At 40.1% G+C, this 139,648-nt stretch overlaps 1 protein-coding gene across 1 annotated transcript; it reads left to right on the top strand.

Moving 5' to 3' along the window:
• Positions 1 to 18,309: 18,309 nt before the first annotated feature.
• LOC135611538 (uncharacterized) lies at positions 18,310 to 91,370 on the top strand. The gene is made up of 2 exons (XM_065107177.1): positions 18,310 to 18,503; positions 91,022 to 91,370. The coding sequence occupies exons 1-2, from the start codon at positions 18,310 to 18,312 to the stop codon at positions 91,368 to 91,370; spliced, it is 543 nt and encodes a 180-aa protein (XP_064963249.1).
• The last annotated feature ends 48,278 nt before the right edge of the window (positions 91,371 to 139,648 follow it).

Below are 139,648 nucleotides of genomic sequence, written 5' to 3'. Positions count from 1 at the left end.
AGTTCATCCTGCGGTGGTGATCGAGATGGGATCATTCACATTACTTGTGTCTGTTGTTTAATTCCTCGAACGACTTTGCCTGCGTCAACGTCATTACAAGAAACGTTAGAAAATGTAGCAAAACCAAATTAAACTCAAATTACATGTCCGTTGGTCCCACATGAAGGGACTGGCCAATTAGTGAATATTCTTTGTCGCAAAATACGTATGTTTATGAACTGGGAAAGAGTTTTATGAGTGTATATGTATGTACGTATAGAAAAGTTTGTCAAACGGCAGTATTTGGTCATACCCAGCTCGTGAGTGTCTTAGTTCATGCACTCGGCTGCAAAGTAGTTTTAGAGGATCCTACGCGGCTCCCAAATGTTTGTGAGGTATAGGCTTAGGATCAATTTACTCTTAAAATGTACAAGAAGAAGACTTGTTCTGAGTTTGTTTACACGTAAAAGTTAGGTAGGGTTTTTCTTCCTTTCTATTGCGTTGCACTCTTACTAGAAAAAAACCGTATCCTTTTTCTTTCCTCAAATCATCTTATGCCATTTCTTTATACACGTAGAATATAAACAATCATTATTATTCTACTACTACAATTTTGGCTCTTTGTAGAATAGTTCAAGGATATTGCGGGAAGAATAGTCCCGAGTAGTTTGTCCTGAACAAACCTGACAAGAGGAGAACCATTAGAAGTTAAAAAATGTTCACCATGCTCAACAAAAGGTAAGAATTAGTTCATATAACTTCTCAACAGAAAAAAAAAAAAGGAACAAATTTCTGTTTTGCACTTTTCACGGAATAATATATTAACTCATTGAGGAAACAATCAGATAATTAAAAATCGAAAAATAAAAGAGAAACTCTGCACTTTGTATCGGTATTAATACGGATGAATGTTATTGAATAGGCAGTGAAGTAAGGGGTAATCTTTTAGTTCTTGATGCATCCTATATTACCTTGATCATGCTGAATAGTTAGGAAAAACGTTCAACCAATTAAAAATCTTTCATTATTTTCTTTTTTTTCTATAAGTCAAAGATTTATTTTATGTATTTCTGAATGATCTAGAATAAATTTCTAAAACTCTTAGGATGTCACTGTTTGGATGCAGATAAATAATAAGCTTATGCAAACAGTTGAAGAGTCTATGAGAAATTGCATATCCTCAGTTCTAACTAAGTAGAAGACTCGGAAGGTAGGTACTACGAATAACATCACTCAGTATATACAAGATCTAAGGAAAGTCAACGCAAACAGTTTTATCTCCGAAAGCAAAAAAATTATTTGCTGTAAAATAGTGATTTTTGAACTAGTTCCTCTGGACTTCAACTTCTTCTATGTGGTAGCCACGTATAAGAGAAAGTGACAGAGCTTATTTTCGTTTTTTTTCAGCCATAGAACAGAGCATGATGTTATCCACAACAGCATCGGAAAATAGATATCCTGAGAGCTATTTTTGCGATGACAAGCTGTATTTTTTTGCGTCATTGTTTGCCCCCACCATCACAGCAACTAGTTTCATTGATTGGATAGTGAAGTTTCTTCCTGCGATCTGCGTGTCCTTTGTTTTCTTTGGATGTGTTGTCCTACCAATTTTAAATGCCATAATTTGTATGGCCCAAGTGAGTCGGAAGTTTTGTATAAGTCACTAGCCTAAACTCTATGTATATCAACTGTAGCTCAGAGCCTCTTACTAGCTATAAAACGAAATGGACTCTCCTTCATCCTGGGCATTTAACTAGAACCAATTTGCCAATCTTTGCAGATGTCTGGGATTAATAATTTATACAGCATTCATATGTCTGGGATTAATAATTGACAACATGGACACATATTGAGGTTGTTCATTCATTTGAACAGTTTATATTCAGGGAACAAACTTCGTACAGCGTTTAGATTGATTGCGAGGACTTTTGATTACGTGTCTTATCGGAAGCTCAACCAATTTTCATGTCAGTTGCTTTCTGAGATTTTCTTTTTTCCTTTATTTGAGTTACATCCGACAGTAATGGCGACAAAAGAGGAACAGACAAAAGCCTCCATGCCTTCTTATCCTTCGGCATCTAATTTACCCTCTCTTCCTGTTTGGTTAATGACTAAATGGAACTATCTTGGCCAGCAAAGTAGCTAAGCTGGAGTTACCTTGCTCATTTTGACCATAACTCAACCGTGTATGACAGCCTGCTACCATTTCTAATCTCCCAATAGTTCTTTGCCAAAGACTGTTTTAGGGCTGTATGAGGTTGTCCTTTGTAAAACCAATCATAAATCCGATTTGTCTGCTATTATACTGATCCACCATTAATTGTGATAGTGGCTTCTACTGTGTCCTCGGCCATGGCGATCATGCGGGTAAATTAGTTAGTTTATTGTACAAGGGTTGTCTGTAGGTTACTTGTTGGCCCTCATCCACCATCATCTCGTTCTCCAGAAAGCGATCGCCGCTGTGACGCAGATGTTAAGTGTGCTCCTAGTTAGGCTTTTGCATAGTGTTGGGGACTGTCTTTATGGCTTGAGAAGTTGGCAAGAGGTTGTCTACAAGCAAAATTTTGGGACAGATGGCGACCAGATTCTTGACAGAGAAGCTTTATGTATATGACAACCATACAGCTTCAGAAAACAAAGTACAGGTATACATTATCCAACTAAGTTTGGAGGAGCATCCATCCTCCGAGCCCGTGGATCGATTGACGCCAAAGGGAAGAAATCAAATAAAAGGTTTTAGGTCACGGGCTGATCCCACCATAAATGATAACAAACGTGAGTGTGTGCTCAGCCTTGTTGATTCCCTATACAACATTAGATAGATACAGCAGCTTTTATTAATGCTAAGATAAGAAGGAAGGTACAGCGATAATAAAACAATAAAATGCTAGATTTAAACAACATGCAGCAGAACGTATCGAAGGCAACAGATCCGCTAAAGATTTCATGACAAATATAGGATTTAATGCTTCGAAAGTAACACCAAGACATATTCAAATCTTTAGACTTATTGAAGAGGATAAGACACCAACCACTCCCCCAGCTAATATTTTATGGACTTGAAGCAGCACACTGAGACCAACATCGATCAGCAATCAAAACTAAGGACAAACATGGGTTGATATCTTGTTCTAAAATTGCAGGCTTCAGGCCGGTTCACGAGAACTCCTTCACATGGCTCAGGAGGCAGTGTGTTTGCCCCACATGAGGTACGCAAGAGGGATCAACAGGAAAGAGATCAATGAGGCAAGTCATTGTGGCCCTAAATGTCGAGACGAGACACAACGTCCAACATGCTGCTGCAGTGATACCAAACAGCAATCTATATTTATTCCTCGCTGCCATATACATCCAGGCTCCAACTCAGAAGCATGACAAATGGTACTCCGGTCATGACAGCGATCTATCGGGATGAAGCCTTGCTTTAAATGAGGAAAGCAAGGAACGAGAGTGGTCTGAACTTGGAAAAGAAAAGCAGAATAATTTTTATGAAGTAGCTGATGTTTTTTACTTTGTAAGCATTGATGTGTGTGTGGTCACATTGGAAGATGCTGAGTAAATCTCTGATGAACACCTTCCAGGATGAGCGAAAATCAAGCCTTTTTGGCCTCAAAGTAAAATCAACAACATGGTGTGCTTCTTAGACATTTCACAATATGAGATTCTTTATTGCCTTACTTCCCATGCAATACATAGTAAGAACATGTTGAGTCTTCGAGTGCAACGCAGATGAGCCTGGTAATCATCTTCAATATTTCATCCGCCCATTCCTTAATTCCCTCGTAGATACTTCCTCAGCTACTTGAATCATTAGACCTCAAGTGTTTCAGCATCCATGCTTCTTTTCATCGACAAGACTATATCAGCACTTGCTGAGGAATTGATGGGTGCAACGCTGATATCAACATTTGTTATTAACTTAAGAAAACAAATAGATTATCAACATCAATTTTAGTGGAAACTGCATCTCCATTTCCATAGAAGTGGAAACGTGAACGACGCAGTAATCTACTCTTCTCGATGCTTCCACTGGTGCGAGTTACTTGACCATCGCACTTTTGACTTGTCAAAAAGTGAAGTGTGATTGGTACGAATAGTTTGTATGACGTATGGCATCTACAAAAAGTTGCCAATCCACATCTTGAGATGGTGTGAGAGGGATCTGTAGCGAAGTCTCAGCTAGTTGGTGGCACCTACTTGTCTCCCTAGCTACAACTTTTTTTTTCTTATTTTGGATCCACTACATTTTTTTTTTTACTGGGAATTGTTGGTCAATTTGCACATTTACAATTATTTCTTATTTTGGATGATGTTCGGTGGCTTTTATCTCCAAGAAATTAATGTAGCGCAAACAAATTTAATAGATTGACAAAATGTAGGCATGCTTATTTATCAAGAGAATTATATGCATCTGATTCTTATCTCCTCCTTTTACTAACTAATATATGTAAATATATTATCAGATAAGCCCATTTGCGTTTGCATATGCAGGGGATTAAGCATGCCAGCTTCCATTTTCAATTCCATATATTAGTTTATTTAGTTCATCCTACACATCCAATGCCCTAACCAAAGGAAGAAACTAGGTATGATACACTGAGTACAACCCTAATAAATTAACTTATGGAGGTAATTAAGACTTAAGCTGAATAATATACCTTAATTATAATCATTATTCATTTCAGCACAAAATTTAGGTAACATATAAACTTCTACAGTATTCATCTAATAGAATGAACGAAAAGAAGATTAATTATACAAGAATCAAATTCATAGAGAGAATAATTTGAAGATTAATACAAACCAAGTAATCACCTTAGCAAACACATGAGTGTGGTTAAGATTAATTCAAATAGTTAGGATTAGATAAAATAAAAGATAAAAATTTAGATTTAAATAAATAGATAAGGGTGAAAGATTTATTAGGATATGGTAGATTTTTTTTACTATTTTAAAAAACTTTACTCTATCTTTTAGTCAATATAAATAGGCATTCTCGGATCAATTCAAAAAGTACTACGTATTGAAATACTTTTACTTCTTTCTACTATTCTCTTCCTCTTCTTTCCAAAGTTCTACAAAAAAAAATCAACAGTGAGGTATTAAATCCTAGTTCAAAGAAGATCAACAGGAGTATAGGAAAATCTTAGGGCAACATCATATGTGCAACAGAAGAACAGAAAATAAAAATCTAGATTTTCATAATAATATTTGATCATCGTGCGAAGATTGGTACGTAAAAACCCATAAAACTAAAAAACTATGTGTACAAGAGAGATTGTTTCCCTAGGAGATCATATATCCCTGAATTCCTATAAATTTTAAGAGAGAATGAAGGAGGTCAACTGTCATCCTCTCAAGTAGTGATCCACATGATATGGGCTGTAAAGACGCTCCTTAAATCACTGTATAATCCTCCTCGTTACATGCACCACATAATAAAAAATGGGCTGTCCCTTATTTTCCACACGTTATAAATAGGAGCTACAGGTTGAGAAGGAGAGGGAGAGAGAAGAATAGGAGGTGGTAGCCAAAAAGAACCTTGCCTATGACCCTTTGGTTCCCTCCTATTTATAAAGGCTCCATGTCAACTTAAACCCTAATAGATCCTACCATATTGGGTACTGGATCTCCATCCAACTACCTAAGCTTTTTAGATTAGTGGGTCTCTACCTAATAATCTCTCATTGGCTCATATTAGATCTTATTCACAGGATCCAATAATTCATGAGCTTATTGGATATCCAATAAGATAGGGGCTCCAACGGATATCTCATATTCGAATCTCTACTCGTCGCAACGCCTATCATATGCGTGTGACCCTCTAGGCCTAATATCGAGCTGGCCATGAATTATACTTGTTAGAACTCCTTTTGGCTTAGTGAATTATTATCTCTATAATAATTCACTCGACACATCGACTACGGATATACTAGGCCACTATGTCGTTATCCCTAGATAATATAGGGGAATCCAATTTCTTGGACCTATCTATCCTCACTCATCGTATATCTATAGTCTCTCATCCATCTAATATCCTAAAGATTATATATTGGATATGGTGCTGTTAGGCACATATGGTTTCTACTCGAGTCTCACTTTAATCAGATTCTCTTGGAGAACTCTTTCTCTCTTAATCTAAATGACCTTGGCCAGGGATTTTCTTTAGCAAGAACACATAAGATATTCCTCTCATGACACTAAGAGAGGATGATCCTCTATCGACACTCAATAGCCCTTGTAAGATTGGCTACCACTCTCGATGACTGATTGTGTTAAATCTAGAACTTTCAAACCTATAAATATGGTATCAAAGAGTGGAGTACTCATACATGACATCCTTGGTGTCTCGTTGTTTGACAATAAGGCATCATCAACCATCCAACATCTAATGAGCGGATCAATTAGTGAACTCATTCTCCAATGAGCACCTGCGCGACATCCCTAATGTCCCCATATGAGCAACTATGAGACAAGTGATGCAAGACTAACTATGATGCAAGACTAACTATCATATGGACATGTATACAACATGTTGAATCTCAAATTTCGATAATGAAATCAATTGATTTATGATCTAATCCATATGTTGAGAAAAGTGATGCAAGACTAACTATGATCATAAAAAGGTAAAAACAATTAGAGAATCGGATGTTGAGCCGAAATCAAAGATCAGGCATCGGACCGAAAGAATCAAATAATGCACCAAGATATGGATGTATCGGGTGTTATGTCAAAGGTTCGGATGATACACCGAAAGCTTGCTAGGAGTTCGTCGAGAGTTTGTTGGGAGTTCATCGGAAGTTTGGATGAACAATTGACATGCCGAACAATTGAGATTGCGTGTATTATAATTATTTTAGCCTTAGTTATCGTAGTTAGGTGTCAATTTGAGTTAGTTTGGGGAGCAATCCTATTAATTCAATTAGGGATCAATTGGGCCTAAATTAGGGCTGAATTGGGCCTGTTGTTTGGCCCGTTTAGTGACTTAGAGCTATATTAGGTGGTGGCACCACCAGGGCTTGTAGTGGAACCGCTTGAGGCTCAACCTCCCAAGTACTATTTGGGTGGTGGTACCACCTAGATTGGGCAGTGGTACCTGTTGGGAAATCTTGGGGCGACATCACATGCACAACGAAAGAACAAGAAAATAAAATCTCTAATTTTCCAAAAAGATGTTCGTCGTCATGCGAAGATTGGTGCGCAAAAATCCATGAAATAAACAGCGTATAGAATAGATTGTGTTACCTAGGAAGATCGTATATCCCTGTTTCCTTACAGATATCTAGGAGAGGGTGAAGGAGGTCAAGCGTCATCCTCTCTAACGGTGATCCACATAGCAGGGCTACGACAATGCTCCTCAAAACTCCAGGCCTGCTCTGAGGTGAAGAGGGGAAGGAGAATAGGAGAGGCAAGCAAAGGCTCTAGCCTATGAACCACTGAATCTCTCCTATTTATAGAGGTCCCCTATCAAACCCTAATGGATCCTTCCCTAGTGGATATTGGATTTGCATCCAATTACCCAAGCTTTTTAGATTAGTGGATCTCTATCCAATAATCTCTCATGGGCTCTTATTGGATCTCGTCCATGGGATCCAATAATTCAAGTGCTTATTGGATATCCAATAAGATAGGGGCTCTGGCAGATATCTCATATCTGAACATCTATCATCGCAATGCCTACCATATGTGTGTGACCTGCTAGGCCCAATATCGAGATAGCCATGAGTCATACCTTTCAAAACTCCTTCTAACTTAGTGAATTATTATCTCTATAATAATTCACTCGACTCATCGACTACGGACGTACTAGGCCACTACGCCGTAGTCCCTAGACGATTCAAGAGAATCCAATCCATTGGACTTGTTTGTCCTCAATTAATGTATACCTATAGTCTCTCATTCGTCTAATATCCCAGAGACCGTATATTGGGCATGGTGCTGTCAGACCCATACGGTTTCTTCTCGAGTCTCGCTCTAATCGGATTCTTCCAAAGAACTCTTTCTCTCTCAATCTGAATGACCCTAGCCAGGGATTTGTCTGAGAAAGAACATATGTGATATTTTTTTCATGATGTCGAGAGTGGATGATCCTCTATCGACACTCAATAGCCCTCGTAAGGTCGACTGCCACTCCCAAAGACCAACTATACTGGATCTGGGACATCCAAACCTATAAGTCTGGTATCAAAGAGTGGAGCACTCATACAGGACATCCTTGGTGTCTTAAGTCTAAGGATCAGATATACCACTAGGACTACGGAATCACTGTCTGACAATAAGACATCATCAACCATCCAACATTTCATAAGCGGATCAATCAATGAACTCATTCTCCAATGAGCACATGTACTGTATCCTTAGTGTCCCTACACGAGCAGCTATGAGACCAACTGCATCCATCATATGGACGGGTATATAGCACACCAGTCTGTCCAGTTTTCACGATGTCCCTCTAGAGTATCCTATGACCGGGATTATTTAGGATCTATGTTTAAAGGTGAATCGATCTCATTATCATGATCTCATCACGATCCGATTCCCATTCCACAAATTCAAGGATATTACAATATATACATGTATATATATAATAGTTAATATAAAGTAATAAAGGCCAAAATATAATAAGCAAAAATATTTCGTGTCAAGTCACATGTGCCATTACTCACGTGATTGGTTTGTTGGGCACCTATGACTGACAATCTCCCACTGGACCTAAAGCCAATCACCTATGTATCTGATCTCCATCAGACCCATAGTTGTCGCAATATAAGGAAATCGACTCTTCGCTACCCAACACGACTCTTAGATCTGTGATGAACTTCTTCACCCAGACTCCCTCCTTTGCTGCATCTGCTGTAGCAATGTACTCCGCCTCTATGGTCGAGTCAGTAGTAGTATCTTGCTTGGAACTCTTCCAGTACACTGATCCTCCATTCAAGGTGTACACATACTCCGAATTTGACTTGCTATCATCGATATCAAACTGAAAACTTGAGTTCGTGTAGCCTTCAACCCTGAGGCTATTATCTCCATATACTAGTAAAAGATCCTTAGTCCTTCTCAAGTACTTAAGGATACACTTTACTGCTTTCTAGTGCTCCAAGCCTGGATTCGCTTGATACTTGCTCGTGACACTCAGTGCATGCGCTATATCAGGCCTAGTATATAGCATGACATACTTGATAGACCCTATCGCTTAGGCATAAGGTATCATATCCATGTTCGCCTTTTCTTCTAGAGTCTTTGGGGACATACTCCTAGAAAGCGATATCACATGTCTTATCGGTATGAGACCTCTCTTGGAATTTTCCATGCCAAACCTTTTGACAATAGTTTCTATGTACCTAGATTGGGACGAGCCAAGCATCCTCTTGGATCTGTCTCTATAGATTCGAATCCTTAAGATATAGGATGCTTCCCCTAAGTCCTTCATGGAGAAGTGACTAGATAACCAAGCCTTTACTGTGGATAGCATTCCTACGTCATTCCTAATAATTAAGATGTCATCCACATATAACACCAAAACTGTGATAACGCTCCCACTTACCTTCCTATACACACAATGGAAATCTTATTGCCTCATCTTCATTCTTAATGAAGTAATAAGATCTGATTACCTCATCAAATCTTATGTTCCAACTTTGAAAAGCTTGCTTTAGTCTATAAATGGATCTAAGCAACTTGCACACCTTATCTGGGCAGTTCTTGGACACAAATCCCTTAGGTTGTATCATATACACCTTCTCCTCGAGGTTCCCTTTGAGGAATGCAGTTTTCACATCTATTTGTCAGATCTTATAATCATAGTGTGCTGCAATAGCCAATAGAATTTGGATGGATTTTAGCATTGCTACAAGTGAGAAGGTTTTGTCATAGTCAACACCTTGCCTTTGACGGTACCCCTTAGCCACTTGCCTTGCTTTATAGGTCTCTAACTTTTCATCGACTCCGATCTTTTTCTTAAAGATTCACTTACAACCGATGGGTACAATACCTTCGGGTGCATCAACTAAGTTCCAAACCTTATTGGAGTATATATAATCGATCTTAGAATTCATGGCTTCTTACTATTTCTCGGAGTCTATACTCATAATAGCCTCCTCGTAGGTTTAAGGATCAATGTCCTCAACATCCTCTTCTCTAATATGTTCCACATATCTCTCAGGAAGATAAGATACTCTACCAGACCTATGTAAAGTTGAAACTTATGTGTTAGGTACCTGAACAAACTCGGGCTGTAGAGTGGTGCTTGAGCTTGGTTCTCTAACCTCGCACAACTCTATCATGCTCCCACTATCTCCGCCAAAAATGTGTTCCTTCTCAAGGAACACTGCTCTCTTGGTTACAAAGACTTTTTGGTCCTCGAGATGATAGAAATAATACCCACAAGTTTCCTTGGGGTATCCTATAAACTTGCACTGCTCTGTCCTTGATTATAACTTATTAGGGTTATGTCTTTTAACGTGGGTAGGGCAGTCCCAAATCTTAACAACATTAAGATTGGGCTTCTTCCCTTTCCATATCTCATATGGTGTAGACACTACCGACTTAGTTGAAACTCTGTTCAGAAGGTAAGCTGTGGTCTCTAGGGCATATCCCCAGAAGGAGATGGCTAGGTCAGCAAAACTCATCATGGACCGTACCATGTCTAATAGTATACGATTTCTCCTTTCAAAGACACCATTGAGCTGAGGTATATAAGGAGGTGTCCAGTGGGATAATATCCCATAGTCCTTGAGGAGTTGAGTAAACTTTATACTTAAGTACTCACCTCCTCGATCTAATCGAAGAGTCTTGATACTCTTTCCAGTCTAGTTATCTACTTCATTCTTATACTCTTGAATTTCTCAAAGGCCTCGGACTTGTACTTCATTAAGTACACATATCCATAACTTGATAAATCATCAGTAAAGGTAATAAAGTAGGAGTAACTACCAATGGTATGAGTTGACATAGGTCCACCTACATCACTATGTATAAGTTCCAACAGCTTTGTGGCTCTCTCTCCAGTTTCACTAAATGGAAAGTTGGTCAGTTTTTCACGAAGATAAGGCTCGCAAGTTGTATATGACTCGTAGTTGAATGGATCTAGATATCCATAATTTAGCAACTTTTGAATCCTTCCCTCATGGATGTGACCTAGTGTCATGCCCCTCAAAGTATCGATGATATTAAAATTTTTCAACACAAATCCATCCAGGATCCAAACACACATTTGAGGTCACTAAGAAAACATTTAGATCAAAATTTCACCTCTATAATCTACAAATTTATAAACCCTATGCAGTTCATAAACATACAACACATCGTTCGATGATTCATAAAAATCTGAACCCAACTCACCAAAATAATAACCACAACATAAATTCACAAGTGTGGGAGTCTATACAGTCACAAATCCAACGTTTACCATAAGTTCATATCATTACATGAATTAAACTTAACATTCCAGAATCCTAAACATGAGAGGTCCTTTAAACTTATACAAAATCCACAAGTTTAGATTCATCGTCAACATTTCATTAGATGCAGAGTGTGCTTATACAACAAAACACATATACTAATAAAGATCTGCCCAAAATCTTTTAGCTTTCCACTACCTCAGCCCAATCTTAACATTTAAGCGAGCGACAAGCTATCCTGAAAAATTTATACAACAACGGGGTGAGCATATAAAGCTCAGCAAGTGACTAACATATCCATGATAAAAGAGGAAAATTTTCAAACAAATAAGGTTTCATAATGCAAGGCAGAATATAAGAATCCATAGACATAATCTCATTAGGTGTAGAATCATAAATATCATTTCAATCAAACATATATGGTTCATAATAGATGGAGCATAGAGTAATTGGAGCATATCAATAGCATATAAAATGTTCCGGAGCATATCAACAACATATGGAACATTTCGAAGCATAACAATAGCAAATGAAACATTTTGGAGCATATCAAAGGCGTACGAAATGTTTCGGAGCATATCAATGATAAATGGACCATTTCGGAGCATTTCAAAGACGAATACGAAACATAAGCTCAAACGTCGAATTTGACGTTGCATTCATATCATTCTTATCCAAAGCATGTATAGAAACACATAACCAAAGCTCTGGATACCATATCAAACATACAGAAGGTGAAGTGGGACCATAACAAAATATGGTACATCCATTTCTGAATGACCACCAAATATAAGTCTCCCACGTCTGGGAGCTCCATCCACCCACGTCTGAGTGAAGTCATAGGGGCCGACAGAGCATCTCAGGCTCTATGCATAACTCCCTTCACCATTTCTGGCGAAGGCTCACAATATCCCACAAACACCAGAGTACAAAAGGATAGTATGAACAATGAATAGCACATATCGGAAGCACACGCGGAACAACAAAACGTACATGTGCCTTTACGAGTCAATACGAAGTAAGAAATAATCTTTCACAATTATATTCAGATTTGAAAGAAAATGAAAGCAAGGGCACACATGGAATCCAAGCAATCACATACAACTCAATTCAAATAAGAAGGTTCGATGAATTCGATATCCAAAGGAATGAAACTAGAATAGGCACACATCGAAAGCAAATGCGGAACAATGGGTTATACATGTGCCTATATAAGTCAATGTGATATAGCATAAATGTTACACAATATGTTCAGGAATGGTAATAATTTATAGTCAAGAGCAAATGAGAATTCAAACATTAATATAAGCCACAATTGAGTGAAGGGAACTGAACAAAATCTATTTCCAAACGAACGAAAACAGAAGATGCGAAATCGATCAAAGCTCGATTTCTGACAGAATTCGAGAGGCTCATTGGATAAATACTTCAGATTATCAATTATGCTCCAATACTCTCAAGAAGGCTATTGTCGAAAGATATATCAATCTATTTTCTGTTGAAACAAGTTTCGTACAAATCATGGTTTACACAAGGAGTTACCTTTGATTTGGTAACACAAGGTCCAAAACAATATCACTGTTTTGCAGAATTCATAGGGTCGGATTCAACAGATAATAGGGTAGGCATTTGAATTTAAAAATTTTCAATTTATATGTCAAAAGAAAGGTCTGCAAGTCTAGTTTTGAACGAAGTCAGTTTGGTACAAATCAGAATTTCCAACAGGGACTTATAGGTATTTTAGTATCGAAAGGTCCGAAATTTTGATCCCTATTCTGCAGCATCTATAGGCTCATTTGAAACAGACATTTGGGTAAGTATTCAGTGTCCAAAATCTACAAAATCAGTGTCAAAAGAAAGATATAAGAGTCTAATTTCAAACGAGCTAGGTCTTACTTGAATCCATATTTGGTGCTAAAAATTATAGCTGAAACAGTGTATAGGGGTCAGTTTACTGAAAAAATTTCAGATCCTTGGTTTTATGTCCAAAGAGAGAAATATCAGGTTCTAAGCATAAATCTTTCAGAATCAATATAGGAACATAGACTAATACTTCTGTAGGATAGGGTTAGAACACTTGCCTTTGAGAATTATGACCCCAATTGAGAAGATTTGAGTAAGAAACCTCAAAGCCCCAATTTTTTTCTTCTTCTTCCCCCTTTTTTTTTTCCTCTTCTTCTTTCTTTCTTTCTCTGTTCATCCACGTAGCTGCCTTCTCTGGTTCTTTAAGGACGAAGTCAGAGAGGCTTAAATGGTGGGATTTATATTTTTATGTATTTTACAGTTTAGTCCTTGTATTATTATATTTACGATTAGGTCCTCAGGGTTTACATATAGGTCCTCAGATTTTTTTTTTTTTAAACAAATCCCCCAAATCTTATGAATAAGTTCTCATATTCATATTTTTGTTATTTTATCAAATTTAAAATCGATACTTACATTACAACTAGAAACTTATACGAAAATTCAGAAACGAGGGATGTTACACCTAGCTTACAATGCCACAGGTATACACTGTTCACATCATCTCGTTTCCTCTTAGACATACTTACATTTATAATATGTAGAGTAGTGTCTAGCATAAATAAACCATTATGCAATGTTCCTTTCATGATGATCTTATCATCTAATAATATCGAATAACCATTGTTCTCAAAAACTAATTTATATCCGTTAAACATGAATTGGAGATAATATTTTTGATAATAGAAGGAACAAAATAACATGCATCTAATGTAATAAAAGCTCCACTAGGCAGATGTAGGGTGACCTTGCCAACAGCTATTATAACAACTTTTGCTCCATTGCCCACCATGAGATCCATCTCACCTCTCTCTAGTCTCCTAGGCCTTGCTAGAACCTATAACGAATTGTATATATAATAAGCACTACCGGTATCCAATATCCATGTGTTATCATAAGAGTCTGACAAATGGAGACTGATCATGAATATACCTGAAGCTTCTCTAAGCTTTTGTTTCACCCTCTCTGTAAGGTACTCTTTGTAGTTCCTCTTCTAGTGCCTATCTTTACCATAGTGGAAGCACTGGCCTTTATCCTTTGCTGAGTGTTTCTTAGCAACCTTTGCTTTACCTAGTCTGCCCTTGCCCTTGCCCTTCTTAAGGGACTTTTCTGCTTTCCTTTTCTTTTTGGTCTCACCAGTATAGAGAACTGGCTTCTTTTTCTTAATAGTACTCTCTACCTCCCTCAACATATTGAGGAGCTCTCGGAGAGTCACCTTAAGCTTGTTCATATTAAAATTCATTATGAATTGTGAAAAGGAATCTGGTAGGGACTAAAGCACAATGTTCACACATAAGTTATCCTCTAGGACCATTCCTAGTCCTGTGAGTTTCTCTATCCACTCAATCATCTTTAAGACATAGTTCTGAACCAGTGTCCCCTTAGTCATTCTAGCACGGAAGAGGCTCTTGGATATCTTATATCGCTGAGTCCTTCCCTGTTCCTCAAACAATTTACGGAGATATAGGAGAATAGATCTGGCATCCATTTTTTTATGTTGTCTCTGTAACTCAGGAGTCATAGAGCCCAACATGTAGCACTGAGCAAGAGTGGAGTCATCAATGTACTTCATGTAGCGAGTGATCTCATCCTCGCTTGCCCCTTCCTCGAGCGTAGGCATCACTATATCAAGGTCGGATGTGATTTTCTCCGCCGTGAGAACAATTCTCAAGTTGCAGAGCCAATCTGTATAATTTGGACCAATGAGGCAGTTGACATCAAGTATGCCATGTAAGGGATTTGAAGCTGACATTTTCTAAATATAAAGATGCAGCAGAAATGAATGACATGCAGATTTTGCAAGAAATAAACAATCAAGATATGGGCTTCTATCTTAATATGCTCCCACTATTTTACTAGCGAGTCACACGACACCCTCAGCACGTGAAACGGAAGTCTCCGACATACTTCTAGTGGGGATCAGGATCCAATTAGCGTCTTAGTGTAACCTCGAGGGACTCGACTAATCACACTAAGCCCAAAAGGTAGGCAACTATTGCCGATCATAACTCCTTATGATTCCTATCCTGTTCGGCCTCCGAATCACTATAGTCTCGAGGGACTCGACTAACCATGATGCTCGGTTAAGTCAACACCATCGTTATAAGATGAGTCTGATTCGATGATATACCTTTGAGGGACTTGACTAAGCATACCATGTCCTCAGGTCACTGGTGACATCTCTATGTCATAAGCAAGATAACGAATCGCGATATAATTGAGCCTTGAGGGACTCGACTAACTCAACCTACATCGGGAATCAGTTCCTACCTATAATGATGGAAGGCCACGTGGGTCAATCTAATTGCCTCATGTTTACCGACTTAATATTATCGAGAGAGATATTTTTATGATTTGGTCTCCTAATATGACATGTCACACATATACAAATTTAATATATATCAACATCGCATGCAAATATATATACATATCTAGTATATGTATAAGCAATCACACCAGATGATCTTGGACCACAACTTAAAGTGATCAAGCCCGAGCCAGTAGGCCTAATCACTCACATCAAGATCTATATATGTAACGGTGCATCTCCATGCCCTATGATCGTCCATCTCGTCCTCATCGGTTCCGTCGATATCTTGATGCATCTTCATGCATCGCGATCGTCCGTCTCGTGGGTCCTGTTATCGTATCCACGCTTCCGTTGTGCCTCCTCATGTGATTATGATAAGACCCTAAAAGTCTTATCGTAGGCTCTGATACCAAATGATAAGACCCTAAAGTTTTATCGTCGAAGAAAGGGGAGAAATGGGGATGATAATGATCACTTCGAGGGGATCGGCCTCCTTGATCGCTTCGAGGGGATCGGCCCTCCTTGATCACTTCGAGGGGATCGGCCTCCTAGGGTTTGTCAAAAGACAGAATAGTATTTTTCATAGATTACTGAAAAGAAGCAGTTACATCCCTATTTATAGAGTTCCACCCTGAGTCCATCAGGACTTGAACTCTAATAATAAATAAATATTAAATAAACCTCTACCTGACTCTAATTGAACCAAACCAATTCAATAAACAACTGGACTAAACAGACTCAATAAACATTATTCAAAAGCTCATAAAAAGGTTCCTAACCGTTCCTCCCTCTTCAAATCAGCCTTGTCCTCAAGGCTGAGCAGCATCAATCTCAGGGAGGTTCTCTTTCAGCACTTTAGCCATAGACTATCTGCAACGCATCACAACCCATTGATCAAGTAAGTATGGTCTCCACTTTTTGAGAGTGTAAGCAACAGGTTGATTTTTCAGTGTAGTAATCGTTGCATGAAACTTCTGGCCCTGTATAATCAATTTTATCTTTGAACCTTTGCTATCACAAGTGAAAATCCATCCATCAATGATCTTTACTTTGAATCTGTCACAGTCTTCAATGTGATGGGCCAATCAGTCAACAGTCTCACTGTCCATAGAATTGTTAGTGCTACTAGTCTCAATCAAAATTATAACAGGCAGATGTTCCAGAGTTTTGCCAACTTCCATAGTTTGCGGGTTAGAGTAGTCGGCTAATGCATGCATTGCATGTATGGTAGGTCCAACCTCTGCATTAGAATTTATACCTTCATGATCGGAGTCCACATTCTTAGCTTTCGGTTCCTCTCCAATTGGTTCAATCATCAGAAGTTGCCCTTGTTTACATTGATGCTCCATACTCCATTTTTCATCATAATACAAACTCTTTGCTAATCTTTCATTGAGTTCTTCTTGGGTTAGTCTTCGGGTGTCAAGGCTTTGGTTGGGAATAGATGGGGCCAATGGCTTACTAATCATCTGGTTGTTGTCACTTCTGTTTCCATGATTTTCCCTGTTGATTTTTTTCTCATGTAGATGTGCGAATGAGATTGCAACTATCATAGTGCGGGGTTGACGAGCCTTAACTTCACACCGAATCTCTGGAATAAGACCTTCAATAAATGTATCCAGAAGTTGTCGTTCCGACCAATCTCTAGCTTGATTTGATAATCTTTCAAACCTACTCTGATATTCCAACACTGTAGAAGTCTGACAAATTTTTGAGAGCTGTCCATCCACCTTCATGTCTGAGTAGATTATGTCACAATCTTGGGGCCCTTTTCTAGTATTTCCAGATCTATGCAATGTAGAACTTGAGCTCCCACCTTGTTGAAATTTACTAAGGCTCCCTAGTAAATCCTTTTTGAAATCATTAAGTACTTCTTGTAACCGGTTCTCAATTCTGATTTCCAATGCTTCCAATTGTGCTTTCACCGAGTTATCAGTGGCTATTGCGTAAGACTGTAAATTTGCAATCTCAACTCCTGTTTTTGGTGTCGGTTAAGGGCATCAACACTGTCGATACGAAGTTGCCGAGGAGGTGGACGCCAAGGACAGTGCTGCGGTCGCTGCATTGGAGGAAGAGTAGCTGCCTTGTTTTTATCGCTGCGTGAGGTGAGAGCGACGGGGTTGGAAGGCGATTGCATTGATGTGGCTGTAGCTATTGCGACCCAAGGGGCGATCACCGAGCAACGGGGTTGAGGCTACGATGATAGCAACCTGTGGTTGTGGCAGAATATGCTAAGCAAGGGGGAGGCGGCGTTGATGCGGCCGAGGTTGAGAAGAGGAATCAATGTTGCGTGCGCTGCTGGGGTTGAGGCAAGGCAGCGTACTTGCTGCTGTTGCTGCGTTCACTGTTGGAGGGCGACTGCTACAGAACGAGGGGTTGGTCATTGGCTGGGAGCGACGACGGTGGTTACAATCGACGGCTACGGTAGTAGAGGGTGCCACTGTTTTTGTTGCTGCGTGGTGGTTCTGTTTTTGTCGCACCACCGAAGGAGTTGGCCGGAAGGATCACGAGCGGTTGAGGAGAAGGCTACGGTGGCTAGCAGCACCGGTGGTCACTGGCCGGAGCGCAGCGTTGGCGGTGGAGAAAAAGGCAATGAGCATCGTCGCTGGCCGGGAAGTTACGATGCTGGAGATGGGAAACAGGGTGCTCTGTTTCTATCGCACCACAGCCGGGGCCACTAGCGATGCTGGCAACGGCGGCGCGACGGTGATCGTGCAGCCGAGAAGCAGCGGCAGCGGTGGAGAAGGAGGAGTCGGCGGTGTCACGGTTGGGAACAAGGGCAACCGGTGAGTTGCCCTGTTTCTGGCACTACGGATGCAGAGCAAGGAGGATCGGCTGCTGGGAGGCATGCGGCGGTCGTCGCACAGTGGCCCGCAGCAGTGATGGGTCGGCTGGTCGACGACGGCGCTGGAGGGGAAGAGGAGTGCTGGAGGCGGCGCGACTGGTGGAGGCGCGGCTGATATCGATGAGGGGCTGCGGCAACAGAGGAACTCTGTTTCTGCAACCGTTGCAACGAGGGGCTGCGGCAACAGGCGACTGCGGCTGCAACCCAAGGGGGGGGGGGGGGGGGGCATGGCTAGGGTTGCGGTGGAGAGGCAGTGGTGGTGGCGCGGCTGGGAGCAGCGTCACCAACGATCGCCGAGGAGAAGAGTCGAGCGGCTGCGCTGCGACGCAAGGGGAGGCGGGCGGCGGCAGTAGGGCTGGGATGGACGCTGGCAGCGTCGTCTCCTGGCCAGGGAACAGCGGCGGTGGTGGTCGCCGGCCGGGAAGCGGGGCGATGGTGGGCGCTGGCCAGAGAGCTGCGACGACCGGCGGGTGGGCTGGCCGGACGTATGGGAAGCAGGGGTGCGTGGCTGCGGTTGCTGCTTCTTCTCTCTTTCTTTGTTTCTTCGTATCTTTTTTTTTTTTTGATAGCTTTGTTGCAACGAGAACGCGAAGGATCGCTGCTCTGATACCAAATGAAAAGACCCCAAAAGTCTTATCGTAGGCTCTGATACCAAATGATAAGACCCTAAAGGTCTTATCGTCGCTCTGATACCAAATGATAAGACCCTAAAAGTCTTATCGTAGGCTCTGATACCAAATGATAAGACCCTAAAGTTTTATCGTTGAAGAAAGGGGAGAAATGGGGATGATAATGATCACTTCGAGGGGATCGACCTCCTTGATCGCTTCGAGGGGATCGGCCCTCCTTGATCACTTCGAGGGGATCGGCCCTCCTTGATCGCTTCGAGGGGATCGACCTCCTAGGGTTTGTCAAAAGACATAATAGTATTTTTCATAGATTACTGAAAAGAAGCAGTTACATCCCTATTTATAGAGTTCCACCCTGAGTCCATCAGGACTTGAACTCTAATAATAAATAAATATTAAATAAACCTCTACCTGACTCTAACTGAACCAAACTGATTCAATAAACAATTGGACTAAACAGACTCAATAAACATTATTCAAAAGCTCATAAAAAGGTTCCTAACAGATTATAACTTAATCATAGGTACGCAGACCCGACAATAAATGAGAAATATAATGGAGGCTCGTAAACCCCAATAATAATAATCACAAGTACACATATCACACGGTCCATGATCATCCGTCCACACATCAAACATCACATATATAAATCATTATCATGTAGGACTACTAGATAATAATAAATAATAATAATCAACTAAACCTTTTAATTAATTAATATTTTCTGAAATCAAGGACATATAGGGAATTTTTAAATTCCTAGAGGTATTTTCATAATTTGGATAAAAGACAGAAATTGGAATTTCTCAAATTCCGAGGGGTAAAACTATCTTTTTATCCAAAACCCTAAGCCCCTCTCCCTCGTCGCTGTTGTTGCTGCCGACGTCACCCTACCGGCGGCAACATGTGCAATGGGGCCGGGGCGCCGCCCTTGCAGGTGGGCATCCTCGTGGGTAGTGCTGCTCCCGTGGGCGGTTCTGCCCGCGAGGCAGCGCCCGCAGGCGGTGCTGCCTCACCGGGCGACCACCCCTGCGAGGTTTTTGCCCACGGGAGCAGCGGCCACAATCGCCGCTGCCCTGCAGCGTGTCACCCCGCGAGAGCAGCGGCCGTAGGCACCGCTGCCCTACGATGTCTTAGCCCACAGGCGTCGCTGCCCCATGATGCCTTTACCCTTGGGTCCAACACCCGCAGGCGCCGCCCTTGCGCGCCACCGCTGTAGGCGGCCTGCTTGCACGAAGATGGTAGCCATCTTCGAGCGCAGCAAGGGCAGCAACAGTTGTTACCCTTCCTTGTCTATTGCATTAACAATTTAACGTCAAAATTCTTCCTAAACATAACATATGCAGTTCAAAACCAATCATTCGTACGAACAACCTAGCTCTGATACCACTGTTGGGAAATCTTGGGGCGACATCACATACGCAACGGAAGAACAAGAAAACAAAATCCCTAATTTTCCAAAAAGATATTCGTCGCTGTGTGAAGATTGGTGCGCAAAAATCTGTGAAACAAACTGCGTATAGAATAGATTGTGTTACCTAGGGAGATCGTATATCCCTGTTTCCTTGCAGATCTCTAGGAGAGGGTGAAAGAGGTCAAGCATCCTCCTCTCTAGCGGTGATCCACATAGTAGGGGTGCGACGACACTCCTCAAAACTCCAAGCCTGCTCTAAGGTTGAGAGGGAGAGGAGAATAGGAAAGGCAAGCAAAGGCTCTAGCCTATGAACCACTGAATCCCTCCTATTTATTGAGGTCCCCTATCAAACCCTAATGGATCCTCCCCTAGTGGGTATTGGATCTGCATCCAATTACCCAAGCCTTTTAGATTAGTGAATCTCTATCCAATAATCTCTCATGGGCTCTTATTGGATCTCGTCCATGGGATCCAATAATTCAGGGGCTTATTGGATATCAAATAAGATAGGGGCTCCGGCGAATATCTCATATTTGAACCTTTACTCATCGTAATGCCTATCATATGCATGTGACTCTCTAGGCCCAATATCAAGCTGGCCATGAGTCATACCCGTCAGAACTCCTTCTAACTTAGTGAATTATTATCTTTATAATAATTCACTCGACTCATCGACTACGGACATACCAGGCCACTACACCATAGTCCCCAGACGATATAGGGAATCCAATCCATTGGACCCGTCTATCCTCAGTTACCGTATACCTATAGTCCCTCATCCATCTAATATCCCAAAGACCGTATATCGGGCATGGTGCTGTCAGACCCATACGGTTTCTTCTCGAGTCTTGCTCTAATCGGATCCTTCCGGAGAACTCTTTTTCTCTCAATCAGAATGACCCTGACTAGGGATTTGTCTGAGTAAGAACACATGTGATATTCCTCTCTTGATGTCGAGAGTGGATGATCATCTATCGACACTCAATAGCCCTCGTAAGGTCGACTATCACTCCCAATGACCAACTATACTAGATCTTGGACATCCAAACCTATAAGTCTAGTATCAAAGAGTGGAGCACTCTTACAGGACATCCTTGGTATCTCAAGTATAAGGATCAGATACACCACTAGGACTACGGAATCGTTGTCTGATAAAAAGGCATCATCAACCATCCAGCATTCCGTAAGCAGATCAATTAGTGAACTCATTCTCCAATAAGCACCTATACTCTATCCCTAGTGTCCCTACATGAGCAGCTATGAGACCAACTACATCCATCATATGGACGGGTATACATCACACCAGTCTGTTCAGTTATCACGATGTCCCTCTCGAGTAACCTATGACCGGGATTATTTAGGATTTGTGTTTAAAGGTGAATCGATCTCATTATCGTGATTTCATCACGATTCGATTCCTATTGCATAGATCCAAGGACATCACAATATATACATGCATATATGCAATAGTTAATATAAAGTGAAAAATGTCAAAATATAATAAGCAAAACGATTCCGTGTCAAGTCACACGTGCTATCACTCACGTGATTGGCTTGTTGGGCACCTAGGACTAGCAGTACCACTGACAGTTAATGCTATCAGGCCGTGGTATCGCAAGAACCTAGTCTCTGAGGCTCTATCAAGTGATCGTACCACTCAGATTGGCGATAGTACCACTAGAGCAGGGTTATCAGGTGGTGGTACAACCCAATAATGGTATTGGTACCACTAGTACCTCGGAAACCCGGGATAAGACACTTTTTGGCTCTATTTTTAAAGTCATTTGAGGTTGATAAATAACCTAATTTTGTTAGAAACGACTCGATACTAAGAGGGGGGGGGGGGGGTGGTGTGGGGTAAATTAGTGCAATGGTAAAATTACATCGGTTTGAAAATCTTTCATACGATAAATCTGTTTCGTAAAGATGCTTAAATTGAATGCATATGAAAGAGTATAGCTAGTAATAAAGTTTGTAGTTAAAGTAAATTGCTCAAAAGAAAAGCAAACCGAGTTTATAGTGGTTCGGTCGTCGTGACCTACATCCAGTCCACCGATTCTTTTTCCGTCGAGGCCACCGACATCCACTATCGATCTTCCTTCAATGGGCGAAGACCAACTACCATTTTACACCCCTCTTCTCCTTTTCACAGGTTTAGGAGATAACCTTTACAAGCACACACTCCTCCCTAAACATAATTCTAAACTTAGAACTTAGAGGAGGGGATTTCTCAAGTGATTACCATAGCATTTTCTCACTTTTAAACTCTTTGTGCTTGTGTATGTTAACCAAGGATGAGAGAGGTATTTATAAGCCTCAAGTGGATTCAAACTTGAAACCTAAAAATGTCTCATCTGGGTCCTCCTAGTACTGGCGATACCACCGCTTGTGCTGGTGGTACCACCGCTAGTGCTTTCTGACACTAGGCGGTACCACCGCCTGACAGGGGTGGTACCACCACCTTATCACGGACTTAGCTGGTTTTGCCTAAGTCGTGCAGCACCCTTGCGTGTTTGTCCGCAAAGGTCAGCCTCCCCGAAGCCTCCCATTGTCCCTTAGGACCAACAAAAGAGAGAACGAGTTAGAGAAAATACCTCATTCGGGATCCACAAGCAAATATTTCCGAAAACACTTCATAGACAAAGCAAATTACAAACATACTTTACAAGCTCTGAACAGTTGCACAACAAAGGGTAAAATGGTCCATTATAGACTGAACTAAAATGGGACTATTAAGCCTTCGGCTATCCCTCTACATGCTAGTCAAAGTATGAACATACCAAAAGACATGGACATACATAATCATTACATCCAACATCTTGTTTAGAAGTTTGTCCGTGACATTCTCCCCCACTTATTTCTTCGACGTCCTCATTGAAGCCTTTGTCGACACTGCAACTCTTCGCCTTTGCTAAGTGTTCAATCTTTTGCTCCAGCTACAATGTGCCTCTTGGCTCCTAGCTGCTCTCCGCTATTGTTTTTGAGTAGTCGAACCTTTGATCTGCCATGCTTCTTCAACTCACCAATGACTCTTACTCTGGTGTGGGGTTGGCTGAGTTGTGTTGATCCTTGTTGATTCCTACGGATCCTCCCAAAGAAGGAAAAGACCATCCTTACTGTGCCAGTCTCTCAAATGTCTCATGTTGTTTGAATTGGGTGGATGCTTGTTGGAGCTTTTAACGAGCATCGTCTCGCAAACTTCTTAAGTTTTGGGTCCTTCCTCCACAAAATTTACCCATTGACTCTTCTTTCACTTAGTTGCCACTTCCAAGTAGGTTCACATCACTTCCACTTCCGATTGGCATTTCGTTGGGAAATGAAGCAGACAATCTACTCTCAGTAGCACTGATCACCATTGGTGAGGATTTGACAACTATTGTCTTCCATTATCTTCGAAGAGTATTTGAACTTGTGCAGAGCTCCTCTGTTGGATAAATAAGAGAATTGGGGTACTCGGTTTCGCCCATTCTCTTAAGGATTGAGAAGGCAAAGGTTACTTGACTTTGCCCGCCTCCTCAAGGTTGTACTCCATGCATCGAGCTGGTTACTGGCCTCCGCCTGCTCTTTGCTCACCCTTTTGAAGCACTTGAAGTGTTTGCACTCCTTGCGTTGAGTTAGCTACTGTGATTCACCTTCTCAATGCCATTGAACTTCTGGAATATAGGAAGTTTTCACCCCAACTTGGAGTGATTCTCTCATAGGTTTGGTCGCCTCTGGGATTGTACCGTCTTCTCCATCAACCTTGCCACCTACTCCACTGAGTAGCAAAGGTACAGTACTGCGTACTGTCTGCTTCGTTCCTTGGTCATGCACTCTTGCCTGACCCGAAGTCCTTCGTTTTCAGCTATCTTGATGAGAAGCTCGTTGACACCGGTCTTACGAAGTTCCTTGGCCTCTGCCCTTCAGCCTTATCTCGGTACTTGGAGTTTGCCTTTATATGGTCCACCTCCTCGGCCCTTTTCACGACCAAGCGCTCTCCCTCCATGAGAGTAAGGGATCAATGCCTTTCACGGAAGTCCCGCCTCTATGGTACCATGGCGCTGCTATGCCCATGGCCCTACTATCCGTCGCCTCGCATTTGCATCCCTTTTCTTCACGATCAGTAGATATGTCTCCGTGGCACTCCTCTGAGTTCACCTCCATTCTGACTGATACTTGATTTTGGGTAGCTAAGTCCCTCTAGACTCGTCGTCGCTTCCTCGCCCCTTTCGACCCCCTGCTTCAACACCTTTGTGTTATCCAAGCAGCTCCCTTTTGTCGATGGAAAGATAGACTGCAACTCCCATGCATGTTCTCTACCATCACGTTGTAGGGTTTGCACGGATTCTGTTCTCCTTAGCTTCCTTGGTAGCAACGTTCGCTTACTCGACCTTGTGCTCTGACTTGTCAGGCACCCTTAAGCGAATACGAGCTCTGGAGCAGTCCAACTCTCCAGCTGCTTTGATCATACCTCTGTATGATCAAGTCCCTCCCATGGGACTCATTGGTACTTGCATTTGAACTTTTCCCTTGGTGGAACACAGCTCCCATATGCTGATGACCAAGGCTTTCATCCGATGCAAAATTCGATACACGCACGGAAGACCCGCCTCTGCGGTACCATGGCCTTCACTCCTTGAATCCATAGCCCTTCTTGCCGTGGTGTTGTTCACCGAAGTGGAGCTTCCAATAGCTCCCGATCATACCTCTGTATAATCTAGTCCCTCACGGGAATCATTCATGTGTATCACATTGCCACGAACTGTTCCACCACGATCCGCTGCACCATGTCGCCTCCTGGTGACATCTCCATTGCATTCTGATCCTTGTGGAATGAACTCGAATTGTGGTCCCTCTATGTGTGGCCCCTGCCAATACATCGCAGGGTCTCTTCCACCTTCGATTTTATTCGCTCCTTTGGCAATCGACCTTTATCCACCCACTCTTGGGTCACACTTAGATGAAGCACCGCTCTAAGACAGTCCGTCACTTAGTAGCTCCCGAAGTCCCCCGACTTCGTTGCAATTAGTGCACCATTGTCTGGATCCTGGTCCTCTGCCCCTACCAGCACAATCTTCACTATGCACCGCTTCCTTCATGGCAACTTGAATGGCAACACTGTGGCATATTCTTCAAGAGTACCCGCCTCTACATCCTCTTGCCCCATGCTAAGGCCTTCCGAACCCAACTTTGCCTCCGCAAATTGAGTCGCCTTAGTTCCTCCATCACATGCTTTTCCGAGATAAGGTGCATGTACCCAGAAGCTCCCTTCGTTGTTGGCACCATACAAGATGAGTCCGCTCCGTTAGAATGAAGGACCCATGGAACAACATGATCCTGCTCTTGCCTCTACAAGAGTTCATATCCTTGACCTCTGTCCAAGGAAAGCAATGTGCCTCCGCTCCATGTTCCATCTTCTATGCTGGCTCCCTTCATGTGGCTTGGGTACTTTGCCAAGTTACACCTAAGTTGCTCTGCTCCTCGTTTTTGCATTAAGTTGATGGTGGCCCTCACGCCCACGATTCCACAGGTCAGCCCTCCCTTGAGTCCGATCTCATATCGACTCCAAGTGTGCCTTCATTTGTGTTGCTTTGGGTCGCTCCCCCACTTGATTTCGTAATGCATCTACTAATGCATTGCTCAGTCCATTGAGCTTCGTGGAGTTGTTGTTTGTTGAGGTACTCCTCCTCAACTTGTGAGGTTCGTCCCACATGATTCTCCCTCTGGAGAGCCGAGACTTATCCCTTCTGGATAACTGTCCCATTGGAGCAACATCTCTCTTCGTTTCGGAGACCACCATCCCCTTGGACTACTCCGATCTGCTGAACAAACTGTGCATTGTTCTGCCTCCTGCAAACACACTTGCTAGATTACGACTCCACGTCAATACAGCCTCCCGCTGCACCACTCAAGGCCTAGCAACATGCTGAACTCGTTGCACACTTCAGCCTACTACAGATGTATCCTTCACATGCCGAACAAAAAGTTTCAATGCTCCATGACGCCGAGTTTCGGTCACCTTAGGATGGCCATGAACATTCCATTGTCCGCATACAAGCCCATGCATGAGTATCAAATTCTTCGAGTTAGCAATTCCCCTCACCTCTGTAAGCTTTGCATAACTCTTTCAGTCGTTGAGTAACTCATTCCACCTTGCATGGTCTCATCCTTTACCAAGTGCCTTGCTTGCCTTGAGCACCATCAAGTATAGTTGTCAACGTTGAGCCATAGCTCAAACTCAGCCATCCCACCCTTTGTGCGCTCCACATTCTTCCAAGCTTGCCTGTTCTCGTGGTGCCTCTTGCGCGAAGGGTTGGCCATTCCTCTGAATGCCAATCTCAGATGTCCGCTCCTCCGAGCGACTCTTTTCTCTACATCTCCATGCCGATTTTCCCCCAAACGGTCACGCGTGTGTTAACTGCCCTCAACGTAGCCCCGCTAGGTCCCCCACGTTTGCATGCTAAATATTTCTATGAGTGCTTGTCCTGCTCTGATACCATATGTCACGGACTTAGTTGGTTTTGCCTAAGTCGTGCGGCACCCTTGCATGTCCGTCCGCAAAGGTCAGCCTCCTTAAAGCCTCCCATTGTCCCTTAGGACCAACAAAAGAGAGAACGGGTTAGAGAAAATGCCTTATTCGGGATCCACAAGCAAACATTTCTGAAAACACTTCATAGACAAAGCAAATTACAAACAGACTTTAAAAGCTCTAAACAATTGCATAACAAAGGGTAAAATGGTCCATTACAGACCGAACTAAAATGAGACTATTAAATCTTCGGCTGTCCCTCTACATACTAGTCAAAGTATGAACATACCAAAAGACACAGACATACATAAGCATTACATCCAACATCTTGTTTAGAAGTTTGTCTGTGATAACCTGGTACCCTATCACTAGGCAGTACCACCACCTAACAGCCTCGGAGATTGAGTCTGGGTGGTACCACTGCCCAAATCGGTGGTACCACCGCCTTATACAGTCTTGGAGACTATGTCACGATGGTGCCACTTGTTGGGTCACTATTTGGGCCTTTCATTGGGCCCAACACAGTCCATACATGGGCCCAACTAGCCTCTAATTGGGTTGGCCTAATTTCAATCCTAATTATGTGCTAACTACGAGGCATACACTAAGCAAATTCATTCCTGTTAGTCTTGATTTCTTTTGGCCAGCTTCCAGTGATCTTCCGACAAACTTCCGACGATCTCTCGGCAATGTTCTAGCGGACTCCCAGTAAGCTCCTAGACTTCATGACGATCTTCTTGGCGAGTTCTGACGAGCTTCTTTGGCAAGCTTTTGGACTTCTCGGTCAATTCTGGTAGAACTTTCGACGAACATCCGAACTTCCAACGAACTCTCGAAACTTCCAACAAAATTTCGTTCTCGATTCTGGGACTTCATTTTGCTTTATACCTTGATCACTATCATAGTTAATCTTACACAATTAAAACCAACTTTGATCTAGACAATTTTTACAAAGCTTGAATCAAGTTGTTCGGCATGTCATTAGTTCATCGACGCTTCGTCCGATTCTTCGGCGCATCGTCCTCTCTTGTGGCCTTTTGCCCAATCGTCCAGTTGACCTCCGCAACTTTGATTTCCTTGGCATAATATCCACTTTTCTTGGCCCGATGTCCAAACCCATGGCCAGAAGCCTTTTGTCGATACGTCGACCGATCCTTCGGTGTGACGTCCAATTTTCTGACATGTTTTCTCCGGCCCAACATGATTCTTCCTGATTTAATTATCTCATCCTGATTGAAGCTTCCTACATCACTCAAAACGCAGATTAAATCATCAACACTCTCAATTGGTTTCATTATCAAAATCCAAGATTCAATAATCTCCCCCTTTTTTATGATGATAACCAATTGATGACGGAGTTAACTGATAAGACCCTAAAGTCTTATCGTGGAAGAAAGGGGAGAAATGGGGATGATAATGATCGCTTCGAGGGGATCGGCCTCCTTGATCGCTTCGAAGGGATCGGCCCTCCTTGATCAGTTCGAGGGGATCGACCCTCCTTGATCACTTCGAGGGGATCGACCTCCTAGGGTTTGTCCAAAGACAGAATAGTATTTTTCATAGATTACTGAAAAGAAGCAGTTACATCCCTATTTATAGAGTTCCACCTAGAGTCCATTAGGACTTGAACTCTAATAATAAATAAATATTAAATAAACCTCTACTTGACTCTAACTGAACCAAACCGATTCAATAAACAACTAGACTAAACAGACTCAATAAACATTATTCAAAAGCTCATAAAAAGGTTTATAACATTAACCTTAACTCCCCGTATCAATATGCCATGTTGATAGAATTCTTGAATTCAAATTGAGTTTAAGTCAATATTTCATCATTAATATTTACAACATGTGATCATAAAATCATGTATAATCAAATTTTCAATACATCATTCCCAATATAACTTCTCCCCCTTTGTCATCAACAAAAAGGAGAAGTGCATTTAGTAAGTTTCAAATCATTGCATTATAAATATATTCTCAAGTTTTATCATCATACAAGCAAGTAATTTTCTTTCTTCTCTTTTGAGAAGTGCAATGTTTTGCTTCCTTAGCAAAGCGCAAGGTAGCAAAATTTTACATCATTTTATATGCAAGCTAGTAATAATTTTTAGTATTGCACGTTTGTAAATTTTGCTAGATTAACAAGTTAGCATGTTTTGCTTCTTGAGATAGGCAAGATAGCACTTTTGTTTCTCTTGAGATTGCAAGCTAGCAATTTTTGGTGACGTTCAAGATAGCAAGTTCTACATCATACAAGCTAGCAAATTTTTACATCATTTTTCGAAAAAAAATGTAAGCTAGCAATATTTGAGATGTTCAATAAAGTAACTTTTGCTTCTTAAAATATACAAGTTAGCAATCTTTGCTTCTCTTTTGAGACGAGCAAGTATGTTTTTGTATTTTCTTGACTTTTGCAAGCTAACAAATCTTTCTCTTTTGAAATGTGCACACTAGTAATTCTTTCTTCCCCTTTGTCATTGGCAAAAAGAGAGGAATAATAATGCAATAGTGTAGTTCATTTCCCTTTACTACAATCTTCAAATCATGACAAGATAAATAACAAAGAAGAAAAATTAAGTCATGAATGTCAAAACAATTTTTCATCATGAATATTTAATCATTGCATGCATCATTATCATATGTTGAAGTATTGCATATATAATACCAAATCATCATTCATAATTACATCAATATTCCAATCATTATTTCAATTATCAAAAATGAAAGATCAAGTCTAAAATTTGAGAAATCAAGATCATGATCCGAAAAATGTATAAGAAGAATTTATGCATTTGGGAGCTCTAACATGTCTAAGTTTATCATTCAAGCTAGCAAAATTGGTTCTCTTGAGATGCTAGCTATTTTCTTTCCCCCTTTTGTCATTGTAAACAAGAAAGAAGAAGGGAAGAACATAATGGTATAAATGTTCAAGTCATCATAAAAATACAAAAGTGTCATAGGAAAATCATGGCATGAAAGATATTAATATCAAATCATGAATGTCACAAGACATGATTTATTTCAACAAATCTCTTCTTTTTATAAATGACAAAAAGAAACATAGGAGATCAAATTATATAATATCTTGATTCATGCATAAGAAATCTCAAGTTATAAATCTCGAAAAATCAAGATAAAGCTCATTCAAATTCAAATCATCAAAATTACTTTTAAGAGATTCAAAATGACATAAACAACTTTATTAATCTCTTAGTGAAAAATTGATAAGATAGGGAAAAAGAAATTTTCAAGAAAAAATGCTTTTCTCTTTTTAGTTGTTTCAATTCATGTGATTTATTTCATACAAGCATGTCTTTTTCATTTTTGCCAAATAAAAACATGCATCAACGTTTAAAACCAAAAAAGCAACTTTCATTGCAACAAAGATCAATAAGCCATGAATCACAAAAATCATTATGCATAATTTCAAAATATAAACTTATTAAGCATGATTATTATGCATCACTACTTTGGGCATGACATCAAAACATGGTTTCAAGTTTTCAAGGCATAACATGCACCATTTCAAACTATAAACTCATTAAGCATGATATCAAACATCTTAAAATTTTCATAAAACATGCAATTATCAATTTCAAAATTACTAGCATGATCCCAATTTTTTTTTTTATTTCTAAATTAAAAAATAACTCATGAAAAGAATCATGTAATTTAAAAATAAAGTAAAGGGGTTTCGTTTGAGTTGTTTACCTCGTTGACGAAAGTTATCAAAGCGCAGTTCACCACCTTGCCCTTGTTGGTTTACTCCTCATGTTTGGAGGTACTCGTTTTGTCCCAAAGTGCTTTCTTCTTCTTGTGTTCATAGCAAGTAGTTGCATTATTTTTAAGTTTACTTTTAATTTTTGATTCTTGTTTTAAAACCTTTTTAATCTTTATTGTGAGAAGTTCTAGTTCACCATCACTTGAGCTTTTGCTCGAGTGGTCTTCGTTTGTTCTAACTGCAAAATCCTTCATGTTCTTTGGAAGGTTGTTCTCAAATTTGTCATGTGCCACATTGGTCATTTCGTAGGTCATAAACAACCTAATAAGTTCTTCCATCGAAAAACAGTTCAAGTTCTTTGATTATTGTATTATCGTTACTTTTAAATTCTAATTTTTAGAAAGTGATCGTAAAACTTTAGTCACAAGTTCAAGATTCGAAAAACTTTTACCAAGTACTTTTAAACCATTGATGATATCCGTAAAACGGGTGTACATGTCAACAATGGTTTCATATGGCTTACGAAATATATCAAAATCATGCATCAAAAGATTTATCTTAGAATCCTTTACTCTACTAGTGTCTTCGTGTGTGATTTCAAGTGTATGCCAAATATCGAAAGCCGTTTCGCAAGTAGAAACCCGATTGAATTCATTTTTGTCTAAGGCGCAAAATAGAGCATTTAAAGAAAATGTTTTCTTCTCTAAATTATTCCATTCTTTCATTGGAGTAGAAGACTTTTTAAATCTGTTTTCAATGATATTTCATAAGTTTAAATCCATAGAAATTAAGAAAACTCTCATTCGAGTTTTTCAATAAGTGTAGTCCATCCCATTGAACATAGGAGGACGAACGATAGAAAAACCCTCTTGAAATCTGAAAAGAGCCATTTCTCTTGGGTGTTAAACTAAATGAGAAATAACGTAGCTCTGATACCAACTGTTAGGAATGAGTCGGCACTAAGAGGGGGGGAGGGGGGTGAATTAGTATACCGATAAAATCACATCGGTTTGAAAATCTTTCATACGATAAAACCCGTTTCGTAAAGATGCTTAAATTGAAAGTGTACAGAATAGTATAGCAAGTAATAAAGTTTGCAGTTAAAGTAAATTTCTCAAAAGAAATGCAAACCGAGTTTATAGTGGTTCGGTCATCGTGACCTACATCCACTCCACCGATTCCTCTTCCGTCGAGGCCACTGGCATCCACTATTGGTCTTCCTTCAATGGGTGAAGGCCAACTACCCTTTTACACCCCTCTTCTCCTTTTTATAGGTTTAGGAGACAACCTTTACAAGCATACACTCCTCCCTAAACAAAATTCTAAACTTAGAACTTAGAGGGGATTTCTCAAGTGATTACTATAGTATTTTCTCACTTTTAAACTCTTTGTGCTTGTGTATGTTAACCAAGGATGAGAGGGGTATTTATAGGCCTCAAGTGGATTCAAACTTGGAGCCTAAAAATATCTCATCTTGGGTCCTTCGGGTATTGGCGGTACCATCGCTTGTGCTAGTGGTACCACCACTAGTGCTTTCTGACACTAGGTGGTACCACCACCTGGTACCCTATCATTGGGTGATACCACCGCTTAGTCTGGTGGTACTATCGCTTGACAACCTAGGAGGCTGAGTCTGGGCGGTACCACCGCTTGACATAGTCTCGGAGACTGTGTCACAACGGTGCTACCTGTTGGTTCACTGTTTAGCCCTTTCATTGGGCCCAACACAGTCCATACATGGGCTCAACTAGCCCCTAATTGGGTTAGCCCAATTCCAATCCCAATTATATGTTAACTATGAATTCTAAGGCATACACTAATCAAATCTGTTCTGGTTAGTCTTGGTTTCTTCTGGCGATCTTCCGGCGAACTTTCGACGATCTCTCAGCAATGTTGCAGCAAACTCCCGGCAAGCTCCTGGACTTCACGACAATCTTCTTGGCGAGTTCTGACGAGCTTCTTCGGCAAGCTTCTGGACTTCTCGATCAATTCCGGTAGAACTTCCGATGAACGTTCGAACTTCCGACGAACTCTCGAACTCCCAACAAAATCTCATTCTCAACTCTAAGACTTTATTTTGCTTTATGCCTTGTTCACTATCATAGTTAATCCTGCACAATTAAAATAAATTTCGATTTAGACAATTATTACAAAGCTTGAATCATTTTATCTGACATATCATTGGTTCATCAACGCTTCGTCCGATTCTTCGGCGCATCGTCCTCTCTTGCGGCCTATTGCCCAATCAGCCAATTGACCTCTATAACTCTGATTTCCTTAGTGCAATATCCGCTCTTCTTGGCCCGATGCCTGAACCCATTGCTCGAAGCCTTTTGTTGATACGTCGACTAATCCTTCGGTGCGATATCCAATCTTCTAACATGTTTTCTCTGGCCCAACATGATTCTTCCTGCTTTAATTGTCTCATCCTGATCGAAGCTTCCTACATCACTCAAAACATAGATTAAATCATAAATACTCTTAATTGGTTTCATCATCAAAATCTGAGATTTAACAAATCTTTCCTACTTGCCTAAGCTTGAAAAGGGAACAAAAAAACTTTTGATCTAAGTAAGAAAATACTATTGTAATCCTTTGTGAGTTCCCCTCATCGTCTCTAAGTGTAATTTCTATTTAAGGGAGGGCTGAGAGAACTGTAAAGGTTATCTCCTAAACTTGTAAAATGGAGAATATAACTTTAAGATAGTAGTAGATCTTCGCCCATTGAAAGAAGATCAATAGTGGAAGCCGATGACTGTAGGGAAATCTAGGGGTGACATCACATGCATAGCGGTAGAATAGAAAACAAAAATCCCCAAATTTCCTTTAAATTGTGTTTCTTATTGTGCGAAGATTAACGTGTAAAATCTACAAAACTGAAAAATGCGTATATGAAATATTGTGTTTTACTTAGGAAGATCATATATTCTTGAATCCCTATAGATGTGTAGAAGAGGATGAAGGAGGTCAAGCATCCTCCTCTCTAACGATAATCCATATAGCAGGGCTGCGAAGACGCTCCTCAATCTCTAGGCCTACTATCTGAGGAGAAGAAAGGGAGAGGAGAATAGGAGATGACAACCAAGAAAAGCTCTAGCTTATGAACCTTTGGTTCCCTACTATTTATAGAGGCCCCCTATTAACTTAACCCTAATGAATCCTGCTCTATTAAGTATTGGATCTCCATCTAACTACCCAAGCCTCTTAGATTAGTAGATATCTATTCAATAATCTCTTATTGGCTCTTATTAGTAGATATCCTAGCCATGTTCATCTTTTCTTCAAGAGTCTTTGAGGATATACTCTTAGAAAGCGATATCCCATGTCTCATCAGTATGAGACATCTCTTAAAATTTTTCATGTCAAACCTTTTGACAATAGTGTCAATGTACCTGGACTGGGACAAGGCAAATATCCTCTTGGATCTATCTCTATAGAACCATATCCCCGATATATATTGTTAGGATCGAAGCAACACTAAGAGGGGGGGGGGGGGGTGAGTTAGTGCAGCAGTAAAGTACGATAAACTTTTGACGATTTAAACACTTTCGGAAACTTCATACGATAAAAGCAACATTTCGTTTGAAACCATTTCGATTGCATTTTAACTTGAAGGGATACGTAAGAAGGAGATAAAGAAGTAGAGCATCAAAGTGAAGATAGTTTGCAGTAATATAAATGACAATAAGATAAACGCAAATCGATTTATAGTGGTTCGGTCATGCGACCTACATCCACTTGCGAAGCCTTCTTCGATGAGGCTCCCAACTTCCACTAGCAAATCACTTTGAAGGGGAAGGACAAATACCCCTCTTACAACCTTTTACAAGTGGTTCACTCTCTTACAAATTTTCAAAGAGAAAGAAGGAGGTGAACACTCAAGCAATTGAAAACAAAAACTTGCTAAAGACTTTGCTAAGACTTTTATCTCAATCTCTTGCTTCTTAAATGTTGTGTTCTCAATTGAGAATTGAGGGGTATTTATAGGCCCCAAGAGGATTCAAATTTGGGCTCCAAATTTTGAATTCTCTTGGGTTCCCGAGGCTGGCGGTGCCACCGCCTGTTGGTGGCGGTGCCACCGCCTGTTAGTGTCTAACACTAATAGTGTACTGGCGGTGTGTTAGAACCCTTGCAGATTCTAAACTTGGGGTTGATCTCTTTAGGGGATCGGCCTCCTTGGAACTCTATAGGGGTTCCTCCCTTCAAGTTGCTGCTCAAAGGCTGCAGAAAAGATTCATCTATTGCTTATGAAAAGAGAAGGAATACATGGCTATTTATAGGGCTTCTAAACCCTAACTCCTAATATGACTCCTACTTAAGACTCCTACTTCTAACCAACTCCTAATAGGACTCCTAGTCAAGACTCCTATTCCCTTACAACTCTTAATTCTTCTCTAAGAAAACACCTCCTACATGAATGCCCCTCTCAATTAGGACTCTCCTAGCTAGAGTCCTAGCAGAATGTCCCTCTCAATTAGGACTCTCCTAGCTAGAGTCCTAACAGTTTTACATGGATGTCCCTCTCAATTAGGACTCTCCAAGCTAGAGTCCTAACATACCCCTCTTCAAATCAGCCTTGTCCTCGAGGCTGATGATTCATGAATTCTGGGAATTTGATCTTCAAGTCGTCATAGTTCTCCCAAGTGGCATCTTCTATTGGTAGGTTCGCCCACTGTATTAGAACTTCATTAGTGGGTCGTCGTCGTCGAGTCACGATCCGTTGATCAATAATGGCACTTCGTTGGGTCTGGAGTTCTCTTTGGGTAGTCATATTTGGTGGGTAGCTTTGGGCTGTCTCCAAGCACCTATTTACAACTATCTCGCCGTCGATTTGTGGGTGATATGCCATACTCCTTTTCAATTTAGTACCCTGCATATAGAATAACTTGGTCCAAAATCTACTCGTGAAGATGCAAGTAGAATTTATCATAAGCACAATGCGTCCCTTCTAGTGTAATTCTTTTGAGTCCCAATTGTAATGAGCCACGGAGCTTGGTGCTTCCTCCAATTTTTTTATAATCTTACTAGTCTCTGAATCTTCCTGCCATTCCATCTTAATATCCTTAAGAAAGTTGCTGGTCGGAAGTGAAATGGCCGAAACTTCAGCTTGCTCGGGTAGCTGCGAAAGCGCATCTGCAAGAACATTCTCTTTCCCCTTTTTGTAAGTTATTTCATAATCAAATCTAAGAAGTTTTGTTACCCATTTTTGCTGCTCAGGGGATGATATCTTTCGCTCCAAAAAGTACTCGAGGCTTTTATGGTCGGTTTTAATTTGAAATCGTCGACCAATCAAGTAGGGTCTCCACCTCGTTGCTGCGCGCACAATGGCAAGCATCTCCTTATCATATGTTGACTTATTTTGATGGGAGGGAGATAATGCATTGCTAGTGTATGTGAGTGGTTGACCATCTTGCATGAGAGTGGCTCCAATTTTGACTCCAGATGTGTCGGCCTCAATAATGAAGGGTCGGTTGAAATCTGGTAGTGTTAGCACCGGCGTCGTCGTCATGGCTGCCTTAAGTTTGTCGAAGGCAGCAGAGGCTCTGTCCAACCATTGGAAGACATCTTTTTCTAGTAAGGAAGTAAGTGGTGCACTGATCTTTCCATAGTTTTTCACGAACTTGCGGTAGTAGCCTATTAAACCCAGAAAGCCATGTAGCAATTTTATGTTTCTCGAGGTCGGCCAGTTTTGCATTGCTCCAATTTTGAAGGGGTCCACTGCCACACCTTCCTCTGATATGATATGCCCAAGATATTCCACCTTTTGTTGAAGAAAGCAAAAATTCGTGGTTGTTGTGTGTTCAAAAGGTGGTTTTCCATATGTCTTCTTCGCATGCTCGTATTTGATGATTCCCGGATCAAAGGTCCAGCTTTGTAAAGATTTATGCTCCCTTTCATCTAGCAATTCATCTACTATTGGAATAAAGTATTTGTCCTTGATGATTATGCCATTGAGAGCTCGGTAATCAACACATATTCGCCTTGTTCCGTCCTTCTTACGTACAAGTAGCACCGGCGAAGAGTAGAGGTTGCAACATGGCCGAATAACTCCTGTTTCGAGCATCTCTTTTATAATCCTTTCTATTTCATCCTTCTGGAGATGTGGATACTGATATGGCTGAGCATTTGCTGAAGATTTGCCTGGAAGAATCATTATACAATGATCATGCCGACGGGTAAGAGGTAGGTTGCACGGTTCGTCAAATATATTTGAAAATTCAGCAAGCAAAGGAAGTAGATTTGGATCTTCAAATTCTGTTGGCTCTCCCTTAGATTGCTGCTCAAGTTGTACCAAAAAGCCGCTGCATGCTTTATGCAAAACATTCTCCATTTGTTGTGTGCAAATCGTTGTTATGTCGCCCCCACGTTTCCCGTGCAATGTCACCTGTTTCTCCTTACTGTAAAATTTCATAATTAGTTTCATAAAATTCCAAAAAATATCACCTAATGTCATCAACCATTTAATTCTGAGTATGGCCTCATGATTGTTAAGAGGGAGAAGGAAGAAATCTGCAATTATCTCTTGGTCCTGCAGCAATAGTTTCTCCTGCAAGCGCCTATGATCACAATTCAAAATCCGTCCGTCGATGACCTTAACATCAAACCTGCAGCGATTCTCGATAGGTAATGATATCCAAACAGCAAGCTCACTATTTAGGAAGTTAGTAGTACTGCCCGTATCGATGAGAACAGTGATTGGTTGTTGTTTGAGAAGGCCTCCAATTTTCATCGTTTGCGGGTTTGAGTAGTCAGCTAGTGTATGTACCGTAACTTCGGTCGGTTGTGGCTCTTCTTCTGCATCTTCTTCTTCTTGTTCAAGGCTCTCTTTTGGATGTTCAATGACCTCTTCTTCTATTGGTTCAATCATAAGAAGTCCCCCTTTACGACAGCGATGCTCACGGCTCCACGGCTCGTCACAATGCCAGCATAACCCCTTCGGATATCGCTCCCGAAGCTCTTCTCTTGTTAACCTCTTTGGTGTAGGGACTTGGTCGATAGTAAGGGGGGCTACGGGCTTCAATATTACTAGTTGAGGAGAGACCCTAGTCCTCCGAGCTTCATGGTTCAATTGCTCCTCTTGATGTCGTGCGAAAGAGATGGCTGCCATAAGCGTATACGGTTGTCGCGCTTTAACTTCTCCTCGGATCTCCGGCTTCAAGCCCTCAATGAAGGTCCTCAATAGCTGTTTTTGAGACCAATCATGAGTTTGATCAGATAACCTTTCAAACCTGGTTTGGTACTCTTGAATGGTGGAGGTTTGTTGGATCTTTGCTAGTTGTTCGTCAATATTCTCGTAATCGGTTGGTCTGAAGCGAATCAGCAGTCCTTCTTTGAATTGTCGCCATGAAAGGACTCCATAAGTATGTTCAAACCAGTCAAACCATTGTATAGCATCCCCTTCAAGATGTATAGCTGCAATTTTCACCATAGATACATCCGCGGTTTTGTGGTACCGAAAATATCGCTCCGCGCGCGAGATCCAACCAATCGGGTCTCCTTCTTCCCATCTAGGGAAGTCCACTCTCATGCATGGATAGTTGGGGTTGGTTATAGAGCCTACCCTCCCTTGGAAGTCATCTCTTCGGGCTTGGTGTGATTGGGCAAAGCTCTCTCCTTGATATGATTTCTTCGGGCTTAGTGGTCGGCCCAATCTGAGTTCGGCAAAGAGCGTCCGAATCTTATCCTCCATTCGCGCCTCCAAGGCTTCGAATTTAGCATTGATTGCCTCCTTAGATACCATAGTATATGACCCCAAATCAATGATGTTAAGATCTCTCTTTTGCTGTTGGGTTAAAGGCATGTATAGGTTGAGAGAAGTGATGGTCGAAAGTGTTGGTGGATTGGTGGATGTAGGCTGCGGTTTAGGCTTATTTTGTGGCTGTTTTGGGTGCAGTTTGAGGGTGTGGTTTGGTAGAGTTTTAGGGCTGTAGATGAAAGTTTTGAATCTGTGATAGATGGTAGCAAAGGTTTGACAAAAATCCGTGGAAGTTGCAGCAAGTATGTGTGCTGTCTTGTAAGAGTAGAATTGTCGTCGAAGAAACAACGGTTTCTCGACGTAATTTCCACCAAAAACTTGAGAGAATTGAGGAGGGAATTGATAGCAAAATCACAGTTTATATGACAGCAAGGATATCTAATTTAATCAAGAAAATTTCGGTAGTATAACAGCAAGGAAATTGGTGCAAGTTGCAATTGCAGAATTATCGTCGAAAAATTTCAGCGGGTTACGATGAAAATTTACAGCAACATAAAATCGTTTTTAGAGATGAATTTCTTAATAGATCAATCTAAGATGGAAGCCAAGATGATCTATGAAGTGTATAAGAAATTTCATTCAAAAAAGATTGCAAATAGATGGGTTAAGGCAACGATATGCAGCTGAAATTTTCTGCAGCATAGATTTTCAAGTGCAGCAGATTGGACATAAAAGATCAGTAGTTTATATTGAGAATTTTTCGATGAAACCAAAGGGAAATCTACTGTTAGGAAGTGTCAAAGATGTCATAAAAATTTCGTAGAAATTTGGATAGAAAAAGCACAGTAGCAAGATCAAACAGATGGTGCTATGCGGCTTGAATTCTGCAATTCAAGTGCAGCAGATTGGACATAAAAGATCAGTAGTTTATATTGAGAATTTTTCGATGAAACCAAAGGGAAATCCACTGTTAAGAAGTGTCAAAGATGTCATAAAAAGTTTGTAGAAATTTGGATAGAAAAAGCACAGTAGCAAGATCAAATAGATGGTGCTATGCGGCTGGAATTCTGTAATGTATCTTTCGTCGTAGAGATGAAAACTTTGTGACGAAAAGTTTATGCAGCAATATAGGAACGATTTTTTTTTTTTTTTTTGGATTTTCGAATAAGGATAACTAAATTGCAGCAGCAGTAAGGTAGGAAACCAGAACCTGTTGCAATTCACGGGGAGATCAAAGGATGATCCGTGGTGGTGGAGATGATGACGAAATTCGGTGACGATCTTTTAAGCAATTGTGGGAATTGCTTTGGATGGTTGTAGAGGGTTGATGGATGGCTATGGAAGGGCAGCGAGACGCCAAGAACGCTGCTCTGATACCAGGTGTTAGAACCCTTGCAGATTCTAAACTTAGGGTTGATCTCTTTAGGGGATCGGCCTCCTTGGAACTCTATAGGGGTTCCTCCCTTCAAGTTGCTGCTCAAAGGCTGCAGAAAAGATTCATCTATTGCTTATGAAAAGAGAAGGAATACATGGCTATTTATAGGGCTTCTAAACCCTAACTCCTAATATGACTCCTACTTAAGACTCCTACTTCTAACCAACTCCTAATAGGACTCCTAGTCAAGACTCCTATTCCCTTACAACTCTTAATTCTTCTCTAAGAAAACACCTCCTACATGAATGCCCCTCTCAATTAGGACTCTCCTAGCTAGAGTCCTAGCAGAATGTCCCTCTCAATTAGGACTCTCCTAGCTAGAGTCCTAACAGTTTTACATGGATGTCCCTCTCAATTAGGACTCTCTAAGCTAGAGTCCTAACACGGTGCCACCGCCGGACCTCTCGGGTGCAGAGCGGTGCCACCGCTTAGTTCTCAGGTTCTAGGCGGCACCACCGCCTACACTATTTCAGCTCACTGGTTAGGCTCCAAACTTGGCCCAAACCAGTCCGAACTCGGGCCCAATTGGCTCCTGCTTAGGTTATAGAATTAACATCTAATCCTAACCCTAATTAACGTGCTAACTACGAATTTAAAGATATTTCCTAAGCTATTACAAAGTTCACAAGTCAAGACTTCTTCTGGCGAGCTTCCGGTGAACTTCCGGCGGTCTTTCGATAAACTCTCGGAAACCATTCTGCGGACTCCCGGCAAGCTCCTAGACTTCACGATTTGATCTTGACGATTTCCAACGAGCTTTTTCAGCAAGCTCCGATCTTTCTCGGTGAGCTCCGCGAACTTCCAACGAACCTTCCGGTGAGCTTCCGAAAAACCCTTCGACAAGCTCCCTACTCATTCTCGGCTAGTTCCGGCAGCATTCCCGATGAACCTTCGGACTTCCGTCAAACTCTCGAACTCGCAATAAATCCTTCGTGCTTGACTCCGACACTTTGTTTCGCTTTATGTCTTCATCGTTATCGTAGTTAATTCTGCACACACAAGTCAAAACTCTACTCCGATCTAGACAATTATTACAACGCGAATTGACATTTTGTTGCCCGGCACGTCATTGGTTGGCGCTTCATCCGATTCTTCAGCGCATCGTCCTCTCTTGCAGCTTGTTGCCCAATCGGCGGTTGACCTCCGCAACCCCGATATCCTTGGCGCAATTCCGCTCTTGGCCCGATGCCCGACGTCCGAAGCCTTCTGCCATCCAATATCCTAACGTGATCTCCTCCGGCGCAACGTCAATTCCTCCTGTGTTAATTGTCTAATCCTGATCGAGTAGATCTGCATCACTCAAAATGTAGTTAAATATCTAAACACAATAAATTAGTTTCATCATCAAAATCCGAGATTCAACAATCTCCCCCTTTTTTATGATGACAACTAATTGATGACTAACGGAGTTAACCTTAACTCCCCGGAGTTTAACCAAACTCCCCCTATCAATATGTCATTGATAGAACACTTGGATTATCCCAAATCCAAGTAACATTCATCACATGGTATGAAAAACATTTAAACCATCATGCAAATATAAAATATTCAATTCAATGCATGAAGTCATCAATATACTTCTCCCCCTATGTAATCAACAAAAAGGAGAAGTAGCTCTAGCTATTTTAAAATATATTCAAGTTTTTATAACATGAAGTTAGATTTTTATCACAACATATAAGCACAAAAGCATACCAAGATTCTTAAGTTCAATCATGGCAATTCAACACTTGAATTTTTGTGCAAGATTGCACTTTGCTTTTCTTTGCAAGTAACAATATTTATGATGTTTGATATAGCAAATTTCTTCATTACAATTATCGAGCTAGCAAATTCTTCATTCAAGTGTGCAAGCTAGCAATAACTTTTTCCCCCATTGTCAATGTTAAAAAGAAGGAGAGGAACCAATGATTTAGACTTTTACATCAACTTTGCATCAATCAATATTTCAATCATCACATGATGCATACAAGACAATAATGCAAAGAAATCATTTCATGAAGGATATCAATGTGAAAATTCACCAAGGATCACATGATACAATCGCAAATCATGATATCATTATGCGATACATCATGAGATTGATAATTTATCATATCAATGAAAAATATCAATTGTTAAACATGATATGATAATAGTCTCAAAATTTCAATTTGCGATACATGTGATACATTGCAATACACTAAAAAATTTAATGCGATGCTTTTAAGGATATCAACCTATTTTTGATACAAAGCATGGCAAGAGCAATTTTGTTGCAAGTTTTCTAAGTTTTGCACTTTTTGCTTCTTTCGATAGGCAAGATCTTTCTTCTCTTTTTGAGAAGTGCAAGTTTGCAAGTTTTACTTCCTTAGCATGCTAGGAAGTTTACTTTCATTTTCAATGCACAAGCTAGCAAAACCTTCTCCCCCTTTATCAAAGTCAAAAAGAAAGGGAGGACTCAATGGCTAAAAATTTCAACCATTCAACAAGCTAAATATGCAAAGAATTCATGAAATATATCAATAAGGATCAATTCATGAATACCAAAGATATGATTCATGGTTCATTAAAATTCTTCTTAACAAGTTCATGATCAAGATTCATATAATTCATAATAAAGCAAATTGATGTACAATCATCACATAAGGCATACAAGGCAAAGAAATCTTGTTATTTCTATATTATGAAATATATGATATCAAGGCTCATGATTCATTTGAAAAGATATAGCACAAAGAGCAACTTGAAACATTCTTATCAATATCACATTTTAAAATATTCCAAGTATCAAGTGTTTAGAGATAAAAAGTTCAATACATTGTATGAAAAAAAAAATATAATATCAAGTTTTATCATCATGCAATGTAGCAATTAAAGATTTGCAAGTTTAGCATTTTTGCTTTTCTTGTGATAGCAACTATTTGCTTCTCTACAAGCTAGCAATTTTTACGATATGCAAGTTTTACTACATACAAACTAGCAAATTTAAAGATTTGCAAGTTAGCATATTTGCTTTTCTTTGCGATGTGCATGATAGCATTTCTTTGTAATGTTCAAGATAGCAAATTGTACATTATGCTAGCTAGCAAATTAAAGATGTTCAAGAAAGCAAGCTCTTTCTTCTCTTTTGAGAAGTGTCATTTTTGTTTTCTTAGTAAAATGCCAACCTAGCAAGGGACAATGTTTTACATGAGGCAAGCAAGCAATTTGGCAAGTGTTACATTTGCATCTTCTCTTTAGATGTGCAAGAAAGTAAGCAAGTTTTTGTATTTTCTTGACTTGTGCAAGCTAGCTAATTTCTTTTTGAGATGACCCTTTACATCAATTCAAGATAGCACATTAGCAATTCTTTCTCCCCCTTTGTCATTGGCAAAAGGAAAGGAAGATTCAAGTCATGAATATCAAAATAATAATTTTATCATGAATATTTCATCATTGCATGCATCATTATCATATGTTAAAGTATTGCATACATAATACCAAATCATCATATATATTTTTAAAACATATAAACTCATCATTATATGCATGATTCCAAATCATCATTCATATTATTTCAATCATTATTTAAATCATCACTATAACTCATCATGCACAAAATGTAAAATCATCTAACATGATACAAACATTTATTTTCAAAATATTTATCACTATTTTCATGTATGATAATAAAGTATTCATGATACTGGACATTAAATCAATATTTTTAAGTATTTATCACTTCATGATTGTTGGTACCAAACATTTATCATTTAAAGCATTCATGATACACATCATATGCAATACATCACGTACATCATCATAATAAAAAACATATGCATCATTCCAAATCATAAACATTTCAAATCATCATGGTATTAATCTATCAAATTGCATCCTGCCATGCATGATCATAACTTGTTCCCATTTTATCATTGTAAATAAGAAAGAATAAGGGAAGAACAAAATAGTGCATAATATTTCAATTATTTCAAGGCATACAAGCCATAAATCCAATGGCATCATGTCATGAAAGATAAGACCTCTTGAATTAAAAAAGACATGATTCATTTTATCAAATATCTTCTTTAAATAAAATATCAAGAAAAATCATAGGAGTACAAAGAAGAGATCTTGTTTTAAAAGAAAATCAAGCAATAAATCCAAGAAATCAAGATCATAATTTGAATACAAACTCATTCAAATTCAAATCGTCAAATTCATCAAAATCTCAACATTACTTTCATGAGATTCAAAATGGTATACATAGATTTATCATAATAAACATCAAGATCAATAGGATAGAGAAAAATAAATTTTCAAGGAAAAAAATATTTTTGTCTTTTTAGTTGTTTCAATTCATATGATTTTATTTCACTTATACCAAATAAAAACATGTATCATGTTTAAAACCGAAAGTGTAAGATTTATTACAACAAAGATTAATAAGGCACTTTCATTATGGTAAAAATCAATAATCCATAAATCACAAGATTCATCATGCATAATTTCGAAATTTATTAAGCATGATCATTATGCATGACACTAAAACTTAGTTTTAAAATGTTTAATATTTTCATTACATCATTATGCAATGGTTTCATTGAACATAATTTTGAATTATTCTTATAGATAACTAAAACTTTTTTAGTTTTAATTTATGTGATTGACTTTATATTAGCATGCTCAAGTTTTGTTTTTATGTCAAAAACATACATCATGTTTGAAAACCAAAGACAAGATTCATAAAAAAATCATCAAGCCTTCCATATAAAAACCATGCATTATCATTGAAAGTCAATATGGAAATCATCAAAATACACATTCTTGCTTCTCAAGCACATATATATATATATATATATATATATATATATGATCATTTAAATCTAACATTTTATTTTATTAACATAAAGCATACAATTTTCAAGAAAATAATTATTCAAAAAAAAAGAAAAGAGAAAATGCATCATGGAAAACATCAAGTAATTTCAAAATAATTCAAGAGAGTTGAGTTACTTACCTTGTAGTCGAAGCCCGTCAAAGCCCAATTCACCGTTTCACCTTTGGAAGTTCTTGATTCATCCTTGGGTGCCTTCCTCTTCTTTGGCCTCGTCCTCTGTTCAGGTTCATTGTTTATTTTAGATTTTTGTTTAATGAACTTATTAAGATTTAGTGTTCGAAGTTCAAATTCATCATTGTCCTCATCACTTGAGTCATTGCTCAAGTGGTATTCATTTGTCTAGAGTTCCAAATCCTTCCTGTTCTTTGGAAGGTGGTTCAAGTGTTCATCGGGTTCAAAATGTTCCAAAAGTATCATTTCATAGGTCATTAATGACCCGATTAATTCTTCTAATGGAAAATCATTTAAATTTTTTGTCTCTTGTATTGCAATTATTTTAGAATCCCAACTTTTTGGAAGAGATCTTAAGATTTTAGTGACTAGTTCAAAATTAGAAAAACTTTTACCAAGAGCTTTGAGTCCATTGATGACATCCGTGAAACGGGTGTACATATCTCCGATGGACTCACTTGGTTTCATTCGGAAAAGTTCGTAAGAATGCACAAGAATATTGATTTTGGACTCTTTCACTCGGCTAGTGCCTTCATGAGTGACCTCTAGAGTTCTCCAAATATCAAAAGCCGAGTCACACATCGAAACGCGATTAAATTCATTTTTGTCAAGTGCACAATATAAGGCATTCATAGCCTTTGCATTTAGAGAAAACATCTTCTTCTCTAAATCATTCCAATGGTTCATTGGAAGAGAAGACATTTCAAATCCATTTTCGACTATGTGTCATAAATTCAAATCCAAAGAAAGTAAGAAAACTCTCATTTGAGTTTTCTAATAAGTGTAGTCCGTCCCGTTAAACAACGGTGGACAAACAACCGATAAGCCCTCTTGAAAGCCATGAAAAACCATTTCTCTTGGGTGTAAATCCGAAATGAGAAATACCGGGCTCTGATACCAATTGTTAGGATCGGAGCGGCACTAAGAGGGTGGGGGGTGAATTAGTGTAGCAGTAAAGTACGATAAACTTTTGACGATTTAAACACTTTCAGAAACTTCGTATGATAAAAGCAACGTTTCGTTTGAAACCATTTCGATTGCGTTTTAACTTGAAGGGATACGTAAGAAGGAGACAAAGAAGTAGAGCATCAAAGTGAAGATGGTTTGCAGTAATATAAATGACAATAAGATAAACGCAAACTGATTTATAGTGGTTCGGTCATACGAGCTACATCCACTTGCGAAGCCTTCTTCGATGAGGCTCACAACTTCCACTAGCAAATCACTTTGAAGGGGAAGGACAAATACCCCTCTTACAACCTTTTGTTGAATCTCGGATTTTGATGATGAAGTCAATTGTCATTTGTTATCTAATCTATATGTTGAGATAAGTGTGCAGGATTAACTACGATGAAAGTGAGACATGCAGCAGGAGTTGCGCCGGAGTCAAGACAATGATCACGTTGGGAGTTCGAGAGTTCGACGGAAGTTCGGACAGTCGTCGGAGGTTCTGCGGGAACAAATCCGAGAAGTCCATAAGCTTGCCAAAGAAGCTCGTCGGAACTCGCCAAGTGAATCGTCGCAAGTCCAGGAGTTTGCCGGAAGTCCATAGGAGCATCACCGAGGGTTCATCGGATGATCGACGGAAGTTTGCCGGAAGCTCGCCGGAAGAAGCGATTGACGCACCGGAGCAAGTTGCAGTAAATGTCTTAGGAAAAATCGTAGTTAGCACTTTGATTAAGTTGGAAATGGGAGGTGATCCCATTAACTTAATCTTGGGGCAATTGGGCCCCTGAAAAACCTGAATTGGGTTGAATGGATCAACCCATTCGGACCCTGATTTCTGCCAGGCGGTTGAACCGCCCAAGGCAGGAGGTTGTGTTGAATCTCGGATTTTGATGATAAAATCAATTGATGGGTTAATTGATCTAATCCATATTATTGAGTTAAGTGTGCAGGATTAACTACGATAACCAGAAAATACAAAGCAAGTATACCGGAGTCAAGTTCGATGGACGTTTAAGAGTCCGAAGAATCGTCGGAGATGCTGCCGGAACCAATCGAGAAGAAATCGGGAACCTGTCGGAATTTTTGGAAGTTCGCCGAAGAGATCGTTGGAGGTTCACGGAGATCACCGAGAAGGCTCGGCTACTCGTTAAAGTCATCACAAGTTCGGGAGCTTGCTGGGAGTCCGTCGGAAGAAGTTCGTCGGAAAGCTCGCCGAAACAAGACTCGACGTTGGCGGTTGAAAGCTTGCTTAGGATGTGTTTTTTTGTTATGTAGTTCACTTGTAATTAGGATTAGGATTAAGAGATAATCCTATATCCTGGTTAGGGCCAACTGGGCCCAAAGTCAGATATGGTTTGGGCTAAAATTAAGCCAAACTAGTGAAATCGAAGAGCCAGGCGGTGGCACCGCCTGGCTGGGCAGTGGCACCGCCCAGCACCCGAGAGCTGGGCGGTGACACCTCCTTGGCTGGGCGGTTGCACCGTCCAGCACCCGAGCGCTGGGCGGTGTCACCGCTTGGCTGGGCGGTGGCACCTCCAACACCGGGAACCCAAAGAGAATTCAAATTTTGGAGCCCAAAATTTGAATCCTCTTGAGGCCTATAAATACCCCTCAAATCTCAACTGAGAGAACAACTTTTGAGCAGCAAGTAATTGAGTGAAAAGTCTTAGAAGAGTCTTTGCCTTTCTTGTTTTCATTTGCTAGTGTTCACCTCCTTCTTTCTTGCTGAAAATCTGTAAGAGAGTGAACCGCTTGTAAAAGTTGTAAGAGGGGTATTCACCCTTCCCTTTCAAGAGATTTGCTAGTGGAAGGTGGGAGCCTCATCGAAGAGGGGCCTCGCAAGTGGATGTAGGTCACTTGACCGAACCATTTTAAAAACAGCGTAATCTCTGGTTTGCATTTCATTACTGCTATTTACATTACTGCAAACCCTCTTACTGCTTTATTTCCTCATTACATTTACTGCACAACTTTGCGAATACGCTTTTAAGTTAAGCACTTCCAATTCCGATTTCTTATCGTACGAAAGATTTGTCTAAAACCGAAGTTTTAATCCGCTGCACTAATTCACCCCCCCCTCTTAGTGCCGCTCCGAACCTAACAAGTGGTATCAGAGCGAGGTTATCTCTCATATTTGGTTTAATACCCAAGAGAGATGGCTTACTCCGGCATGCAAGAGGGCCATTCTATTGCACGACCACCTTTGTTTAATGGGTCGGATTACACATATTGGAAGACTCGCATGAGGATCTTCCTCATTTCTATGGACTTTGAGCTTTGGTCTATTGTCGAGAATGGATTTCAAAAATCTTCTCTTCCGATGAGCGAATGGAATGAATCGGAGAAGAAGGTTTTTGCTTTAAATGCAAAGGCTATGAATGCCTTGTTTTGTGCATTAGACAAAAACGAATTTAATCATGTTTCAATGTGTGATTCGGCTTTTGATATTTGGAGAACTCTTGAGGTCACTCATGAAGGCACTAGCCGAGTGAAAGAGTCCAAAATCAACATCCTTGTGCACTCTTATGAACTTTTCCGAATGAAACCAAGTGAGTCCATCGGAGACATGTACACCCGGTTTACGGATGTCATCAATGGACTCAAAGCTCTTGGTAAAGAATTTACTAACTTTGAATTAGTAACTAAAATCTTAAGATCCCTCCCTAAAAGTTGGGATCCAAAAGTTACGGCCATTCAAGAGGCCAAAGACCTTAAAGCATTCCCTCTTGAAGAGCTCATTGGGTCTCTAATGACCTACGAAATAACATGTCAAGCTCATGACGAGCTCGAGAACCCCCTTCCAAAGAACAGGAAGGATATGGCACTCAAATCACAAGAAGACCACTTGAAAGGAACATCAAGTGATGAGGACAGTAATAATGACATTGCACTTTTGACTCAAAAATTTAAAAAATATTTAAGAAAGAACAAATTTAAAAATAATATAAAAAATAAATTTGAACAAAAGAAGGACCAAGTGATTTGCTATGAATGCAAAAAACCGGGACACTACAAGAACGATTGTCCTCAAGCCAAAAAGAGGACATCAAAGAAGAAGGCGCTCAAGGCAACATGGGATGATTCAAGCGCGTCTGAAGAAGAGGAGTCCAACACCGAGCAAGTTGCTCATTATGCGCTAATGGCTTTAGGAGAAGAGGTATGTGATTTATTTAATGAAGATTTATCTTTTGAAGAACTCTCTATCGCTTTTCATGAATTATTTGATGAATGTAGAACTGTTAGCAAGAAGTTAAGTATCTTAAAGAAAGAGCATGCTTTGCTACAAGATAAGTTTGATAGTCTTCAAACTCTTCCATGCTCTAAGTGTGAGCATTTAGAAGCAATAAAAAAATGAAAATTTGCTTCTTAAGGAAACCTTAAACAAGTTTAAGGTTGGTAGCAAAGGATTAGATATGATCCTTGCACACAAGGGTCACATCGCAAATAGAAATGGAATTGGATTTGTAAAAGGATTACATCAAAATCCTACCACTTTCATAAAAGGACCTACATTACATGTTTCCTCCTATATGAAATGCAACTTCTGTTGCAAATCCGGACATATTGCCTACAAATGTCCATTTAGGAAAATTAGTTCACAAAAATTAATATGGGTTCCTAAAGGAACTATAAAGGATTCAAAAATAAATAACAAGGTTAGTGGGTCAATTTTTGAGGCACCCAAAATCAAATGGGTACCTAAAAATCATCCTCTTTTGTAGACAAACCCACAAGCTAGGAGCAAGAGATGGTATCTCGATAGTGGATGCTCAAGACATATGACTGGAGATCCATCTCATTTTTCTATGCTCACTAGCAAAGAAGAAGGGTACGTCATCTTCGGAGACAACAACAAAGGCAAAATCATTGGCAAGGGAACTATTGGTAACAAATTTAGTTTTTCCATTGATGATGTTTTACTAGTTGATGGATTGAAACATAATCTCTTGAGTATTAGTCAACTATGCGATAAAGGTTATATCGTTAGATTTGAATCAAATATGTGCATTATTGAAAAACCAAATCATAATATGACTATGATTGCTTTAAAGCAAAATAATGTCTATACCATCAATCTTGATGAACTAAGTAATGAAATGTGTTTCTCCGCCGTAAATGATGATGCTTGGCTTTGGCATAGGAGATTAGGCCATGCAAGCATGAAAACAATATCTAAAATCTCATCTCAAGAATTAGTACGAGGGATTCCGAATATAAAGTTTATTAAGGATAAGGTATGCGATGCATGTCAACTAGGCAAACAAATAAAAACAAGCTTCAAACCAAAAAATCAAATTAGCACCACTAGACCGTTACAATTGATCCATTTGGACTTATTTGGACCAATTGATACAACAAGTCTAGGTGGAAGCAAATATGCTTTTGTGATTGTGGATGACTACTCTAGATACACTTGGACCTATTTCTTAGCTCACAAAAGTGATTGCTTCAAGTGCTTCTCTAAATTTTGTAAACTCACTCAAAACGAAAAAGGTTTCATGATTTCATCAATTCGGAGTGATCATGGTGGCGAATTTCAAAACCGTGACTTTCAAAATTTTTGTGAAGTTAATGGATACAATCACAACTTCTCCACTCCAAGGAATCCCCAACAAAATGGAGTAGTTGAAAGAAAAAATAGAAACCTACAAGAAATGGCAAGAACTATGTTAAATGAACATAGTTTACCTAAGTATTTTTGGGCCGAAGCCGTAAATACGGCTTGCTACATCATGAATAGAGTCCTATTAAGACCATCCTTATCAAAAACTCCCTATGAATTGTAGAATAACAAAAAACCAAATATTTCCTATTTTAAAGTTTTTGGTTGTAAATGCTTTATTTTGAATGAAAGAGATGTCTTAGGAAAATTTGATGCTAAATCCAATGAAGGCATCTTTCTTGGTTACTCTTCCGTTTCTAAGGCTTTTCGGGTTTTTAACAAAAGAACGTTAGTAATAGAAGAGTCTATTCATGTAGTTTTTAATGAAATTTCTAATTTAAAGAAAAATGATTTTGATGATGATCTTGGTTTTGATAATTTGAATTTAAATGAACCTCCTCCTCAAAATAGCAACTTGGATGCAACTTCTTCCGAAATTTTCTTACCTAAGGAATGGAAGTATATAGATGCTCATCCGAAAGAGCTAATTATAGGAGATACATCAAAAGGGGTTCAAACTCGTTCCTCTTTCAAGAATTTTTGTGCTAATGCCGCCTTCCTTTCTCAAATTGAACCTAAATACATTGACGAGGCCATAAAAGATGATTTTTGGGTTATTGCAATGCAAGAGGAATTGAATCAATTTGAGAGGAATAAGGTATGGAAGCTTGTTCCTAGACCAAGTGACCACTTAGTCATAGGTACTAAGTGGGTCTTTAGAAACAAGCAAGACGAAAATGGTATCGTGGTTAGAAACAAGGCTAGATTAGTGGCCAAAGGTTTCAACCAAGAAGAAGGTATCGATTACGAAGAAACCTTCGCTCCCGTGGCTCGATTAGAAGCCATAAGGATGCTCCTTGCCTATGCTAGTAGTAATAATTTTAAACTATTTCAAATGGATGTCAAAAGTGCTTTCTTGAATGGTTTTATTTCCGAAGAAGTATATGTCGAACAACCTCCCGGATTTGAAAATTCTCTTCTTCCTAATCATGTATTCAAATTGACTAAGGCCCTCTATGGCTTGAAACAAGCTCCTAGAGCTTGGTATGAAAGGCTTAGTTCCTTTCTTATTTTAAATAATTTTACTAAAGGCAAGGTTGATACTACATTGTTTATTAAACATTTTGAAAATAATTTTCTTATTGTACAAATTTATGTTGACGATATTATTTTTGGCTCTTCGGATGAATCACTATGTGAATCATTTGCCAAATGTATGAGTCTTGAATTTGAAATGAGTTTAATGGGTGAATTAACTTTCTTTTTGGGATTACAAATCAAACAACTTAGTGATGGTATATTTCTTAACCAATCTAAATATACATTAGAATTGTTAAAACGATTTAACATGGATAATTCAAAAGCAATAAACACCCCTATGAGCACTGCGACTAAGTTAGATATGGATGAAAATAGTGAAAATTTCGATCAAAAAACATATAGGGGAATGATAGGTAGTCTACTCTACCTCACCGCGACTAGACCGGATATTATGTTTAGTGTAGGACTTTGTGCTAGGTTTCAATCTAATCCTAAATTATCTCATCTTAAGAGTGTTAAAAGAATATTTAGGTATCTTAAAGGAACTCCAAATTTAGGATTGTGGTATCCAAAATCTGAAAAATTCGATCTAATAGCTTATGCAGATGCCGATTTTGGCGGATGCAGGATAGATAGAAAAAGTACATCCGGAACATGCCAATTTTTAGGACATGCACTTGTTTCTTGGACTTCCAAGAAACAAAATTCAGTTGCACTATCTACGGCGGAAGCCGAATACATTGCTGCATGTGCATGTTGTGCACAAGTTGTTTGGATGAAAAATACATTAGAAGACTATGGAATTCACTTTAAAAACATTCCCATAAAATGTGATAATACTAGTGCCATATGTCTTACTAAAAATCCAATTCAGCACTCTAGAACTAAACACATCGACGTTAGGCATCATTTCATACGCGATCATGTCCTTAACAATGATGTTGTTCTAGAATTCATTGACACAAAGCATCAATTAGCAGATATATTTACAAAAGCTTTGAACGAAGATCAATTTGAATTCATTAGAAGGGAATTAGGTATGTTAAATTGTCCCAAAGAATAAATGTGTTTGAATGGATTTTCCGTAAAGTTTTTCATTCTCTCTGATCAAGATTTTATGATTTTATGAATCTCGAAATTGATTTTGATGGCTTGATTATGAGTTTCAAGTTGACAATTTGAATGAGTTTGTATTCGAATTATGATCTTGACTTATTGGAGTTACTACTTGAATTTTTTAATCACGATCTCTTCCTTGTACACCTACAATTTTTGATTATAGAAAGAAGAGATTTGATAAAATGGATGAATGTTGAATTTTCCTTTATGATGAACTCGACATAAACATTTTAGCATACTTAATTTTGGATGATAAAATTTTTGTATGATCAATGTTATAATCACAAATTATGTGCTTCAAGTCTCATTCCCTTTTTGTTGATGACAAAGGGGGAGAAAAGTGATGACTTGTACCATTTTGATAGCATGACTTATATAAAAATTGATTGATCCTTGAGAATGTCTTATATGCCTTGCAAAATCCTTGAGAATATCACAAGATTGATTGATCATATTGAAAGCATGCCTTACATCTATATCATGAAATTCATGTTGAAAATCTTTATCTCCTATCGTAGTAAAAATCGTCCCATATCATTTGACTTATGATTTTCATCGAAGTTTCGCATTTACTATTGCTTAATGAGAATAACGATAAGTTCTACGGTTAGAACTTATCGGTTTATGCTTGAATTCAATGGATGAAATTCAAGTGTTTTCATCTTCTCATAATATGGCATATAGATAGGGGGAGTTATGTTTAACTCCGTCATCAATTGATTGTCATCATCAAAAAGGGGGAGATTGTTGAATCTCGGATTTTGATGATAAAATCAATTGATGGGTTAATTGATCTAATCCTCACCTTTTCAGTGTTTCTTTAGGGACTTCTTGTCCAATTACACCTTACGTCTGTTGACAATCGTAGTCCGGTTATAAGCAAAGATATTTTGACAGCTATTTAGGCTTTCTCAATTGATTCTAAGTTGTGGGTAGGATCTAGCAACTAGATAGACTTAAACACACAAGATTGATAAAATAAAGCTCTCATATTATTGAGCTAAGTGTGCAGGATTAACTACGATAACCAGAAAACACAAAGCAAGTATACCGGAGTCAAGTTCGATGGACGTTTAAGAGTCCGAAGAATCGTCGGAGATGTTGCTGGAACCAATCGAGAAGAAATCGGGAACCTGTCGGAATTTTCGGAAGTTCACCGAAGAGATCGTCGGAGGTTCACGGAGATCACCGAGAAGGCTCGACTACTCGTTAAAGTCATCACAAGTTCGGGAGCTTGCTGGGAGTCCGTCGGAAGAAGTTCGTCGGAAAGCTCGCCGAAACAAGACTCGACGTTCGCGGTTGAAAGCTTGCTTAGGATGTATTTTTTGTTATGTAGTTCACTTGTAATTAGGATTAGGATTAAGAGATAATCCTATATCCTGGTTAGGGGCCAATTGGGCCCAAAGTCAGATATGGTTTGGGCTAAAATTAAGCCAAACCAGTGAAATCGAAGAGCCAGGCGGTGGCACAGCCCAGCACCCGAGAGCTGGGCGGTGACACCTCCTTGGCTGGGCGGTTGCACCGTCCAGCACCCGAGCGCTGGGCGGTGGCACCGCTTGGCTGGGCGGTGGCACCTCCAGCACCGGGAACCCAAAGAGAATTCAAATTTTGGAGCCCAAAATTTGAATCCTCTTGAGGCCTATAAATACCCCTCAAATCTCAGCTGAGAGAACAACTTTTGAGCAACAAGTAATTGAGAGAAAAGTCTTAGAAGAGTCTTTGCCTTTCTTGTTTTCATTTGCTAGTGTTCACCTCCTTCTTTCTTGCTGAAAATCTGTAAGAGAGTGAACCGCTTGTAAAAGTTGTAAGAGGGGTATTCACCCTTCCCTTTCAAGAGATTTGCTAGTGGAAGGTGGGAGCCTCATCGAAGAGGGGCCTCGCAAGTGGATGTAGGTCACTTGACCGAACCACTTTAAAAACAGCGTAATCTCTGGTTTGTATTTCATTACTGCTATTTACATTACTGCAAACCCTCTTACTGCTTTATTTCCTCATTACATTTACTGCACAACTTTGCGAATACGCTTTTAAGTTAAGCACTTCCAATTCCGATTTCTTATCGTACGAAAGATTTGTCTAAAACCGAAGTTTTAATCTGCTGCACTAATTCACCCCCCCCTCTTAGTGCCGCTCCGAACCTAACAGGTTGCACCGCCTGGGCTTAGTCTCCGAGCCAGACTGGGAGGTGCAACCGCTCCTGCCAGGCGGTGGCACCGTCTGGGGCTCAGTCTCCGAGCGAGACTGGGCGGTGCAACCTCCCCTGACAGGAGGTGGCACCGCTTGAGCTCAGTCTTCGAGCTCTGCCAGGCGATGCTTTTAAGGATATCAACCTATTTTTGATACAAAGCATGGCAAGAGCAATTATATTGCAAGTTTTCTAAGTTTTGCATTTTTTGCTTCTTTCGAGATAGCAATTCTTTGCTTCTCTATAAGCTAGCAACTTTTACATTATGAAAGTTTTACTACATACAAGCTAGCAAATTTAAAGATGTGCAAGTTGGCATATTTGCTTTTCTTTGCAATGTGCATGATAGTATTTCTTTGTAATGTTCAAGATAGCAAATTGTACATCATGCTAGCTAGCATATTAAAGATGTTCAAGACGGTAAGCTTTTTCTTCTCTTTTGAGAAGTGTCATTTTTACTTCCTTAGCAAAATACCAAACTAGCAAGGGACCATGTTTTACATGAGGCAAGCAAATAATTTGGCAAGTGTTACATTTGTATCTTTTCTTTAGATGTGCAAGAAGGTAAGCAAATTTTTGCATTTTCTTGACTTGTGCAAGGTAGCTAATTTATCTTTGAGATTACCCTTTACATCAATTCAAGATAGCACATTAACAACTTTTTCTCTCCCATTGTCATTGGCAAAAAGAAAGGAAGATTCAAGTCATGAATATAATTTTTCATATTATGACAAAGGTAAGTATCATTCTTATTTGTGCATCATTATATATTCAAATTAAAACATACACAATTTCAATAACCTTATTTTTCATGCACGATACCGAAAAATAAATCAATCATCATTAATAAGCATATCATACATGATACTCAAACATTAAAATTTTTAAGCATTTATCAACATGTTGATCATGATACCAAACATTCATCATTTAAAGCATTCATGATACACATCATATGCAATAAATACATCATGTACATCATTATCATAAGTATTGCATACATCATTTTAACTTTATGAATATTTCATCATTGCATGCATTATACCAAAACATTTCAAGCCATGCAAGCCATAAATACAAAGAAATCATGTCATGAAGGATAAAATCATTTGAATACCAAAAGACATGATTCATATAGTAAATATCTTCTTTAAATAAAATATCAAGAAAAATCATAGGAGTACAAAGAAGAGATCTTGTTTTAAAAGAAAAATCAAGTAATAACTCCAAGAACTCACAAGGAAAAATCATGATTCATTTAGAAAATCTCCTCTCAAGAGAATATAAAGTAAAATCGTAGAAGATTAATTAATGAGAAATTTTGATTTATAATAAAATCTCATGTATCGAATGTTGAGAAATCAAAATGATGATTTATATAAAAAATATCACAATTTATATTCAAGAGAAAAATCATCATTCATTTTCAACTTATTCAATTTGTCACATCAATATTTCTTAGATATGCATGATACCAAAACATGGTTTTAAATCTTTAAAATATAACATGCATAAATTGAAAGGAGAAGGGAAGAATTCAAACGTACAAAGATTTCAACTATCTCATAAACAAATGTAAGACCAAGTCATGAATCCAAAATTCCATGAATCAAAATGATCATCAAAGGTAATCTCATGTTATTCCAAGAAATCAATATCATGATTTTGATAAAACTCATTTCAAATTTAAATAATCAAAATCATCAAAATATCAACATTACTTTCAAGAGATTCAAAATGGTATACATAGATTTATCATAATAAACATCAAGATCAATAGGATAGAGAAAAATAAATTTTCAAGGAAAAAATATTTTCCTCTTTTTAGTTGTTTCAATTCATATGATTTTATTTCACTTATACCAAATAAAAACATGTATAATGTTTAAAATTGAAAGTGTAAGATTTATGACAACAAAGATTAATAAGGCACTTTCATTATGGTAAAAAACAATAATCCATAAATCACAAGATTCATATGCATAATTTTGAAATTTATTAAGCATGATTATTATGCATGACACTAAAACATGGTTTCAAAATGTTTAATATTTTCATTACATCATTATGCAATGGTTTCATTGAACATAATTTTGAATGATTCTTATTGATAACTAAAACTTCTTTAGTTTTAATTTATGTGATTGACTTTATATTAGCATGCTCAAGTTTTGTTCTTATGTCAAAAACATACATCATGTTTGAAAACCAAAGACAAGGTTTAAAAAAAATATCATCAAGCCTTCCATATAAAAACCATGCATCATCATTGAAAGTTAATATGGAAATCATCAAAATACACATTCTTGCTTCTCAAGCACATATATATGATTATTTAAATCTAACATTTTATTTTATTAACATAAAACATACAATTTTCAAGAAAAATAATTATTCAAAAGAAAAGAGAAAATACATCATGGAAAACATCAAGTAATTTCAAAATAATTCAAGAGAGTTGAGTTACTTACCTTGTAGTCGAAGCCCGTCAAAGCCCAATTCTCCATTTCACCTTTGGAAGTTCTTGATTCATCCTTGGTTGCCTTCCTCTTCTTTGGCCTCTCCCTCCGTTCAAGTTCATTGTTTATTTTAGATTTTTGTTTAATAAACTTATTAAGATTTAGTGTTCGAAGTTCAAGTTCATCATTGTCCTCATCACTTGAGTCATTACTAAGTGGTATTCATTTGTCCGGGGTTCCAAATCCTTCCTGTTCTTTGGAAGGTGATTTTGTTCATCATGTGCATTATGCACCATTTCATATGTCATCAACAAACCAATTAGTTCTTCAAGTGGAAAAATATTTAAATCTTTTGTTTCTTGTATTGCGGTTATTTTAGAATCCCACCTTTTTAGAAGGGATCTTAAGATCTTGCTTACGAGATCAAAATTCGAAAAAGATTTACCAAGAACTCTTAGATTATTGACGACATCCGTGAAACGGGTGTACATGTCGCCTATAGTCTCGCTTGGTTGCATTTGAAAAAGCTCAAAATCATTCAATAAAATGTTAACTTTCGAGTCTTTGACTCTACTAGTTCCCTCGTGCATGATTTCAAGTGTTCGCCAAATATCAAAAGCCGTTTCGCACATAGAAATCCGATTGAACTCATTTTTGTCCAAAACGCAAAATAAGGCATTCATAGCCTTTGCGTTTAAAGAAAAATACTTCTTCTCCAAATCCGACCATTTGTTCATCAGTTTAGAGGGAAGTTGAAAACCATTTTCAACAATATTTCATATATCCAAATTCATAGAAATCAATAAAACTCTCATTCGAGTTTTCCAATAAGTGTAATCCAATCCGTTAAACAACGGTGGACGAAAAACCGATAAGCCCTCTTGAAAGCCATGAAGAGCCATTTCTCTCGGGTGTAAATCCGAAATGATAAATACCGGGCTCTGATACCAATTGTTAGGATCGGAGCGGCACTAAGAGGGGGGGGGGGGTGAATTAGTGCAGCGGATTAAAACGTCAGTTTTGATAAAATCTTTCGTACGATAAAAGATCGAACTTGAAAAGCTTAATAACTTAGAAGCGTATGGAAGCGTAGTGACTAAGTAAAGTAGTTTGCAGTATGTAAATGGCAAGAATAAAATGCAAACCAGAGAAGACGGTAGTTTATAGTGGTTCGGTCAATCGTGACCTACATCCACTCCTCCGATTCCTCTTCCGTCGAGGCCACCGGCATCCACTAATGATCTTCCTTTACTAGGTGAAGATCAACCTCCTTCTTACACCCCTCTTACAACCTCTTACAAGTGGTTCACCGTTTTACAAATATTTCAATGAAAAGAAAGGAGGTGAACACTCAAGCTATTGAAAACAAGACTTTTCCTAAAGCTTTTCTCAACTTCTAGCTTCTCAAAAGGTTGTATTCTCTGCTGAGAAATAAGGGGTATTTATAGGCCCCAAGAGGATTCAAATTTGGGCTCCAAAATTTGAATTCTCTTGGGTTTCCGAGGCCGGCGGTGCCACCGCCTGTTAGTGGCGGTGCCACCGCCTGTCACAGTGCTGGGCGGTGCCATCGCCCAGTCAAGCGGTGCCACCGCCCAGCTCTTGGGTGCTGGGCGGTGCCACCGCCTAGACCAATTCAGCTCACTGGTTGGGCTCCAAATTTGGCCCAAACCAGTCCGAACTCGGGCCCAATTGGCCCCTACTTGGGTTATTGGATTAACACCTAATCCTAACCCTAATTAACATGCTAACTATGAATTTAAAGACATTTTCTAAGCTATTACAAAGTCCGTAAGTCAAGACTTCTTCCGACGAGCTTCCGGCGAACTTCCGACGATTTTTCGATAAACTCTCGGAAACCATTCTACGGACTCCCGGCAAGCTCCTAGACTTCACGATTTGATCTTGACGAGTTCCAACGAGCTTCTTCGACAAGCTCCGATCTTTCTCGGCGAGCTCCGCGAACTTCCAACGAACCTTCCGGTGAACTTCCGAAAAACCCTTCGGCAAGCTCCCTACTCATTCTCGGCTAGTTCCGGCAGCATTCCCGATGAACCTTCGGACTTCCGTCGAACTCTCGAACTCGCAACGAATCCTTCACGCTTGACTCTGGCACTTTGTTTCGCTTTATGTCTTCATCGTTATCGTAGTTAATCTTGCACACACAAACCAAAACTCAACTCTGATCTAGACAATTATTACAACGCGAATTGACATTCTGTTGCCCGGCACGTCATTGGTTGGCGCTTCGTCCGATTCTTCGGTGCATCGTCCTCTCTTGCGGCTTGTTGCCCAATCGGCGATTGACCTCCGTAACCCCGATATCCTTGGCGCAATTCCGCTTTCCTTAGCCTGATGCCCGACGTCTGAAGCGTTCAGCCATCCAATATCCTGACGTGATCTCTTCCGGCGCAACGTCAATTCCTCCTGCGTTAACTGTCTAATCCTGATCGAGTAGCCCTGCATCACTCAAAATGCAGTTAAACATCTAAATACAATCAATTAGTTTCATCATCAAAATTCGAGATTCAACACTAAGTGCCATATCCTTCCTGTTCTTTGGAAGGATGTCTTCATGCTCTTCATGAGCTTTGCAAGTCATCTCGTAGGTCATTAATGACCCGATTAGTTCTTCAAGAGGAAAGTTGTTTAGATCTTTCGCCTCTTGAATAGCAGTGACTTTAGGATCCCAACTCTAAGGAAGGGATCTTAGAACCTTATTTACGAGCTCAAAATCCAAAAACTTTTTCCGAGTCCTTTTAGACCGTTGACGACATCCGTGAAATGGGTAAACATGTCGCCAATAGTCTCACTCGGTTTCGTCCAGAAAAGTTCGAAAGAATGTAACAAAAGATTGATTTTTGACTCTTTCACTCTACTTGTGCCATCGTGAGTCACTTCGAGTGTGTGCCAAATATCAAATGCGGTTTCACAAACCGAAACACGGTTGAACTCATTTTTATCAAGCGCACAAATTAAGGCATTCATAGCCTTTGCATTAAGAGCGAAAGCCTTCTTCTCCAATTCATTCCAATCGATCATTGGAAGAAAAGACTTCGAAAATCCATTTTCGACAAGATTCCAAAGTTCAAAATCCATAGAAATAAGAAAGATCTTCATTTGGGTCTTCCAATAGGTGTAGTCCATCCCATTCAACATGGGTGGACGTGTAATAGAATGGCCCTCTTGGTTTTCGGCGTATGCCATCTCTCTTGGGTTTTAATCCGTTTGAGAGTTAACCCCGCTCTGATACCAATTGTTATGATCAAGAGCACTAAAAGGGGGGGTGAATTAGTGCAGTGGAAAACCTTCTACGAAAAATAAAAACTGCGTTCGTTCGTTAAAAGTGATTTTGGTAAGAAAGCCGATTCGTAAATCACTTTAACTTTTGTTTAAGCAAGATGCAGCAAAGATATAAATGCAGTTTGCAGTTATGATTCTAATCAGATAGTAGGCGCAAACTGAAATATGATATTCGTATGAAAAAACTGATTTACGTCTAAATGCTGATTCGTAAATCACTTGATTAAGCGAGATGCAGTTTAAGCAAGGATATAAAGGCAGTTTGCAGTTATGATAGAAATCAAAACGTAAACGCAAACAGAAATATGATGATCGTACAATAAAACTGATTTACGTCTAAACGCCGATTCGGAAAGTGCAAAGCTTGAAACATGATCGTATATGTGCAGAAAGCAGTAAGCTTTAGAAGAGGTTTGCAGTAAAGATAATATGCTCAAAGTAAATGCAAACCGAGATTTAGAGTGGTTCAGTCAATCTTGACCTACTCCACTTTTGGCTTCCTCCACCGAAGAGGTCACCGACGTCAACTAGAGGCCTTCCTTCAATAGGCGAAGGCCAACCACCCTTTTACAGTTTCACTCCTTTTGACGGGCTTAGGAGACAACCCTTACAAAATTTTCTCTCCTCTCTTTAAAGCTCAGAACTTGGAAGAAAAGAGGGAGAAGAACTTTTGGGCTTTACAACAATTTTGAGCTCTAAAAATCACAGAACAAGATCAGGATTTCGGTGTATATTCAGTACCCTTTCAGTGCTGAATGGGTGGGGTATTTATAGGCCCCAACCCAGCTTGAATTTGGAGCTCAAAACTGTCAATTCCCGGAATTCTGGGATCTGGCGGTTGCACCTCCTGACTAAGGCGGTTGCACCGCCTAGCAGAGCTCGAAGACTGAGCCTCTGGGCGGTGCCACCTCCTGTCAGGGGCGGTTGCAACTTCTGCTAGAGCTCGAAGACCAAGCTCAGGCGGTGCCACCGCCTGACTGAGGCGGTTGCACCTCCTGCCAGAGCTCGAAGACCTCGCTCAGGCGGTGCCACCTCTTGTCAGGGGAGGTTACACCGCCTAGTCTCGCTCGGAGACTGAGCCCAAGCGGTGCCACCTCCTGGCTGGGGCGGTTGCACCGCCTAGTCTCACTTAGAGACTTAGCCCAAGCGATGCCACCTCCTGGCTTGGGCGGTTCAACCGGCTTGCAGAAATCAGGGTCCGAATGGGTTGATCCATTCGGCCCAATTTGGGTTTTTCAGGGGCCTAATTGCCCCAAGATTAAGTTAATGGGATCACCTCCCATTTCCAACTTAATCATTGTGCTAACTACAATATTTCCTAAGACATTTACTGCAACTTGCTCCGGTGCGTCAATCGCTTCTTCCGGCGAGCTTCTAGTGAACTTTCGTTGATCATCCGATGTACCCTCAGTGATGCTCTTGCGGACTTCTGGCAAACTCCTGGACTTGCGACGATCCACTTGGCGAGTTCTGACGAGTTTCTTTGGCAAGCTTATGGACTTCTCGGATTTGTTCCCGCAGAACCTCTGACGACTATCCGAACTTCCATCGAACTCTCGAACTCCCAACGTGATCATTGTCTTGACTCCGGCACAACTCCTGCTGCATATCTTACTTTCATCGTAGTTACTCCAGCACACTTATCTCAACATATAGATTAGATAACAAATGACAATTGACTTCATCATCAAAATCCGAGATTCAACAAAGAACACATAAGATATTCCTCTCATGATACTAGGAGTGGATGATCCTTTATCGGCAGAAATAATCAGTAAATATAATGAAGTATGGGTAACCACCTATGGCCTGAGTTGATATGGGACCATATACATCACTATGTATAAATTCTAATAACTCAGTGGATCTCTCTCCAGTTCCACTAAATGGAGAGTTGGTCAGTTTTCCACGAAGGCAAGGCTCGCAAGTTGCATATGTCATAGGTATGCACTATTCACCTTATCTTGTATCCTCTTGGATGCATTTACATTCATGATTGTTAGGATCAATATGACAATAAGAGGGAGAGGGGGGGGGGGGGGAGGGGGTGAATTAGTGCAGCGATAAAATCACGTCGATTCGAAAAACTTCACTCGATGAAAATGTGTTGGAAAGATGCTTGACTTAAAAGCATTCATAAGCATAGTGAAAATAAGAAATTAGTTTGCTATTAAAGTAAAGAACTTAAAGTAAATGCAAACTAGATTTTTATAGTGGTTCGGTCATCATAACCTACATCCACTCCCGATTCCTCTTCACTCGAGGCCATCGGCTTCCACTACAAATCTTTTTCCAATGGGTGAATATCAACTACCCTTTTATACCCCTTTCTCCTTCTCATGGGTCTAGGCGATAACCTTAATAAGCCACTCTTTAACAAGTAATCCCTCACACACCTCCCTTAGGACTAACTCTAGGCACTATAGGAGGGAACTCAAAGTTTTGGTAGAGTTTACTTAGTTTTTTCCTTAAGAATTTTTGCATCTTTTTTGCTGCCCAAGTGGGGTATTTATATGCCCCAAATGGTTTAAAAAATGGAGCCAAAAATTTAAATGTTTGGGTCTTCTGGGTACGAGCAGTACCACCTCCTACACTAGGCGAGACCACTGCTTGCAGCTTGACACTGGGTGGTACCACCACTTGACACATTATCACTGGGTAGTACCATTGCCTAGTCTGGTGGTATCATCACCTGACAACCTCGGAGACTGGGTTTTTTTGAGTTTTGTAACTCACGAGCGGTTCCACCGTCTGTTCTGGCGGTGCCACCGCCTGACCCAACTTTTGGGTCATTGAATGAGCCTCCCAATGAGCCCAAAACAATCCAAATTAAGGCCTAATTGGCCCCTAATTGAGTTAGAATGATTATACCAAAAGCTAACTCAATTAGCTACCTAAATTATTTCAATCTTAGATAAATAATTACAAAGCATGAATCCTTTTTGCGGCATGTCATTGGTTCATCTGGCGCTTGTCCCATCCTTCAACGCATCATCCTCTCCTTCAGCGTAATACCCAATAGGCATGTTGATTCTCGTAACTTTCGATCTCCTTGGCACAATATCCGATCCTTCGGCCTGATGCCCAAATTCATGATATGAATCCTTCTACCGACATGTCGACCGATCCTCCAGCCTAACGTCCAATCTTTTGACATGTTCACTACGGCCTAATGTTCAATTTCTCCTACTTTAATCAATTTGCCTCTCCTTGATCGAAGTTAGTCTTGTTGAATCTCGGATTTTGATGACGAAACTAATTGATTGTGTTTAGATGTTTAACTGCATTTTGAGTGATGCAGGTCTACTCGATCAGGATTAGACAGTTAACGTAGAAGGAATTGACGTTGCGCCGGAGGAGATCACGTTAGGATATTGGCTGGCAGAAGGCTTTGGACGTCGGGCATCGGGCCAAGAGCGGAATTGCGCCAAGGATATCGGGGTTGCGGAGGTCAACCGCCGATTGGGCAACAAGCCGCAAGAGAGGACGATGCGCCGAAGAATCGGACGAAGCACCAACCAATGACGTGCCAGGCAACAGAATGTCAATTCACTTTGTAATAATTGTCTAGATCGGAGTAGAGTTTTGGCTTGTGTGTGCAGGATTAACTACGATAACGATGAAGACATAAAGCGAAACAAAGTGTCGAATTCAAGCGTGAAGGATTTGTTGTGAGTTCGGTAGTTCGACGAAAGTCCAAAGGTTCGTCGGGAATGCTGCCAGGAACTAGCCGAGAATGAGTAGGGAGCTTGCCGAAGGGTTTTTCGGAAGCTCGCCGGAAGGTTCGTTGGAAGTTCGCAGAGCTCGCCGAGAAAGATCAGAGTTTTCCGAAGAAGCTCATTGGAACTCGCCAATATCAAATCGTGAAGTCTAGGAGCTTGCCGGGAGTCCGTCGGACGAAATCCGAGGGCATATCGGAAGTCCGTCGGAAGTTCGTCGAAAAGCTCGCCGGAAGAAGACTCGACGTTCGCGGTTGAAAACTTGCTTAGGATGTTTTTAGTTATGTAGTTCACATGTAATTAGGATTAGAATTAAAAGATAATCCTATATCCTAGTTAGGGGCCAACTGGGCCCAAAATTAGACTTGGTTTGGGCTATATTTAAAGCCCAACCAGAGAACCGAAGGGTCTGGCGGTGGCACCGCCAGACCTGGCGGTTGCACCGCCTAGCACCCAAGAGCCAGGCAGTGGCACCGCCCAGCACCCGAGTGCCAAGCGGTGGCACCGCTAGTCCATTGTTAGTGTCAGACACTGATAGGCGGTGGCACCGCCACTGACAGGCGGTGGCATCGCCAGCATCGAGAACCAAAGAGAATTCAAATTTTGGAGCCCAAATTTGAATCCTCTTGAGGCCTATAAATACCCCTCAATTCTCAGCTGAGAGAATAACTTTTTGAGAAGCAATAGATTGAGAAAAAGGTTTTAGAAAAGTCTTAGCAAGTCTTGTTTTCAATTTGTTAGAGTGTTCACCTCCTTCTTTCTTGTTGAAAATTTGTAAGAGTGTGAACCGCTTGTAAAAGGTTGTAAGAGGGGTATTTGTCCTTCCCCTTCAAGAGATTTGCTAGTGGAAGGTGGGAGCCTCATCGAAGAGGGCCTCGCAAGTGGATGTAGGTCATTTGACCGAACCACTTTAAAATTGGCGTGATCTCTGATTTACATTTTCTTATTGCTATTTACATTACTGCAAACCTTCTTACATGCTTTATTTCCTCATTACCTTTGCTGCACACCTTTACGAACACGCGTTCAAGTTAAGCTTTTCAAGTTCGATTTTTATCGTACGAAAGATTTTCCAAAACCGACGTTTTAATCCGCTGCACTAATTCACCCCCCCCCCCTCTTAGTGCCGCTCTGATCCTAACAGTTGGTATTAGAGCCCGGTATTTCTCATTTCAGATTTACACCCGAGAGAAATGGCTCTTCATGATTTTCAAGAGGGCTTATCGGTTTTTCGTCCACCGTTGTTTAATGGATTGGACTACACTTATTGGAAAACTCGAATGAGAGTTTTCTTGATTTCTATGAATTTGGATTTATGGAATATTGTTGAAAAGAGTTTTCAAATTCCCTCGAAACCGATGAACGAATGGTTGGATTTGGAGAAGAAGCATTTTTCTTTAAACGCAAAGGCTATGAATGCCTTATTTTGCGCTTTGGACAAAAATGAGTTCAATCGGGTTTCTTTGTGCGAAACGGCTTTCGACATATGGCACACTCTTGAAATCACACACGAAGGCACTTCTAGAGTTAAAGATTCGAAAATCAACATTTTAATGCATGATTTCGAGCTTTTACGAATGAAGCCGAGCGAAACCATTGTTGCCATGTACACCCATTTTACGGATGTCGTCAATGGTTTACAAGCTCTTGGCAAATGTTTCTCGAATTTTGAACTTGTTAGTAAAGTTTCACGATCACTTTCTAAAGCTTGGGAATCAAAAGTAACGGCAATACAAGAAACAAAAGATTTAAATATTTTTCTACTTGAAGAACTTATCGGCTCATTGATGACATATGAAATGGTGCGCAATGCACATGTTGAACACAATCAACACTTGAACCACCTTCTAAAGAATAGGAAGGATTTGGAACTCCGGACAAATGAATACCACTTAAGCGATGACTCAAGTGATGAGGATAATGATGAACTTTGAACTTCGAACACTAACTCTTAATAAGTTCATTAAATAAAAATCTAAAATAAACAATGAACTTGAACGAAGGAAGAGGCCAAAGGAAAGGAAGGCACCCAAGGATGAATCAAGAACTTCCAAAGGTGAAACGGCGAATTGGGCTTTCACGGGCTTCGACTATAAGGTAAGTAACTCAACTCTCTTGAATTATTTTGAAATTACATAATACTTTTCATGAGTTATTTTTAATTTCGTTTAAGATTAATTTTCTTAAAAATTACATGAAAATAAATAATTAGAAATCATGCTTATCATTCTAGTAATTTTGAAAATAATCATGAAAATTGTATGTTTACGATAAACAAAATGATTTTGATTAAAAATACCTTATGAAATATGATATCATGCCTAATAAATTTATTTTTTTTGAAGCTATGCATGATGATGATGAGTTTTGGGTAATTTATAGTTTATTGATTATTGATGATTTCCATAATGATCTTTTACGATTTATGGATTATCGATTTATACCATGATGAAAATTGCTTACGAAATTGATGCATGGCTTTTGTATGCAAACTAAGCATGAAAAGATAGATTCACCTAAAAAGAAAAATGTACGACTACAATAAATAACAAATGATTTTGGTTGAAAATACTTTATACTCAATGAAACCATCATTGATGAATATGCTTTATGTTTAATAGTTTCTTTGGCTTATATGCTCTATCATGATAAATATTTTGAAAATAAATGAAATCATGTTTGATTTGAAGTAATGCATAACGATCATGCTTAATGATGCATTTTTTGATTTGACATAAAAGTGACATTAAAAAATGATGTATATTTTGATTTGATATAAATGAAATAGGCATGCTTATATGAAATAGTGAAATGTCATACTTGACAATTGTATACTTAATGATGCATAAAGTTGTAATGAAAATATTAATATTTTAATACTATGATTTGATGATTTTATGCATGACATTGTAAAGTTATATATAATGATGCATAATGATGAAATTATGTAATAAAAATATTAAACATTTTGAAACCATGTTTTAGTGTCATGCATGTTGATCATGCTTAATAAATCTCGAAATTATGCATGATGAATCTTACGATTTATGGATTATTGATTTTTACCATAATGAAAGTACCTTATTGATCTTTGTTGTAATAAATCTTACTCTTTCGGTTTTAAACATGATACATGTTTTTATTTGGCATAAATGAAACAAAATCATATGTTTTGAAACAATCGAAAAGAGGGAAACATTCTTGAAAATTATTTTGCTCGATCTTATTGATTTTGATGAATCCATTTGTATCATCTTTGTGAATCTCTTGGATTTTGATAATGATTTTGATGATTTAAATTTGAATAAATTTTTATCGAAATCATGATCTTGATCTCTTGAAATTTATAACATGAAATCCTTTATGAATCAAGATTTTCTATCTAAAAGGAGATTTGTCGAAATGTTTCATAGTCTTTTAGTATTCATGATCTTGATAATTATGTTTTGAAACTTTATGTAAACCAAGAATGTTCATCATGATTCTCTCTTTGAATATTTAAAGAGGAGAATTTTCTAGATGAATCATGATTTTGATGATTGAATATTTGATGTGCATGAATTGAGATCTTGCTCTCCTACTATTCTTTTTGCTATTCACCATAAGGAAGACTAATTCTAATAAACCATGATATACTATATGAATTTTATTGTATTCATGAAGTAATATCTCATCACTAATTGTTGTTTATATTCCTTCATGTGATGATATGAATGTATGAAACCCTTATAATATGATTTTTTATACAATTCCATGTATTCGTGAAATATTTATCTCATCACCCAATTAATTCCTCTTGATACTTGGAATATTTTAAAATGTGATCTTGATAAGAATGTTTCAAGTTGCTCTTTGTGCTATATCTTTTCAAATGAATCTTGATCGTGAACTTGTTGAGAAGAATTTTAATGAACCATGAATCATATCTTTGGTATTCATGAATTGATCCTTATTGATATATTTCATGAATTCTTTGCATATTTAGCTTGTTGAATGGTTGAAATTTTTAGCCATTGAGTCCTCCCTTTCTTTTTGACTTTGATAAAGGGGGAGAAGGTTTTGCTAGCTTGTGCATTGAAAATGAAAGTAAACTTCCTAGCATGCTAAGGAAGTAAAACTTGCAAGCTTGCACTTCTCAAAAAGAGAAGAAAGATCTTGCCTATCGAAAGAAGCAAAAAGTGCAAAACTTTGAAAACTTGCAACAAAATTGCTCTTGCCATGCTTTGTATCAAAAATAGGTTGATATCCTTAAAATCATTGTATTAAATTTTCTAGCATCACAATGTATCACATGTATCGCAAATTGAAATTTTTGAGACTATTATCATATCATGTTTAACAATTGATGTCTTTCATGACATGATTTCTTTGCATTTTTGTCTTGTATATATCATGTGATGATTGAAATATTGATTGATGCAAATTCATAATTTATGTAAAAGTATAAATCATTGGTTCCTCTCCTTCTTTTCGGCAATGACATAGGGGGAGAAAGATTGCTAGCTCAAGGCAAATGCTGGCTAGCTTGTAATCTTCCCTTCTTTTCGACAAAAACAAAGGGGAGAAAGCTTTTGGTAGTTAGAACATGCAAAGAAAAGCAAAGTGCAATCTTGCACAAGAAACAAGAGTTGAATTGCCATGATTGAACTTATGAATCTTACTATGCTTTTGTGCTTATATGTTATGATGAAAATCTAGCTTCATGTTACAAAAACTTGAATATCTTTTAAAAAAGCTAGAGCTACTTTTCCTTTTTGTTGATGACATAGGGGGAGAAGTATATTGATGACTTCATGCATTGAATTGAATATTTTATATATATTTGCATGATGGTTTAAATGTTTTTCATAACATGTGATGAATGTTACTTGGATTTGGGATAATCCAAGTGTTCTATCAATGGCATATTGATAGGGGGAGTTTGGTTAAATTCCGGGAAGTTAAGGTTAACTCCGTTAGTCATCAATTAGTTGTCATCATCAAAAAGGGGGAGATTGTTGAATCTCGGATTTTGATGATGAAACTAATTGATTGTGTTTAGATGTTTAACTGCATTTTGAGTTATATAGGTCTACTTGATTAGGATTAGACAGTTAACGCAGAAGGAATTGACGTTGCGTCGGAGGAGATCACGTTAGGATATTGGATGGCAGAAGGCTTCGAACGTCGGGCATCGGGCCAAGAGCAGAATTGCGCCAAGGATATCGGGGTTGTGGAGGTCAACCACCGATTGGGCAACAAGCTGCAAGAGAGGATGATGAGCCGAAGAATCAGACGAGGCGCCAACCAATGACGTGCCGGGCAACAGAATGTCAATTCGCTTTGTAATAATTGTCTAGATCGGAGTAGAGATTTGGCTTATGTGTGTAGGATTAACTACGATAACGATGAAGACATAAAGCGAAGCAAAGTGTCGGAGTCAAGCACGAAGGATTTGTTGTGAGTTCGATAGTTCAACGAAAGTCCGAAGGTTCATTGGGAATGCTGCCAGGAACTAGCCGAGAATGAGTAGGGAGCTTGCCGAAGGGTTTTTCGGAAGCTCGCCGGAAGGTTCGTTGGAAGTTCGCGGAGCTCGCCGGGAAAGATCGGAGCTTGCCGAAGAAGCTCATTAGAACTCGGCAAGATCAAATCGTGAAGTATAGGAGTTTGCCGAGAGTCCGTCGGAAGAAATTCGAAGGCATATCGGAAGTCCGCCGGAAGTTCGTCGGAAAGCTTGCCGGAAGAAGACTCGACATTCACGGTTGGGATGTTTTTAGTTATGTAGTTCACATGTAATTAGGATTAGGATTAAAAGATAATCCTATATCCTGGTTAGGGGCCAACTGGGCCCAAAATTAGACTTGGTTTGGGCTATATTTAAAGCCCAACCAGTGAACCGAAGGGTCTGGCGGTGGCACCGCCAGACCTGGCGGTTGCACCGCCCAGCACCCGAGAGCTAGACAGTGGCACCGCCCAGCACCCGAGTGCCAAGTTGTGGCACCGCTTGGCTAGGCAGTGGCACCGCTAGTCCACTGTTAGTGTCAGACACTGACAGGCGGTGGCATCGCCACTGACAGGCGGTGGCATCGCCAGCATCGGGAACCAAAGAGAATTCAAATTTTGGAGCCCAAATTTGAATCCTCTTTAGGCCTATAAATACCCCTCAATTCTCAGCTGAGAGAATAACTTTTTGAGAAGCAATAGATTGAGAAAAAGGTTTTAGAAAAGTCTTAGCAAGTCTTGTTTTCAATTTGTTAGAGTGTTCACCTCCTTCTTTCTTGCTGAAAATTTGTAAGAGTGTGAACCGCTTGTAAAAGGTTGTAAGAGGGGTATTTGTCCTTCCCCTTCAAGAGATTTGCTAGTGGAAGGTGGGAGCCTCATCGAAGAGGGCCTCGCAAGTGGATGTAGGTCATTTGACCGAACCACTTTAAAATTAGCGTGATCTTTGATTTGCATTTTTTTATTGCTATTACATTACTACAAACCTTCTTACATGCTTTATTTCCTCATTACCTTTGCTGCACACCTTTACGAACACGCGTTCAAGTTAAGCTTTTCAAGTTCGATTTTTATCGTATGAAAGATTTTTCAAAATCGACGTTTTAATCCGCTGCACTAATTCACCACCCCCCCCCCCCCCCCCCCCCCGCCCCCCCTCCCCTCTTAGTGGCACTCCGATCCTAACAACCTAACAAGTCCTACGTCACTCAAAATGCAGATTAGATCATAAAATTATCAATTGATTTCATCATCAAAATTTGAGATTCAACACTAATGTATGAAGTAGTGTCCAACATAAATAAACCACTATGTAATGTCCCTCTACTGATGATCTTATCATCCTTAATAATTGAACAACTATTGTTCTCAAAAACTACTTTATAATTATTTAATATCAAACATGAATTAGAAATAATATTTTTAATAATAGAGGAAACATGCATCTAATGTAATAGTAACTTCACTAGGTAGATGTAAAGTGACCTCGCCGACAGCAACAATAGCAACTCTTGTTCCAATGCCCATCTTGAGGTCCATCTTGCCTCTCGCCAATCTCCTAGGTCTTGCTAGAACCTGCAATGAATTACAGATGTGATAAGCACTACTAGTATCTAATACTCATGCACTATTACAAAAATATGATAATTGAAGACTAATCATGAATGTACTTGAAGCTTCTCTAAGCTTATGTTTCATCTTTTTAGTAGGGCACTCCTTGTAGTTCTTCTTCCAATGCCCATCTTTGTCGTAGTGGAAGTATTGGTCTTTGTTCTTTGCTAGGTCTTTATTAGCAATATTTGCTTTACTCGGTTTGCCCTTGCCCTTCTTAAGGGACTTTTTTACCTTCCTTTTCTTTCTGGTCTCACCAGTATAGAGAATTGGCTTCTCTTTTTTGATAGTGCTCTCTACCTCCCTCAACATATTGAGGAGTTCAAGGAGAGTCACCTTAAGCCAAGAAAAAAAATCTGGTAGGGACTGAAGCACAAGATCTATTAGGATCAAGTCAGCATTAAGAGGGGGGTTTGAATTAGTGCGTTTGATAAAAATGATGTTGATTTAAAGATTCGTTCGATAAAGCTTTTATTTGAAAAAGCGTTTACACATTCTAAGTGATTGAGGGCAGTGAGCAAGTAAATCAGTGAGTGATGAGAATGAAAGTATGAAATAAATAACATAGAAAGAAAGCACACTAGATTTAGAGTGGTTCGGTCATCGTGACCTATATCCACTTCTAATTCCTCTTTTTTTGAGGCCATCGGTATCTACTAATGGTCTTTCTTCAATGGGTGAAGACCAACCACCCTCTTACAACTCTTTCTCCTTTTTATAGGTTTAGGAGATAACCTTTTACAAGCCTCATACCTTTCTTAGATTGATCACAAAGCTAAAGAAGGAGGAGGACACTTAGCGTTTTTACAACACTTTTACAACTAAAATCTCAGACTTTTATTCACACTTTTCATGCTCTTTCATGCAGAAAAGAGTTGGATATTTATAGGCCCTAATGGCTTCAAAAATAGAGCAAAAAAAAATCTGATCTCGGATTTCCGGGGTACTAGCGGTACCACCGCCAGTACTAGGCGGTGCCTAGTAGTCATAGGTGCCCTACAAGCCAATCACGTGAGTAATAACAAATGTAACTTGATACACAGTCTTTTTGCTTATTATTATTATTTGGTATTTTATCACTTGATATTGCCTATTGTTTGAATATATTGTGATGTCCTTGGATTTGTGCAATGTGAATTAGATCGTGATGAGATCATGATAATGAGACTGATTAACTTTTAAACATAGATCCTAAATAATCCCAGTCATAGGTTACTCGAGAGGGATATCGCTTTAACTAGACAAACTAATGTATTGTATACCCGTCCATATGATGGATGCAGCTGGTCTCATATCTGTTCGTATGGGGACACTAGGGATATAGTACAGGTGCTCATTGGGGAACGAGTTCACTGATTGATCAACTTATGGAATGCTAGATAGTTGATGATGCCTTATTGTTAGATAGTGATTTCATAGTCCCAGTGGTGTATCTGGTCCTTATACTTTAGATGCCAAGGATGTTCTGTATGAGTACTGTTAGGATCGAGAGCACTAAGAGGGGGGGGGGGTGAATTAGTGCAGCGGAAATCTTTCAGCGATTAAAAATGAAAGCTGTGTTCGTTCGATAAAAAACGATTTCGATGTAAAAGCCGATTTTAAGATTACTTAAGATTAAGTGCAGTTTTACTTCTAAACGCAGTTTACGTCTAAACACAATTTACGTTTAAATGCAGTTTGCGTCTAAACGCAGATTTACGTCTAAACGCAGATTTACGTCTAAACGCAGATTTACGTCTAAACGCAGATTTACATCTAAACTCAGTTTACGTCTAAAACGTAGTTTTACGTTTAAACGTAGTTTGCGTCTAAACGCAGTTTTACGTCTAAACGCAGATTTACGTCTAAACGCAGATTTACGTCTAAACGCAGATTTACGTCTAAACTCAGTTTACGTCTAAAACGTCTAAACACCGTTTGGGTAGTTTTACGTCTAAACGTAATTTTACGTCTAGACGCAGTTTCAAAGGGATCTGAACTTAGAAACTCGTTTGTAAAATCGCAGAAGACAGTTTTACAGAATCAAGGCGTAAACGTAAACTGCAATGTAAATATCGTACGAAAACACCGATTTACGTCTGAATGCAGATTCGAAAAGAACAGCACTTAGAACTTGTTCGTAAAAGCGCAGAGAGCAGTAGTTATGAAGGAGGTTTGCAGTAATGATAAAGTGCTAAAAAATAAACGCAAACCAGAGATTTAGAGTGGTTCGGTCAGTCTTGACCTACTCCACTTTTGGCTTCCTCCACCGACGAGGTCACCGACGTCAACTAGAGGCCTTCCTTCAATAGGCGAAAGCCAACTGCCCTTTTACAGTTTCTCTCCTTTTGACAGGCTCAGGAGACAACCTTTACAGACCTTTCCCTCCTCACTTTACAACTCAAAACTTGAAGAACAGAAGGAGGAGACTTAAAGGCTTTACAACACTTTTGAGCTCTTAGAATCACAGAAAAGATCAAGATTTCGGTGTAGGTCTGTATCTTTTCAGTGCTGAATGGGTGAGGTATTTATAGGCCTCAACCCAATTCAAATTTGGAGCTCAAAACGATCAAATCCCGGAATTCCGGGATCAGGCGGTTGCACCTCTTGACTGGAGAGGTTGCACCGCCTGGCAGAGCTCGAAGACTGAGCCCAGGCGGTTGCACCTCTCTGTCAGGGGCGGTTGCACCGCCTGAGTCTGGCTCGGAGACTGAGCCCCAGGCGGTGCCACCTCTTGACTGAGGCGGTTGCACCTCTCTGCCAGAGCTCGAAGACCGAGCCCAGGCGGTGCCACCTCTCTGTCAGGGAGGTTGCACCGCCCAGTCTAGCTCGAAGACTGAGCTCAGGCGGTGCCACCTCTCTGTCAGGGAGGTTGCACCGCCCAGTCTAGCTCGAAGACTGAGCTCAAGTGGTGCCACCTCCTGGCTGGGGAGGTTGCACCGCCCAGTCTCGCTGGGAGGCTTAGCCCAGGCGGTGCCACCTCCTGGCCTGGGCGGTTGCACCTCCTAGTGCAATCAGGGTCCGAATGGTTAGCTCCATTCGGCCCAATTTCAGTCTTTCAGCGGCCCAATTGCCCCAAGATTAAGCCAATGTGATCACCTCCCATTTTCCAACTTAATCAACGTGCTAACTACGATTAAATCTAAGACAATTTCTGCAGCTTTGCTTCGGTGCGTCAATCGCTTCTTCCGGCGAGTTTCCGGCGAACTTCCGTCGATCATCCGATGAACCCTCAATGATGATCCTGCGGACTTCCGGCAAACTCCTGGACTTTGCGACGATCCACTTGGCGAGTTCCGACGAGCTTCGCTTGGCAAGCTTCTGGACTTCTCGGATCTGTTCTCGCAGAACCTCCGACGACCGTCCGAACTTCCGTCGAACTCTCGAACTCCCAACGTGATCATGAACTTGACTCCGGCGCAACTCCTGCTGCTTGTCTAACTTTCATCGTAGTTAATCCTGCACACTTATCTCAACACATAGATTAGACAACTAATGACAATTGACTTCATCATCAAAATCCGAGATTCAACAATCTCCCCCTTTTTGATGATGACAATCAATTGATAATGGAGTTATCCTTAACTCCCCCTATCTATATGCCATAGTTGAGATAAGTCAACCTTGAATTCAAGACCCAAGAATTCAAGTGACGTATTGATAAGTTAGATCAGTTAAACTTATCAATACTCCCATCATGATACTCATGATGTATCTCTTCAAAGATCATGTCAAGGCTTGACATACATCATCAAGTTTGTATGATTGTGTTTGTAACTATTCATCATGTAGTTTGAACATTATTATATAAAGCTGTGAAGCACTATTACATGATGCACATATTTGAAGTATTCTAGCAAGTTTTGCATTTTCTTCACATGATAAGATATCAACTCAGGGCATAATGCAAACTTTAGCACATGTTCATATATTTCTTGGTGATGCAAGGATGGCAGAATTATAGCAGTGTTTATAGCATCACTCATAGTATTTCTAATCATAGCAGTGTTCATATATCAACTCAAGGCATAATGCAAACTTTAGCATATGTTCATATATTTCTTGGTGATGCAAGGATGGCATAATCATAGCAGTGTTTATCAATTCATATATTTCTCCCCCTTTGTCATCAACAAAAAGCCTAGTAATTGTGATACCAGGAAAATAATATTAGCAAGCTTATAGAGGAATTTTACATAGATTGCTTTGAATACTTCTTCCCCTTTTTGTTATATTGTATACGTAAAGATTTTGCAGGATGGAATACATACACATCACTTCATCAAATTTATTCATGAAAGTGTACGAGAAAATCTGTTTTATAGTATTCGAATAAATAAGATGCATTCGGATAAGATTTTGTTGCAGATTTTCATATAGAAACATGGCAATCAAGTGATTTGATAATTCAATATAGTCCGAAAAATAATTTTAGCAAGTTTATCTATTCGGACATGTCAACATTCCTAATTCTCTTATAATGAAATCAAATTGTTCTTCACTTAGAGGTTTTGTAAAAATGTCAGCTAGTTGATGTTTGGTATCAATGAACTCTATGGTTACGTCATGATTAGTGACATGATCTCGTATAAAGTGATGTCTAATATCAATATGTTTTATTCTTGAGTGTTGTATAGGATTCTTGGTTAAACAAATTGCACTCGTGTTATCACATTTAATGGGAATATCTTTAAGATTAACTTTGTAATCTTCTAAAGTGTTTTTCATCCATACAACTTGTGCACAGCATGCACTTGCTGCAATATATTCAGCTTCGGTTGTTGATAGAGCAATCGAGCTTTGTTTCTTAGATGACCAGGAAACAAGGGCATGTCTTAAAAATTGACATGATCCTGATGTGCTTTTTCTATCTAGTCTACAGCCAGCGAAGTCCGCATCAGCATAAGCTGTTAACTCAAAATTTTCTGATTTTGGGTACCATAATCCTAGATTTGTGGTTCCATTAAGATATCTAAGTATTCTTTTAACTGCTTTGAGATGAGATATCTTAGGGTTAGATTGAAATCTAGCACAAAGTCCTACACTGAACATGATGTCTGGTCTGGTGGCAGTGAGGTAAAGTAAACTTCCTATCATCCCCCTATAAGTTTTTTGATCAAAGCTTTCTCCACTTTCATCAATTTCTAACTTAGTGGAGGTGCTCATAGGAGTGTTACTAACCTTTGAGTTGTTCATATTAAACCTTTTTAATAAATTCATGGCATATTTAGTTTGACTAATAAAGATGCCATTGCTTAGTTGTTTGATTTGTAAACCTAAGAAGAATGTTAATTCTCCCATTAAGCTCATTTCGAATTCAAGACTCATAGTTTTAGCAAAAGATTCACAAAGAGATTCATTTGTAGAGCCAAAGATAATATCATCAACATAAATCTGAACAATGAGAAAATTATTTTCAAAATTTTTGATGAACAATGTAGTATCAACCTTGCCTTTTGTAAAATTATTTTTGATAAGAAAAGAACTAAGTCTCTCATACCAAGCCCTTGGGGCTTGTTTTAAACCATAGAGAGCTTTAGTTAATCTAAACACATGATTAGGGAGGCTATTATTTTCAAATCCAGGAGGTTGTTCAACATAAACTTCTTCGGAAATAAAGCCATTTAGAAAAGCACTTTTAACATCCATTTGAAATAACTTAAAATTATTACTACTAGCGTAGGCAAGGAGCATCCTTATGGTTCCAATCGAGCCACAGGTGCGAAGGTTTCTTCGTAATCAATACCTTCTTCTTGGTTGAAACCTTTGGCCACTAATCTAGCATTGTTTCTAACCACAATACCATTTTCATCTTGCTTGTTTCTGAAAACCCATTTAGTACCAATTACTAAATGGTCATTTGGCCTAGGAACAAGCGTCCACACCTCATTTCTCTCAAATTGATTCAATTCATCTTGCATTGCGATAATCCATGAATCATCTTTTATGGCTTCATCAACACATTTGGGTTCAATTTGGGAGAGAAAGGCGGCGTTGGCACAAAAATTTTTAAAAGAAGATCGTGTTTGAACCCCCTTTGATGTGTCTCCTAATATTAGCTCCTTAGGATGAGCATCTACATACTTCCAATCCTTGGGTAAGGATGTTTCGGAAGTGGATGCATCCAAGTTGCTAGTTGGAGAAGGGGTTTCATTTAAATTTAAGGAATCAAAATTAACATCATTATCAAGATCATTTTTCTTAATTTCGGAAATCTCATTAAAGACAACATGAATGGATTCTTCAATAATTAAAGTTCTTTTATTGAAGATACGAAAAGCTTTAGAAACCGAAGAATAACCAAGAAAGATTCCTTCATCGGATTTAGCATCAAATTTTCCTAAGTTATCCTTTTCATTTAAGATAAAACACTTACACCCAAAGACTTTAAAATATGAAACATTGGGTTTTTTGTTATTCCATAACTCATAAGGAGTTTTGGTGAGTAAGGGTCTTACTAGTACTCTATTCAAAATATAACATGCAGTGTTTACAGCTTCGGCCCAAAAGTATTTGGGTAGGCTGTGTTCATTCAACATGGTTCTTGCCATTTCTTGTAGATTTCGATTTTTTCTTTCTACTACCCCATTTTGTTGAGGATTTCTTGGAGTAGAGAAATTATGGTTATATCCATTGAGTTCACAGAATTCTTGGAAATCGTGGTTTTGAAATTCTCCACCATGATCGCTTCTTATTGACGAAATCATAGGACCCTTCTTATTTTGAACAAGTTTACAGAACCTGGTAAAATATCTAAAGCATTCATTTTTTTGTTTTAAGAAGTAGGTCCATGTATATCTGCTATAGTCATCAACAATGACAAAGGCATATTTGCTACCTCCTAGACTTGATGAAGAGATTGGTCCGAACAAGTCCATATGGATCAATTGTAAGGGCCTAGAGGTGCTTATTTGATTTTTAGTCTTGAAACTACCCTTAATCTGTTTACCTAATTGGCAAGCATCACATACATTATCTTTGATGAACTTGATATGAGGAATTCCTCTTACAAGTTCTTTAGATGATATTTGAGTGATTAGTTTCATGCTAGCATGACCTAATCTTCTATGCCATAGCCAAGCATCCTCATTTAAAACTGAAAAACACATTTCATTACACAAATCATTAATGTCAATAGTGTATATGTTATTTTGTTTTAATGCAATCATAGACATGTTTTTATGGGGTTTTTCAATGATACAAGCATTGGATTCGAATTTGACAATGTATCCTTTATCACATAATTGACTAATGCTCAAGAGGTTATGTTTTAAACCATCAACTAACAAAACATCTTCAATAAGGAAGTTGGATTTGTTACCTATGGTTCCTTTGCCAATGATTTTACCCTTGTTGTTGTCTCCGAAGGTAACATAGCCTTCATCTATGCTAGTGAGCTTAGAGAATTGAGATGGATCTCCGGTCATATGCCTTGAGCATCCACTATCAAGGTACCATCTCTTGCTCCTAGCTTGGGATGGTGTGGGTTTCTACAAGAAAGGATAATTTTTAGGTACCCATTTGCTTTTGGGTGCCTCACAAATAGATCTACACTTCTTATCATGTTGCATAGAATTTGTCATGGTTCCTTTAGGAACCCAAATCAATTTGTTTGGACTTATTTTCTTGAATGGACAACTATGTGTCTTGTGTCCAAATTTGCAACAAAAGTTGCATTTGTTTTGATGTTGAACATGTAAGATGGAGCCTTTTATGAAAGTGGTTGGATTTAGGTGAGGACTTCTTACAAATCCAATTCCACTTCTTTTTGGAACGTGACCCTTGTTTGCAAGGATCATGTTCAATGACTTGCTACCAACCTCGAATTTCTTCCAGGTGTCCTTGAGTAGCAGGTTTTCTTTTTGGAAAGTTTCTAAATCATGACATTTGATACATGAACTTAAACTATCATGATGTTCAACTTTTAACTTGTCAAACTCACAAGTAAGACATGCATCTTTTTTAGCAATTTATATTTTCTACTGATACTCTTGCATTCGTCAAATAAGTCATTGAAAGCATTTAATAATTCATCGAAAGATAAATCAGCATTTAATGAATTCGTTACCTCCTCTCCGATAGCCATTAAAGCGTAATGAGCAACTTGCTCGGTGTTGGACTCCTCTTCCTCAGATGCGCTCGAATCATCCCATGTTGCTTTGAGCGCCTTCTTCTTTGTTGTTCTCTTTTTGGCTTGGGGACAATCACTCTTGTAGTATCCTGGCTTTTTGCACTCATAGCAGATAACTTGATCCTTCTTGGGTTCAAGTTTATTTTTAGTATCATTCTTAAACTTGTTTCTTTTAATGAATTTTTTAAATTTTCTAGTTAGAAGTGCCAAGTCATTGTCACAGTCCTCATCACTTGAGTTTTCTCTCAAGTGATCTTCAGAAGTTTTGAGTGCCATATCCTTCCTATTCTTTGGAAGGATGTCTTCTTGCTCTTCATGAGCTTTACAAGTCATTTCGTAGGTCATTAATGACCCGATTAATTCTTCAAGAGGGAAATTTCACAGATCTTTTGCCTCTTGAATAGCCGTGACTTTAGGATCCCAACTCTTAGGAAGGGATCTTAGTATCTTATTAACAAGCTCAAAATCCGAAAAGCTCTTTCCGAGTCCTTTTAGACCGTTGACGACATCCGTGAAACGAGTAAACATGTCGCCAATGGTTTCACTCGGTTTCATCCGGAAAAGTTCGAAAGAATGTAACAGCAAATTGATTTTTGACTCTTTTACTCTACTTGTGCCTTCATGGGTCACTTCGAGTGTGTGCCAAATATCAAATGCAGTTTCACAAGTTGAAACACGATTAAACTCGTTTTTGTCAAGTGCACAAAATAAGACATTCATAGCCATTGCATTAAGAGCGAAAGCCTTCTTCTCCAAATCATTCCAATCGATCATTGGAAGAGAAGACTTCGAAAATCCGTTTTCTACAAGATTCCACAATTCAAAATCCATAGAAATAAGAAAGATCCTCATTCGGGTCTTCCAGTAGGTGTAGTCCGTCCCGTTGAACATGGGTGGACGCGTAATAGAATGCCCCTATTGGTTTCCGGCGTATGCCATTTCTCTTGGGTTTTAATCCGTTAGAGAGTTAACCTTGCTCTGATACCAATTGTTAGGATCGAGAGCACTAAGAGGGGGGGGGGGTGAATTAGTGCAGCGGAAATCTTTCAGCGATTAAAAATGAAAGCTGCGTTCGTTCGATAAAAAACGATTTCGATGTAAAAGCCGATTTTAAGATTACTTAAGATTAAGTGCAGTTTTACTTCTAAACGCAGTTTACGTCTAAACACAATTTACGTTTAAATGCAGTTTGCGTCTAAATGCAGTTTTACGTCTAAACGCAGATTTACGTCTAAAGGCAGATTTACATCTAAACGCAGATTTACGTCTAAACTCAGTTTACGTCTAAAACGTAGTTTTACGTTTAAACGTAGTTTGCGTCTAAACGCAGTTTTACGTCTAAACGCAGATTTACGTCTAAATGCAGATTTACGTCTAAACGCAGATTTACGTCTAAACTCAATTTACGTCTAAACTCAATTTACGTCTAAAACGTCTAAACACCGTTTGGGCAGTTTTACGTCTAAACATAATTTTACGTCTAGACGCAGTTTCAAAGGGATCTGAACTTAGAAACTCATTTGTAAAATCGCAGAAGACAGTTTTGCAGAATCAAGGCGTAAACATAAACTGCAATGTAAGTATCGTACGAAAACACCGATTTACGTCTGAATGCATATTCGGAAAGAACAACACTTAGAACTTGTTCGTAAAAGCGCAGAGAGCAATAGTTATGAAGGAGGTTTGCAGTAATGATAAAGTGCTAAAAAATAAACACAAACTAAAGATTTAGAGTGGTTCGGTCAGTCTTGACCTACTCCACTTTTGGCTTCCTCCACCGACGAGGTCACCGACGTCAACTAGAGGCCTTCCTTCAATAGGCGAAGGCCAACTGCCCTTTTACAGTTTCTCTCCTTTTGACAGGCTCAGGAGACAACCTTTACAGACCTTTCTCTCCTCACTTTACAACTCAAAACTTGAAGAACAGAAGGAGGAGACTTAAAGGCTTTACAACACTTTTGAGCTCTTAGAATCACAGAAAAGATCAAGATTTCGGTGTAGGTCTGTATCTTTTCAGTGCTGAATGGGTGAGGTATTTATAGGCCTCAACCCAATTCAAATTTGGAGCTCAAAACGATCAAATCCCGGAATTCCGAGATCAGGCGGTTGCACCTCTTGACTGGAGAGGTTGCACCGCCTGGCAGAGCTCGAAGACTGAGCCCAGGCGGTTGCACCTCTCTGTCAGGGGCGGTTGCACCGCCTGAGTCTGGCTCGGAGACTGAGCCCCAGGCGGTGCCACCTCTTGACTGAGGCGGTTGCACCTCTCTGCCAGAGCTCGAAGACCGAGCCCAGGCGGTGCCACCTCTCTGTCAGGGAGGTTGCACCGCCCAGTCTAGCTCAAAGACTGAGCTCAGGTAGTGCCACCTCTCTGTCAGGGAGGTTGCACCGCCCAGTCTAGCTCGAAGATTGAGCTCAGGCGGTGCCACCTCCTGGCTGGGGAGGTTGCACCGCCCAGTCTCGCTGGGAGGCTTAGCCCAGGCAGTGCCACCTCCTGGCCTGGGCGGTTGCACCTCCTAGTGCAATCAGGGTCCGAATGGTTAGCTCCATTCGGCCCAATTTCAGTCTTTCAGGGGCCCAATTGCCCCAAGATTAAGCCAATGGGATCACCTCCCATTTTCCAACTTAATCAATGTGCTAACTACGATTAAATCTAAGACAATTTCTGCAGCTTTGCTTCGGTGCGTCAATCGCTTCTTCCGGCGAGTTTCCGGCGAACTTCCGTCGATCATCCGATGAACCCTCGGTGATGCTCCTGCGGACTTTCGGCAAACTCCTGGACTTTGCGACGATCCACTTGGCGAGTTCCGACGAGCTTCGCTTGGCAAGCTTCTGGACTTCTCGGATCTGTTCTCGCAGAACCTCCAACGACCGTCCGAACTTCCGTCGAACTCTCGAACTCCCAACGTGATCATGAACTTGACTCCGGCGCAACTCCTGCTGCTTGTCTAACTTTCATCGTAGTTAATCCTGCACACTTATCTCAACACATAGATTAGACAACTAATGACAATTGACTTCATCATCAAAATCCGAGATTCAACAAGTACTCCACTCTTTGATATCGAACTTATAGGTTTTGAGGTTCCAGATCTAGCACAGCTAGTCATCGGGAGTGATAGCCAACCTTACGAGGACTATTGAGTGTCAATAGAGAATCATCTACTTTTAATGTCATGAGAGGAATATCCCATGTATTCTTGCTCAGAGAAATCCCTAACCAGAGTCATTCGGATTAAGAGAGAAAGAGTTCTTTAGGAGAATCCGATTAGAGTGAGACTCGAGTAGAAACCATATGGGTATGATAGCACCATACTTGGTATATGGTCTTTGGGATATTAGATGGATTAGGGACTATAGGTATACAATAACTAAGGATAGACAGGTCCAATGGATTGGATTCCCTTGTATCGTTTGGGGACTGTGGTTTAGTGGCATAGTATGTCCGCAGTCGATGAGTCGAGTGAATTATTATAGAGATAATAATTTACTGAGCCAAAAGGAGTTCTGACAGGTATGACTCACGGCCAACTCGATATTGGGCCTAGAGGGTCATATGCATATAGTAGGCATTGCGATGAGTAGAGATTCATATATGAGATATCCGGCGGAGCCACTATCTTATTGGATATCTAATAAGCCCCTAAATTATTGGATTCTATGGATGAGATCCAATAAGAGCTAATGAGAGATTATTGAAAGAGATCCACTAATCTAAGAGGCTTGAGTAGTTGGATGGAAATCCAATACCCAATAGGGTAGGATCCATTAGTGTTAAATTGACAGGAGACATCTATAAATAGGAGGGAACTAATGATTCATAGGCTAGAGCCTTTTTGGGTTGCCTCTCCTATTCTCCTCCCCTTCTCCTCCTCAAATAGTAGGCTTGGAGTTTTGAGAAGCATCGTCGCAGCCCTACTGTGTGGATCACCGCTAGAGAGGAGGACACTTGACCTCCTTCACTCTCTCCTAGAGATCTATAAGCATTCAGGAATATATGATCTCCATAGGTAACACAATCTTTCATATACGTAGTTTTAAGTTTCGTAGATTTTGCACACCAATCTTCGCATGACGACAAACACAACTTTAGAAAATTATGAATTTTATTTTTAATGTTCTTCTGTTGTGCATATGATGTTGCCCTTATATTTCCCAACAGTGGTATCAGAGCCAGGTTGTTCGTGCGAAAGATTGGTTTTGAACTGCGTGTGTTTTGTTTTGGGGAAGCTTTTGGCATCAAAATCATTAACGCAAAAGCAAGAAAGGGCAGTAACTATTTTTGCCCTCGTAGATGGCAGTGTTGCCATCTGCGTGCAAGCTCTCAGCTGGTGGCTAGTGCTCTACCATAGCGGCAGTCGCCTACGCGTAGGTACGACTACTTGTAGTTGCCGACGGTTGCCTACACGTGGGCACTGCGCCCGTGTGCAAGGGCGACGCTTGCAGGCACAAGCAGCGCCTGCTGCCATTGAGCTTGCGCATGATCCCAAGCAAAGGCACCCATGGGGTAGCGATGCTTGCAAGCGCTATGCTCACAAGTAGAGCCGCCCGCAAGAGCGGCGATGCCCCCACCCCCCCACTAGTAGGGTGGCGGCGGCTGCAGCAAGCAGTAGGGATGGGGATTTAGGGTTTTTTGGGCAAAAGATAATTTTGCCCCTCAGAATATGAGAAATTCTAGGTTTTATCCTTTTTTGTCTAAATTACCAAAATACCCTTCGTAATTCAAAATTTTCTCTACATGTCCCTAATTTCAGAAAATATTAATTAATTAAAAAGTTTAATTATTATTATTATTATTCTCTAGTAGTTCTACAAGATGATGTGTACATGTGATGTGTGATGTGTGGACGGATGATCATAGACCATTTGATGTGTGTGCTTCTGATTATTATTATTATTAGAGCCTGCGAGCCTCCATTTTATTTCTCATTTATTGTCGGGCCTACATGCCTATGATTAAGTTATAATCACATGAGGAGGCGCAGCAGGAGCGTGGAAGTGATAGCAGGATGTTGAATCTTAGATTTTGATGATGAAATCAATTGGTGAATTTTTTGACCTAATCTATGTATTGAGATAAGTGTGCATGATTAACTATGATAGTAGTAAGGCATAAAGCAGATGATGGGCCGGAGTCGAAGATTCGGACGATGTACTAGATGTGTGTTGGGAGCTCGCCGAGAGTTTGTCAGGAGTTCACCGGAGGCTTATTGGAAGATCGCCGAGAGTTCGTCGGGAGTTCGCCGGAAGCTCGCCGGAAGTTCCGCTGAGAAGTTCGCCAAAAGAAAAATTGACATACCGAACTAATTGCTTGCCTTAATCATAGTTAGAACATTAGTTAGGTTAGGATTGAGAGGTAACCCCACTAACTCAATTAGGAGTCAATTAGGCCCTTAATAGGGCTAAATTGGGCCAGATTGAACAGCCTATTCAGCACCTAAAATCACAACAGATGGTGGCACCGCTTGGTAGAACTAGTCTCTCAAGTGTTCTGGGTGGTGGTACCGCCCAAACTAGGCGGTTGTACTGCCGATAGTTAATACTGCCAGTGGTGGTACCGCCCTTGTCAGGCGGTGGTATCGCCAAAGCTCGGTCTCCGAGCTCTATCAGGTGGTGGTACCACCTAGTGTCAGACTACAGGCAATAGTACCACCCAGAAATGGCAGTGGTACCATCAGTATCCCGAAATTCGAGGATGTGATATTTTTTTGCTCCAATTTTGAAGCTATTGGAGCTTATAAATACCCCACCCTTTTCTGTATGAAAGGGTACGAAAGTATTGGCATAACCTTAAGACTTTGAAGTGTTAAAGTATTGTATAAGTGCTAGAGTACTCCTCCCTTTCTAGGTGTTGAAATCATTCAAGAGATGTGTGAGACTTGTAAGGGTTATCTCCTAAACCCATGAAAAGGAGAAAGCGCTGTAAAAGGTGGTTGGCCTTCGCCATTAACTAACAATATATCTTCAATAAAAAAGTTGAATGTGTTACCTATAGTTCCTTTGCCAATGATTTTACCCTTGTTGTTGTCTTTGAAGGTGACATATCCTTCATCTAGGCTAGTGAGCTTAGAGAATTGAGATAGATCTCCGATCATATGCCTTGAGCATCCACTATCAAGGTACCTTCTCTTGCTCCTAGCTTATGATGGTATACGTTTCTACAAAAGAGGATGATTTTTAGATACCCATTTGACCTTGGGTGCCTCAAAAATCGATCGGCTTAACTTATCATTTTGCATAGAATTCTTTACGGTTCTTTTATGAACCTAAATCAATTTGTATGGACTATACTTCTTAAATGGATAATAATAAGCCACATATCCAAGTTTGCAACAAAAGTTGCATATATTTTAGGGTGAAATATGCAAGATAAGGCTTTTAACAATGGTGGTTGGATTTTGGTGTGAGCTACTCACAAATCCAATTCTACTTCTTTTATGAACGTGACCCTTATTGGCAAGGATCATGTTCAAGGACTTGCTACCAACCTTAAATTTTTCTAAGGTTTTTTTGAGTAGCAAGTTTTCCTTTCTAAGTGTCTCTACTTTATTGAATTTCGTACATGGAGCTAAACTATCATTATGCTTAACTTTTAATCTATTGTAATCACTAACAAGAGAATCATGCTCCTTTTTTAACAATTTATTTATTTTACTAATTGATTTGCATTCATCAAATAAATCATGAAAAGCATTTAATAGTTCATCAAATGATAAATTTGCATCAATTGAACTTGTTACCTCATCTCCAATGGCTCTTAGTGCATAGTGAGCAACTTGCTCGGTGTTAGTTGGCTCCTCTTCTTCGGATGCACTTGAGTCATCCCATGTTGCTTTAAGAGCCTTCTTCTTTGGTGTCCTTTTCTTGGCTTGGGGACATTCGCTCTTGTAGTGTCTCGGCTTCTTGCATTCGTAGCATATTACTTGATCTTTCTTGGGTTCAAATTTATTTTTAGTGTTATTTTTGAATTTATTCCTTCTTATGAATTTTTTAAATTTCTTTGTTAAAAGTACCAAGTCTTCATCAAGGTCCTCATCACTTGAGTTTTCTTTCAAGTGGGTTTCTTAGGTTCTTAGTGCTATATCCGCCTTGTTCTTTGGAAGGGTGTCCTAATAAGACCCTAAAATCTTATCATCGCACTGATACCAATTGATAAGACCCTGTAGGGTCTTATCGTGGAAGAAAGGAGAGAAAAGGGTATGATAATGATCGCTTCGAGGGGATCGGCCTCTTTGATTGCTTCGAGGGGATTGGCCCTCCTTGATCACTTTGAGGGGATCGGCCTCTTAGGGTTTGTCCATAGAGTAGAATAACATTTCATTGATTGATTGATTCCTTTCTTAAAGAAAGGGTTACATTATTATTTATAGAGTTCCACCTATAGTCCACTAGGACTTAAACTCTAATAATAAATAAATATTAAATAAACCTCTACCTGATTCTAACTGAACCAAACCGACTCAATAAATAGATGAACTAAATAGACTCGATAAACATTATTCAAAAGCTTAGAAAAAGGGTCCTAACAATTCCTCTTTCTTCAAATCAGCCTTGTCCTCAAGGCTGAGCAGCATCAATCTCAGGGAGCTTCTCTTTCAGCACTTTAGTCATAGACTATCTACAATGCATCACAACTCGTTGATCAAGTAAGTATGGTCTCCACTTTTTGATAGTGTAAGCAACTAGTCGGTCTTTCAGTGTAGTAACCATTGCAAGAAACTTTTGGCCCTGTATAATCAATTTTATCTTTGAACCTTTGCTATCACAAATGAAAATCCATCCATCAACGATCTTTACTTCGAATCTGTCATATTCTTCAATGTGGTAGGCCAATCGGTCAACAGTTTCACTATTCATAAAATTGTTAATACTACCAGTATCAATCAAAACTATAATAGGCTGATGTTCTAGAGTTCCGCCAACTTCCATAGTTTGCAGGTTAGAGTAGCCGGTTAATGCATGCATTGTATGTATGGTAGGTCCAATATCTTCATTAGAATTTATACATTCATGATCGGAGTCCACATTCTTAGCTTTCGGTTCCAATTGGCTTAATCATCGGATGTTGCCCTTGTTTACATTGGTGCTCCATACTCTACTTTTCATTATAGTGCAAACCCCTTGCTAATCTTTCCTTGCTAATTTTTTTCTCACGTAGATGTGCAAATGAGATCGCAGCTATCATAGTGCGGGGTTGATGAGCCTTAACTTCACACCGGATCTCCGGATTAAGCCCTTCAATAAATGTATCCAGAAGTTGTCGTTCCGACCAATCTCTAGCTTGATTTGATAATCTTTCAAACCTACTATGATATTCCAACACTGTAGAAGTTTGACGAATTTTGGCGAGCTGGCTATCAACATTCTCATATTCGGATGAGCCAAATCGAATAAGAAGCCCTCTTTTGAACTTCTCCTATGAAGGAACTCCGTAAACAGTTTCATACCAATCATACCACTAGAGTGCATCTCCATCAAGCTGGATTGAGGCTATTTCCACCTTGGATTCTTCTGGAGTTATGTGAAAATGAAAAAAATTTTCTACCCTAGAGATCCAACTGGTCAGATCTCCATCTTTCCATCTCGAAAATTCCACCTTCATGTGTAAGTAGTTTGTGTCATAATCTTGGAGCCTTTTTCCTGTATCTTCATATCTATGCAACGTAGAACTTGAGCCCCAATTTTGTTGAAATTTGTTGAGGCTCTCCAGTAGGCTCTTTTTGAAATCATTAAGTGTTTCTTGTAGTCGGTTCTCAATTCTGATTTCCAATGCTTCCATTTGTGCTTTCATCGAGTTATCAGTGGCTATTGCGTAAGACAGCAAATCTATAATCTCAACTCCTATTTTTGGTGTCGGTCAAGGGCATCAACACTATCAATGCAAAGTTGCCGAGGAGATGGACGCTGAGGGCAGTGCTGCGGTCGCTACATTGGAGGAAGACTTGCTGCCCTGTTTCTATCGCTGCATGGGGTGAGAGCGTCGGGGTTGGAAGGCCACTGCGTTCATGTGGCTGTAACTGCTGCGACCCAAGGGGCGATCGCCAAGCAACGGGGTTGAGGCTGCGGTGATGGCAACCTGTGGTGATGGCAACCTGCGGTTGTGGCAGAATATGCTAGGCAAGGGGGAGGCGGCGTTGAAGTGGCCGAGGTTGAGAAGAGGAATCAGTGTTGTGTACGCTGCTGGGGTTGAGGCAGGCAGTATAATTGCTACGGTTGCTGTGTTCGCTATTGGAGGGTGGCTGCTGCAGAACGAGGGGTTGGTCATTGGCCAGGAGTAGTGATTGTAGTGGTTGCTGGCCGGGAACTGCAGTGATTGGTGGCTGCAGCAAAAAATGCAAAGTTACTCTGTTGTGGTCGCCACGAGGAGGGGAGGTCGAGCGGCTGCGACTGCGACGGTTGTGACCCAAAGGAAGGCAGCAACGGTGGTGCGGCTGGGGGTAGCGCTGCCAAGGGCTCGTCGCCACAGTGGCTGCGATGGTGCGGATGGGAGGGAACGATGCTTGTCTCTGTCGCACTGCGGAAGGAGGCACTGGTTGTTAGGATCGAGAGCACTAAGAGGGGGGGGGGGGGCGGTGAATTAGTGCAGTGGAAAACTTTCTGCGATTAAAATCGAAAGCTGCGTTCGAACGATAAAAACGATTTTTGTGTAAAATCCGATTCTAAGCAAGATGATATTAAAGTTAATCTATGCAGGGAGTTTGCAGCTATGATGAAAACCAGAATATAGGCGCAAGCTGAAATCCGACGTTCGTACGAAGAAACTGATTTACGTCTAAGTGCTGATTCGTAAATCACTTGATTAGGCAAGATGCAGTTTAAGCAAGAGTATGAAGGCAGTTTGCAGTTATGGTAAAGCTCAAAACGTAAACGCAATCTGTAATATGATGATCGTACGAAAAAGCAGATTTATGTCTAAACGCTGATTCGGAAAGTAAAAGGTTTGAAACCCGATCGTAAAAGCGCAGAAGGCAGTAAGCTTCAGAGGAGGTTTGCAATAAAGATAATATGCTCAAAGTAAATGCAAACCGAGATTTAGAGTGGTTCGGTCAATCTTGACCTACTCCACTTTTGGCTTCCTCCACCGACAAGGTCACCGACGTCAACTAGAGGCCTTCCTTCAATAGGCGAAGGCCAACCACCCTTTTACAGATTCACTCCTTTTGACGGGCTTAGGAGACAACCCTTACAGAAATTTTCTCTCCTCTCTTTACAACTCAAAACTTGAAGAACAGAGGGAGGAGAACTTTTTGGCCTTTACAACAATTTTGAGCTCTAAGAATCACAGAAAGATGTCAAGATTTCGAGTGTTAGTTGCTTCCTTTCAGTGCTGAATGGGTGGGGTATTTATAGGCCCCAACCCAGTTCAAATTTGGAGCTCAAAACTGTCAATTCCCGGAATTCCGGGATCAGGCGGTTGCACCTCCTGACTGGGGCGGTTGCACCGCTTGGCAGAGCTCGAAGACTGAGCCTCTGGGCGGTGCCACCTATGTCAGGGGCGGTTGCACCTCTCTGCCAGAGCTCGAAGACCGAGCTCAGGCGGTTGCACCTCTTGACTAGGGCGGTTGCACCGCCTGCCAGAGCTCGAATACCGAGCTCAGGCGATGCTACCTCTTGTCAGGAGAGGTTGCACCGCCCAGTCTCGCTTGGAGACCGAGCCTAGGCGGTTGCACCTCTTGGCTGGGGCGGTTGCACCGCCCAGTCTCCCTGGGAGACTTAGCCCAAGCGGTTGCACCTCCTGGCTTGGGCGGTTGCACCTCCTACAGTAATCAGGGTCCGAATGGGTAGATCCATTCGGCCCAAATTGGGTCTTTCAAGGGCCCAATTGCCCCAAGATTAAGCCAATGGGATCACCTCCCATTACCAACTTAATCATTGTGCTAACTACGATAAATGCTAAGACAATTTCTGCAGCTTGCTCCGGTACGTCAATCGCATCTTCCGGCGAGTTTCCGGCGAACTTCCGTCGATCATCCGATGAACCCTCGGTGATTCTCCTACGGACTTCCGGCAAACTCCTGGACTTGCGACGATACACTTGGCGAGTTCCGACGAGCTTCTTTGGCAAGCTTATAGACTTCTCGGATTTGTTCCTGCAGAACCTCCGACGATAGTTCGAACTTCCGTCGAGCTCTCGAACTCCCAACGTGATCATTGTCATGACTCTGGCGCAACTCCTGCTGCATGTCTTACTTTCATCGTAGTTAATCCTGCACACTTATCTCAACATATAGGTTAGACAACAAATGACAATTGACTTCATCATCAAAATCCGAGATTCATCACTGGTGACGCCGAGGAATCGCATGCGGTTGAGGAGACAGCAGTGGCTATGACGGTTGTGGTTGCCTTGTTTTGATTACCGTGAAGAGGGATGGTCAAGCAACTGCAGCTGCGACCCAAGGGCAGGCAGCGATGGTGGCGCGGTTGGGGGCAGTAGAGGCAGCAATGGTGGCGCGGTTGGGGACAACGTCGCCAACGGTAGAAGGAGGGGGTTGGTCCGCTGGCCGGGAAGCAGCGGCTACGGTCCTTCTCGCTCGAGCAGGATGGAGCAGCAAGGAGGGAAGACTGTTGGCCGAGGAGCAACAGCGACGGTGGTCACCGATTGGAAAGCAGCGGCGACGATGGGGCTCGCCGAAAGCAGGGGAAGCAAGGGCCCCTTTCGACCAAATGGGCTTCGGATGGGAGAAGATGTGGTTGTGGTAGTTACGATGCAACGAGGAGGGGAGGTTACTGGTTGAGGGCTGGGAGGCTGCATATAGGTTGAAGGCTAGGTGGCTGCGGCGGCGTTTAACAAGGTCGAGAGGTAGAGGAGGGTCCGGCGACTGCGGCAGCAGAGGATGCTCTGTTGTTGATGCCGGTGGAGGAGAGGAATCAGCGTCTACGATTGTGACCCAAGGGAAGGCAGCTAGGGTTGCAGTTGGGGGGCTAGCGGCGGTGATCGAGCAGTGGCAAGGTGGTTGGGAAAACTGGTGGTGACATGGCTGGGAACAATGGCAATCAGTGAGTTGCCCTATTTCGGTCGCCACGAGGAGGGCGACAACCGACGGTTGCGGCTGCGACCCTAGGGGAGGAGGGCGGCAGTGGAGAGGCAGCGGTGGTGGCGCGGCTAGGAGCAGCATCACCAACGATCGCTGAGGAGGAGAGGTCGAGCGGCTGCGCTGCGAAGCAAGCGAGGCTGGCGACGGTAGAGAAGGAGGCAGCGGTGGTGGCTCGTGTGGGAGGCGACGGGTGGCGTTGGCATCTGGCCAGGAAGTGGGGCGATGGTGGTCGCTGGCCGGATAGCAGCAGCGGCTGGTGGGTTGGCCGGAAGCAGGGGAAGGCTGCGGCTTGGGAAGTAGGGGAGTGGCTACGGGCGTTACTTTTTCTTTTTTTTTTTTGTTGAAGATAGCTACAGCAATACTACAACGAGAACGCCAAGCATCATCGCTCTGATACCAAATGATAAGACCCTAAAGTCTTATCATCGCTCTAATACCAATTGATAAGACCCTGTAGGGTCTTATCGTGGAAGAAATGGGAGAAAAGGGAATGATAATGATCGCTTCGAGGGGATCGGCCTCCTTGATCGCTTCGAGGGGATCAGCCCTCCTTGATCGCTTCGAGGTGATCGCTTCGAGGGGATCGGCCCTCCTTGATCACTTCGAGGGGATCGACCTCTTAGGGTTTGTCCATTGATTGATTCCTTTCTTAAAGAAAGGGTTACATCACTATTTATAGAGTTTCACTTAGAGTCCACCAGGACTTGAACTTTAATAATAAATAAATGTTAAATAAACCTCTACCTAACTCTAATTGAACCAAACCGACTCAATAAACAAATGAACTAAATAGACTCGATAAAAATTATTCAAAAGCTTAGAAAAAGGGTCTTAACAAAGCTCTTCATGAGCTTTACAAGTCATCTCATAGGTTATTAGTGACCCAATTAGTTCTTCGAGAGAAAAATTATTGAAATCTTTGACCTTTTGAATAGCCATGACTTTAGGGTCCCAACTCTTTAGAAGGGATTTTAAAACTTTCTTAACGAGTTCAAAATCTGAGAAACCTTTACCAAGTCCTTTTAGACTATTGACGACACCTGTAAATCGGGTGTACATGTCTCCAATGGTCTCACTTAGTTTCATCCGAAATAACTCATAAGTGTGCACTAAAAGATTAATTTTTGACTCCTTCACTCTACTAGTGCCTTTATGAGCCACTTTGAGTATGTGCCAAATATTAAAAGTTGTTTCACAAATTGACACTCGATTAAACTCATTTTTATCTAATGCACAAAACAAGACATTCATAGCCTTGGCATTTAAAGTGAAAGTCTTCTTGTCCAACTTATTCCAATCATTCATTGGAAGAGAAGACTTTTAAAAATAATTTTTGACAACATTCTAAAGCTCAAATTCCATTGAAATTAGGAAGATACTCATTCTAGTCTTCCAATATGTGTAATCTGTCCCATTGAACATGGACGGACGTGTAATTGAATGACCCTCTTGGTTGCCGGCAAATGCCATCTCTCTTGGGTTTTAAACCAAACGAGAGTGAACCTTGCTCTGATACCAATTGTTAGGATCAAGAACGGCACTAAGAGGGGGGGGGTGAATTAGTGTAGTGGAAAACTTTCACGATTTTAAAAGTCTACGTTTCGATTAAAACCGATTCCAATGAAAATCGTTTCGTAAGGAGTTTAACTTGAAAGCATATGTGAGGGTAGAGAAGGCAGTAGGAAGATAATTTAGCTTGTAGTAATAAAACTTGCACAAGTTGAAAAGCATACCCGAATTTAGAGTAGTTCGGTCTTTGTGACTTATATCCACTTTCGGATTCCTCCTCCATCGAGGTCACCAGCGTCCACTAAGGCCTTCCTTCAATAGGCGAAGACTAACCACCTCTTACAACACTTTCTCCTTTTTACGGGTTTAGGAGAGAACCCTTACAAGTCTCACACCTCTCTTGAATTATCTCAAAACTTAGAAAGGGAGGAGGATAACTCTAACACTTGTTTACAACACTTTTACACCCGAACAACACAAGATTATCTCAATGTTTTTCGTGCCCTTTCATGTAGAAAAGGGTGGGATTTTTATAGGTCCCAATGGCTTCAAAAATGAAGCCAAAAAGTATCTAATCCTAGATTTTCGGGGTCCTAGCAGTACCACCTGTTAGGAATGGGGTCGACACTAAGGGGGGGGGGGGGGGGGGGGGGTGAATTAATGCAATAGTAAAAACTACGTCGGTTCAAAAAACCTTCGTACAATAAAATAATTTCCGACGAAAATCGTTTCATAAAGATAGTTTAAAAGCTATTACGAGCGTAGGCGTAGTAAAAGCACAATAAGGAGGAGAGGTAGTTTGCTATAAAAGTAAATTACTCAAAGTAAATGCAAACCGATGTATAGTGGTTCAGTCGTCATGACCCGCATCTACTCCGCCGATTCCTCTTCCGTCGAGGCTACAGGCATCCATTATCGATCTTCCTTTAATAGGCAAAAATCAATCTCCTTCTTACACACCTCTTCTCCTTTTATCGGGTTTAGGAGATAACCCTTACAAGCACTCACTCTCCTCTCTAAAAAGAAATCTAAGTTTAAGCTAGAGGAGGGATTTCTCAAGTGATTTCTACAGCGTTTCTTCACTTTTAAACTCTGTGTGCTTGTGTTTATTTAACCAGGGATGAGAGGGGTATTTATAGGCTTCAAGTTGATTCAAATTTGGAGCTTAAAAACATCTCATCCCGGGTTTCCTAGGTCCGGGCGGTACCACCACCTACGTTGGGCGGTACCACCGCTAGTGTCAGTCTGACACTGACACTATACTAGGTGATACCACTGCCCAGTCTGGTGGTACCACCGCCTGACACTGGACGGTACCACCACCCAAACTGGCAGTACCACCACCTATAGCCTCTCGGAGCTGTGTTTGGGCGGTACCACCGCCTGACAGTCTCGGAGACTATGCCACAACGGTGCCACCTCTTGGGGCACTGTTTGGGCTTTTTTATTGGGCCCAACACAGTTCATATATGGGCCAAGCTGACCCCTAATTGGGTTGGCCCAAATCTAAACCCAATTACATGCTAACCATGAAATCTAAGACATTTGCTAAGCTAAACAAGTCCCTATGTCTTGGTTTCTTCCGGCGAGCTTCCGGTGATCTTCCGGTGAACTTCCAATGATCTCCCCGCAATGTTCCAACGGACTCCCGACAAGCTCCTGGACTTCATGATGATCTTCTTGGCGAGTTCCGACAAGCTTCTCTGGCGAGCTCCGAGATTTCTCGGTTGGTTCCGACAGAACTTCCGACGAACGTCCGGACTTCCGACGAACTCTCGAACTCCCAACGAAATCGCATCCTTGACTTTGGGACTTCATTTTGCTTCATGCCTTGCTATCATGGTTAATCCTACACAAATAAAACATACTTCGATCTAGATAATTAATACTAAGCATTAATTATGTTGTCCGGCATGTCATTGGTCCCACGATGCTTTGTCCGATTCTTCGACGCATCATCCTCTCTTACGGCCTATTACCTAGTCGGCCAGTTTACACCACAACTCCAATATCCTTAGTACAATATCTGCTCTTCATTGCCCGATGCCCGAATCCATGGCCCGAAGCCTTCTGTCCATACGTCGACTGATCCTTCAGCCCGATGTCTAATCTTTTGATATGTTTTTCTCCGGCCTAATATGATTCTTCCTGCTTTAATTGTCTCATCCTGATCGAAGTATCCTGCGTCACTCAAAACATAAATTAAATCATAAACACTATTAATTGGTTTCATCATCAAAATTCCATTCAATAATCTCCCCCTTTTTTCTGATGACAACCAATTGATGACGGAGTTAACCTTAACTCCCGGAGTTTAAACAAACTCCCCTTATCAATATGTCATATTTATATAAACTCTTGGATTCAAAAATCCAAACAACATATTATTATAAACTTATGCATAACATCATACTTCTCCCCCTTTGTCATCAACAAAAAGGAGAAGTGTCACTTTCAAATATTTGGACATACAAGTTCAAATTATTGCATAATAAACATAATCTTCAGTTTTATCATCATGCAAGCTAGCAAAAATTTTGAGTTTTGCAAGTTTGTAAATTTTACTAGATGTGTAAGTTTAGCATGTTTTGCTTGTTGATATAAGCATGATAGCAATATTGCTTCTCTTGAGATTGGAAGCTAGCAAGTTTAGGTAATGTTCAAGATAGCAAGTTTTACATCATGCGAGCTAGCAAATTTTTACATCATTTTAGAAAATGTAAGCTAGCAATATTTTGAAAGCAAATGCAAGATAGCTTTCTTGTTGAAGTGTGCAAGCTAGCGATTCTTGCTTCCTTTAGCAATGTGCAAGTTGCAAGTTTTTTACATTTCCTTGACTTGTGCAAGCTAGCTATCTCCCCCTTTGTCATTGTCAAAAAGAAGGGATGAATACAATTTTGTATCTCTCTTTCCCTTTACAACAATTTCCAAATTATGACAACGATAAAGTGTCATTCTTATTTCAAAATGTCATAATTGAGATAAATGTTGAAATCAAATTAAAATAATTTTGATCATGATTCACATCATATGCTATTCATCACAAACATCATAAAAATCATAAGTATTGCATGCATCATTCCAAATCATAAATATTTCATATCATGATGATATCTAATTGTCAAATTTCATTACATCCTATCATGCATGATCATAATTTCTCATTTGTATTTCATGCATAAATTCATATCATCACATGAAGAATATCAAGAAAAATTAATTGGGTGATGAGATAAACATTTCATGAATACAAGGAATTGCATAAAACTTATATGATGAAAGATAAGATCATGTGAATAACAAAAGGCATGATTTCTTTTGAAAAAATCTCCTCTTAAATAATCAAAAGAAAATCTTAGGAGATCGATTAATAAAAATCTTGATTCATAATAAATCTTAATTTATAAGTATCAAGGAATCAAGATCATGATTTGGATAAAAATTTATTCAATTTTAAATCATCAAATCATCAAATCAAAATCATTTTCAAGAGATTCACAAAAGTGATACAAATAGATTCATTAATCTCTCCTTTTTGAAAAATCGATAAAGTAGAGAAATTTTTCTAAGAGAAAGCTTTCCTCTTTTTAGTTTGTTTCATGCAAGCATGCCTTTGCCCTTTTTATGCCAAATATATATATATATCATCAATCATTTAGGATCAAAAAATAAATTTCGTTATAAAAAACATCAAAATCAATAAACCATAAATTACTTAAAAATTATTATGCATAATTTCGAAATTTATTAAGCATGATCATTATGCATGACATCAAAACATGGTTTTAAAATATTTAATATTTTCATTACATAATTATATCATTATGCATCATCGAAATTGATTTCATAGAGCATTTTCCATCAAGATCATTTTGTTTGTTGTAGTCATGCATTTTTCTTTTTAGGTGAATCAACTTTTCATGCTTAGTTTTCCTTACAAAAGCCATGCATCATCATTAAGCATGATATCAAACTTCTTAATATTTTCATTATGACATCAAGCATGGTTTCACTCAAATTTGGAAATCATCAAGATACACATTATTTATTCTTGAAAAAACATACATATGATCATTAGATTTAAATCTAATATTTTATTCCATTAACATAAAACATGTAATTTTTATTATCATTTTAAAAATTATGAGCATGATCATATATTTTTTTTCTATTTTTATTTTTAAACATGTAATTTTCATAAAAAATATTATTCTAAACTAAATTAAAAATAACTCATGAAAAACATCATGTAATTTCGAAATAAATTAAAGGAGTTTTGTTTGAGTTGTTTACCTCATTGTAGAAAGCCGTTAAGGCGTAGTTTGCTACCTCGCCTTTGTTGATTTTCTCCTCATCTTCGGAGGAGCTTAATTCATCCTAATTTATGTTCTTTTTCTTGTGTTCATAGCAAGTAGTTGCGTTTCTTTTGTTCTTTAATTTTTGTTTCATGAACTTTTTAAATTTTATGAGTAGTTTAAGTTCACCATCACTTGAACTTATGCTCGAGTGGTCTTCAATTGTTCTAAGTTCAAAATCCTTCCTGTTCTTTGGAAGGTGGTTCTCATGTTCGTCAAGTGCCACATTAGTCATTTCGTAGGTCATTAAAGACCTAATTAATTCTTCAATTGGAAAATAGTTCAAATATTTTGATTCTTGTATTGCCGTTACTTTCATATTTCAATTTTTAGAAAGAGATCTTAAAATCTGTTAACGAGTTCAAAATTCGAAAAGCTTTTACCAAGAGCTTTTAAACTATTGACGACATCCATAAAATGGGTGTACATGTCAACAACAGTTTCGCTTGGTTTCATATGAAATAATTCGAAATCATGCATTAAAAGATTAATCTTTGAAACTTTTAATCTACTAGTGTCTTCGTGTGTGGTTTTAAGAATGTACCAAATATCAAAAGCCGTTTTGCACAAAGAAACCCGATTGAATTCGTTTTTATCTAAGGCACAAAACAAGGCATTCATAGCCTTTGCATTTAGAGAAAAAATTTTCTTCTCCAAATCATTCCAATGTTTCATTGGAAGAGAAGACCTTTGAAAACCAAATTCGACTATGTGCCATAAATCGAGATTCAATGAAACCAAGAAAACTCTCATTCAAGTTTTCCAATAAATGTAGTCCGTCCCATTAAAAAATGGAGGACGAATGAGAGAGTGACCCTCTTGAAAGCCGAAAAGTACCATTTCTATTTAGGTATTAAACCAAATTAGAAAACAAGGCACTGATACCAATTGTTAGGAACAGGGTCAGCACTAAGAGGGGGGGGCGAATTAGTGTAGCGGTAAAAACTATGTTGGTTCAAAAAACCTTCGTATGATAAAATCGTTTCCGATGAAAACCATTTCGTAAAGATAGCTTGAAAGCTTATGCGAGTGTAAGCGTAGTAAAAGCACAGTTAGAAGGAGAGAGTATTTGCTATAAAAGTAAATTACTCAAAGTAAATACAAACTGATGTATAGTGGTTCGGTCGTCGTGACCTACATCCACTCCGTCGATTCCTCTTCCGTCGAGGCCACCGGCATCCACTATCGATCTTTCTTTAATAGGCAAAGATCAACCTCCTTCTTACACCCCTCTTCTCCTTTTACCGGGTTTAGGAGACAACCCTTACAAGCACTCACTCTCCTCTCTAAATAGAAATCTATGTTTAAGCTAGAGGAGGGATTTTTCAAGTGATTTCTACAGCGTTTCTTCACTTTTAAACTCTCTATGCTTGTGTTTGTTTAACCAGGGATGAGAGGGGTATTTATAGGCTTCAAGTTGATTCAAACTTAGAGCCTAAAAACATCTCATCCCGGGTTTCCTGGGTCCGGGCGGTACCACCGCCTGTGCTAGGCGGTAGCACCGCCAGTGTTAGTCTGACACTGACACTGCATTGGGCGGTACCACCGCCTGACACTAGGGCGCTTGACACTAGGCGGTACCATCGCCTGTAGTCTCTCTCGGAGGTTGTGTTTGGGTGGTACCACCGCCTAATACAATCTCGGAGACTGTTCCACGACGGTGCCACCTCTTAGGGCACTGTTTAGGCCTTTTCATTGGGCCCAACACAGTTCTTACATGGGCCCAGCTGGCCTCTAATTGGGTTGGCCTAAATCCAAACCCACTTAGGTGCTAAGTATGAAATCTAAGACATTTGTTGAGCTAAACAAGTCCCTATGTCTTGGTTTCTTCCAGCGAGCTTCCGGTGAACTTCCGACGATCTCTCGGCAATGTTCCAATGGACTCCCAATAAGCTCCTGGAGTTCATGATAATCTTCTTGGAGAATTCCGACGAGCTTCTCTGGCAAGCTCCAAGACTTCTCGGTTGATTCCGACAAAACTTCCGACGAACGTCCGGACTTCCTACGAACTCTCGAACTCACAACGAAATCGCGTCCTTGACTCCGGGACTTCATTTTTCTTCATGCCTTGCTATCGTAGTTAATCCTGCACATGTAAAACATACTTTGATCTAGACAATTAATACTAAGCATTAATCATGTTGTCCGGCATTTCATTGGTCCCTCGATGCTTCGTCCGATTCTTCTGCGCATCGTCCTCTCTTGCAACCTATTGCCCAATTGGCTAGTTGACTCAACAACTCTGTGTTAGGAATCTAGCTTGGAGAGTCCTAATTGAGAGGGACATTCATGTAAAATTGTTAGGACTCTAGCTAGGAGAGTCCTAATTGAGAGGGACATTCTGTTAGGACTCTAGCTAGGAGAGTCCTAATTGAGAGGGGCATTCATGTAGGAGGTTTTTCTTAGAGAAGAATTAGGAGTTGTAAGGGAATAAGAGTCTTGAGTAGGAGTCCTATTAGGAGTTGGTTAGAAGTAAGAGTCTTAAGTAGGAGTCCTATTAGGAGTTAGGGTTTAGAAGCCCTATAAATAGCCATGTATTCCATCTCTTTTCATAAGCAATAGATGAATCTTTTCTGCAGCCTTTGAGCAGGAACTTGGAGGGAGGAACCCCTATAGAGTTCCAAGGAGGCCGATCCCCTAAAGAGATCAACCCCAAGTTTAGAATCTGCAAGGGTTCTAACACCTGGTATCAGAGCAGCGTTCTTGGCGTCTCGTTGCCCTTCTACAGCCATCCATCTGTTTGATCTTGCTACTGTGCTTTTTCTATCCAAATTTCTACGAAATTTTTATGACATCTTTGACACTTCCTAACAGTAGATTTCCCTTTGGTTTCATCGAAAAATTCTCAATATAAACTACTGATCTTTTATGTCCAATCTGCTGCACTTGAAAATCTATGCTGCAGAAAATTTCAGCTGCATATCGTTGCCTTAACCCATCTATTTGCAATCTTTTTTGAATGAAATTTCTTATACACTTCATAGATCATCTTAGCTTCCATCTAAGATTGATCTATTAAGAAATTCATCTCTAAAAATGATTTTATGTTGCTGCAAATTTTCATCGTATCCCGCTGAAATTTTTCGACGATAATTCTGCAATTGCAACTTGCACCAATTTCCTTGCTGTTATACTGCCAAAATTTTCTTGATTAAATTAGATATCCTTGCTGTCATATAAACTGTGATTTTACTATCAATTCCCTCCTCAATTCTCTCAAGTTTTTGGTGGAAATTACGTCGAGAAACCATTGTTTCTTCGACGACAATTCTACTCTTACAAGACAGCACATACTTGCTGCAACTTCCACGGATTTCTGTCAAACCTTTGCTACCTTCTACCATAGATCCAAAACTTTCATCCACAGCCCTAAAACTCTACCAAACCACACCCTCAAACTGCACCCAATACAGCCACAAAACAAGCCTAAACCGCAGCCTACATCCACCAATCCACCAACACTTTCGACCATCACTTCTCTCAACCTATACATGCCTTTAACCCAACAGCAAAAGAGAGATCTTAACATCATTGATTTGGGGCCATATACTATGGCATCTAAGGAGGCAATCAATGCTAAATTCGAAGCCTTGGAGGCGCGAATGGAGGATAAGATTCGGACGCTCTTTACCGAACTCAGATTGGGCCGACCACTAAGCCCGAAGAAATCATATCAAGGAGAGAGCCTTGCCCAATCACACCAAGCCCGAAGAGATGACTTCCAAGGGAGGGTAGGCTCTATGACCAACCCCAACTATCCATGCATGAGAGTGGACTTCCCTAGATGGGAAGAAGGACACCCGATTGGTTGGATCTTGCGCGCGGAGCGATATTTTCGGTACCACAAAACCGCGGATGTATCTATGGTGAAAATTGCAGCTATACATCTTGAAGGTGATGCTATACAGTGGTTTGACTGGTTTGAACATACTTATGGAGTCCTTTCATGGCGACAATTCAAAGAAGTACTGCTGATTCGCTTCAGACCAACCGATTACGAGAATATTGACGAACAACTAGCAAAGATCCGACAAACCTCCACCATTCAGGAGTACCAAACCAGGTTTGAAAGATTATCTAATCAAAATTATGATTGGTCTCAAAAACAGCTATTGAGGACCTTCATTGAGGGCTTGAAGCCGGAGATCCGAGGAGAAGTTAAAGCGCGACAACCGTACACGCTTATGGCAGCCATCTCTTTCGCACGACATCAAGAGGAGCAATTGAACCATGAAGCTCGGAGGACTAGGGTCGCTCCTCAACCAGTAATATTGAAGCACTCAGTCCCCCCTACTGTCGACCAAGTCCCTGCACCAAAGAGGTTAACAGGAGAAGAGCTTCGGGAGCGATATGCGAAGGGGTTATGTTGGCATTGTGACGAGCCGTGGAGCCATGAGCATCACTGTAGTAAAGGGACACTTCTTATGATTGAACCAATAGAAGAAGAGTTCATTGAACATCCAGAAGAGAGCCTTGAACATGAAGAAGAAGATGCAGAAGAAGAGCCACAACCGACTGAAGTTACGGTATATGCACTAGCCGGCTACTCAAACCCGCAAACAATGAAAGTTGGAGGCCTTCTCAAACAACAACCGATCACTGTTCTCATCGACACGGGCAGTTCTAATAACTTTCTAAATAGTAAGGTTACTATCCAGATAGCCTTACCTATTGAGAATTGCAGCAGGTTTGATGTTAAGGTCGTCGACGGGCGGATTTTGAATTGTGATCGTAGGCGCCCGCAGGAGAAACTATTGCTGCAGGACCAAGAGATAATTGCAGATTTCTTCCTTCTCCCTCTTGATGATCATGAGGCCATGCTCAGAATTAAATGGTTGACGAAATTAGATGATATTTTCTGGAATTTTATGAAACTAATTATGAAATTTTACAGTAAGGAGAAACAGGTGACATTGCACGGGAAACGTGGGGGCGACATAACAACGATTTGCACACAACAAATGGAGAATGTTTTGCATAAGGCATGCAGCAGATTTTTGGTACAACTTGAGCAGCAAACTAAGGAAGAGCCAATAGAATTTGAAGATCCAAATCTACTTCCTTTGCTTGCTGAATTTTCAAATATATTTGACGAACCGTGTAACCTACCTCTCACCCGTCGACATGATCATTGTATAACGATTCTTCCAGGCAAATCTTCAGCAAATACTTGGCCATATCAGTATCTACATCTCCAGAAGGATGAAATAGAAAGGATTATAAAAGAGATGCTCGAAACAGGAGTTATTCGGCCGAGTTGCAACCTCTACTCTTCACCGGTGCTACTTGTACACAAGAAGGACGGAACATGGCAAATATGCATTGATTACCGAGCTCTCAATGGCATAACCATCAAGGATAAATACCCTATTCCAGTACTAGATAAATTGCTATATGAAAGGGAGTACAAATCTTCACAAAGATGGACCTTTGATCCGGGTATTATCAAATACGAGTGTACGAAGAAGTCATACCGAAAACCGCCTTTCGAACACACAATGGTCACTAGAAATTTTTACTTTCTTCAACAAAAGGTGGGATATCTTGGGCATATCATATCAGAGGAAGGTGTGATGGTGGACCCCTTCAAAATTGGAGCAATGCAAAACTGGCCGACCCCGAGAAACATAAAATTGCTATATGGCTTTCTGGGTTTAACAGGCTACTACCGCAAGTTCGTGAAAAACTATGGAAAGATCAGTGTACCACTTACTTCCTTACTAGAAAAAGATGTCCTCCAATGGTTGGACAGAGCCTCCACTGTCTTCAACAAACTTAAGGCAGCCATGACGACGACGCCGGTGCTAACACTACCAGATTTCAACCGACCCTTCATTATTGAGGCCGACACATCTGGAGTCAGAATTGGAGCCATTCTCATGCAAGATGGTCGACCACTCGCATACACTAGCAAGGCATTATCTCCCTCCTATCAAAATAAGTCAACATATGATAAGGAGATGCTCGTCATTGTGCGCGCAGCAACGCGGTGGAGACCCTACTTGATTGGTCGATGATTTCAAATTAAAACCGACCATAAAAGCCTCAAGTACTTTTTGGAGCAAAAGATATCATCCCCTGAGCAGCAAAAATGGGTAACAAAACTTCTTGGATTTGATTATGAAATAACTTACAAAAGGTGGAAAGATAATATTGTTGCATATGCGCTTTCGCAGCTACCTGAGCAAGCTGAATTTTCGGTCGTTTTACTTCCAACCAACGACTTCCTTGAGGATATTAAGATGGAATGGTAGGAAGATTCGGAGACTAGTAAGATACAAAAAAAATTAGAGGAAGCACCAAGCTCCGTGGCTCATTACAATCGGGACTCAAAAGAATTATGCTATAAGGGACGCATTGTGCTTGTGACAAATTCTACTTACAATTTCAAGAGCAGATTTTGGACAAAGTTATTCCATATGCAGGGTACTAAATTAGAAAGGAGTACGACATATCACCCATAAACCAATAGCTAGACGAAAGTTTTAAATAGGTGCTTGGAGACAGCCCAAAGCCACCCACCAAATATGACTACCCAAAGAGAACTCCAGACCCAGCCAAGTGCCATTATTGATCGATGGATCGTGACTTGACGACGACGACCCACTAATGAAGTGCTAATACAGTGGACGAACCTACCAATAGAAGATGCCACTTGGGGGAACTATGACGACTTGAAGATCAAATTCCCAGAATTCATAAATCATCAGCCTCGAGGACAAGGCTGATTTGAAGAGGGCGGGTCTGTTAGGACTCTAGCTTGGAGAGTCCTAATTGAGAGGGACATTCATGTAAAACGGTTAGGACTCTAGCTAGGAGAGTCCTAATTGAGAGGGACATTCTGTTAGGACTCTAGCTAGGAGAGTCCTAATTGAGAGGGGCATTCATGTAGGAGGTTTTTCTTAGAGAAGAATTAGGAGTTGTAAGGGAATAGGAGTCTTGAGTAGGAGTCCTATTAGGAGTTGGTTAGAAGTAAGAGTCTTAAGTAGGAGTCCTATTAGGAGTTAGGGTTTAGAAGCCCTATAAATAGCCATGTATTCCATCTCTTTTAGTAAGCAATAGATGAATCTTTTCTGCAGCCTTTGAGCAGGAACTTGGAGGGAGGAACCCCTATAGAGTTCCAAGGAGGCCGATCCCCTAAAGAGATCAACCCCAAGTTTAGAATCTGCAAGGGTTCTAACACTCTGATATCCTTAGCGCAATATCCACTCTTCTTGGCTTGAAGCCCGAATCCATGGCCCAAAGCCTTCTGTCGATATGTCGACCGATCCTCCGGTCCGACGTCCAATCTTCTGACATATTTTCCTCTGGCCCAACATGATTCTTCCTACTTTAATTGTCTCATCCTAATCGAAGCATCCTGCATCAATCAAAATATACATTAAATCATAAACACTATCAATTGGTTTCATCATTAAAATCCGAGATTCAATACCACCACCATTACTGGGTGGTACCACCGCTTGACACTTGACACTAGGCAATACCACCGCCCAATCTGGATGGTACCTATCACGCCCCTCAAAATATCCATGATATTTAAAGTTTTTCAACACAAATCAATCCAGGATCCAAACTAACATTTGAGGACACTGAAAAACATTCTATGAAATTCACATCTATAAAACCTGTGCAGTTTATAATCATATATCACATCACTCGATAATTCACATTTATGGCAACCCAAGCCAACTTGACAAACATGAACAACATTTATAAATCCACAAGCTAAATAAATTATACAATCAGAACTTCAACTATTCATAATAAGTTCATATCATCATAAATTAGACTTAACATTATGAAATTCCAAATAAGAGAGATCTTCTAACACTTTTACACAGTATATCCATTTCGATTCATCGACAACATTTCATTTCATACAAAATATGCTTATATAACAATAACATAATAACCAACAAGACTTGCCCCATAATTCTGAATAGCTCTCCACTGCCCCAACCCAATTCAAACATCTCAAAGAGTGACAAGCTGACCTGAAAGATTTATTTAACAACGGAGTGAGCTAAAAACAGCTCAGCAAGTGACAAAGCATATTCAGAACAAAAGGAACGGTTTCAAACAAGTAAGATATCATAATGCAAGGTAGAATACAAGATTTCTCAAGGATACCATCTCATTAGATACAAAATCATGTGTCATGTCATTCAAAACATATTTGGTTCATAACCAATAGAGCATAGAGTAATTGAAGCATATCAATAGCGTACGAGATGTTCCGGAGCATATCAATGACAAATGGAACATTTCGGAACATATCAATGGTATGTGAAGCATTTTGAAGTATATCAATGGCATATCAATACAAAATAAGAAACAGAAGCTCAAACGTCGTACCCTAGCATAGTGCATATGAGGTTTAACTCAATGGTGGCTCCACATCGTGATGAGTTCTCGACTCCATCCATGGGTAGCCATTTCCTACTCGAGCCCTCTCACCCTACCTAAGTGCTAGGTCGACTCTGAATTTCATATCAAACAGATAGATGGTGAAGTGGGATTCCAAACATAATATGGTCCATCCATTTCTGAATGACCACCAAACATAATCTAGAGCATCGCGGGCTCTAAGCACATACCCTTTACCATTTCTGGCAAAGGTCCAAATAATCCCACAAACACCAAAGTACAAAAGGGTATTGTGAACAATAAATTGGGACATATCGGAAGCACATGCGGAACAACGAAATGTACATGTACCTTTATGAAACATTACGATACAAACATGAAGTTTACATAACAGATTTAGGTATCCAAATACATATAGGACAGGAGCATACAAGAATTCAAAGCAGTAATATAAAGCTCAATTGAATAAGAAAGCTAAAGGATATCAATTTTCAAAGGAATGAAACTAGAATATGAGAAATCGACCAAAGCTCGATTTCTGGCAGAATACAAGAGGCACATTGAACAAATGATCAAACTATCAATCATGCTCCAATTTTACTCAGAAAATATATCATTGGAAAGATATTTTAATCTATTTTTAGATAAAATAAGTCTCATATGAATCGAAGTTCCAACAAAGAGTTACAATTGATTTAGTAATCAAAGGTCAGAAAATAAAATCATTGTTTTGCATAATCCATAGGGTCGGATTCAATAGATAACTGAGTAGACATTTGGACTCTAAATCTTTTAATCCAGGTATCAAAAGAAAGATCTACGAGTCTAGTTTCCAATGTAATAAGATTTGAATAAATCAAAGTTTTCAACAGGGACTTATAGGCAGTTCAGTATCAAAAGGTCAGAATCTCAAACGTTGCACAGATTCGAATCGTTACGTCTAAACAGGAGATATATCAAATGCAAGGCTAGAACAATTTAAAGTTCGTCATATTCAAAGCAAATGTAGAGATAAAATTGTAGTAAGGAAAGATCAGGACACTTGCAATAGGAAAGATTAGAAAGCTTGCAATGGGAAGGATCGAAACACTTGCAATAGAAAAGATAACACTTGCAGGAGAAAAGATCGGGATACTTGCAATAGAAAGGATCGAAACATTTGCAATAGAAAGGATCGAAACACTTGCAATAAGAAAAATTAGAATAATTACAGGAGAAACGATCGGGAAACTTGCCTTTTAAAGATTTTGATCTGAAGATCCAAAGAAGGTGCTAGCCCAAATCCTTCTACTTTTCCTCCGTGTCCTCTCTCTGTTTCGTTTTCTACATATGTCTTTTCTTTTTCCTCCACAACTGCAGCTCATGTAGAACATAGAGGTATAGTCACCTTCTCTCTCTTACTCTCATTCCTTCATTTTCTTTTTCAAACGCAGCTGTCGCAGCCATCGCTGCTGCCACTACTACAGTCGTAGCCATGACCGTAGCTGCTGTCACAACCGTAGCCCCTTCCACTGCACTACTTCCTTCCCTCATTCTCTCGTTCTTACTTTTTCTTTCCCAAATACAGTTGCCGCAGATGCAGCCGCCACCATTGCAGCCGCAATCACGGCCACAACCCCTTTTTCCCCCTTTCCTTTCTTTTCTTTCCCAACTGCAACTGCCGCAGTCGCAGCCATGGCCGCAGCCACCATAACCGTAGCCTCTTCTTCCTCCCCTGCTTATCTTCCTCTCCTTCTTGTCTTCCAATTGTAGCTGCCATCGCCGCAGCCGCAGCCCTTTCTTCCCCTACTCTTCTTCCTCTCCTTCCCTTCTTTCCCAGCTGCACTATTGCAGTCGCAACCTCAGCCACGGCCGCAGCCTCTTCTTCCTCCCCTGCTCATCTTCCTCTCCTTCTTCTCTTCCAGCTATAGCTGCCATCGCCGCAGCCGCAGCCCCTTCTTCCCCTTCTCTTCTTCCTCTCCTTCTCTTCTTCCTTCCTCTCCCTCTTTCCCTGCCACAACTGCAGCTGCCACAACCGCAGCCGTAGCTGCTCCTTTCCCTTCTCTTCTTCTTCTCCTCTTCTTCTTCCCTCCTCCTCCCCGGCGTCATACACACCCTCTCCTATGTTTCCTCTGCAGGAAATAGAGGTATCACAACCTCTTCTCCTGCTTCCTCTTCTTCTTCTCTTCCTCTTCTTCTTCTTCTCCTCTTCGAATGCCCCACACCTCTCCTTTGTTTCCATCTGCAGGAAACAGAGGTGCTGCAGCCCTAGCTACTGCCACCTCTCGCTCCTCTCCCTCGTCCCCCTCTTTTCCCTCTTCTTCTCCTTCTCTTCTTCTCCTCTTCCCTTTTCCTCCCCAACGCCACACACCTCCTTGCTGCAGCCTTGCCACAGCTATCCTCCTCTCTTCTTCTTCTTCTTCTTCTTCTTCTTCTTCTTCTCTTCTCCCTCTTCTTCCTCTCTTCTTCTCCCCACGCCCCACCGCTCCTCTCTCTGTTTTCGAGCGTGGGAGGCAGTGGGATAAAATTGAAATTTTCGGTTTTCTTTTTTTTTTTTCTTTTTGCAACTTAACAATTTAGTCCTTGAAATTTCTATATTTACATATAGGTCCTCCAATTTACATATAAATCCTTATTAATAAATTTTTAAAAGTGAGGATATTACAATACCACTACTTGATAGAGCTTGGAGGCCGAGCTTTGGCAGTACCACCGCTGGCAGCAATAATTGCCGATGGTACCACCACCCAGAAATCCCGGGGCACTTTTTTCCAAGACGTGCCACCATCGGCCAGGAATTCAAGGGGCTGAATGGGCTACTCAATTCTGCCCAATTCAGCCCTGTTAAAGGCCTAGTTGGCTCCTAATTAAATTAGTGGGATTACCTCCCAATCATAACTTAATTTACGCTCTAACTGTTAGGATCAAGAGCGCACTAAGAGGGGGGGGGGGGGGGGGGGGGTGAATTAGTGCAGCGAAAAACTTTCAAGATTTCAATAATCTTGTTTCGATTAAAGCTGATTCAAAAAGAATGGTTTCAACTCAATCCCTTTTCGGAATAACTTTAAACTTGAAACCTTTCGTGAAAGACTAAGAGAAGACTAAGGGGATTTGTAGCAAAGTAAAGTGCACAACTAAAAAACATCGATTTCATAAAGATTTTGTATGAGTAAAGCCGATTTTGGAAGATGTTTACATCAAAGGATAAGTAGACATAGTTAAGCATAGTAAGGAGGAGAGGCGGTTTGCTATAAAGGAAATATGCTCAAAGTAAATGTAAACCAAGATTTTAGAGTGGTTCGGTCATCGTGACCTACATCCACTATCGGCTTCCTCCTCCGATGTTGTTACCGGCGTCCACTAGAGGCCTTTCTTCAGTAGGCGAAGGCAAACCACCCTTTTACAGCTTTTCTCCTTTTGACGGGCTTAGGAGACAACCCTTACAAGTTTTCACTCCTCTCTTGGATGATCACAACACCTAGAAGAAAGAAGGAGAACTCTAGCTTTTACAACACTTTAAGGCCTCAATGACTCAAGATTAAAGCAAGTTTTCGTTGCCCATTCATGCAGGAAAGGGTGGGTTTATATAGGCCCCAATGAGTTTGAAAATGGAGCCTAAAAGTGTCCATTCCCGGATTTCCGGGGTCCTGGCGATACCACCGCCAGACTGGGGTGGTACCACTGCTTGATAGAGCTCAGAGACTAAGCTCTGGCGGTACCACCGTGCTAGTCATAGATGCCCAGCAATCTAATCACATGAGTGATGATACGTGTGACTTGACACAGAATCTTTTTGCTTATTATATTTTGGCATTTATCACTTTATATTGATTATTGCATATATGCATGTATATATTGTGATGTCCTTGGATCCGTGCAATGGGAATCAGATCGTGATGAGATCACAATAATGAGGCCGATTCACTTTTAAACACAGATTCTAAATAATCTAGGTCATAGGTTACTCGAGAGGGACATCGTGATAACTGGACAGACTAATATGCTATATACCCATCCATATGATGGATGCAGCTGGTCTCATAGCTGCTTATGTGGGGACACTAGGGATACAGTACATATGCTCATTGGAGAATGAGTTCACTGATTGATCCGCTTTTGGAATGCTAGTTGGTTGATGATGTATTATTCTTAGACAACAATTCTGAAGTCCTAGTGGTGTATCTAGTCCTTAGACTTGAGACACCAAGGATGTCCTGTATGAGTGCTCCACTCTTTGATACCAAACTTATAGGTTTGGATGTCCTAGATGTAGTACAACTGGTTATTGGGAGTGGCAGTCGACCTTACGAGGTCTATTGAGTGTCGATAGAGGATCATCCACTCTCGGCGTCATGAGACGAATATCCCATGTGTTCTTGCTCAGATAAATCCCTAGCTAGGGTCATTCGGGTTGAGAGAGAAAGAGTTCTCTGGGAGAATCCGATTAGAGCGAGACTCGAGTAGAAACCATATGGGTTTGACAACACCATGCTCGATATACGGTCTTTGGGATATTAGATGGATGATGGACTATAGGTACATGGTAATTGAGGATAGACAAGTCCAATGGATTGGATTCCCTTGTATTGTTTGGGGATTATGGCATAGTTGCCTAATACGTCCGTAGTCGATGAGTTCAGTGAATTATTACAGAGATAACAATTTACTAAGTTAGAAGGAGTTCTGATAGGTATGACTCACAGCCAGCTCGATATTGGGCCTAGAGGGTCACACACATATGGTAGGCATTACGATGAGTAGAGGTTCGGATACGAGATATCCGCTAGAGCCCCTGTCTTATTGGATATCCAATAAGCCCTTGAATTATTGGATTCCATGGACGAGATCCAATAAGAGCCCATGAGAGATTATTGGATAGAGATCCACTAATATAAAAGGCTTGGGTAATTGGATGCAGATCGAATACCCACTAGGGAAAGATCCATTAGGCTTTGATAGGGGGCCTCTATAAATAGGAGGGATTCAGAGCCTCATAGACTAGAGCCTTTGCTTGCCTCTCCTATTCTCCTCCCCCTCTCCACCTTAGAGCAGGATTGGAGTTTTGAGGAGCGTCATCGTAGCCCTGTTGTGTGGATCACCGCTAGAGAGGAGGACGCTTGACCTCCTTCACCCTCTCCTAAAGATCTATAAGGAAACAGGGATATACGATCTCCCTAGGTAACACAATCTACTCTATATGCAGTTTTAAGTTTCGTGGATTTTGCGCACCAATCTTTGCATGACGACGAACATCTCTTTGGGAATAGGGGATTTTGTTTTTCTTGTTCTTCCACTGCGCATGTGATGTCGCCCCCAAGATTTTCCAATAATGGTATCAGAGCCAAGTTGTTCGTGCGAAAGATTGGTTTTGAACTACATGTGTTGCATTTTGGAAAAACTTTTGAGGTCAAAATCGCTGATGCAAAAACGAGAAAGGGCAGCAACAATTGCTACCCTTGATCTTCGTGCGTGCAGCTCAACCGCAGGTAGGCAGCACAGGGGCTGCGTCTATAGTAGTCGGCCGACGGCCTGCTTGCCGTTGGCGGGGCTGGCAAACAGATAGTTTTGCCCTTGTGAATTTTTAAAAATTCTAATTCTGTCCCTTTTGTCCAAATTATGAAAATAACCCTAGGAATTCAGAAATTCTGTACATGTCCCTGATTTGCGATGCATGGAGATGCATCGAGATGTCGACGGAACCGATGAGGATGAGATGGACGATCACAGGGTATGAAGATGCACCGTTGTGCACATAAATCTTGATGTGAGTGATCAGGTCTACTGGCTCGGGTCTGATCATATTAGGTTGTGGTCCATGATCATCTAGTGTGATTGCTTATACACATACTAGATATGTATATATATTTGCATGCGATGTAGATATATATTAAATATGTATATGTGTGACATGTCATATTAGGAGACCAAATCATACAAACCTCTCTCTTTATAATATTAAGTTGGTAAACGTGAGGCAATTAGATTGACCCACATGGCCTTCCATCGTTATACGTAGGAATCGATTTCCGGTGTAGGTTGAGTTGGTCTAGTCCCTCGAGGCTCACCTATATCGTGACTCGCTATCTTGCTTACAACATAGAGATGTCACCAATGACCTGCGGACATAGTATGCTTGGTCGAGTCCCTCGAGGGTATATCATCAAATCAGACTCATCTTGTAACGAAGGTGTTGACTTAACCGAACATCATGATTGGTCGAGTCCCTCGAGACCATGGTGATTCGGAGGCCAAACAGGATGGGAATCACAAGGAGTTGTGATCGGCAAGAGTTGCCTACCTTTTGGGCTTAGTGTGATTGGTCGAGTCCCTCGAGGTTACACTAAGACGCTGATTGGATCCTGATCCCCACTAGAAGTCTGCTAGAGACTTCCGTTTCACATGCTGAGGGTGTCATATGACTCGCTAGTAAAATAGTGGGAGCATATTAAGATAGAAGTCCATGTCTTGATAGTTTATTTCTTACAAAATCTACATGTTATTCATTTCTGCTGCATCTTTATTTTCAGAAAATGTCGCTTTTAAATCCCTTACGTGGCATACTTGATGTCAACCGCCTCATTAGTCCAAATTATATGGATTGGCTCCGCAACTTAAGAATTGTTCTCACGGCGAAGAAAATTGTGTACGTCCTTGATAGAGTGATACCTATGCCCGAGGAAGGGGCAAGCAAGGATGAGATCGCTCGCTATGTGAAGTACATTGATGACTCCACTTTTGCTCAGTGCTATATGTTGGGCTCTATAACTCCTGAGTTATAGAGACAACATGAAAAGATGGATGCCAGATCCATTCTCCTACATGTCCACAAATTGTTTGAGGAACATGGAAGGACTCAGCGATATGAGATATCCAAGAGCCTTTTTCGGGCTAGGATGACTGAGGGGACACCAATTCAGAACCATATCCTAAAGATGATTGAGTGGATGGAGAAACTCACAGGTCTAGGAATGGTCCTAGAGGATAACTTGTGTGTGGACATTGTACTTCAGTCCCTACCAGATTCCTTTTCACAGTTCATAATAAATTTTAATATGAACAAGCTTGAGGTGACTCTCCCAGAGCTCCTCAATATGTTGAGGGAGGTAGAGTGTACTATTAAGAAAGAGAAGCCATTTCTCTACACTAGTGAGACCAGAAAGAAAAGGAAAGCAGAAAAGTCCCTTAAGAAGGGAAAGGGCAAGGGCAGACCAGGTAAAGCAAAAGTTGCTAAGAAAGACCCAGCAAAGGATAAAGGCCAGTGCTTCCACTGTGGCAAAGATGGGCAGTGGAAGAGGAACTACAAAGAGTACCTTACAGAGAGGGCGAAACAGAAGCTTGGAGAAGCTTCAAGTATATGTTGAATCTCGAATTTTGATGATGAAGTCAATTGTCATTTGTTATCTAATCTATATGTTGAGATAAGTGTGCAGGATTAACTACGATGAAAATAAGATTTGCAACAGGAGTTGCGTCGGAGTCAAGACAATTATCACATTGGGAGTTCGAGAGTTTGACGGAAGTTCAGACAGTTGTCAGAGGTTCTACGGGAACAAATCCGAGAAGTCCATGAGCTTGCCAAAGAAGCTCGTCGGAACTCGCCAAGTGGATCGTCGCAAGTCCAGGAGTTTGCCGGAAGTCCGCAGGAGCATCACCGAGGGTTCATCGGATGATCGACGGAAGTTCGCCGGAAGCTCGCCAGAAGAAGCGATTGACGCACCAGAGCAAGTTGCTGTAAATATCTTAGGAAAAATCGAAGTTAGCACAATGATTAAGTTGGAAATGGGAGGTGATCCCATTAACTTAATCTTGGGGCAATTGGGCACCAGAAAAAAACTAAATTGGGCCGAATGGATCAAACCATTCGGACCCTGATTTCTGCCAGGCGGTTCAACCGCCTCAGTCAAGCGGTGGCACCGCCTGAGCTCAGTCTTCAAGCTCTGGCAGGAGGTGCAACCGCCCCTGACAGAGGTGGCACCGCTTGGGCTCGGTCTCCGAGCTCTGGTTGAGCGGTGCAACCGCCTCAGTCAGGAGGTGGCACCGCCTGAGCTTGGTCTTCGAGCTTTGGAAGGAGGTGCAACCGCCCCTGACAGGAGGTGGCACCGCCCAGAGGCTCAGTCTTCGAGCTCTGCGAGGCGGTGCAACTGCTCCAGTCAGGAGGTGCAACCGTCAGATCCCGGAATTCTGGGAATTGACAGTTTTGAGCTCCAAATTCAAACTGGGTTGGGGCCTATAAATACCCCACCCATTCAGCACTGAAAGACAATATACACACATCGAAATCCTGATCTTATTCTGTGATTCTTAGAGCTCAAAATTGTTGGAAAGGCCAAAAGTTCTTCTCCCTCTTTTCTTCCAAGTTCTGATCTTTAAAGAGAGGAGAGAAAATTCAGTAAGGGTTGTCTCCTAAGCCCGTCAAAAGGAGTGAAACTGTAAAAGGGTGGTTGGCCTTCGCCTATTGAAGGAAGGCCTCTAGTTGACGTCGGTGACCTCGTCGGTGGAGGAAGCCAAAAGTGGAGTAGGTCAAGATTGACCGAACCACTCTAAATCTCGGTTTGCATTTAATTTGAGCATCTTATCCTTACTGTAAATCTCCTCAAAAGCTTAATGCTTTCTACGCATATACGAAGGGGTTTCAAGCTTTGCACTTTCCGAATCGGCGTTTAGACGTAAATCAGTTTTATCATACGATCATCATATTTCAGTTTGCGTTTACGTTTTGATTTCTATCATAACTACAAATTGCCTTTATATCCTTGCTTTAACTGCATCTCGCTTAATCAAGTGGTTTACGAATCAGCATTTAGACGTAAATCTATTTTTTCGTACGAATATCATATTTCAATTTGCGCCTGCTATCTGATTTGAAACATAACTGCAAACTGCACTTATATCTTTGCTGCATCTTGCTTAATCAAAAGTTAAAGTGATTTACGAATCGGCTTTCCTACCGAAATCACTTTTATCGAACGAACGCGATTTTTATCGAAGAAGGTTTTCCGTTGCACTAATTCACCCCCCCCCCCTCTTAGTGCTCTTGATCCTAACAATTGGTATCAGAGCGGGGTTAACTCTCAAACGGATTAAAACCCAAGAGAGATGGCATACACCGGAAACCAAGAGGGCCATTCTATTACACGTCCACTCATGTTCAATGGGACGGACTACACCTATTAGAAGACCCGAATGAGGATCTTTCTTATTCATATGGATTTTGAACTTTGGAATCTTGTCGAAAATGGATTTTCGAAGTCTTCTCTTCCAATGATCGATTGGAATGAATTGGAGAAGAAGGCTTTCGCTCTTAATGCAAAGGCTATGAATACCTTATTTTATGCGCTTGATAAAAATGAGTTCAACCGTGTTTCGGTTTGTGAAACCGCATTTGATATTTGGCACACACTCGAAGTGACTCACGAAGGCACAAGTAGAGTGAAAGAGTCAAAAATCAATCTTTTGTTACATTCTTTCGAACTTTTCCGGATGAAACCGAGTGAGACTATTGGTGACATGTTTACTCGTTTCACGGATGTCATCAACGGTCTAAAAGGACTCGGAAAAAGTTTTTCGGATTTTGAGCTCGTAAATAAGATTCTAAGATCCCTTCCTAAGAGTTGGGATCCTAAAGTCACTGCTATTCAAGAGGCGAAAGATCTAAACAACTCCCCTCTTGAAGAACTAATCGGGTCATTAATGACCTACGAGATGACTTGCAAAGCTCATGAAGAGCAAGAAGACATCCTTCCAAAGAACAGGAAGGATATGGCACTTAGAACTTCAGAAGACCACTTGAGAGAAAACTCAAGTGATGAGGACTGTGACGATGACTTGGCACTTCTAACAAGAAAATTTAAAAAATTCATTAAAAGAAACAAGTTTAAAAATAACACAAAAAATAAACTTGAACCCAAGAAGGACCAAGTTATTTGCTATGAGTGCAAGAAGCCGGGACACTACAAGAGTGATTGTCCCCAAGTCAAAAAAAGAACATCAAAGAAGAAGGTGCTCAAAGCAACATGGGATGACTCGAGTGCGTCTGACGAAGAGGAGTCCAACACCGAGCAAGTTGCTCATTACGCCTTAATGGCCATCGGAGAAGAGGTAACGAATTTAATAGATGCAGATTTATCATTTGATGAATTATTAAATGCCTTCCATGACTTATTTGATGAATGCAAGATTATTAGTAGAAAATAAAAATTGCTAAAAAAGGAGCACGATAGTCTTACTTGTAATTTCGATAAGTTAAAAACTGAATATCATGATAGTTTAGGTTCATGCATAAAATGCCATGACCTAGAAACTCTCCAAAAGGAAAACTTGCTACTTAAGGACACCTTGAAGAAATTCGAGGTTGGTAGCAAGTCCTTGAACATGATCCTTGCAAACAAGGGTCACCTTCCCAAAAGAAGTGGAATCGGATTTGTGAGAAGTCCTCACCAAAATCCAACCACCTACATAAAAGGCCCCATCTTACATGTTCGACACCAAAGCAAATGCAACTTTTGTTGCAAACTTGGACACAAAACGCATTATTGTCCATTCAAGAAAATTAGTTCAAACAAATTAATTTGGGTTCCTAAAGGAACCATGATAAATTCTATGCAATATGATAAACAATGTAGATCTATTTTTAAGACACCCAAAAGCAAATGGGTACCTAAAAATCATCCTTTCTTGTAGAAACCTATACCATCGCAAGCTAGGAGCAAGAGATGGTACCTTGATAGTGGATGCTCAAGGCATATGACCGGAGATCCATCTCAATTCTCTAAGCTCACTAGCATAGACGAAGGCTATGTCACCTTCGGAGACAACAACAAGGGTAAAATCATTGGCAAAGGAACCATAGGTAACAAATCCAACTTTTTTATCGAAGATGTTTTGTTAGTTGATGGTTTAAAACATAATCTCTTGAGCATTAGTCAATTATGTGATAAAGGATATATTATCAGATTCGAATCTAATGCTTGCATCATTGAAAAACCACACAAAAACATGTCTATGATTGCATTAAAACAAAATAACATATACACTATCGACATCAATGATTTGTGTAATGAAATGTGTTTTTCGGTTTTGAATGAGGATGCTCGGCTATAGCATAGAAGATTAGGCCATGCTAGCATGAAACTAATCACTCAAATATCATCTAAAGAACTTGTAAGAGGAATTCCTCATATCAAGTTCATCAAAGATAATGTATGTGATGCTTGCCAATTAGGTAAATAAATTAAGGGCAGTTTCAAATCTAAGTATCAAATAAGCACCTCTAGACCCTGACAATTGATCCATATGGACTTGTTCGGACCAATCTCTACATCAAGCCTAGGAGGTAGCAAATACGCCTTCGTCATTGTGGATGACTATAGCAGATACACATGGACTTACTTCTTAAAATAGAAAAATGAATGCTTTAGATATTTTACCAAGTTTTGTAAACTTGTTCAGAATGAGAAGGGTTCTATGATTTCATCAATTTGAAGTGATCACGGTGGTAAACCATGATTTTCAAGAATTTTGTGAACTCAATGGATACAACCATAATTTCTCTACTCCTAGAAATCCTCAACAAAATGGAGTAGTAGAAAGAAAAAATCGAAATTTACAAGAAATGGCAAGAACCATGTTGAATGCCTACCCAAATATTTTTGGGCCGAAGCCTTAAATACTGCATGCTATATTTTGAATAGAGTTCTAGTAAGACCCTTACTCACCAAAACTCCCTATGAGTTATGGAACAACAAAAAACCCAATGTTTCATATTTTAAAGTCTTTGGGTGTAAGTGTTTTATCTTGAATGAAAAAGATAACTTAGGAAAATTTGATGCTAAATCCGATGAAGGAATCTTTCTTGGTTATTCTTCGGTTTCTAAAGCTTTTAGTATCTTCAATAAAAGAACTTTAATTATTGAAGAATCCATTCATGTTGTCTTTAATGAGATTTCCGAAATCAGGAAAAACGATTTTGATGATGATGTTAATTTTAATTCCTTGAATTTAAATGAAGCCCCGTCTCCAACTAGCAACTTGAATGCAACCACTTCCGAAATATCCTTACCCAAGGGTTGGAAGTATGTAGATGCTCATCCTAAGGAGCTAGTCGTAGGAGACACATCAAAGGGGGTTCAAAAACGTTCTTCTCTTAAAAATTTTTTTTCCAACGCCGCTTTTCTCTCCCAAATTGAACCCAAATGTGTTGACGAAGCCATGAAAGATGATTCATGGATTATCGCAATGCAAGATGAATTAAATCAATTTGAGAGAAATGAGGTGTGGAAGCTTGTTCCTAGGCCAAATGACCATTTAGTTATTGGTACTAAATGGGTTTTTAGAAACAAGCAAGATGAATATGGTATCGTGGTTAGAAACAAGGCTAGATTAGTGGCCAAAGGTTTCAACCAAGAAGAAGGTATCGATTACGAAGAAACCTTCGCTCCTATGGCTCGATTAGAAGCCATAAGGATGCTCCTTACCTACGCTAGTAGTAATAATTTTAAGTTATTTCAAATGGATATTAAAAGCGCTTTTCTTAATGGCTTTATTTTCGAAGAAGTCTATGTTGAACACCCTCCTGGATTTGAAAATAATAGCCTCCCTAATCATGTGTTTAGATTAACTAAAGCTCTCTATGGTTTAAAACAAGCTCCGAGGGCTTGGTATGAGAGACTTAGTTCTTTTCTTATCGAAAATAATTTCACAAAAGGCAAGGTTGATACTACATTGTTCATCAAGAATTTTGAAAATGATTTTCTCATTGTTTAGATTTATGTTGATGATATTATCTTTGGTTCTATGAATGAATCTCTTTGTGAATCTTTTGCTAAAACTATGAGTCTTGAATTCGAAATGAGTTTAATTGGAGAATTAACATTCTTCTTAGGCTTATAAATCAAACAACTAAGCAATGACATCTTTATTAGTCAAACTAAATATGCTATGAATTTTCTAAAAAAGTTTAATATGAATAACTCAAAAGCTATTAACACTCCTATGAGCACCTCCATTAAGTTAGAAATCGATGAAAGTGGAGAAAGCTTCGATCAAAAAACTTATAGGGGCATGATAGGAAGTTTACTTTACCGTACGACAACTAGACCAGATATCATGTTCAGTGTAGGACTTTGTGCTAGATTTCAATCAAACCCTAAGATATCTCATCTCAAAGCAGTTAAAAGAATACTTAGATATCTTAATGGTGCCACAAATCTAGGATTACGGTACCCAAAATCAGAGAATCTTGAGTTAATTGCTTATGCTGATGCGGACTTTGCTGGCTGTAAACTAGATAGAAAAAGCACATCAGGAACATGTCAATTTTTAGGACATGCCCTTGTTTCCTAGTCATCTAAGAAACAAAACTCGGTTGCACTATCAACAACCGAAGCTGAATATATTGCAGCAAGTGCATGCTGTGCACAAGTTGTATGGATGAAAAACACCTTAGAAGATTATAAAATTCATTTTAAAAATATTCATTTTAAATGTGATAATACAAGTGCAATATGCTTAACGAAAAATCCTATACAACACTCAAGAACAAAATATATTGTTATTAGACATCACTTTATACGAGATCATATTACTAATCATAATGTAATCATAGAATTCATTGATACTAAATATCAACTAGCTGATATTTTTACAAAACCTCTAAGTGAAGCACAATTTGATTTCATAAGAAGAGAATTAGGAATGTTGATGTGTCCGAGTACATAAACTAGTTAAAATTATCTTTCGGACTTTATTGAATGATCAAATCACTTGACTGCCATTACATGCCTAAATAACATGTTGGAAATTATGTGTTGAATACAAAAATTTCCATAACAATAAGCATGTTTTGTCTTCATGATTGTATTTCAAAATCTGTAGCATAGTCTTCTCCGAATGGATTTAATTTTATTTTCGGATTCGCTTAACAATCAGTATCCTAAAAATCAGATTTTCTCATACACTTATATGAAAAATATTTTTCTAAAATGGATTTGATGAAATGATTCCTACTTATGAATTCCATCTTGAAATATGGATGATAATGTTTTTACTTGCAAAGATTTGCTTCACATACATATCTTGATACCTGAAGCATGATTTAATCTCTCAACAGTTTTAACTTAACTCAAAGTAAACTCACAAATAGCTGGTATCACAAATGGCCTTCCTCCTTCATGCAAAAAGATTATAACAAATAAAAAGGAAGAAGTATTCAAAGTGATCTATATATCATGCTTGTATAATTAATTTCCTATCACTTACTATTGGAAAATAACTTGAACCTAGTAAAGGCATGAACGACTATCACACTTATGCTCAAAATTTGCTTATATTGTTCTCCTGGTATCACAATTATCATGCTTTTTGTTGATGACAAAGGGGGAGAAATATATGAGTATTAATGCCATGCTTGCATCACCAAGAGATGCTATGATTGCTATAATTTGTATTATGCCTTGTTTGAATCATGTCAAGATATCAAACAAAAAAAACTTGCATCGTAATTTTACGTATTGATATCTTACCATGTGATGAAATGCAATAATTGCTAAAACATTTGAAATGTGTGCATCATGTAATGATATCAAAATCTTACTTCGCAGTTTTACATGTTGATATCTTACAATATGATGAATTGCTACTATTACCATTATTCAAACTTGTAATGTAAAATTTGAAAATGAATGTCAAGCCTTGACATCATCTTCAGAGAGATACATCATGATGGGAATCATGATGGGAGTATAGATAAGTTTAAATGATTTTAACTTATCAATATGTCTCTTGAATTCAAAGGTTTTGAATTCAAAATTGACTTATCTCAAGTATGGCATATAGACAAGGGGAGTTAAGGTTAACTCCATTATCAATTGGTTGTCATCATCAAAAAGGGGGAGATTGTTGAATCTCGGATTTTGATGATGAAGTCAATTGTCATTTGTTATCTAATCTATATGTTGAGATAAGTGTGTAGGATTAACTATGATAAAAGTAAGACATGCAGCGAGAGTTGCGCCGGAGTCAGGACAATGATCACGTTGGGAGTTCGAGAGTTCGACGGAAGTTCGGACAGTCGTCGGAGGTTCTATGGGAACAAATCCGAGAAGTCCATGAGCTTGCCAAAGAAGCTCGTCGGAATTTGTCAAGTGGATCGTCGCAAGTACAGGAGTTTGCCGGAAGTCCGCAGGAGCATCACCGAGGGTTCATCGGATGATCGACGGAAGTTTGCCGGAAGCTCGCCGGAAGAAGCAATTGACGCACCGGAGCAAGTTACAGTAAATGTCTTAGGGAATATCGTAGTTAGCATAATGATTAAGTTGAAAATGGGAGGTGATCCCATTGACTTAATCTTGGGACAATTGGGCCCCTGAAAAACCCAAATTGGGCCGAATGGATCAACCCATTCGGACCTTGATTTCTGCCAAGCGGTTGAATCGCCCAAGCCAGGAGGTGGCACCGCCTCAGCTGAGTCTCCGAGGGAGACTGGGCGGTGCAACCGCCCTAGCCAGGAGGTGGCACCGCTTGGGCTCAGTCTCCGAGCGAGACTGGGCAGTGCAACCTCCCCTGACAGGAGGTGGCACCGCCTGAGCTCGGTCTCCAAGCTCTGGCAGGAGATGGAACTACCCCTTACAGGAGGTGGCACCGCCCAGAGGCTCAGTCTTCGAGCTCTGCCAGGCGGTGCAACCGCTCCAGTCAGGAGGTGCAACCGCCAGATCCCGGAATTCCGATAATTGATAGTTTTGAGTGTTAGGATCAAGAGCACTAAGAGGGGGGGGGGGGTGAATTAGTGCAGCGAAAAACTTTCTGCGATTAAAATCGAAAGTTGCGTTCAAACGATAAAAACAACTTCTGTATGAAAGTTGATACTAAGCAAGGTTAAAGTCAAACTATGCAGGCAGTTTGCAGCTATGATGAAAACCAGAATATCGGCGCAAACTGAAATCCGACGTTCGTACGAAGAAACTGATTTACGTCTAAATGCTGATTTGTAAATCACTTGATTAGATAAGACGGAGTTTAAGCAGGAGTATAAAGGCAGTGTGCAGTTATGGTAAAGCTCAAAACGTAAACGCAATCTGCAATATGATGATCATACGAAAAAGCAGATTTACGTCTAAACGCCGATTTACGTCTAAACACAGATTTACGTCTGAACTTTGAAACTCGTTCGTAAAATCGCAGAGGGTAAGCTATTGAGAAGTTTGCACTGAAGGTAAAATGCTCAAAGGAAATGCAAACCGAGATTTAGAGTGGTTCGGTCAATCTTGACCTACTCCACTTTTGGCTTCCTCCACCGACGAGGTCACCGACGTCAACTAGAGGCCTTCCTTCAATAGGCGAAGGCCAACCACCCTCTTATAGATTCACTCCTTTTGACGGGCTTAGGAGACAACCCTTACAGAAGTTTTCTCTCCTCTCTTTACAACTCAAACTTTGAAGAACAGAAAGAGGAGAACTAGCAGTTTTGAGCTCTAAGAACCACAGAAAAGACAGCAAGATTTCGAGTGTGTGTTCTGTGCTTTTAGTGCTGAATGGGTGGGGTATTTATAGGCCCCAACTCAGTTCAAATTTGGAGCTCAAATCTGTCAATTCCCGGAATTCCGGGATCAGGCGGTTGCACCTCCTGATTAGGGCGGTTGCACCGCCTGGCAGAGCTCGAAGATTGAGCCTCTAGGCGGTGCCACCTTTGTCAGGGGCGGTTGCACCTCTCTGCTAGAGCTCGAAGACCGAGCTCAGGCGGTTGCACCGCCTGACTGGGGAGGTTGCACCGCTTGGCAGAGCTCGAAGATTGAGCCTCTGGGCGGTGCCACCTCTGTCAGGGGTGGTTGCACCTCTCTGCCAGAGCTCAAAGACTGAGCTCAGGCGGTTGCACTGCCTGACTGGGGAGGTTGCACCGCTTGGCAGAGCTCGAAACTTGAGCTCTGGCGGTGCTACCTCTTGACTGAGCCCGGGGCGGTGCCACCTCTTGGCTTGGAGACTGAGCCCGGGGCGGTGCCACCTCTTGGCTGGGGCGGTTGCACCGCCCAGTCTCACTGGGAGACATAGCCTGGGCGGTGCTACCTCTTGGCTTGGGCGGTTGCACCTCCCACAGCAATCAGGGTCCGAATGGGTTAATCCATTCGGCCCAATTTGATTCTTTCAGGGGCCCAATTGCCCCAAGATTAAGCTAATGGGATCACCTCCCATTTCTAACTTAATCAATGTGCTAAGTATGATTATTTCCTAAGACATATTCTGCAGCTTGCTCCGGTGCGTCTATCGCTTCTTCCGGCGAGTTTCCGGTGAACTTCCGTCGATCATCCGACGAACCCTCGGTGATCCTCCTGCGGACTTCCAGCAAACTCCTAGACTTGCGATGATCCACTTGGCAAGTTCCAACGAGCTCCTGTGGCAAGCTTCTGGACTTCTCGGATTTGTTCCCGTAGAACCTCCGATGACTGTCCGAACTTCCATCGAGCTCTTGAACTCCCAACGTGAACATTGTCATGACTCCGTCGCAACTCCTGCTGCATGTCTTACTTTCATCGTAGTTAATCCTGCACATGTAAACAAAACTTCGATCGAGACAATTAATCCTAAGCAATTAACCAAGTTGTCCGACATGTCATTGGTCCCTCGACGCTTCGTCCGATTTTTCGGCGCATCGTCCTTTCCTGCGGCCTATTGCCCAATCGGCCAGTTGGCTCCGCAACTCCGATATCCTTGGCACAATACCCACTCTTCTTGGCCCGATGCCCGAGTCCACGGCCCGAAGCCTTCTGTCTATACGTCGATCGATCCACTGGCCCGACGTCCAATCTTCTGACATGTTCCTCCGGCACAACATGATTTTCCTGCTTTAATTGTCTCATCCTGATCGAGGCATCCTGTGTCACTCAAAACGCAGATTAAATCATAAACATATATCAAGTAGTTTCGTCATCAAAATACGAGATTCAACAATCTCCCCCTTTTTGATGATGACAACCACTTGATGACGGAGTTAAACTTAACTCCTGGAGTTTAAACAAATTCCCCCATCAATATGCCATATTGGTAGAAACTCTTGGATTCAAAAATCCAAGCAACATGTCATCATAAACTTATGCATAACATGTCATGTCATCAACATACTTCTCCCCCTTTGTCATCAACAAAAAGGAGAAGTACCACAATCAAGTGTTTGTGATGTAAGTTTAACTCATTGCATGAAAAACATAATATCTATTGTTACCATCATGCAAGTTTGCTATTATTAAATGGTAAGATATCAATATGTAAAATTGTGATTCTAGTTCTTGATATCTTAACATGATATGACATTCATAGCACCTATTCATATGAATGCTGCTTTTGATATCTCATCATAATATGGCATTCATGACATCTATTCATATTCTTCAAATATGGCACTCATAGTATCAATTTATATATTTCTCCCCCTTTGTCATCAACAACAAGGAGAACGATATAAGCAAATTTTAAATATAAGTGCGATGCTATAAGTTGGTTCATGTCATTTTCCAATAGTGAGTGATAGGATACCAATTATGCAAACATCTCGAGGAAAACATGACATGGAGATAGCTTTTATTGCTTCTTCCTTTTTATTTGTTATCTTTTTACATGAAGGAGGAAAGCCATATGTGAAGTTTAAATCGATAAGATATTAAGGCACACTTCATTTTTGCAAGGATTAAGATATGTAAGTGAGTCAAATCCTTGTATGTAAAAATATCTTCCTTTTATAAGAGGGAATCATCAAATATGTTTCTCGAAAAATATTTTTCACATGATAAGTGCATTTGCTAGATGATTCCATATGTCAAAAATCAATGATGTGAATTAAACTTGATATGACATATGCTTGTTAAGTTCGGAAGATGAGAATGTATCAAGAAAATCCAATTGTTAGGATCAAGAAAATCCGAAAATGAAATTTGACACTTTCATACATTCGGACAGGGTTTTACTAGAGATATTCAATTACAATCATGAAGGTAAAACATGCTTATTATCATGGAAATTTTTGTATTCAAGCACATAATTTCCAACATGTAATCATGGCACGCAATTGTGTAAAATCATTATGGCAATCAAGTGATTTGATCATTCAATCAAAAAAAGTTCGAAAAATAATTTTAACACGTTTAATCATTCGGACATATTTTTGCCATAATTTTTCAAATATAAACATGAAGATAAGGCATGCTCATCATCATGGTAGTATGATAGCAAGTTTACCATATACAAGCTAGCAAAAAATTTCTACATTTTAAGGCCCGCAAGCTAGCAATTTTGAGATGTTCAAGAAAGCAACTCTTGCTTTTTGAAATATAAGTTTTGGTAGATGTGCAAGTTAACTTTTTGCTTCTTGAGATAGGCAAGATAGCATTCCTTGGTGATGTTCAATATAGCTAAGTTCTACATCATGCAAGCTAGTGAATTTTATAACATTTTAGAACATGCATAATCACCAAAGCATCATAAATTTTAATGATGTGCAAAATTACAAATTTTTCATGATTGCATTTGTGTGTCTTGAGATTTGCAATATAGCACTTCTTGGTGATGTTCAAGATAGCAATTTCTTCTCTTCTGAGAAGTGCAATTTTTGCTTTCTTCTTGAATTGTGCATCATTATATTTTCAAATTAAAACATGCACATTTTCAAAACATATAAACTCATTATTACATGCATGATTCCAAATCATCATTCATATTATTTCAATCATTGTTTCACTCATCACTATAGCTTATCATGCATAATATGTAAAACCATCTAACATGATATAAATATTTATTTATTTAATTTGTTTTTAAGCATTCATGATACACATCATACATTATCATAATAAAAAGCATATGCATCATTCCAAATCATAAATATTTCAAATCATCATGGTATTAATTTGTCACATTGCATCCTACCACGCATGATCAAAACTTCTCATTTGCATACATCAAAATAAATTCATGAATATCTCATGCATTCATATCATCACTTGAGGAATATTGAAAAGAAATAATTGGGTGATGAGATAAATATTTCATGAATACAAAGAATTGCATAAAAATCATATCATGAATACAAGGAATACAAGTCACAATCATTCAAGAGAAAAATCATCATTCATTTTCAATTCATTCAATTTGATAAATCAAGATCATGATTTTGATAAAACTCATTTCAAATTTAAATCATCAAAATCATTTTTATGGCTCACAAAATTTATAACATAAATAGATTCATGATTTCATTGATAATATATTTTCCCCCTTTTTAAGTGTTTCATTTTAAGTGGTCGATTTCATGTTAGAATGCCTTTTCATTTATGAAAACATGCATCAAATTTTTTAAAGCCACTGTTATTATCATGAAAATCGATCATCCATAAATATCAAGAATCATCATACATAATTTCAAATATATACTCATTAATCATAACTTCAAATTAAACATGATTTCATATACTTAAAATCGAGAAATAACAATGGAAATCAACATGATACACATTATTACTTCTCAACCACATATAGCATGATTTCATAAGGTATTTTTGATCAAAATCATTTTGTTTATCATAAACATGCAATTTTCATGATTATTTTCAAAATTACTAGAATGATAAGCATGATTCCTAATTGTTTGTATTTTCATTATAAAATTATTAAACATGCAATTTTCAAGAAAATTAAATAAAAAAGAAAAATACTTTATGAAAAGCATCATGTAATTTCAAAGTAAATTAAAGGCATTTTGATTACCTCAGCGTCGAAAGGCGTAAAGGCGTAGTTTGCCACCTCGCCTTTGTTGATTTTCTCCTCGTCTTCAGAGGAGCTCGATTCATCCCAATTTTTGTTCTTCTTCTTGCGTTCAAAGTAAGTAGTTCCGTTCTTTTTACTTTTTATTTTTTGTTTCATTTGTAGTTTAAGTTCACCATCACTTGAGCTTATGCTCGAGTGGTCTTCAAATGTTCTATGTCCTAAATCCTTCCTGTTTTTTGGAAGGTGGTTCTCAAGTTCTTCACGTGCATTGCACGTCATTTCATATGTGATCAAGGAACCAATTAGTTTTTCAAGTGGAAATTGGTTCAAGTTTTTCGATTCTTGAATAGCAGTTACTTTTGAATCCCAAGGTTTAGAAAGTGAGTGCAAAATCTTGTTTACGAGTTCAAAATCCGAAAAACATTTTCCAAGAGCTCTTAAACTATTGACGACATCCGTGAAACGGGTGTACATGTCGCCTATAGTCTCGCTTGGTTGCATTCGAAAAAGCTCAAAATCATGCAATAAAATGTTTACTTTCGAGTCTTTGACTCTACTAGTTCCCTCGTGCGTGATTTCAAGTGTTCGCCAAATGTCAAAAGCCGTTTCGCACGTAGAAATCCGATTGAACTCATTTTTGTCCAAAGCGCAAAATAAGGCATTCATAGCCTTTGCGTTTAAAGAAAAATACTTCTTCTCCAAATCCGACCATTCGTTCATCGGTTTAGAGGGAAGTTGAAAATCATTTTCAACGATATTCCATAAATCCAAATTCAAAGAAATCAAGAAAACTCTCATTCGAGTTTTCCAATAAGTGTAGTCCAATCCGTTAAACAACGGTGGACGAAAGACCGATAAGCCCTCTTGAAAGCCTTGAAGAGCCATTTCTCTCGGGTGTAAATCCGAAATGAGAAATACCCCGCTCTGATACCAATTGTTAGGATCAAGAGCACTAAGAGGGGGGGGGGGGGGGGGTGAATTAGTGCAGCGGAAAACTTTCTGCGATTAAAATCGAAAGCTACGTTCGAACGATAAAAACAACTTCTGTATGAAAGTTGATACTAAGCAAGGTTAAAGTCAAACAATGCAGGCAGTTTGCAGCTATGATGAAAACTAGAATATCGGCGCAAACTAAAATCCGGCGTTCGTACGAAGAAACAGAGTTATGTCTAAATGCTGATTCGTAAATCATTTGATTAGATAAGACGCAGTTTAAGCAGGAGTATAAAGGCAGTGTGCAGTTATGGTAAAGCTCAAAACGTAAACGCAATATGCAATATGATGATCATACGAAAAAGCAGATTTACGTCTAAACGCAGATTTACGTCTGAACCTTGAAACTCATTCGTAAAATCGCAGAGGGCAGTAAGCTATTGAGAAGTTTGCAGTGAAGGTAAAATGCTCAAAGGAAATGCAAACCGAGATTTAGAGTGGTTCGGTCAATCTTGACCTACTCCACTTTTGGCTTCCTCCACCGACGAGGTCACCGACGTCAACTTGAGGCCTTCCTTCAATAGGCGAAGGCCAACCACCCTCTTACAGATTCACTCCTTTTGACGGACTTATGAGACAACCCTTACAGAAGTTTTCTCTCCTCTCTTTAGAACTCAAACTTTGAAGAACAGAAAGAGGAGAACTAGTAGTTTTGAGCTCTAAGAACCACAAAAAGACAACAAGATTTCGAGTGTGTGTTATGTGCTTTTAGTGCTGAATGGGTGGGGTATTTATAGGCCCCAACCCAGTTCAAATTTGGAGCTCAACTCTGTAAATTCCTGGAATTCCGGGATCAGGCGGTTGCACCTCCTGATTGGGGCAGTTGCACCGCTTGGCAGAGCTCGAAGACTGAGCCTTTGGGCGGTGCCACCTCTGTCAGGGGCGGTTGCACCTCTCTGCCAGAGCTCGAAGACCGAGCTCAGGCGGTTGCACCGCTTGACTAGGGAGGTTGCACCGCCTGACTGGGGAGGTTACACCGCCTGGCAGAGCTCGAAGACTGAGCCTCTAGGCGGTGCCACCTCTGTCAGGGGCGATTCCACCTCTCTGCCAGAGCTCGAAGTCCGAGCTCAGGCGGTTGCACCGCCTGACTGGGGAGGTTGCACCGCCTGGCAGAGCTCAAAACTTGAGCTTTGGCGGTGCTACCTCTTGACAGAAGAGGTTGCACCGCCTAGTCTCGCTTGGAGACTAAGCCCGGGGCGGTGCCACCTCTTGGCTGGGGCGGTTGCACCGCCCAGTCTCGCTGGGAGACATAGCCTGGGCGGTGCTACCTCCTGGCTTGGGCGGTTGCACCTCCCACAGCAATCAGGGTCTGAATGGGTTAATCCATACGGCCCAATTTGATTCTTTCAGGGGCTCAATTGCCCCAAGATTAAGCTAATGGGATCACCTCCCATTTCTAACTTAATCAATGTGCTAACTACGATTATTTCCTGAGACATATTCTGCAGCTTGCTCCGGTGCGTCAATCGCTTCTTCCGGCGAGTTCCGGCGAACTTCCGTCGATCATCCGACGAACCCTCGGTGATCCTCTTGCAGACTTCCGGCAAACTCCTGGACTTGCGACGATCCACTTGGCAAGTTCCGACGAGCTCCTTTGGCAAGCTTCTGGACTTCTCGGATTTGTTCCCGCAGAACCTCCGACGATTGTCCGAACTTCCGTCGAGCTCTTGAACTCCCAACGTGATCATTGTCATGACTCCGGCGCAACTCCTGCTGCATGTCTTACTTTCATCGTAGTTAATCCTGCACATGTAAACAAAACTTCGATCGAGACAATTAATCCTAAGCAATTAACCAAGTTGTCCGACATGTCATTGGTCCCTCGACGCTTCGTCCGATTTTTCGGCGCATCGTCCTTTCCTGCGGCCTATTGCCCAATCGGCCAGTTGGCTCCGCAACTCCGATATCCTTGGCACAATACCCGCTCTTCTTGGCCCGATTCCCGATTCCACGGCCTGAAGCCTTTTGTTGATACGTCGACCGATCCACCGGCCCGACGTCCAATCTTCTGACATGTTCCTTCGGCACAACATGATTTTCCTGCTTTAATTGTCTCATCCTGATCGAGGCATCCCGCGTCACTCAAAACGTAGAGTAAATCATAAACACATATCAAGTAGTTTCATCATCAAAATACGAGATTCAACATTGAGATCCAAATTTGAACTGGGTTGGGGGCTATAAATGCTAGTTATAGGTGCCTAGTAAGCCAATCACATGAGTGATGGCACGTGTGACTTGATATAGAATCTTTTTGCTTATTATATTTTAGCGTTTATCACTTTATAACTATTGCATAAATGCATATATATATATTGTGATGTCCTTGGATTTGTGCAATGGGAATCGGATCGTGATGAGATCACGATAATGAGATCGATTCGCCTTTAAACACATATCCTAAATAATCCCGGTCATAGGTTACTCGAGAGGGACATCGTGATAACCGGACAGACTGGTGTGCTGTATACCCGTCCATATAATGGATGTAGTTGGTCTCATAGCTGCTCGTGTAGGGACACTAGGGATACAGTACAAGTGCTCATTGGAGAATGAGTTCACTGATTGATCCGCTTACGGAATGCTGGATGGTTGATGATGCCTTATTGTCAAACAGCGATTCCGTAGTCCTAGTGGTGTATCTGGTCCTTAGACTTGAGACACCAAGGATGTCCTGTATGAGTGCTCCACTCTTTGATACCAGACTTATAGGTTTGGTTGTCCCAGATCTAGTACAGCTGGTCATTGGGAGTGGTAGTCGACCTTACGAGGGCTATTGAGTGTTGATAGAGGATCATCCACTCTCGGCGTCATGAGAGGAATATCCCATGTGTTCATGCTCAGACAAATCCCTGGCCAGGGTCATTCGGATTGAGAGAGAAAGAGTTCTCCGGGAGAATCCGATTAGAGCGAGACTCGAGTAGAAACTGTATGGGTCTGATAGCACCATCCTCGATATATGGTCTCTGGGATATTAGATGGATGAGGGACTATAGGTACACGGTAACTAAGGACAGACAGGTCCAATGGATTGGATTCCCCTGTATCGTCTAGGGACTACGGCGTAGTGGCTTAGTACGTCCGTAGTCGATGAGTCGAGTGAATTATTACAGAGATAATAATTCATTGAGTTAGAAGGAGTTCTGACAGGTATGACTCACGGCCAGCTCGATATTGGGCCTAGAGGGTCACACACATATGGTAGGCATTGCGATGAGTAGAGGTTCGGATATGAGATATCCGACGGAGCCCTTGTCTTATTGGATGTAGATCCAATACCCACTAGGGGAGGACCTATTAGGGTTTGATAGGGGACCTCTATAAATAGGAGGGATTCAGAGCCTCATAGGCTAGAGAGCCTTTGCTTGCCTTTCCTAATCTCCTCTCCCTCTCCACCTCAGAGCAGGCCTGGAGTTTTGAGGAGCGTCATCGCAACCCTGCTGTGCGGATCACCGCTAGAGAGGAGGGCGCTTTACCTCCTTCACCCTCTCCTAAGGATCTGCAAGGAAATAGGGATATATGATCTCCCTAGGTAACATAATCTACTCTATACGCAGTTTTAAGTTTCGCGGATTTTGCGCACCAATCTTCGCACGACGACGAACATCTCTTTGGGAATCGGGGATTTTGTTTTCTTGTTCTTCCGATGCACATATGATGTCGCCCCCAAGATTTCCCAACAATGGTATCAGAGCCAGGTTGTTCATGCGAATGATTGGTTTTGAACTGCGTGTGTTGTGTTTACGAAGAATTTTGACGTCAAAATCGTTGACGCAAAAACAAGGAAGGGCAGCAATAGTTGCTGCCCTCGATCTGTAATGGCAATCAAGTGATTTGATCATTCAATAAAGTCCGAAAGATAATTTTAACTAGTTTATATATTCGGACACATCAACATTCCTAATTCTCTTCTTATGAAATCAAATTGTTATTCATTTAGAGGTTTTGTAAAAATATCAGCTAGTTGATGTTTAGTATCAATGAACTCTATGATTACATTATGATTAGTAACATGATCTCGTATAAAGTGATGTCTAATATTAATATGTTTTGTTCTTGAGTGTTGTATAGGATTCTTCGTTAAGCATATTGCACTTGTGTTATCACATTTAATGGGAATATTTTTAAGTTGAATTTTATAATCTTCTAAGGTGTTTTTTATCCATACAACTTGTGCACAGCATGCACTTGCTGCAATATATTCAGCTTCGGTTGTTGATAGTGCAACCGAGTTTTGTTTCTTAGATGACCAGGAAACAAGGGCATGTCCTAAAAGTGGACATGTTCCTAATGTGCTTTTTCTATCTAGTCTACAGCCAGCAAAGTCCGCATCAGCATAAGCAATTAACTCAAGATTCTTTGATTTTGGGTACCATAATCCTAGATTTGTGGTACCATTAAGATATCTAAGTATTCTTTTAACTGCTTTGAGATGAGATAGCTTAGGGTTTGATTGAAATCTAGCACAAAGTCCTACACTGAACATGATATCTGGTCTAGTTGCAGTGAGGTAAAGGAAACTTCCTATCATACCCCTATAAGTTTTTTGATCGAAGCTTTCTCCACTTCCATCAATTTCTAACTTAGTGGATGTGCTCATAGGAGTGTTAATAGCTTTTGAGTTATTCATATTAAACTTTTTCAGTAAATTCATAGCATATTTAGTTTGACTAATAAAGATGTCATTGCTTAGTTGTTTGATTTGTAAGCCTAAGAAGAATGTTAATTCTCCCATTAAACTCATTTCGAATTTAAGACTCATAGTTTTAGTAAAAGATTCACAAAGAGATTCATTCGTAGAACCAAAGATAATATCATCAACATAAATCCGAACAATGAGAAAATTATTTTTAAAATTCTTGATGAACAATGTAGTATCAACCTTGCCTTTTGTGAAATTATTTTCAATAAGAAAAGAACTAAGTCTCTCATACCAAGCCCTCGGAGCTTGTTTTAAACCATAGAGAGCTTTAGTTAATCTAAACACATGATTAGGGAGGCTATTATTTTCAAATCCAGGAGGTTGTTCAACATAGACTTCTTCGGAAATAAAGCCATTAAGAAAAGTGCTTTTAACATCCATTTGAAACAACCTAAAATTATTACTACTAGCGTAGGCAAGGAGCATCCTTATGGCTTCTAATCGAGCCACAGGAGCGAAGGTTTCTTCGTAATCGATACCTTCTTCTTGGTTGAAACCTTTGGCCACTAATCTAGCCTTGTTTCTAACCACGATACCATATTCATCTTGCTTGTTTCTAAAAACCCATTTAGTACCAATAACTAAATGGTCATTTGGCCTAGGAACAAGCTTCCACACCTCATTTCTCTCAAATTGATTTAATTCATCTTGCATTGCGATAATCCATGAATCATCTTTCATGGCTTCATCAACACATTTGGGTTCCATTTGGGAGAGAAAAGCGGCGTTGGAACAAAAATTTTTAAGAGAAGAACGTGTTTGAACCCCCTTTGATGTGTCTCCTAAGATTAGCTCCTTAGGATGAGCATCTACATACTTCCAATCCTTGGGTAAGGATGTTTCGGAAGTGGATACATTCAAGTTGCTAGTTGGAGACGGGGTATCATTTAAATTCAAGGAATCAAAATTAACATCATCATCAAAATCGTTTTTCCTTATTTTGGAAATCTCATTAAAGACAACATGAATGGATTCTTTAATAATTAAAGTTCTTTTATTGAAGATACGAAAAGCTTTAGAAACCGAAGAATAACCAAGAAAGATTCCTTCATCGGATTTAGTATCAATTTTTTCTAAGTTATCTTTTTCATTCAAGATAAAACACTTACACCCAAAGACTTTAAAATATGAAACATTGGGTTTTTTGTTGTTCCATAACTCATAGGGAGTTTTGGTGAGTAAGGGTCTTACTAGAACTCTATTCAAAATATAGCATGCAGTATTTACGGCTTCGGCCCAAAAATATTTGGGTAGGCTATGTTCATTCAACATGGTTATTGCCATTTCTTGTAAATTTTGATTTTTTCTTTCTACTACTCCATTTTGTTGAGGATTTCTAGGAGTAGAGAAATTATGGTTGTATCCATTGAGTTCACAAAATTCTTAGAAATCATGGTTTTGAAATTCACCACCGTGATCACTTCTAATTGATGAAATCATAGAACCCTTCTCATTCTGAACAAGTTTACAAAACTTAGTAAAATATCTAAAGCATTCAATTTTTCTGTTTTAAGAAGTAAGTCCATGTGTGTCTGCTATAGTCATCCACAATGACGAAGGCGTATTTGCTACCTCCTAGGCTTGATATAGAGATTGGTCCGAACAAGTCCATATGGATCAATTGTAAGGGCCTAGAGGTGCTTATTTGATTCTTAGATTTGAAACTACCCTTAATTTGTTTACCTAATTGGCAAGCATCACATACATTATCTTTGATGAACTTGATATGAGGAATTCCTCTTACAAGTTCTTTAGATGATATTTGAGTGATTAGTTTCATGCTAGCATGACCTAATCTTCTATGCCATAGCCAAGCATCTTCATTCAAAACCGAAAAATACATTTCATTACACAAATCATTGATGTCAATAGTGTATACGTTATTTTGTTTTAATGCAATCATAGATGTGTTTTTATGTGGTTTTTCAATGATGCAAGCATTAGATTCGAATCTGACAATATATCCTTTATCACATAATTGACTAATGCTCAAGAGGTTATGTTTTAAACCATCAACTAACAAAATATCTTCAATAAAGAAGTTGGATTTGTTACCTATGGTTCCTTTGCCAATGATTTTAACCTTGTTGTTGTCTCCGAAGGTGACATAGCCTTCGTCTATGCTAGTGAGCTTAGAGAATTGAGATGGATCTCTGGTCATATGCCTTGAGCATCCACTATCAAGGTACCATCTCTTGCTCCTAGCTTGCGATGGTATAGGTTTTTATAAGAAAGGATGATTTTTAGGTACCCATTTGCTTTTGGGTGCCTCAAAAATAGATCTACATTGTTTATCATGTTGCATAGAATTTATCATGGTTCCTTTAGGAACCCAAATTAATTTGTTCGGACTAATTTTCTTGAATGGACAATAATATGTTTTATGTCCAAGTTTGCAACAAAAGTTGCATTTGCTTTGGTGTCGAACATGTAAGATGGGGCCTTTTATGAAGGTGGTTGGATTTTGGTGAGGACTTCTCACAAATCCGATTCCATTTCTTTTGGGAACGTGACCCTTGTTTGCAAGGATCATGTTTAATGACTTGCTACCAACCTCGAATTTTTTCAAGGTGTCCTTAAGTAGCAAGTTTTCCTTTTGGAGAGTTTCTAGATCATGGCATTTTATGCATGAACTTAAACTATCATGATATTCAGTTTTTAACTTATCAAAATTACAAGTAAGACTATCATGCTCCTTTTTTAGCAATTTATATTTTCTACTAATAATCTTGCATTCATCAAATAAATCATGGAAGGCATTTAATAATTCATCAAATGATAAATCTGTATCTATTAAATTCGTTACCTCCTCTCCGATGGCCATTAAGGCGTAATGAGCAACTTGCTCGGTGTTGGACTCCTCTTCTTCAAACGCGCTCGAGTCATCCCATGTTGCTTTGAGCGCCTTCTTCTTTGATGTTCTCTTTTTGACTTGTGGACAATCACTCTTGTAGTGTCCCGGCTTTTTGCACTCATAGCAAATAACTTGGTCCTTCTTGGGTTCAAGTTTATTTTTTGTATCATTTTTAAACTTGTTTCTTTTAATGAATTTTTTAAATTTTCTTGTTAGAAGTGGCAAGTCATCGTCACAGTCCTCATCACTTGAGTTTTCTCTCAAGTGGTCTTCTGAAGTTCTAAGTGCCATATCCTTCCTGTTCTTTGGAAGGATGTCTTCTTGCTCTTCATGAGCTTTGCAAGTCATCTCGTAGGTCATTAATGACCCGATTAGTTCTTCAAGAGGGAAGTTGTTTAGATCTTTCGCCTCTTGAATAGCAGTGACTTTAGGATCCCAACTCTTAGGAAGGGATCTTAGAATCTTATTTACGAGCTCAAAATCTGAAAAACTTTTTCCGAGTCCTTTTAGACCGTTGACGAAATCCGTGAAACGGGTAAACATGTCGCCAATAGTCTCACTCGGTTTCATCCAGAAAAGTTCGAAAGAATGTAACAAAAGATTGATTTTTGACTCTTTCACTCTACTTGTGCCTTCGTGAGTCACTTCGAGTGTGTGCCAAATATCAAATGCAGTTTCACAAACCGATACACGGTTGAACTCATTTTTATCAAGCGCACAAAATAAGGCATTCATAGCCTTTGCATTAAGAGCGAAAGCCTTCTTCTCCAATTCATTCCAATCGATCATTGGAATAGAAGACTTCGAAAATCCATTTTCGACAAGATTCCAAAGTTCAAAATCCATAGAAATAAGAAAGATCCTCATTCGGGTCTTCCAATAGGTGTAGTCCGTCCTATTGAACATGGGTGGACGTGTAATAGAATGGCCCTCTTGGTTTCCGGCGTATGCCATCTCTCTTGGGTTTTAATCCGTTTGAGAGTTAACCCCGCTCTGATACCAATTGTTATGATCAAGAGCACTAAGAGGGGGGGGTGAATTAGTGCAGTAGAAATCTTTCAACGATAAAAAAATGTTCGAACGATAAAAACGATTTCGGTGTGAAAGCCGATTCTAAAATTACTTTAACTTAAGATCAAGCGAGATGACGTTAAAGTCAATCTATGAAGGCAGTTTACAGTTATGATGAAAATCAGAATATAAGCGCAAACTGAAATACGACGTTCGTACGATAAAAGCGATTTCGGTATGAAAGTCGATTCGTAAACCACTTTAACTTGAGATGAAGCGAGATGCAGTTAAAGCAAAGATATAAAGACAGTTTGCAGTTATGATGGAAATCAGAACGTAAGCGCAAACTAAAATATGATGTTCGTACAATAAAACTGATTTGCGTCTAAACACCGATTCGGAAAGCACTGAACTTTGAAACACGTTCGTAAAATCACGGAAGGCAGTAAGCTATTGAGGAGGTTTGCAGTAAAGATAAGATGCTCAAAGTAAATGCAAACCGAGATTTAGAGTTGTTTGGTCAATCTTGACCTACTCTACTTTTGGCTTCCTCCACCGACGAGGTCACCGACGTCAACTAGAGGCCTTCCTTCAATAGGCGAAGGCCAACCACCCTTTTACAGTTTCACTCCTTTTGACGGGCTTAGGAGACAACCCTTACAGAATTTTCTCTCCTCTTTAAAGCTCAGAACTTGAAAGAAAAGAGGGAGAAGAACTTTTGGCCTTTACAACAATTTTGAGCTCTAAAAATCACATAACAAGATCAAGATTTCGGTGTATGTTGTCTGCTATCAGTGCTGAATGGGTGGGGTATTTATAGCCCCCAACCTAGTTCAAATTTGGAGCTCAAAACTGTCAATTCCCGGAATTCCAGGATCTGGCTGTTGCACCTCCTAACTGGAGCGGTTGCACCGCCTGGCAGAGCTCGAAGACTGAGCCTCTAGGCAGTGCCACCTCCTGTCAGGGGCGGTTGCACCTCCTGCTAGAGCTCAGAGACCGAGCTCAGGTGGTGCCACCTCCTGTCAAGGGAAGTTGCACCGCCCAGTCTTGCTCGGAGACTGAGCCCAGGTGGTGCCACCTCCTGGCTGGGGCGGTTGCACCGCCCAGTCTCCCTCAGAGACTCAGCCCAGGCGGTGCCACCTCCTGGCTTGGGCGGTTCAACTGCCTAGCAGAAATCAGGGTCCGAATGGGTAGATCCATTCGGCCCAATTTGGGTTTTTCAGGGGCCCAATTGCCCCAAGATTAAGTCAATGGGATCACCTCCCATTTCCAACTAAATCATTGTGCTAACTACGATATTCCCTAAGACATTTACTGCAACTTGCTTCGGTGCGTCAATCGCTTCTTCCGACGAGCTTCCGGCGAACTTCCGTCGATCATCTGATGAACCCTCGGTGATGCTCCTGCGAACTTCCGGCAAACTCCTGGACTTGCGACGATCCACTTGGCGAGTTCCGACGAGTTTCTTTGGCAAGCTCATGGACTTCTCGGATTTGTTCCCGCAGAACCTTCGACGACTGTCCGAACTTCCGTCGAACTCTCAAACTCCCAACGTGATCATTGTCCTGACTCCGGCGTAACTCCTGCTGCATGTCTTACTTTTATCGTAGTTAATCCTGCACACTTATCTCAACATATAGATTAGATAACAAATGACAATTGACTTCATCATCAAAATCCGAGATTCAACAGATATTGGGCTTAGAGGGTCACACACATATGACAGGTATTGCGATGAGTAGAGGTTCGGATATGAGATATCCGCAAGAGCCCCTATCTTATTGGGTATCCAATAAGCCCCTGAATTATTGGATCCTATGGATGAGATCCAATAAGAGCCAATGAGATATTATTGAATAGAGATCTACTAATCTAATAAGCTTGGGTAGTTGGATGGAGATCTAGTACCCAATAGGGTAGGATCCATTAGGGTTAAATTAGTAGGGGGCCTCTATAAATAGGAGGAAACCAAAGATTTATAGGCTAGAGCTTCTCTTGGTTGTCATCTCCTATTCTCCTCTCCCTTACTCCTCGGATAGCAGGCTTGGAGATTTGAGAAGCATCATCATAGCCCTACTATGTGGATCACTACTAGAGAGGAGGGCGCTTGACTTCCTTCATCCTCTATTACAAATCTGTAGGGATTCAGGGATATACGAACTCCCTAGGTAAAACATAATATTTCATATACATAATTTTTTATTTTACTGATTTTGCGTACCAATCTTCACATGACGATGAACATATCATTGTAAATTTGGGGATTTTTGTTTTCTTTTGTTCCATTATGCATGTGATGTCGGCCCTAGATTTCCCTATAGATCAGCTTGATATTTGCTCTTGACACTTATAGCATGTGTTATATCAGGCTTGGTACATAGCATATCATAATGATAGACCTTGTTGTTGAGGCATAGGATATCATATCCATGTCTACCTTTTCTTCAGGAGTCTTTGGGAACATACTCCTAGAAAGCGATATCTCATGTCTCATCGCTATGAGACCTCTCTTCAAATTTTTCATATCAAACCTTTTGACAATGGTGTCTATGTACCTAGACTGGCACAAGCCAAACATTATCGTAGACCTATCTCTATAAATTTGAATCCCCAAGATATAGGATACTTCCCCTAAGTCCTTCATGAAGAAGTGTCTAGATAACCAAATGTGGAGAGCATTCCTATATCATTCCTAATAATTAGGATGTCATCCACATATAACACCAAGAAGGTGATAGTGCTCCCACTTACCTTCCTGTACATACAAGGCTCATCTTCATTCATAACGAAGTCATAAGATCTGATCGTCTCATCAAATCTTATGTTCCAACTTCAGGAAGCTTGCTTTAGTTCCTAGATGGACCTAAGCAACCTACACACTTTATCTGGACTGTTCTTGGACACGAATCCCTCAAGTTGTATCATATACACCTCCTCATTGAGGTTGCCATTGAGGAATGCAGTTTTCACATCTATCTTCTAGACCTCATAATCATTATATACTATAATAGCTAATAGAATTATGAAGGATTTTAGCATAGTTATGGGTGAGAAGGTTTCATCATAGTTAACACCTTGCCTTTGATGATACCCCTTAGCCACTAGCCTTGCTTTATAGGTCTTCATATTTCCATCTACTCAGATCTTCTTCTTAAAGATCCACTTGCAACCAATAGGTACAATACCCTCAGGTGTATCAACTAGGTTCCAAACCTTGTTAGAGTATAAGGAATCCATGTCAGAATTTATGGCTTCTTACCACTTCCTAAAGTCTATACTTATAATAGCCTCCTTGTAAGTTTGAGGATCAATATCCTCAATATCCTCACCTTTGATATATCCTACATATCTCTTAGGAGGATGGGGTACTCTACCAGACCTACGTAAAGTCGGAACCTATATGCTAGGTACCTGAATAGACTTGGGCTGTAGATGTTAGGAATGAGTCGGCACTAAGAGGGGG

Source organism: Musa acuminata, chromosome BXJ2-5 (genome assembly GCF_036884655.1).
Source record: "Musa acuminata AAA Group cultivar baxijiao chromosome BXJ2-5, Cavendish_Baxijiao_AAA, whole genome shotgun sequence".
Classification (NCBI taxonomy): Eukaryota; Viridiplantae; Streptophyta; class Magnoliopsida; order Zingiberales; family Musaceae; genus Musa; species Musa acuminata.
This window is presented reverse-complemented; position numbering and strand designations above follow the sequence as displayed.

What these genes read in the sequence shown, in the direction of transcription:
- LOC135611538 (XM_065107177.1), top strand. Translation starts at nt 18,310, where the DNA reads ATGAGCATCGTCGCTGGCCGGGAAGTTACGATGCTGGAGATGGGAAAC. An exon ending in GTTGGGAACAAGGGCAACCG is followed by an intron (nt 18,504 to 91,021) that starts GTGAGTTGCCCT and finishes AAGCAACTGCAG; the next exon opens with CTGCGACCCAAGGGCAGGCA.